Source organism: Perca fluviatilis, chromosome 19 (assembly GCF_010015445.1).
Source record: "Perca fluviatilis chromosome 19, GENO_Pfluv_1.0, whole genome shotgun sequence".
Classification (NCBI taxonomy): domain Eukaryota; kingdom Metazoa; phylum Chordata; class Actinopteri; order Perciformes; family Percidae; genus Perca; species Perca fluviatilis.
The window spans coordinates 29,084,072-29,228,250 of NC_053130.1; the positions used below are offsets into that span (position 1 = coordinate 29,084,072).

At 41.3% G+C, this 144,179-nt stretch overlaps 1 protein-coding gene and 1 pseudogene across 3 annotated transcripts; both read left to right on the top strand.

The window, feature by feature from the left end:
• The first annotated feature begins 2,737 nt into the window (after nt 1–2,737).
• On the top strand, nt 2,738–4,658 carry LOC120548507 (annotated as a pseudogene).
• A 23,958-nt stretch (nt 4,659–28,616) lies between these two features.
• LOC120548242 (coiled-coil domain-containing protein 85A-like) lies at nt 28,617–93,423 on the top strand. Of its 3 annotated transcripts, XR_005637159.1 has the most exons (5): nt 28,617–29,376; nt 30,562–31,651; nt 86,578–86,690; nt 86,854–86,911; nt 88,365–93,423. XR_005637159.1 is itself a non-coding variant. In XM_039784348.1 (4 exons), the coding sequence occupies exons 1-4, from the start codon at nt 29,146–29,148 to the stop codon at nt 88,378–88,380; spliced, it is 1,395 nt and encodes a 464-aa protein (XP_039640282.1). In that variant the 5' UTR covers nt 28,617–29,145; the 3' UTR covers nt 88,381–93,423. The 3 variants fall into 3 exon arrangements, 2 of the variants coding, with proteins under 2 accessions (XP_039640282.1, XP_039640283.1); XM_039784348.1 differs by lacking the exon at nt 86,578–86,690; XM_039784349.1 differs by lacking the exons at nt 86,578–86,690; nt 88,365–93,423 and having other exon boundaries at nt 30,562–31,662; nt 86,854–86,888.
• Nucleotides 93,424–144,179: the final 50,756 nt, after the last annotated feature.

Below are 144,179 nucleotides of genomic sequence, written 5' to 3' on the forward strand. Positions count from 1 at the left end.
CTTTAAGTAGATATACATCAGAGAGCCAAACAGTGAGTGGCTGAGTGGGAACAGATGGTACAAGACAGTCATACATCCATACTTCCATTGTGTATCACTGGGGTAGGTAACCATTGAACCATTGAACACCAAAGACGTTGGCAAGAATGTAAACTCTAACCTGTGTTTAAGCTAAATCACTTCTTTTAGAAAAGTACTAGGCCTAATTGAAGTTGATTTACAGTAGAATTCCCGTGAAAATGTATTCATCCCCGTGGAGGTTTTTCTGTATTCAATAGCTTTCTGAAAATAAATAAATAACAGCAGAAAACATTCCCAATACAAAAGATAGTTACAAAGATAACAATAGATAAAATAGTCAGCTGATAGATGAAGATCAATGACAATTGGTTGTTCTCTAACCTCCCTTTTTTATTATTGTTATTATTTTTTTTATCGACTCAAAGCTGAGCACAAAGTGACTCTAGTGAGGCGGTGCAACATCACCAAGCTAGCAGGAATACAGTTAGCATTCCTCACATTACATTTTTTATCTATGTGATTAATTCCTGAATAAAACAGATAGTAAGGCAATAAAGCTCAATGACTGCTGGATGTTCAACATTAGAAATAAGACGCTGTAACTACTGCCATGTTGCAACAACAAACAGATAGGCTAGCACAGTGCATTGAGGCTTTTCTCAAAAAAATTGTCATCTCCTCTTTTCTTTCAGGATGAGCTACCACAGGATTAAAAATTACATAAATGTATGTCACATGGGAACATTTAGTAAAATAGATTACTAGTAGCAATATAAACTGGTGTTAAAACCACTGCTGTACTGTGGGCATACAATGGGCACTTTGGCCATACTGTCGGCATACTGTGGGCACACTGTAGGCACATTGGGCATAATGTTGGCATACTATGGGCACACTGTGGGCACATTGGGCATAATGTCGGCATACTGTGGGCACACTGTGGGCGCACTGTGGGTTCTTTTTCTAAATTCGTTCGGTGTTTCACTATGGGAATCGCCTCGGCGTGACCAACTAAGGAAGCTCCAATGATACCACGTCTGTCCATGACAGACAGGTCGAACTGTGCTAGGGCCACGCCCCCTCATATAATCACAGTTGACCGGCTCCTTGCAAATCATTCTCGCTTTCTTCCCGTGAAGAAAACTATACTAAGCTCCCTCAGCGCTTCTGGGCTAGCTTGGTTGGTTATGTGCTAACATTTCACAGACGGACCGCTAAGGACTACGTCGCCGAACGCAGTTCCCGACACAGTCAACAGACTAGCCAGCAGTCTCGGTCAGACAATCCCAAGCCGTGAGGGAAACACTCCTTCGCGGCTGTGGCAGCAAAGAGCCGCCACTCCCACCCCGGAGAAGGGAAGAAAAAGCGGCCATCCTAACCCCCCCAGCTTCTCCCTCCACCCCTCCTACAAAGAGGAGGAAGGTTGGAGAGGTAGAGCAGAGCCCCGAGGTTTGTGGTTCAGGGCCCCTGGTGTTTCACAGTTCTCCAGGGGGCCCCTCTCAGTTTCTCTCCCTCCTCATCCAAGAGGAGAAGAGTCAGGGCCAGAAGTGTCACCAAGCACTTTTACCATGTTCACAGTGCCACCAAGCACCATGTTCAAAGAGGAAAATAAAGCCTGCATTCTCGCATCCAGGCGCAGAGCCAAGGGCGAAACGCTACCCTCAAAACAAAATAAAAATAAAACCCAAAACAAATCTGAACTGTCAGTTCCCTGCAGGGGGAGCTCACACTCCTCCCAGGGCAGACCGCTGCAGTGCGGCTCCAGGGGCCCCCTCTCTGCTCAAGCAGACCGGTGGCGCGCATGCGCAGTTCACCCGTGGGTTTTATCCACAGTTTGTCAGGGTTACAGGCTACAGTTTGCTATGAAACCGCCCAGATTCAACGGTGTGTTAGTTTCAGTGACAAAAGGGGATGCGGCACAAGTCCTAGAGGACGAAATAACATCCCTTTTGAACAAACGAGCCATCAGAGCTGTGCCGAGCGAGGAATCGCATCAGGGGTTTTACTCCCGCTATTTCCTCATTCCAAAAAAAGGGGGCGCATCACTTTGCCCGATTTTAAATCTCTGTGTGTTAAACAGACACCTACAAAAATACACGTTCAGGATGTTAACACACAAAGTGCTCTGTTGTTCAATCCGCTCGGGGGATTGGTTTGTGACGATAGATCTTTCAGATGCCACATCGCCATTTATCCCGCACACAGGAAGTTTCTGAGGTTTGCGTATCGGGGCAGAGCCTACGAATACCAAGCCATCCCATTCGGGCTGTCGTTAGCACCGAGGGTGTTGACCAGGTGTCTGGAGGCAGTGCTGTCACCGTTAAGGAACAGCGGTATCAGAATATTTTCGTACATAGACGACTATCTGATCTGCTCCCACTCTCGGGAGCAGGCAGTCAGAGATTCCACTACGGTTATAACTCATCTCACGGATTTGGGGTTCAACATAAACGGGGCAAAGAGCCGAGTAGAACCCACGCAATGTACGGAATATTTGGGTCTAAAAATAAACTCCCTCTCATACCGCATCACGCTATCGGAGGGGAAATTAGCGTCTCTGGGGCAGTGTCTCTCTTTTCCGGCTGAGCAAAGCCGTGCCGTTCAGACTGTGCCTACGCCTGCTCGGCCTGATGGCATCAGTAGTGTCTGTGGTACATTTGGGGCTGTTAATGATGAGGGATTTTCAGTGTTGGGTTGCAGCTTTACACCTGTGCCCATGCCGTCATCTCAACCGGAGGGTGAAAATAACTCCGGCGTGCGTAGCAGCCCTCCGCTCATGGAGAGACACGGCGGCGCTCGCATTGGGCGTCCCACTAGGGGCGGTGTCATCCAGAGTAACCATGACAACGGACACTTCCCTGTCAGGATGGGGAGCGACACTGTTGGGGAGAACAGTGAAAGGCACATGGAGCCGGAGATTAGCCCAGGCTCACATAAATGTCTTGGAGCTTATGGCGGTGTTTCTGGCTCTGAAACATTTTCTGCACTTTCTCCAAGGTCGTCATGTGTTAGTGAAAACAGACTCCACAGTGGTTGCGTACATCAACCGCCAGGGCGGCACTCGCTCTCTGCAGCTGCACAAGTTGGCTCGCACAGTGCTTTTGTGGAGCAACACACGTGCCAGACGTTCTAAACAGGGGTGCAGATCTCTTGTCACGGGGAAACCCTCTGTACGGGGAGTGGACTCTCCACACACAGGTGGTGGGACAGATCTGGCAGAGATACGGTCAGGCAGCCGTAGATCTCTTCGCCTCGCAGGAAAACACACAGTGTCCAAAGTTCTTCTCTCTGGCAGATGTAAATGCACCGCTGGGTGTGGATGCTCTAGCCCACCCGTGGCCAAACGTGCTACTCTATGCATTTCCCCCCCTCAGTTTGATCTCCCCCACCCTGGCGAGGGTGAGAGTTCAGGGCCTGTCGCTAATCCTGATAGCGCCGCGGTGGTCATCCAAGCATTGGGTAGCAGAGATAATGCAGCTCCTGGCGGGAGAGCCATGGCCTCTCCCCATTGGCAGAGACCTTCTCTCCCAAGCGGGCGGGGAGATCTACCACCCTCACCCAGACCGCGTGGCGCTCTGGGCTTGGCCTGTGAGAGGTGGAACCTGAATGCATCAGGCCTGCCAGAACGGGTCATTGATACCATTCAAAGCGCAAGGGCCGGGTCCACCCGCTCTCTTTACAGCGGAAAGTGGCGGGTTTTTGAGGAGTGGTGCGAACATAGGGATACCATCCCTTACCAGTGTTCTGTGGTGGACCTGCTGTGTTTCCTGCAGTACCTGATGGATGAAGGGAAAGCTTTCTCCACAATTAAGGGGGTACTTGGCTGCTGTCTCAGCTTGCCACGTAGGTTTTGGGGATTAGCCGGGCAACATCCCTTGGTTTGTCGCTTCATGAAAGGGGCACGCCGCAAGCTCCCAGTTTCCAGGCCCCTGGTTCCTCTGTGGGATTTGTCGGTCATGTTGGACGCTCTCTCTCATCACCCGTTCAAGCCTATGGAGGCAGTGGGGATGAAGTTTGTGTCTCTCAAAACAGTTTTGCTCTTGGCTTTAACCACTGCAAAGCGAGTAAGCGACTTACAGGCTTGGTCTGTTCAGCCTACCTGTCTACAGTTTGCCCCAGGGCTCTCTAAAGTCTGTTTGCGGCCCAACCCAGCATTTGTGCCTAAGGTGGTGGAGTCAGCCTACAGGTGTCCCTCAGTGGAGCTCTTGGCCTTCCACCCGCCTCCTTTCTCCTCAGGAGAGGAGCAAAGACTTAACATGCTATGCCCTGTTCGGGCTATGCACGCGTATGTGAGTCGGACGGCTGGGTTCAGAAAAGCGGATCAGCTGTTCGTGTCCTGGGCTACTCCCCACAAGGGTAAGCCATTGTCCCGCCAGAGACTGTCCCACTGGATTGTGGAGGCCATATCACTGGCCTATGAGTGTAAAGGTTTACAGGCCCCACAGGGTCTGAGAGCTCATTCCACAAGGGGCGTGGCCACTTCATGGGCCCTTTTTAGGGGTATGTCAGTGAAGGAAATTTGTGCGGCAGCGAGCTGGGCTACGCCTCACACTTTTGTGAGGTTTTACAGGCTCGATGTCTCCGGACCGTCCTTGGCACAGGCTGTGCTGGAGATTATGGCGCCGGGGTTAGCGTGACTCTCGGTTCAATATTATTTGGCTTCGGGAGATTTCAGGCAATCCGGGAGTGGTCTATATCTCCCATAGTGAAACACCGAACAAAGTTAGAAAAAGAACTTTAGGTTACTTAACGTAACCCTGGTTCTTTGATAACAGAGTGAGGTGTTTCACCAACACGTCCCTTCTTGCATAGACACGGAAAGAAAAATATCTGGAATGATTTGCAAGGAGCCGGTCGACTGTGATTATATGAGGGGGCGTGGCCCTAGCACAGTTCAACCCACATTGGAGCTTCCTTAGTTGGTCACGCCGAGGCAATTCCCATAGTGAAACACCTCACTCTGTTATCAAAGAACCGGGGTTACGTTAAGTAACCTAAAGTTCATTGGGCGTATTGTGGGCACATTGGGCATACTCTGGGCATACTGTAGGCACATTGGGCGCACTGTGGGCACACATTGGGCATACTGTCGGGATACTGTGGGCACTTTGGGCATACTGTGGGCAGACTATTGGCACACTGTGGGCACATTGGGCATACTGTCGGTATACTGTGAGCACACTGTGGGCACATATTGGGTATACTGTGGGCATAATGTCGGCATACTGTGGGCACACATTTGGCATACTGTGGGCAAATTGGGTATACTGTGGACATACCATGGGCACACTGTGGGCACATTTGGCATACTGCGGGCACACTGTGGGCACATTGGGCATACTGTTGGCACATTAGGAATAATATGGGCATACTGTGTGCACACTGTCGGCACATGTTGGGCATACTGTGGGCACCTTGTGTATACTGTGGGAACACTGGGCATATTGTGGGCACATTGGACATGCTTTAGGCATACTGTGGGCATGCTGTGGACATACTGTGGGCACATTAGGCATACTGTGGACATACCGTGGGCACATTGGGCAAACTGTGGGCATACTATGGGAACACTGTGGGGACATTGAGCATACTGTGGGCACACTGTGGGCACACACTGGGCAAACATTGGGCACATTGGGTATACTGTGGGCAGACATTGGGCATACTGTGGGCGTACATTGGGTATACTGTGGGCAGACATTGGGCATACTGTGGGTACACTGTGGGCACACATTGGGTATACTGTGGGCATGCTGTGGGCAAACTGTGGGCATACTGTGGGCGCACATTGGGCATACTGTGGGCACATTGGATATACGGTTGGCATACTGTGTGCACACTATGGGCACAGTGGGCACAATGTCGGCATACTGTGGGCACATTGGAAATACTGTTGGCATACTGTGGGCACACATTGGGAACACTGTGGGCACATTGGTGCATACTGTGGGCACACTGTTCATACTGTCTGCATACTGCAGGCACACAATGGTTATACTGTGGGCATACTGTGGGTACGTTGGTGCTTAGATCTGAAAGCCGAGATGGCGGCTCTGCAAAATGGTCCTCCTTTATGATAGCTGCAGTAACTGACAAAACTGACCCATAACATTACTAGCATGCAGTATAAGTGTTGAAATTGCCAGAAATAACCATTTATTTGGGCTCATTTGGGTTTTCTGTGGTCAGGTGCCTTTGGCATTTGTTATTGACGCAAAAAGTCTACTTTAGCATTATATTTAGATACGCTTGGTCAGGACTCATGGTGTCACTTTTTGAAGCTCTCGGAAGTTGCGTCTTGCCCTTTGACATCATATTTACAGTTAGGATATATTTGGACAGTGACACAATTTTCATAATTTTAGCCCTGTGGGCTAACACAATTGATTTGAAATGAAATCATTGAGATGAAATTGTATTGCAGACTTTCAGCTTTATTTTGAGGGTATTTACATCAAAATTGGAGGAAGGGTTTAGGAATTGCAAACATTTTCATACCTAGTCCCCTTATTTCAAGGGACCTAAGGTAATTGGACAATTGAATCTAAATCTGTTTCATGAGCAGGTATGGGCTATTCCCTCATTATTTCAACATCAATTAGGCAGATAAAAGGTCTGGAGTTGATTTCAGGTGTGACATTTTCATTTGGAAGCTGTTGCTGACAATTCAAAACATGCGGTCAAAGGAGCTCTCAATGCAAGTAAAGCAGGCCATCCTTAGGCTGCGGAAAAATAAAAAATCTATCAGAGAAATGGCAGAAACATTAGGAGTGGCCAAATCCACAGTTTGGTACATTCTGAGAAAAAAAGAACGCACCGCTGAGCTCAGCAATACAAAAAGGCCCGGATGTCCATGGATGTCCAAATACAGAGGGTTCACCACAAGGTGCAAACCATTCATAAGCCTCAACAATAGAAAAGCCAGATTATAGTTTGCCAGAAGACATCTAAAAAAAACAGCCCAGTTCTGGAACAGCATTCTTTGGACTGATGAAATTAAGATAAACCTGTACCAGAATGATGGGAAGAGAAAAGTATGGAGAAGGCTTGGGACGGCTCTTGATTCAAAGCACACCACATCATCTATAAAACATGGTGGAGGCAGTTAAATGGCATGGGCATGTACAGCTTCCAGTGGCACTGGGTCATTAGTGTTTATTGATGATATGACAGAAGATGGAAGCAGCCGCATGAATTCTGAAGTCTATAGGAACATTATGTCTGTTCATATTCAGCCAAATTCAACAAAGTTGATTGGACGGCACTTCACAGTACAGATGGACAATGACATACTGCATACTGCAAAAGCAACCCAGGTGTTTTTCAAGGCAAAGAAGTGAAATATTCTACAATGGCCGAGTCAATTACCTGATCTCAATCCGATCGAGCATGCATTCCACTTGCTTAAGACAAAACTTAAGGCAGAAAGACCTGCAAACAAACAGCTGAAGACACCTGCAGTCAAGGCCTGGAAAAGCATCACAAAGGAGGAAACCCAAAGTTTGGTGATGTCTATGGGTTCCAGACTTCAGGCAGTCATCGCCTGCAAAGGATTCTCAACAAAGTATTAAGAATGGACATTTTATTTATGATTATATTAATTTGTCCAATTAAGAAAAATAAGGGGACTATGTATGAAAATGTGTGTAATTCCTAAACCCTTCCTCCAATTTTGATGTAAATACCCTCAAAATAAAGCTGAAAGTCAAGGTTAATTTCATTTCAAATCCATTGTGTTAGTGCACAGGGCTAAAATTATGAAAATTGTGTCACTGTCCAAATATTTCCGGACCTAACTGTAGATGCGCTTGGTTGGGACTCTTGGGGTGACTTTGTTCACGCCCTGGGTCGTGACATACGTTTAACTGACATGTGGCACCAGAATGGGACAGTTAGATTAAGGAAAAGATCATGGGTGGGGTTACAAAATGTACAAAAAAGGGGACATCCGACCCATCCACCACCCCAACCAACCTCTTTACATGGATTTCCGGTCTTTAATACTACTTGTTACGTTGTCACTCTTAATACTACATCATCTAACAGCGCCGCGGTCGAGCAGCTGCTATGCCTAGCGTGTTGCATGCACAAGCTAAAGGGTGATTTTTGCATTGGTACACTTGCTGTATTTTTTGTTGATGGCCGGGCAGCAAAGTCAGAAAGGGACTTATGAATTGATTTCCCTATCATGATGATCTTATCATTGTCATGAGATGGCAGCAGAGATGGTCTTGCTAGCTTGAGCTCATCTTCTTCCCCTTTTCCGTTATATAGATATAATCAATTAAATCATATTACTTCAGAATTGTTCCTTTCATATATGGAGTGATAGGCATGTAAAAGGGTAGATGGGAGAGTAAGTCCTTATTAAGTATGAGTCATATGGTCACACTCTTCTACCTTTAGTTCAGCTTTCCATATACTGTAAGTGTGATTGTATACCTGACTCACTGGTCCTGTCTTCCCGCTTTAGAAACAGTTGCTGTGGTGACTGAAAGTGTCAATTAAGTGGATGAGGGTCTTGTGGTAAGGAACAGTGATATGCTGTTCTGTTTCAAGGTTACTTTCTGTTCTCTTTAAAGAAACCCACATTGCAGCAATAGCTGAACAGAGTTTAGTGAGCTTTCTTTCTGTGAGTCTATATCAGTGTTTCTCAACGGGGGCGGTACCGCCCCCCAGGGGGCGTTCAGAAGATGATGGGGGGCGTTGGAAGCAATATTTTGGAAAGGGGGGCGTTGAGGTGCCCTTGGGGGGCGTTTGTTTGAAAGCTAGTTTAAACCAAAGATTCACAATAACAATACATGTTTACACTTAAACTACTTGCAAAAAACAGTTTTCTGCAACATTAAAAACCTGCCAGTTCACGGCACTGCAACTGGACGAGACGGTGGATCATTGTTCGGCGCAGCTCCGTGCTGCCTTCAAGGAAACGGGAAGTCAGAGCATCGTCTTAAATGAGCTCCGTATTTCAGCGTGAAGCTGCGTTCAGAAAAAATAGCAATCGCCGCCGGGTGGTGCGACGTCCTGATGTATTCTTTAATCCCCCCAATGTAGCACAAGTAGACTTTATATTTCACAGTAACAGTTTTTCGTCAGATCTTTTATAGAACCCAACGTTTCCTACTGTACCTGAAGGCAGTTTAATTTCACGAAGAGAAAGGAGAAAAGAGACGAGCAGAGATTTCTTTTTTATTTTTTTTCGGGCGAGAGATATCGACTGTGCTTTCTTGTTTGGCAAACATTTAGCTGTTCCCCAAACTCCCGGGCAATTCAGGGCTTGTGTTTGCTGTTTTAAAACTTTCTTGTTGAAGCGATAGAGGAAGTGATGTCACTGTTTACTGTACGGGACTCCACCTCCTCAAAACGCAGCGCGATGTGGGGTTGCGCTTCTCCAAACGTTTTTTTCTGCTATTTACTCGCAAGACAGGCGATAGCAAACCTAGACTTTCAAACCTAGACTCTTCAAACCTAGACTCTTCAATCCTAGACTCTTCTAATTTATACTCTTCTAAGCATCAACAAAGGGCTCTCTCTAACTTTCAAAGGTTGTAAACTTATTTCCATTCGGCAGTAGGTGTCGTTCTTCAAGTCGTTTGTCATCACCAAAATGAAAACCTTGTTTCTCTGTGTGTGTTTTTTTGTTTTTGTGTGTGTGTGTGTGTGTGTGTGTGTGTGTGTGTGTGTGTGTGTGTGTGTGTGTGTGTGTGTGTGTGTGTGCGTGCGTGCAATCCTGCTTTTACCCCATGATAAGTGCAAGCTTGTTTTCCCGTTGGAACAATTTGAATGAAAAATAGATTTGAATGTTAAATTGCTAGCTGTTTCTGATTGGCTACTGTTAGTGTTTGTAATAATAATAATAATAATAATAATAATAATACATTTTATTTAAAGCGCCTTTCATGACACCCAAGGTCACTTCACAACCAAAAAAGGACATTCAAATTATAGTCATATTATAAAGGTGCTGAGGTTCACACCATGCAGCAGGCCTTTTGATAATACCTAATTATAGTTTGAATGTTACATATCTAGTAGTTCTGATTGGCTGCTGTTATTTAATTTGAATGTCAAATGGTTGCATTTAAAAAAAAAAAACTGTAAATATTTCTATTCACGTGGCTTTTTTGATACCTGGGAAACTAATACATGTGTTGTTTGTCATTCAATGATTTGATTTATTGATTATTTTTAATAACAATAGTAACGACAATAATAGGCCTATATTAGGGCGTAATCATTAATATCCAGGGCAATTAGCCTACATAATATTTGATGGGGGGCGTTAGGGACCTGGATAATGGATAGGGGGGCGCTGGCACAAAAAAGGTTGAGAACCACTGGTCTATATCAATGACTCATAGGCTAGATGTGATAGGAGAAGACAATTTGATAAAGCCAGCCTGCACTCACACACTCAACGCGCTAACACTGATGATAGGTGGCTACAGTCAGTGGGAGGTAGCCCCTGGTACAGTATGTAGAATCTATACTTAAAGTATACTCAAAGTCTGACAAAGACATATGTTTGGATTATGTCACTGGATATGGATTCACAAAATAATATTTGAACTACAGTCAATTCAATTCAATTTCATTTATAGTATCAATTCATAACTAGAGTTATCTCAAGACACTTTACAGATAGAGTAGGTCTAGACCACACTCTATAATTTACAAAGACCCAAAAATTCCAGTAATTCAAGAGCAAGCATTCAGTGCGACAGTGGCGAGGAAAAACTCCCTCTCAGGAAGAAACCTCGGACAGACCCAGGCTCTTGGTATGTCTGACGGTCCCAGTTGGGGGTGTGATGAACAGTGGCAATAATAGTCACAATAAAGATAATGGATCAGTGACTAGAAATAGTAGTTGTAGTAGTTCATGGCATAGCAGGGCACTGCAGGGTGTCACAGGATGTAGCAGGGTATAGCAGGGCGTCACAGGACATAGCAGATGTAGTCAAGATTTTGAAAAACCCATTCCACTGAAACCTGCCTTTTATATTTAACAGACCACATCAAAAAGCAGGCTGATGCAGGCAAATTATGTGGAATGGTTATGTTAGACCTTCAAAAGGATTTTGATACTGTGGATCGTGGTATAGCGGTATCCTGCTGTTTAAGATAAAGGCCATGGGGTTAGGCAAGTTAGGTTCAATGTGTCAATTCTTACCTCCCTGTAAAGACATAGCTAGTGGATAACAAAGGGAAACTTTCCAACTATAAGTTGTGGGGTCCTTCAAGGGAGTGTCCTAGGGCCACTCTTCTTTTAGAGGACATTATTGACATGAAGGATGGCTCTTCTGACCTTTCTCTTTATGCCAACGAGTCAGCTATTGTTGTGTGTCATAAAGCTTTAGCAGTTGTGGAAAAGTTGTTGGGTGAGGAGCTTCTAAATGTTGGATTTGGCTGTCTGATAACGAGCTGTCTCTTCATCTAGGGAAAATAGAACCAATCCTATTTGGATCCATAATAAAACTTGGAAAGTCCCTGTTACGTGCTGTGTTTTGTTGTTTTGCTGTGTTGTGTGGTGTGTGTGTGTGTGTGTGTGTGTGTGTGTGTGTGTGTGTGTGTGTGTGTGTGTGTGTGTGTGTGTGTGTGTGTGTGTGTGTGTGTGTTACGGAGAGCGTTGGGAATCCGGACAAAAAAAGTCGCTAACACGATGGCTTAAATTGCAAGACATGAAGGTGCTTTTATTTACAAAAAACATTGTGAAACAATGCAGGACGTCCACAGCAAAAACCCTAAGAAACAAAAGAAACATATCTTTTTTTACACTAGCAAAGCTCACATCACCTGTCTGGATTGTAGCCACCCTCAGACTGCCCCCACGCTTAAGTGACCAGAGGCTTATATGTGTTAAGCCCCTCCCACTAGAGCTACCGACTCTTAATTGCCTCAATTACCTCACCAATACGTTACCATTTACATGAATTGAGAATGTCACTGCTACTGTCTACCCGCAATAAACAATTGCTGTGGTACGAAAGTAACAATTAAGTGGATGAGGGTCTTGTGGTAAGGAACAGTGATATGCTGTTCAATTTTCAAGGTTACTTTCTCTGTTCTTTAACAAGAAACTCCACATTGCGCAACTACAAACCAACCCCTGAACACACTTTGTGAGCTTTTGCTGTGAGGCCCTATATATCAGTGTTTCTCAACGGGGTGGTACCACTCTGGGGCGTTTCAGAAGATGATGGGGGGCGTTGGAAGCAATATTTTGGAAAGGGGGGCGTTGAGGTGCCCTTGGGGGGCGTTTGTTTGAAAGCTAGTTTAAACCAAAGATTCACAATAACAATACATGTTTACACTTAAACTACTTGCAAAAAACAGTTTTCTGCAACATTAAAAACCTGCCAGTTCACGGCACTGCAACTGGACGAGACGGTGGATCATTGTTCGGCGCAGCTCCGTGCTGCCTTCAAGGAAACGGGAAGTCAGAGCATCGTCTTAAATGAGCTCCGTATTTCAGCGTGAAGCTGCGTTCAGAAAAAATAGCAATCGCCGCCGGGTGGTGCGACGTCCTGATGTATTCTTTAATCCCCCCAATGTAGCACAAGTAGACTTTATATTTCACAGTAACAGTTTTTCGTCAGATCTTTTATAGAACCCAACGTTTCCTACTGTACCTGAAGGCAGTTTAATTTCACGAAGAAAAAGAGAAAAGAGACGAGCGAGAGATTTTTTTTTTTTTTTACGGCGAGAGATATCGACTGTGCTTTCTTGTTTGGCAAACATTTAGCTGTTCCCCAAACTCCCGGGCAATTCAGGGCTTGTGTTTGCTGTTTTAAAAACTTTCTTGTTGAAGCGATAGAGGAAGTGATGTCACTGTTTACTGTACGGGACTCCACCTCCTCAAAACGCAGCGCGATGTGGGGTTGCGCTTCTCCAAACGTTTTTTTCTGCTATTTACTCGCAAGACAGGCGATAGCAAACCTAGACTTTCAAACCTAGACTCTTCAAACCTAGACTCTTCAATCCTAGACTCTTCTAATTTATACTCTTCTAAGCATCAACAAAGGGCTCTCTCTAACTTTCAAAGGTTGTAAACTTATTTCCATTCGGCAGTAGGTGTCGTTCTTCAAGTGTTTTTTATCAAAAAAAAAAAAAAACTTTTTTTTTTTTTTTTTTTTTTTTTTTTTTTTTTTTTTTTTTTTTTTTTTTTTTTTTTTTTTTCTCAAAGTGTGTGTGTGTGTGTGTGTGTGTGTGTGTGTGTGCGTGCGTGCAATCCTGCTTTTACCCCATGATAAGTGCAAGCTTGTTTTCCGTTGGAACAATTTGAATGAAAAATAGATTTGAATGTTAAATTGCTAGCTGTTTCTGATTGGCTACTGTTAGTGTTTGTAATTAATAATAATAAAAATAAAAATAATAATACATTTTATTTAAAAGCCTTTCATGACACCCAAGGTCACTTCACAACCAAAAAGGACATTCAAATTATAGTCATATTATAAAGGTGCTGAGGTTCACACCATGCAGCAGGCCTTTTGATAATACCTAATTATAGTTTGAATGTTACATATCTAGTAGTTCTGATTGGCTGCTGTTATTTAATTTGAATGTCAAATGGTTGCATTTAAAAAAAAAACTGTAAATATTTCTATTCACGTGGCTTTTTTGATACCTGGGAAACTAATACATGTGTTGTTTGTCATTCAATGATTTGATTTATTGATTATTTTTAATAACAATAGTAACGACAATAATAGGCCTATATTAGGGCGTAATCATTAATATCCAGGGCAATTAGCCTACATAATATTTGATGGGGGGCGTTAGGGACCTGGATAATGGATAGGGGGGCGCTGGCACAAAAAAGGTTGAGAACCACTGCCCTATATGAAGCAGCACTTTGCTTCAGCTCTGGTTCAGACCCAGGGACTGGAGAGGAGAATGAGGTTGAGGTAATGGTTAAGTAACATGGTTTGTTGGAAATCAGAAATGACTGAAATAAATAAACTGAACTGACTAAACTAAACTGAAGTAATGTGGTATATTTGGTAACAGTGTTACTAAACGATATGTATGAAAGTGTGACTGCAAAGTAATTGTCTGGGTGCTTAGTGACCTGAGTTGGTTTACCATGTGCTGTCCAACCGTGACAGGGCCTTTGTCACAGTGTGTCTTCAGGTGTGTGCTGGTGATGTCACTCCTGCAGCTGATCAGCTTATGAGGGAAGGTGTTAAATAGCTGTGCCAAGCCAGAGTGAGTGGTTGCTTCAGTGGAAGCCAGAGAGTGACAAAGAGTGGGGAAGCTGCAGTGGAAGCCAGCCGTGTTTGAGCAGAGTGAGCAGAGGAGTGCTGCCGTGAGAAGCTGAATCGAGCCAGTGACTAAGAGCCAGTAATCATCTTCGTTTTGAAGATTGTCTTGTGTTTATTTTGTATAATAAATTATCTTTCCTTTGTCTAGACCTCCCGGGCTTATTTTAAATTGTTTGCGTCCTCCACCCCTAGACAGATTAGGGACATAACAGTCCCCAGTGATACGAGTAAAGATCTAACAAATGTTTAAGATAAGAAAAAAGTTTGTGGTAAATAAGTACTTCTGGGACACAAGTACTTGCTGAAAGTCCTGTGTTTTGGGACCCATCCACCACCCAGACCTACGTGCTTCGGTCACAATTATGACACAAGCGGTAGCTGCATTACATCGTCAGTGTGGGGCTTAAAGTAATAAATATGTGGAATACATACAAATTGCAGTGCATTACTTTTCGTAGGTATGTACAAAAAGAGAACAGCCTGGAATATTATGACAAATACTTCAATTATACTGTATTTTGCTTATATTTTACTTAAAGTGATGGTTCGGAGTAATTTCACCCTAGGGTTCTTTGCACCATGACCTCAAGCCAAACAACCCCCCAGAAGCTTTTTTCAGCTGGGTCTAACATTGGAAAGAGATACAAAAAAATATTTATTAATTTAATGATTAAATAAGGTAATGTCTCCAAACTTACCTCAATTATAACTTGTCTCCTGCTACTACAGCACTTACTTAAAAAAAAAAAAAAGTTAAATTAATAAATATTTTTGTTGTATCTCTTTTCGGTGTTGTAATTTGTAGACATCCCTAAGCACTCTTACTGCCCGGTAGCAGCAGCAGCAGAGAGCAGAAGCCAACAGGCAAGTGTTATTTACATAAACTTCTGGTGTACTTACAAACTTTCCATTCCATCGTTTTATGAGTGCATAACCTATTTGTACTACTGTAGAAGTTTGGTATCATTTCGGGCATTATTAGTGGGGTCATTTACGAGATACAAGCCTGGATCCATTAGCCCCTGCACTAAGCTATTCAGCTGATAACGCTAACTCTCCCAATGTTCGACCCAGGTGAAAAAAGCTTCTGGGGGGTTGTTTGGCTCGAGGTCATGGTTCAAAGGACCCTAGGGTGTAATTACTCCGAACCATCCTTTTAAGTAAGATTTTGAATGCAGGCTTTTACTTTTAATGTAGTCTTTTTTTCCATTGTGGTATGAAAAAAAAGATCTGAATAGTTCTTCCACCAACATTTCAGAATGATGCCAAACTACAACATTCACAGTTGCGCGACCTGTTATTTACGGTAGTTTGATTGACTCATATCTCTGACTGGGAACAATACAAAGAGGATTACCAACGGCTGCTGGGGCAGATGAACTAACGCTAGTCTTGTTACTGTAAGTAGGCTACATTAAAACCTTTGTGAGTTAAAAGCCAATACTTATCAAAGCACTCACCTGTGTAGACAGGCATAAACATGTAGAAAGCGATATTTCAATCCGCTCAGTCTGCTCGGTCCACTCTTGTCCACCGCGCTGTTTTACGCAAACACAGCTCTACTCTGCAAACAGCAATTTTTTTACAAAACAAGCTAAAACAAAAGCTGTCGGTTTGTAGTCTGTTTATCTTAGTTTGCAGGGAATCTTGAAATTTGGACAAATTCTTATAGATTTAAGCTGGCTGAAGAAACCATCCTCTCCGCTGGAGCGGTACATATGGATGCATTATAAGACCAAAACAAATACATGTGGCTAGGCTACTTAATATGCACGTGAATGACGCAATCTTTATGTTTGTGTTCTTCATTCTTGATAATGATGCTGGTTGTGTTATTATTATTTTGCCACAGCATCGTTTCATTGAAAATGAGGCATACAGGACCTGCTTATCAGTCCATTCATCATTAAAGCCGGGCTTTTCCACGTCAACTTTTCGCTTCAGGCTCTTTGACAGTGATATTTTTGTCAGCCCATTTTCCACCAATCAGGACGCTGCATACTAAAACCATGTTTCCATAATCATAATAATAATATACAATAATAATAATTACAAGGTCCTGATTATAAGAAATAAATGTTATCAAATGTTGCTATGATTCCCTGGATATTACATTTTGATGTGATAAAGTTAATGTTGACATGGCACACTAATAAACAAGACATTTTGAAAAGGGCACTTCATATCAAAAAGGTTGCCGACCCCTGTGCTAGAACATGACTGACATACCTGAATGACCAAATTATGTAATATTGCTTTGTGACATCTATAGAGGAAAAATCTCAGTCAAAATAAAATTCTGCCTTTTTTGTGCTTGCTCCATCCACCGAGTCTCATTAGTCACCCATACCTACACCACCATCTAGTGTTAAATATCAGGTATCACATGCCGGTGAGCCTGGTGGTACTGGAATACATCGGCATATTTATAAAGGCCCTGGACACTAGAGGTTAGTGCTGGGCGATATGGAGAAAATCAAATATCACAATATTTTTGACCACATACCTCGATATCGATACCGCAACAATATTGTAGTGTTGACTATCGGTGCTTTCACAAAATATTTACACAATGAGATTTTTGATAAATAATCATCAGTAATGTGGAAATAATGACTAAGTGGGTAAAGGCAAATAATAGAACAGCTACAACAGTCTGGTAAGTTCAGAAAATGAAATAACTTTACTGTAATGTAGCCTTTAAAACCAGGAAAAGACAACACTTATGCCATATTACGATATCCAAAATCTAAGACGATATCTAGTATCATATCATGATATCGATATAATATTGATATATTGCCCAGCTCTACTAGAGGTGTGAATCTTCACTGATCTCCCGATTCGATTATGATTATCATGTCTTCGCTCGATGCATCACGATGCGTCAAAAAACATTTTTCTATTAAAGCCATATAGGATATTTGACTTGACAAGCTTGCATTTTCAAGGGCAATGCCCAAGCTGCAATACGTAACTTTAGACTGGAATGATGAGGTGTTTTGGTTCGTTTCTTTAAAGTAGCTACCACAAGGTTGACCTATTTTGGATTAGTCATATACCACCCTACTTTTAACCTGCAAATCTATTGTGCTGTATTGGAATAACTGACCCCAGACAACTCTTTAACAAAAAAGGTATTGTTTACTGAACGATAACTTAAATGTACAGATAATATTTAGCCGTTAGATTGAATAACAAAACACAAATCACACCCTTCAAATATGCTGCAATATTTCTTCAAATGATATTACACACAACTACCCCTTTGCCCGTTTTTCTATCAGTTTCCAAAAAAAAAAGTTGCAGGCCTGATGGTAGCTGTGTGCGATGCATCCGACAGGACGTTATATTCAGTGAAGCAAACACACAGAAATCCAACTTACAGTTAGCTGTTAGTCCAAGAAACACAGCTCAAACACAAAAACAAAAACCAGTCACCAGCTATGGCAAAGTCCTCTTCAGCAGGGAAACACGCTGTCGTCTTCTCCAGTCCAAAATCAGCGTCCTCCAAACCAGCAACCGTTAGCTCCAGCTTTAGCTAGTCCGTTAGCTCCAACTTTAGCCAGGTACACTAGCACAACGTTTGTTCTAAACCACTGCGGTTAGACAAGAAAAGTGCGTAGTAGTGTACACCTCTTCAGCTTCGTTACTTCATTTAGATCTTCTCCAAGCTAACTATTCTAGTGTCTCTCAATATTTCTCAGTGTTTTCTTCGATGTAGCATCGTCCATGTCCGCATCCCGATGCGTCGATTGTTTGATTCATTTCAACACCTCTACTGGACACCCACACAGGTGTTTTCAGTTATTCTAGCTGATTAGAACTCTGCCCAGGTTGAAGGTTGAATTTATTACGTCACAAATTTCATCTACCAATAAGAATGATAAAGGTGTCATATGTTCTGCCCTAACAGGTGCAACAGAGCTAACTGGAGGCTCAGGAAAATGTCAATCAATCAGTTTATACACACCCACAGAGTCCTGGGAAGAGGTCTTATCAGCCAGAATAACTGAAAACACACCTGTGTGGGTGTCCAAGGCTTTTAAGTAGTGCTGTCAAACGATTAAAATTTTTTATCGTGATTAATCGCATTAATGTCATAAGCTAAGTTTCCATCCACTTGTCAATTGAATTATCAGAAGTTCGGTAAAAAAAACTCATGCGAATAAAGCTGGTGAAAGTGTGTTTCCATCCATCGGCTTTAAAGCAAATAAAAACCTGTGTGTAATGACGTCACATGCTGTTTTGCGATTAAATTGGTATATCGAATTGATTTGAGACATTTTAAGGTGTTTCCATTCATTTTTGCACTGAATCGCACAACATTCAAGCGAACTTTTGCGAACAAAGTTTTGCTAGACAGAAGTTAGTTGTTGTTAATATTAGAAACCAAGCTATAAGCTCCGATGGGCCTTTGGCTGAGGATCTGATCCAGCCTCATCTAAAAGGTGGAACTTGCCTTATATTTTACCCTCTGGCACCGCTGCGAGACAACTCTCTTTTTTGCAACCCGGTCTCACTCGAAAGCGTACAAATAACACGGGTTTACAACCGTGCAATGTGTACGCCAAAGTAAAATTCTTCGTGCATTACATACGCGGAGCGCTCCAATTGAAGTAAGGGAGACCGGTGCGTTTTATATGCATGCAGCTCGCGTCGCCACGTTGTGTGTTATCGCGAGAACAGCGTCACACACAAAAAGATAAATGTGGTTGGGTTTAGAAAAATAATGCAGGGAAAGGCTTTAGTAACACAAGAAAGTCACAAAAACACGCTAATAAACGGTTGGGTTTAGGGAAGAAACATTGGGGAAGGCTTAACAAAAAAACACAACAAAGTCGCAAAAACGCGCCACATAAACACGCTAATAAACGGCCTAACAAAAAAAAAAAACATGCTGAAAATCGCCAAACACGGGACGCTGAAAATCGAAATCCAACGATTAAGTTATCTCACGTTAATGTGTCAGATAACGTCCATATTTGGACATTGGGTTAGATTTGACCGTTTTAAGTGGTTATGATGAGCAATATAGGAGAGGATTTTTTTGGTGATGATTGATCGTTGTTTAGGTACATTAAACCATGTTAAGCTTTTTCACATTAGGACTTAAGCCATATGATAATAAAGCCAATGAGAACCGTGGAGAGTCAATCTCCAGCCGCTCCGCTACCCTGAAGCAGAAACGCTTTATGTCAGATAACGTCCATAATAATTGGACATTAGGTTAGATTATTTGACAGTTTTCCGTGGTTATGATGGGTAATATGAGAGAGAAATTTGGTGATGATTGATCATTGTTTAGATATATTCAACCACATTAAGCTTTTTCCATAGGCTCTATGAAGCATAAACGCTTAATGTCAGATAATGTCCATAATAATTGGACTTTGGGTTCGAGTTTTTGACAGTTTTCAGTGGTTATGAGGAGCAATATGAGAGAGAAATTTGGTAATCATTGATCATTGTTTAGGTACATTAAACCACGTTAAGCTTTTTCCTCGCCATATTAATAATATTAATACGGCCACTGAAGAAGATTGTTGGATTTCGATTTAGTATTTTTGACAGGCTTAAGTGTTCATGACAAGATATGACCATGATAAATCTGGTGATGATTGATCGTTGTTTAGATACATTATACCACGTTAAGCTTTTTCACGTTAAGCGTTTTAGAATGTCCCTGTCGTAACCTTTGGTCATTTCCTTCGCGAGCTCCTGATAAATGATGGCGTTTCTTAGATTTTTGCTATCTAAAATAACTGTTATATTTTTCTGGTAAATTAAATTAAAAAAGTATCTCGTCTCCTCGTTTGTCCACTTACATCTGTCTTTGTTGACACCTATCATGTGTGCAAACAGAGCGGAAATACTGGGCGGAAATGAATTGAAACTTCTTCTTCTTCGTTTTATTGCGGGTTGCAACCATAAAATGACCTAAAACTTAATCGCAATTCATTATTTATTCGGCAAATAACGTTTCCATCAGTGTTTATCGCATAAGCCGTATATCGATCAAGAGAAAATCCGATGAGACCGAACGTATTTTCTTTGAGTCGATATTCATGAAATTCAATCGGATTTTACTGTTTCCATAAGGCATTTTTCATTCGATATCACTTAATTTGGATAAAAACGGGTCGATGGAAACATAGCTACTGTTAACTCGCAATTAATCACAATTAGTCGCACATTTTTATCTATTCTAAATGTCCCTTGATTTATTTTTGTCCTATTATTTTTTCTCATTTTAATGCTCTTATCAACATGGAAAAGTGGATCGGCTTGCTTTGTGCTTTTGTCGGCTGGTATTGATAAGGGGGCGGAGAATTGGCATCAGCTGTGTGCTTAGCCATCAAGTGGTATTTCAGACTGGATGTGCTGCGATGATGGCTCAGTTCAAAACGACAAAACACACAGATAACTCTGGTCTTATCAATAGAACCATTTGGCAACTTTTTAATAGTAAACTTTCCATTCAGAATCTTATTGGGCGTCTCGCACTCGCCATCCACTCAAAACGTAACGTTAGCCTACTACTCTTTGGCCGGCTTGCAAGCCCAAACAAGTGTGTGTGGCGTGCCTGTGCTGTGTGCTGTGTGCACAGTTGGACCAAATTTGCAATTAGCCATCAATTTTTGTAATACGGTCCATATTTGAGCTCTACGTAGTTGATTGATTTCTCACATAAAAAACTCTCAGAATTGATTTTAGTGATGAAATATCAGACAATGTATAAAGTTTCCAGTTGTTGGCCACAACAGCAATCCATGGTTGTTATGATTGTTACAGCGCGGGCCAGCTGTCACTATGGGTGTGCTTTGTTGAATGGTCTCAATGTTTTATTGTTTTATTTCATGTGAATACTAGTTTACTAGAGGAGTAACTTAGTATTTGAAGTAATGATGTAATGCAGGAAGTGTGCATTTAATTTCCATGCTTATTGTGTTTCCACAACGTTAGTGAGTAAATCTACTGAAATGGCCACCATACACAGTGGAGTGTGATGTATAAGATGAGAAAGCAGAGGCAAAGTCATTTATGTCATGGTTGTATAAGAACAGTGGCTATATGTACATCTTTACCAAGCGCAAACCACTACAAAAGTCATCAATAAATTGTTGGGGAGGGTCATGCCTTTTTACCCAATCATTTTAGAGGGTCATAGAAAAATGTATTCCCGGCAAATAAATGAGTAATGAACAGTCCCTAAGGTGGCTTGTTTTTTGGCAGGGAGTTCCTGCAGTGCTGATTTGTAGTCAACGTTTTATTCAACAGAGAGATAGGAAGGAACGGCTTGTGACATTAACCCCACATGCAAACAAAGATAAAGCTTTCAACAGTTTATTGTTTTGTTTACAGCAGATATATTTGGAGCAAGAAGCATCATCAGATGACTTGATATCGTCACTAATAAGTAAAAAGGAGGACAGGCTGCTGGTTTCCAGCATGCAACAGAAGCATCCGAGAATGTCCGTCTGCTGACTACCAACAAAATATATGTTCATTACAGCAAGATTACAGTGAGGTAGAATACAGAATTTGTCAGAACGGTGCCTGTGATTCTGTTACATTTACTTGGCTTTCTACCCCAAAAGTGTTACAGTGTAGATCTTGATTCAGAGGATAAGTACAAAGTTATTACAGTGATTAAATGATGTACAGGTTACTGGGTTTTGTCAAACCAGACCTCGTTGTGGTGAGTAATAGAGAAATAGGAGTCATAGCCAGCGAAGAAGTAGGTATCAGTACAGCTTTTCCCAGCTTCCTGCAACGCGTCACATAGCATCTTAGCATTTTCTTTACCATTGTTGATGCTTGGAGGGCCACCAAAGACCCTTTTGTATGTGCCATTGTATGTGGAAACAATGGCAGAAAAAAATTGTTATGGATAACATCAAATACAAAATCATCTTTCAATGTGACTGGCATTATCGTCTCTCTTCTATCGCTGTTACGTTTATAGCTGGGATATGCCAAATTATTCAATCACTTAATTCTGCAAACTAGTGGCGTGAAAAGTTTGAATTCTCAGTTATAGTAAATTCTGCCCCCAAAAAAGTTCAAATCTGGTTAGGTATGTGCTAGTCTCACTTTGCCAGACTATCCAAGTGTCTGGGAGAAAAACATTCTCTGGTTATTGGCATTTCTTTAAACCAATCACAATCGTCATGGGCGGTGCTAAACTCCGCACAGAGCCGCTGTAAAATAGTTGTGTAATAGAAAAGTCAGATTGGACAGATAGTCTAGCTAGCTGTCTGGATTGACCAGAGATCTGAGGAGCAGTTAACAAGAGTCCTCATAGAGTTTAAAATTGCAATACAAAGAGAGCAGAAGGAAACGGAAAATACATGCATCTTGCGGAATTTCCTGCGGCACCGGAGCAATTCTGGAAGTGGAATGTCAAGGATATATAGACTAGGTATGTGCAGATTAAGTGGACCGTTTTTCTGCTTGGAGTGAAGATGAGATGGATGGAGATTTTTTGTGTTAAAAATCTGCAAAAAAATGTGGATTCCGTGTGGCCCTGCTCATGTGTCCAAGTCACACTTTTGTATCATACTGTAACTACTTGGTAGCTTCTGAACTGTAAAAATGGTATATAATTAAAGTGTATAGTGACTGTTAAATGAAACCCAAATATAAAAACAGATTGAAAGATAAAAGGAGGCACTGTTTACCTGACATAGACGGTGACCTCAGGTCTGCTTTGCAGTGTGACTGATGGATCAGTCATTTCAGGCTTAGCTGTGTTAGGAGGAACAAACCAGGATAAGGATGCATCGCTGCTGTTTGTGACAGTGATCAGCACCGGCCAGTAGTCAGCAGAAGCATCACCTGGAAGAGACCAACACGGTACAAAATGGTAAAAAATTTGTATGCCAAACTGCACGGCACTACAGGGACCCAGGCACGTTTTTTTTATGATCAATTTTTCATTGTTTTTTTTTATATTTTTAAACATACAGAACATACAAACACAATTGAACAAGAATAACAACCCTCTCCCACCCCCCACCCTCTGCGGTCTCGAGGAAAGGACCCAGGCACGTTTTGAAGGAAACCACATTGGTTTGTCATCTTGTCAACAGTTACAAAACTTGTATCATTTCTTGGAGGCCAAAACAAAAATATGATTTTAAAGATGTCTTGTATGCAAAGATCGTGTGAATTAAAAAAAATGTCTTTAGTACATAAATTGGACACACTCTTTCTTCAAGACAAAATTTAGATTAACTCTAGATTTGTTAATGGCAAAATAAATAGCAACAAAGTCAGACATTGATTTCCAGGCAAATCTTTTCCAAATTTCCATATCTCTGAAAGGAAAAAGTTTTTCATTTAACATCGTTTGCAGGACAAACAACTACACATCTGGCTTCAACTTCTGGTAATTCTGAAAACAAATCCATAGGTTCTGTTTGGGTCTGATTAGTACATGAATTCCACTGGCAGGCCTATTTCAAATAAGCTATTTGCATCCCAAAACTAAACTACTGTACGAGTGAAACATGAACAGACATACCTGCAACACGCTTCAGCCTTAAATTTGCAGCCATGAAATCGGTGCTCTTAGGGTTGTCTATCTTGGTGGTAATCCATTCAGTGGGAACATACAAACGCTCCTCAAAACCCTGTAACCGAAACATAAAACGTTTTTTCTACATATACAAAAAAAAAAAAGATTGTACCAATGGTTTGTGCGTGTGGAACCTACCTGGTGTTGCTCCGCCGCTGTGAATTGAGGGCATAGTTTGTTTCGGCAAAAGTCTGGAGCATTCCAATTCTGTCCTTCGCAGAATGAGACCAGGACAAGCACGAGCAGTGGCAGTTCCATCCTCCCGGACATTACAAAGTGACTCCACTGATGCAGCTGCTGACTGATTTAAACTGAATGGTACGGGCACGTCTCACGTTTCCAGTTTATCAGGTCACACAGGCAGTCCGACATTGTTCTTCTCTTCACATCACAATCACTTTAACACACTCTTTGTGGTCAAAACAAATGTCAATAGATAGGTAGATAAGAGAATTAGGGTGAAAACATGTATTGAGTTCTTAGTTTAAAGTCAGAAATATGAAAATAAGGTCAGAATTCTAAGAACAAAGTCAGAATTCTAAGAAAAAGTCAGGATTCTGACTTTATTCTTAGAATTCTAAGATTATGTGGCCGGGTTGGCTCAGTTGGTAGAGCGGGCGCACATATACATGTCTTCCCCCTTTCTCACCTAGCCCATTAAAGGTGGAAATGCCCCAAAAAATTATCTTAAAAAAAATCTAAGATTTAAATCAGAATTCTGACTTTAAACTCAGAACTCAAATAAATCTTTTCACATGTGGCCCTAATCCTTCCGTAGATATATGGTATATGTATTTTCCTGAATGATGCTTTGCGTCACTCAGATGCATCATATCTGTGCAGGACTGGAATTTACGCATTGTGTATAAGGTTAATACTCTACTGTTACACTTCAGAAAGGAGTCTCAGCCTTGTAACAGGGATTAATCTAGGTCATGCTAACTGCAAATAAGATAACGGCCAATATATCACAAGAGTAGATGTACGCGTACAATGCAGTACAAATCAGATGTACTCAGCACATGATATGACATTTGTTATGGGTCTTTGTGTGTTTTATCTGACAGCATGTGACTGGATTTTCATCAAAAGCATACGAATTTTGTAGTAAAATGACTAAAATGATATTCAGTTAAATTTTCATCATGTATTTTTGGATTTATTATATTACTATTATTAAGGCTGCAACTAACGACTATTTTTTTTATTGTGGATTAATCTGTTGATTGTTTTCCTGATTAGTTGTTTGGTCTATAAAATGGTGAAAAATGTCTGTCAGTGTTTGCCCAAAGCCCAAGATGACGTCCTCAATGTCTTGTTTTGTCCACAACTAAAAGAGATTACATTTACTGTCACAGAGGAGTGAAGAAACTAGAAAATATTCACATTTAAGAATATGGAATCAGAGAATTGTACATAATGTAATAAACAGATTATCGCAATAGTTGGCAATTAATTTATTAGTTGACAATTAATCAATTCATGGATTAATTTTTGCAGCTCTAACTGTTATGCATTATTGCTTTTATTTAAATTTGAGGTAAAATTTTACAAAACTGGCTTTGGATGAGCCCAGAGGGCACCATCAGTATTGATAACCCTAACCCTGATAAAGGCCAATTAATGATGACAGCATTTTTTACAATCACAGTTAGGAAATTGGTTAAAAAAGGGTACAGCTAAGAATATACACTACTGGTCAAAAGTTTTAGAACACCCTGATTTTTCCAGGTTTTTATTGAAATTCATGCAGTTCAATGTCTTATTGTACTCTGAAATGAAAGAATAGAACAAATGAACAATTTAAGTTAAAGAAATCATGGAATCAATTTATAAACCAAAATGTATTCTACATTTTTGACTCATCAAAGTAGCCCCTTTGGGCAGATATAACAGCTGAACACACTCGTGGCATTCTTTCTACAATGGAAATCAAATATTCTTCAGAAAGTTCTTCCCAACTCTGTTGCAGAATTTCCCATAAATGTGTGGCACTTGTAGGTTGCTTTGCTTTCACTTTTCTGTCCAGTTCATCCCAAACCAGCTCAATGGGGTTTAAGTCTGGTGACTGTGCTGGCCACTCCATGTTTTTAAGCTTACCATCTTGTTCTTTTTTGCTAAGGTAGTTCTGGCATAGCTTGGACTTATGTTTTGGGTCATTATCTTGCTGTAGGATGAAACCCTGACCAACTAGGCGCATACCAGAGGGTACTGCTTGGTGCTGCAAAATGCTGTGGTAGCCGTTTTGGTTCAGGGTCTTTTTCTTATTCTGACGTTTTAGCAATGGCTTTCTTGCTGCAACTCGACCTATCAAACCTGCAGCTCGAAGTCTTCTCTTTACAGTTGAAACTGAGACTTGCTTATTACGACCACTATTAAGCTGTGCTTGAAGCTGTTGTCCTGTGAGCCGCCTATCACGCAAGCTGTTTACTCTCAGAAACTTGTCTTCTGATTGTGTTGTGGCTTTGTGTCTGCCAGACCTCTTCCTGTCAGAGTTTTCCCCCCAGTTTCTAAGTGCCTTTTGAAGGTGAAGAATATAGTACTCACTGAAACCTTGACTTTCTTCGCAATTTCTCTGTAGGAAAGACCAACATTCTTATATGTTATGATGGTCTGTCTCTCTTCCATTGTTAATTGCCTTTTTCCCACCATTTTTATAGCAACACACTAGTTTCTGCAGTACAATACTGTTCAAATAATGCTCACAAGGGTACGGTACCACAGTGTGTTCCAACAATACTTTTATACAAACAGAGGGGGTTGAAAGTAATCCAGACAAGTTGGAACACCTGTGGGAATTGGTAGCACCAACTTTCAAAGCTTGATCAACCTCCATTGCTGCAGAACAGCTTTACGTTGTTTACTAATTTTTTGTTCCCTGAAAAAGGCCTTTTTGTAAAATACTGAAATGTACATTATTTTTCAGTTTTGGGTTACCTTACTTTTTTTTAACATCAGGCACTTTTGTACCATTTCAAGCTATTCATTGGACTTGAACTGCTAAAATGTCAATAAAAAACAAAAAAGAATTGGTGTGTTTTTGACCGGTAGTGTAAATAGGTCACTTTTTTATTTACCCTGCAGAGATCTGAGGGGCAGTTAACCATAGTCCTCAGAAATCCACCAGAGTTTAGAATTCCAACACAAAGAAAGCGGAAGGTGACGGCAGAATGAGAGCAATCCCGGAAGTGGAACGTCGTGGATATAGACTAGTACAAACACACACACACACACACACACACACACACACACACACACACACACACACACACACACACACACACACACACACACACACACACACACTTAGTAGAAGGCAACTTTTCTCATTTAATGTTATCTCTGCTGAGCCAACACACACGTAATAATAGTAGGCACGATTAACGTTTTCCTCCTGCTTTGAGACTTTTGTTTGTGGAAGTAACCTCTTTAAATGCACCTGTTCACATCAATGATCAATTGAATTCATTTTATTTAATTCATAAACCCCTGGACTTTAACAGCTCAAATGTGTTTCAGCAAGATCTCTGATCATGTTCAAAACTTTCTGCACATTTAAAACATATTCCATATATCTGCTGTATATCTGTGTTTTCTGTGTTCTAGTTTTCAGAACATTGTGCGAATCTGCTTTTAAAAAGTGATGGGAACTAAAGAAACATGGAGTTGAACCTGGGGCCGCTGCAACAAGGACTGAGTCTTTGTACATTTGGGCGCACGCTCTACCAGGTGAGCTATCCAGGCACCCCAGATAGGCAGGTTGTACCTATGTGAACACTGCATTTCCATTTTATGCCATTCTATATGCTCACTACATTTCAGATCAAAATACATTACAGTAACATCATAGCCTAGTTACTCTGCAGGTTAAGATTATACTCAACACATAACATGTGACTCATTGATAAAGACAGATCAATGCTACTTACACATGCATGAATGCATTCGTTATAATAAAACAATATTGACATATATACCAGTAATACTATAAATGAAATCATTCTGCATAACAAGTACTTTCTTTTTTTCATAATTTGTACAATAATTCTGTACTTTTACTTAAATAAAGTTTGTAAATGTTAAATTAATGACTTTTATATATAAACTTATAGTATATATATATATATATATATATATATATATATATATATATTATTCCTACCTAGTTTTACTAAAGTCACATTCATCTATCAATCAGGAGAAACGGAGTAGTTGTATCTGATAAGGCTTGTTCCAAAGTAAAAATATTGTGCATGGGAGGTTAGAAGCCAAGAGAAGGCTCATAAAGATACTAGATACATTAAAAACTCAATTTACAAACTGGTATATCATCTCAAACACAGGCCACTACTGCACAACGTGTGCAGGCACATGCAGGCGTGTCAAACTCAATTTCACTATGGGCCATACTGGAAAATGAGAATTACATCAAGGGCCAGACATGTTTAGTTTATTATTTCGAAAAAGTCAAATATCTTTGACTGTATTATTGCATGTCTTATAAAGTATTCTCACTTACAGTTTGATCGACATGAACGACTAAAAAAGTCAGGAGAAAAGATCCTTAACAATCATACAAAAAAGCGCCAAAAAAGGTCGAAAGAAGCATCGGATAAAAGTGCCAAAAACGTGTGGAAAAAAGCGCAGATTTGGCCCGTGCGCCTTGAGTTTGACACATTTCCCTTACAGCTACAGCAGATGGCGCCATCGGACAAAGAGACGTTCAGAGAGAGAGAGAAAGAGAGAGAGAGAGCGGCTGAAGGAACGAGGATATTCTGTTCTCCACACTAACTAACGCACCTTACCATCTTCGCTCTCCAGCTATGTACCTGCAATCCGCCCTTGCAGTCCTCGCCCTCCTCCCCCTCCCCCTCTCCTCCCTGGCGGTTGGACAGTGGTAGCGCGGACTGAGCAGCTGGAGTGCGCAGGGCAGGCCGGCATGCACCTGGAGAGAAACCGCCCCGCCAAGCCGTCTAAAGGGCTCCGCCGGAGACACAGCGTGCACACGGACGCTCCAACAGCAGCGAGGATATAGCAGCAGAGCACCGGGCGGATATCGGAGCCGCAGCATGGGCGGGGGAGAGATAGAGGCAGAGCCAAAATGAAAGCCATGTAATTCCACGGACATAAGAAGAGGGGTGGGGGGAACCCAGCGTTTGGATCAGAGTTGTCACGGGTGTATATTTGTATGGGGCTTGGTTTGGTATCTTGTTCTCTGAAATTCACCAAACACAGTACTTTTTTTCTCTGCCAACCTCCACTGTGTAGTTTAAAAGGATGGAGAGAGGCGCACATCAGCCGCAGCTGTCCAAAAGCGCACAGAGTCCGCCAGAGGACATCTCCAAAATCAGTGACGAGGAGCTGCTGAAGTGGGGCAAAGAGGAGCTGGTGCGGCGGCTGCGGAGGGCAGAGGCGGGGAACAGGAGCGCCATCGTGGAGCACGGAAATCTGATGCGGGAGGTGAACCGGAGACTCCAGCAGCACCTGAACGAGATACGAAGCTTAAAGGTGAGATGGGTGGGTGGCCGGGGAGGTGGTTCTTCGCCGGTTTCAGTACAGGTGTGTAATGGGCATGCTGAATCGGATTTGTAGAGGATCAGTAAGAGAGGACGCAGTCTGTGATATATGGCCACATTTACAGATTGTCAGTTAAGGGCAAAATGGTCATTAAATAATACAAGTTATACTAAAACCGTTAAACCTGTTGCATATGGGATGGACAGAATGAAGGAATGATGGATGCGAGGGTAAATCATTTTGAATATATTAATTACAAATAAAATGTAATTTCAGTAAAATGTCTTTGCCCTATATAAAGAAATTATGATTTTACCCATATTGATCCTAAAATAGTAGGACTGCCCCCTCTTAGTTGATTAGTTGAATAATTGGTCGTTTCGGAGATTTCTTTAGTCGATTAGTCATTTTTGAAATGCTTTTTCATGCTTTTTCATGCATTACTTATTTCCAAGAAACATATGAGCACCTCTCTGGTAAACACAAGATTTAAAGTTGTGCGTTTACATGATTCTTTGTGTTGAAACTCAGTTTTACAGATCTGTCGATTAAATCAACTTATCGATTAGTCAACAAAATCATACGTGTTAGTTGACTAAGAATTTCTTTAGTGGAGGACAGCCCTAGGAAATGTTTGCTGGTGTAGCCATCAGTTAGACATGAGTGGACGAAACATTGATTGTGTTAAGAATATTCCTAGTTCTGAGGCATTATTTTGTTTCACCCTTGTAAAGAAAACAGAGCTACAACTAATGATATTTTAATTTTGAGAGCGGAAATCATTAGTCATTGATCGAGATGATTGACAGAAATGTATCAGCAACTATTGGCATTTTTTTAAAGCAAAAATGGCATGGCTTGTTTTGTCAATTGTCCAAAATAAACTGGCCAAAGGAAAGCAGCAAATCCTTGACATTTGAGAAGCTGGAACTAGAGAAGGTTTGGCATTATCGAAATAGTTGCAGATTAATTTTCTGTTGATCGACTTATTGTTTCAGTTCTACAAGAAACATCTCACGTACACAGAACTGCATGATGGGAACACTCTTCTCACTCATCGAATGATCACTCCCAGCGGGGATGTGCATGTAATGCCTCACCGTGCTGCTGTGTGTGTGTGTGTGTGTGTGTGTGCTTGCCTGCCTGTGTATGTGTGTGTGTGCCTATGTAAACCAGGACGTGAACCAGAAACTGCAGGAGGATAACCAGGAGCTGCGGGACCTGTGCTGCTTCCTGGACGACGACCGGCAGAAGGGGAAGCGTGTGTCGCGGGAGTGGCAACGTCTGGGCCGCTACAGCGCGGGCCTGATGAGGAAGGAGGTGGCCATCTACCTGCAGAAGCTGAAAGAGCTGGAGCAACGCCAGCTGGATGTCATGCGGGAAAACCTGGAGCTCAAGGAGGTGTGCCTCATGCTGGAGGAGGAGAGGGCCGCGGCCGTGGCTGGAGGAGGGGGAGGGGCAGGCGGTGGAGGTGTGGGCGGGCATGGAGGCCCCGGCCGTAGGAGCTCCATTGACAGTCAGAGCAGCTTGTCCCAGCTAGGTGGAAGTGTCCCTGCACCTGGCCTGCTGCGGGACGTCGGCGATGGGAGCAGCACCTCCAGCGCGGGGAGTACCGATAGCCCAGACAACCCCCACCTCAAACCTCCTCCCCTGGGCTTCAACGCCAGCCCTGGATCCAGAGGTGTCTCCTCTGAGCACGCCCAGAAACCCGCTGATGTGTGCGAATCAACAGGCAGGAGACACAGCTCCACCCCAGAGTACCACACCTTCCCCCAGTCCTGCCGCCCTCGCGGGGGGTCCCTCACCAATGCGGAACCCCGTGGCCTTCGGGGACACAGCCCAGAGAAACACAGCAAGTCCCCCACCAGGCTGCCATGTGACTACCACTCTAAACCCTGCAGCTCTGACCTATTAGCCCACAAACAGCTATTTATGTCTGGGCAGGCTTCAGCAGGCTGTGGGAAGGGCACCGCCAAGTCCAGCCCAGAGCTGAGTCAGAGACACCGGTCGGTTACCATGGGGCAGGGGTCAGGCTGTGGGAGTCCTGAGGCCAAGCTGGCAGGCATGGGAACGCCTGAGCACCTGAGGAAAGGCCGGGTGATTGTGGGTAGTCCAGAGTCTATACGGCACCACCATCACTATCAGCACAGCACCGGGCTGGAGCACGGCAAAGGGACCTATAGCAGTGGCTCCCCCGGCAGGGACGGGATGCAGAGGAGGGCAGCGGAAGAGGAGATGGCTCCCCACCACCAGAGTCTGTACAACGGTAGGCAGAGGGTAACTCTTATCTTGTATTTCCATTGATAAGTCATTCATTACCCATTAAGAAGAACATTATTACATGTACATAAAGTTATACCAGAAGTAAAATGATCTGGGCTGACTGAGTCAGTGTCTTCTGGATTTCAAATGATGGATATAAGGCTTATTATTACACTGTTCATAGACATTATTACAGTTATATTCCTCTAGCTTCTAACAAATTACATCAACAGAGACCCACAACCTAGAGTTCGACTCCTGGCCAAATTTGAGACATGAACCCAATCTGAGACATAGGCTATACTTTTGTTATTTCTTCTTCAAAGATACAGTTACAAGCTTGTTCTTTAAAACAAATGGCTTCTTAATTTAGTGCAATTGTTGTTTGCTAAATTCACACACATGAAATGTCCACCCAGACTCAAACTGTGTGTTTACGTACTCGCTGCCTTTAGTTCAGACTGTCAGTGTTGAGCCACAGTAATACTGAAGATGACCTTGGTTTAAAGGGGATTTTTAGTATTTTTCAACTTTTCCCATGTTTTTATGTCTAAGTGACTAATGTGATTTTGTAAATTTTTGAGATTGGTCCAGTATTGAGCGAGAGCCCTGCAGCTGACAGCCGCGTACCAGGCTGCAATATAATCTATGGGACAATAGAGATCATCCATGTAAATCCACTAAAAGAGGAGGTCATGGAACAAGCGCGCCTGCTCTTAAACGGAATGTGAGATGACGCTCTGATTGGTTTATTGCACGTTACGCCCAAACCACACCTAGCTACTTCAGACCAACCCATTTTAGATTTTTGTCGGGCGCAAGAGTAATTTATCCCGTATATGTATAATAGCAACAATGCTCGAGATCCGCCCACAAAGCTACTTGCGTTTCACGTTTGATACTTGCGTTTCATATCGTTAAAACAGGGCCCTCAGATTGTGGTTAGTGTCTGACTACATTATGAAAAGATGGATAAGTTGCCGTTATTCTGCCATGCTTTTGTTTGTAACTTACTGATGCCAGGTCAACACAGTAACTTTAGCTAATAGCATTAGCTTACCTCAGCTCTGTGTGCAGCTCTCCACTCTTGGAGCAGCATTTTTATGTAGGAAAATGTGCATTGGTGTAGGATTTATTCTCCTCTTTGGCTGGCCGTAGTCATTCCAATACCAGTTCAAAATGGTCACTGCAGTCCCAGCGCAGTGTATGGACCGGAATGTTAGGATCTTTTTGTAGCTATATGCTAGCACCACTAGCCACAACTTCAACCTGTCTGTATCCAAAGGTAACGTCTATGAAAGCTGCGTAATGTGTAGCTTGACATTTTGTTGGCACAATTCTAAAATGCTTAATTGAAAATCTTTTAGACAACACAAAGCTACGCATTCTGTATAGACCGAATCACCCTGACGTCATGCTAACACAAAAATCCATTCCGGATGGACAAATAGCCGTGATTTGAATTGCAGAGATATATGAGATCGGCAAACTTGTCATTTTCAGCCGTAACTGTAACGTTTAAAGATATATAGTTAAACATGATGGTCTGACCTATGTGACGTTTCTGCTTATTTTCTGTACTGTGTTGCTTTGCTAGTGTCTTTGATAAACCAAATATAGCGTTATGAACAGCGTTATGAACAGCGGTTTCTCACTGCCGGTTGGACTGACTGCTAGTTCGGGTGGTGTCATTTTATTTAGTCTGTGGCACAACAGGTAAATTAGCTCTCCAACCTAATATTATTGAAAGTGTTGAGATATGAAAGCATCAAACATGCATTTTAGAGGGCATGAGAGTACAACAAACTCTCTCAATTGTGTTCCACACCGCAAAAAGTCAAGATGTAGATTGACGGTGCATAATTGCCCCGTAGTGTTACATTACATTGCTCCTCAGATGTCTGCAGGGTAAATCCAGACAGCTAGCTAGACTGTCTAATCTGAGTTTTCTGTTACACGACTAACACAACTTTTGAACGTACATGTTCCACCAAAAGAAGTTCCTTCCCGAGGCTATTTTGCAGTGGCACCGTTGCTCCATACGACGCTTAGCGCCGCCCAAGACGATTATGATTTGTTTAAAGAAATACCAATAAACGAGAGCACGTTTTTCTCCCATCCCGGAATGCTGTGATGACTCGCCAGACCATCCTTTGCAACGCTGTAGAGGAAAGTCTGGCAATGTGAGACTACTTAGACACAAATATATAGGAAGAAAAGGCTTTAAAAATACCTAAATTATTCTTTAATGTATGGGAGGAAACACACACAAGGTCAAGTCCACCCACACAAAGTCTCAAGAGCTCAAGCTTAGACCCAGTTTAAGAGCCAGACTTACAATCACACACATACACACATGAACACACACACAGGGCTCATGTGGATTCACTGGCTGTGGCAGTAGTGGCAAGAGAGCGAGGGAGATGTGTACTCATCTGTGTGTGTGTTTGTAAGCAGGGTACCATGGGTGATGCAACTCTCCAGGGTGTATGGGTTACATAGGTACGCTTGAGGTGTTTAGGGCCAAGATGCACACACATACACACACTTACACACCTTTGAGAAACTGAAGTGAAAGCAGAGAGAGTCAAAAACATTTTCTTTAAAAACACATGAGACAGACAGTTTTAGCATGTGTGTACACATGCATATAGAAAGAAAGGTCCACACACACAGATACACACACACACACACACACACACACACACACACACACACACACACACACACACACACACACGTGTTTGTGCATTTGAGTTGTCAACTCGTTGTAATTAGTTCACATTTTTACAGTTGCGTAACTCTTCTGACATGTTCACATTGATTTTTCCCACATTCACATTATAAAAGGGCGTTTTTTGACAGCAGAGGACACGTGTCTTGAAACGATAGGGACATGAAATACATTTTCGTCTGATAAGCCTGACTTAGTTTTACTTCCATTAAATATTCCAAAGCACTCCCTTGTGATGGCTGTGGTTTAGCTTTTTCTCTCTGTTTATACGTTTCTGAGTGCTTACTTGGAGTGTGACGAGTGTGATCATTAATGTGTTGTGTCCAGGGACGCAGTGAAGGGTAAAACTGCCTCAACTCACTTTACCCATCTTTTGAACTGTGGAAAATAATTTATTTTTGGACTGTTTTAATCACACATTTGTGCGCTTAAAAAAAATAAATAAAAGGATGTTAGTATATAAGGTGTTTGGGAAGAGCTCTATAAGAAGGTGTATTTCTTTGTTCATGCATTTGTGACCATTGGTTGTTCATGTGAAATGCCTTTTGCACTATGCAGTGCTTAGAGCAACTATTACACTTCAGAGCCCCTAAAGCCCATGCGTCAGGGAAATCCAGTGTGCACTACTACCATAGAATTTTTTTTTTTAAATAATGGAAGGACCCTCCAGGTCTGAAAAGTGAAGTGAATGCAGAAGTGCCTTAAACCTGCATTTTATCTCATTTCCAGCAGGGGTGACTCCACTGGTTGCAAAAAAAAGTCTGTTTCTGTAGAACTCTATGGGAAAATGACCCTACATCTCACTTGATTTATTACCTCAATAAACATTGTATGGTCTCAATCGCTACTCTCAAGTCTTCAATACAGCATGATTTTCATTTGGTAAATTATGGTCCCATTTATTTTTTAAATAGACTATAAAGCAGGGGATGATTTAGAGCGTGGCTACATGCCGACCTGTCAACCAGGACAGAGGCTTAGCAATGCTAACCAGGCACTGTGGACATTAAAATAGCCGTGCACTTGTTTTTGGGTGCTGTTCATATTTTCGTCTTAAACTTTGACCATCTCACTGTGTATTTTCAAACAATTTTTTTTCTTTCTGTAAGATACTTAAGATCTTGCCAGATGTTACTTTGTGTATCTTAGCAACTGAAATTATATAATGCTCTTTTCACCCTTAAAACTCTTTGCACTCTTTCTAACACTCCACGCTGGAGGTTATAGTTCATCTTTATATTTCCCGCTGCACCACAGGCTATATCTGATGCCTGTTTGATGAAATGCAAACGTGTCCGTGCTGTTCTGTGGTGTCCAGCAGCAGTAATGATTTCTATAGTGCTGAGTGGAAGTGCTCTCTATTACAGCTGAGGCCATGGGAAATAGCTTTGTACCTTGTATGGACGCGGGATCCCTGACTCAGCTGTTACCAGGAAACAATAGTGGCTGGATGTACTGTACCGTAACCTGAGATGATGCATATATCTTAATACCATTTGCAGCATACTATATGCTTTTTAGTAGAAGTGAAACATTTGTATATCCCTAGCTCTCTTCAGTTTTTCTGCCTTATAGCACATGGGATTCTTGGAAGAAAACACTGTGTTCAGGTCAGTAAATAATCTATGCATAGATCAGCAAATGACTCTGATTGCTTCTGACATGGAGAACAATTTGGATTTAAATGGTTACATTCTGGCTGCAGAGGACAAAATTAGCATCTTCAAAAACACTGTGGGTGGCAGAAACATTAATATATGTTAAAAATATGTTTCACTCGCCATAACTTAAGCCTCAGCGAATCCAAATGTAATACTTTTTATTATGAAGATGAAGCAGAAATTTCCAGAAAGCTTTTTAGAAGCTATTTAATAAATAAAAAGTCATGAAGGACAAGAGGCAAGTTGGTCCAAGCTGTTGCACTTGTTATTATGCCTGGTGTACCTGGTTAGCAGGCTTGGGGAGTAATGGAATACATGGAACAGCGCTGCGTAATTAGGAAAAAAAAAAAGGTAATTGTATTTCGTTAAGAGTTACAAAAAAAAATATATATATAATTAGATTACTGAACAAACCCCAACAGTCTGGCTGTTGGATGCTCGATGGTGTTTTAAGCCCCCAACGTCTCCTTCCAGGCAGCCTGGAACGACTTACATTAGCTGTTTTAGTTTTAATTACTAATGTTAACTAGCATTTTAGTTAGCAATAAATAGCCTGTGCCTATGTTATTTCCTAACATATACCTACGCTCTCCAGCTCTGCAAGATTGGGAATGATTGAGATTTCTCTCGGCACAGCTACCAGAAGACTTGCAACTTTCAGACAGGTTGCTCACGTCACATCTCCGTCGTCAAGCTCAGTTGGAGGCTGCGCAGTAACGCTCAGCCATCACCGGAAAAGTGCTTCTAACAAACTTCACTGCTCTCCGTTGCAAGTCTATGGCGTCGCTTGGTCCATTCATTTTTTTATTACGTCTATGCTTAAAACACTGATAAACCTGTTAGACGCTACCATCTTATTTTGTTTGAATAAACTTTATTGGAAATAGCAGGTTTTATGTTCACGGTCAGCATGAGCACCAAGCCCCCAGAAAGAGCGCCATTTCTAAAAGCCACCATGGGCTTAGCGGATAGGGGTGGTACTGCACCCCATGGCCCAGAAAGACTTTTCACATAGACATTGCATGGCGAAAGAAACGTCTATATTTCAGTGGATAATTTGTTTCGAGGTATATCAACCTACCAGCCTGAACACTGAAAGGGTCCTTGTTTAAACCCGTTTTTAACATTTTTAACATTCACTAGAAGCAAATCCAGAATTATTAAATTTGGCATGATGAATGTGCATAATGGACGCGAGCGGACCCACGGGACTGCGCCTGCTTGCTCACATGACTGCTCTCCCAAGCTCATGTAGCTAGCTGTAATAATGGATATAGCTAACGGTTGTAATTCACCATACTACGTCCATGGTATTATCTTATGAAGTTATGATACATCCGAGGAATGTATGTATGCTGTAAAGCCTGTTACGTGGATGTAACGTCATTAGCGTTTCCCAAACTGGTGGGGCTATCGGCTAGCTAGCTAGTTGCTAACATCAGGGGTAGCTAGCATGACTGTACTAAGATCTATACAGCGCTAGCTATATGCCTACATAACGTTACTACAGACATAGTGATTACATGTCCTTGGTTCTCTCTTATGATACAGCTTGTAACGTGGATGAGGGATGAAGCCATGTATGAGCTTTGTTCACGAAACTATAGGCTAACTGCTAGCGCTAGTTAGCACGACATAATTATTAAATCTCCTTGGTTGTCTAGATAAATAAATATATCGTTTATTTAGCTAAACATGTAAATGATCGGGAACAATGAAAACAATGTTTAACGTTAGTGAATAGTTTAGACAATGAAAACGGTGAGTTTATGAGTTTGCCACTTGTAAGAGACACGAGAGAGAAGCTCATGAACGAGCATGTTGCCACCGGTTGCTAAGACAACACAAACAAATTGTTGTTAGTGTGCGTGTCAATTGAGACGTCATGGGCCAACAATGCGGAAGATCCGAGATCCATGTTTGCTTTATGCGCTTTTGAGCACTCTCATTGGAACGTACGGGGCTTCCTGCCGAACACTGTATCCAGTTCTCTTAATACATCCATGATGAGCACCCACGAAGTGATCGGTCGATCGGACCGTACAGAGTGAGAGTAGAAGTCGTTCGTTTTTTAACATGCAGACTGCCACAGTTTCAGGCATTGCATGTTTGGATCCAAACGCAAAATAAGAGATGAGGAGGTAGCAGGGAGAGTTTTTGTGATTCAATGATGAAAATAACCTTGCTTTCCAAATAACGCAGGCAGAAAATTCACACCAGACACCAGAAACAGGCAGAACTTCTAAACACAAGGTACAATGACAAACTGACACCAGACAAAGAGAGCACACAGACTAAATACACAAGGCAGCAAGCGTAGTAACGAGGGACAGGTGACATGAGGGCTGATGAACAGGTGAAACACATCAGGACAGGTCAGACAATCTCAAAGGCGGGAAAACACACAAGGCAGGAAGTCAAGCAAGACATGACACATAAGGAGTGAACTTTCAAAATAAAACAGGAAAAAGACATGACAATAACGGAATGCATGGAACGGCGTTGAGAGGGTTTGATTTAACGTGATGCTTACAAAGCATACGTAATGTTCTTCGCAAAAGGAACAGAGACAATTTCTTGTCCCTGTACGTTTGTCAGCAGCTAACTTAAGCTAACGTTAGCTTTGTAGAGATGTGCAATTTCCCAAACTGAATAACTACCACACATATAAACACAAAACTGCTTTGCTAGCTCAATCTTGTTGTAACTAAGATATCTGCTGAAAAAAAATATTTTTTTCATCGACAGATATAGCTCCTGAACGTCCGCGAAAATCACATTTAGCAGCTATTTTCAAGATAGCACCGTCACCGGCACAGCTGATCCAAAACATTTCCAGTGAAAGTTAGCTTCAGAGAGTTGTAACAAATAAGTCATTTAATCCGATGAATCACTTTATATACTAGTTGCTGCAACTAGCTTTTGTGTGTTCTACTGTTGTTCCTGAATTACTTACATGAATACAACTGTTTTGAAACAGTTTTTTAATTAAACTCTGTAATGTTGACACAGAAATGGCGGAGTGATATTTTAAGTGATGTGCCAGGTGTGCTCAAATGGCTCTGGGTGTGCTGTCATGCTGATTTGAGCACGTTCTAAATATCTAGTTGACCAATCAGATTGTCTGGTCGGATCTACTTGTTGTATAATTAGGATACAAAAAAGGTAACTGTTTTCCGTTAGAGTTACAGAAAATAAAGATGTCAGATTACTGAACAAAACCCAACAGTTGGACGCTACCAGCTTGTTTACGGTAAATACATTTTCATTGGACTTGGCAGGTTCCCTCTTTACGGTTAGTATGAGCACTCATGAAGTGATCGGTCATTTGGCCCATGTGGTTGAGTGTAGAAGTCGTACATTTTTTTAATGCATACAAGATGATTGAAACAGGTTTGAGTGTGACTTAATGCAACATAATAACATAACATAATGCAGTTTTCAGTGGTGATCTAGAATGAAAATCTGCAGAATTTAGTGGACTGTTTTTCTGCTTTGTAGTGGAGATTGATAGAAATTAATCATTATTTGCAGCCTCACTTTTAGTTCTTTAATCTGTTCTGTAATGCTGAATGTTCTCTCTACGACACATTCTTTCTCATTTTCATTCTCAGAGTTTCTCTCTGCAGCCTGTAGCTTTCCACTGTGCCTCCCAGATTCCAGCCTCTTCTTCCTCAGCTTCATCTATCTTCTCCGCCTTTTATTCATTCCACTTCCATTTTCTTCCTGTTAACATCTGTGTGCCATCCGTGTGCCTCTGCACCTTTCCACCAGCATGTAATTCCTATTCTTTGCAGCTCTCCACCACCTTGTTGCTGCCGTGCACACAGCCAGTGTAAATCTTCATTAATCTGCCTCTATCAAGGGCCAGCACTTTTACAAATTGAGGTCATTAACTTCAGTGGTCTCTATGCACTGTGCACTAAATAATTGAAAAGGCCCTGTGTGATTTTACCCTTTTTATAGTATCAATACATGCTGTTTCAAAAAATGTGTCCCTCAGGCTGTTTGTGCCTGGGTTTCATTGGGCTTGAGTTGAAGGTTGTGCTTTCATGAGAACCCTGTGCATCATCAGATATGTTCTGAGATGGGAGTACAGTATAGTGCACAGCAGAATGATGATCATAGATAGGTTACAGTACTGGCAATGTGTCTCAATCCGAATACTTCCGCAAGTTCCCTTGCAGGCCCGTCCACACTAAGGCATGGATACCCGAGCCGGGTTCGGACAGATATTTAGAAATTATGGTCAGGTTCGGGTCGGGCTCGGTCACATCAGCGCGATGAGGCATTTGTTGTAAAATGGTGCTGCGGCTCCTTTAAGAGAGCTCAGTGTGTGTGGGGTATGTGTGTGTGTGTGTGTGTGTGTGTGTGTGTGTGTGTGGAAAGTGGGCAGAAGAGAGATAGAGAAAGAGGAAGCAGAGGTGTTGTATGCAAACGGAGCAGAGTTGGTGGAATAAGTTTAGATTTTGTACACAGTGTGTGCGGTGTCCGATATAAACCCCAGACTGAAAGACAAGTTCATTCATTTGCTCACCAGAAATAGGATATTAACCCCGATGATATTCACATTATAACGTGTCATTAGTATGATGAAAAAATGAGATTTTAACTGTCGGGCTCGGGCCGGGTTTGGTCACGGCTCTGTCGGACGCGGGCCGGGCTCGGACAGAAAAAATCGTCCCGATCCGGACTCTAGTCCACACCAAGAACGATAACTATAACCATAACTATAACGATGTGAGCATCCACACTGCTGAACGATAATGTTCTGTAAACAGTGGCGTCAGACAAGCACGAACTACACGCTCCAGCTGATAATACTACATAATATACAGCAGACTTGCAACATAAGATTACAGGAATGTCTGTAGTAATATCCTATAGTCTATATTCGTGGAATCAGGTAAATTTTAGGGGAAAAAAAATCTACCATTGTCATTATAGTTGTGGTGGGGACTCCGCCATCCACTGGAGTTGGAAAGATTTTTAAAACTATATATTTATAGTTATCGTTCTTTGTACGGACGGCCCTTACATGTAGTACACTGTGTACACTATGTACTCACTTGTGTGACTTGTGTGACAGGGTAACGTTAGTGTTCTTTCAAATCGCACGCCCGTTATGTGCTGACGGAAAAGGACTCTTCTTCTTCTTCTTTTTGGTTCATCCAATCACCTGCCAGGTATTTTTTTGAAGGTGCCTTCCCTTTTCCAAACAGTTTCCAATGACGGCTTCTCAGATGGTTTTGTCGTGCGCGTCAGGTTACATGCACTGTGCCTTAAAAGGAAAATTTGCCACCTTTTATGTGGATGTCCAATCAATGCTGATGGTAAATGCAGTCGATTAAAGAAATGAATTCCCCAGTGTGTGCTTTATTGACCAAGAAAGCTGATTTATGTTCCCCGCAGCAATATCCTCCCCGCTGCAGCTGCAGCAAGCTCGGCCTCTTTCTGGCTGAATACGGCTGATTATCCGAGTCAGCCAAAACACTGTAAAATGTACAATGTAAAAAGCCTCATCCATAACATTATCTGCACTCATATTTTGCGATGCCATTTTTGCTGTTAGAAATGTAGCTAGTTTGCAATACAAGCGAAGAACAAGGAAGTTTTCGAGCAACATTGTGCCCCACAGCGACAAAGCTGAATTAGCACTCAGTAGTAGTGATGACCAAACGAAGTAGCCTGGAAATCCAGACCCAAATCCGAAAGATTAAGGGTCTGGCATTGAGTAATGGAAATGGCCCAACCCGAGGGGCGGCACTAAGCATGCATTTGAAAATCTCACTGCACGCAATTGGATAACACTACGACCAATCACAACAATACACGGGGTGACGTATCCAGAGCCCCATACGCTTAGCTACCAGCGGAGCTAACTAGGTAGATTAAACTGTCGTCATCTGTGATTGGTGCAACTCGGCTACAAGGGCATAGTTAATGAGCATCGTTACTCAATGCCAGAGTGACTCGCTGAGCAAATTAAAATTGTGCTATTGCGAGAACTCTGCATTTCCAGGGTATAAATGAAGCCTCGTGAAGCATTTTCTTTGTTTTCTGAGGCCAATAGATGGCGCTCTCTGTTCAACAAAGGGTTGAAAGTACACTGAATTGCCATTCCTTGAGCCTTTATCTTAAAACCAAGAGCACCATCTAGTTGGGTCAACAAACACAACTAATGGTTCATGAGGCCTTATTTGGAAATCACTACTTTGTAGTTCTTTCTCACCACCAACTAGGTCAAATGACAGCGCTTGTGGCAGGAAGAACAACAGATTTTGCAGCTGCCATAGAGATACAGAGAACATCAGCGGGCGATTTTCACACCATATCCCTAACTCAGAAAGTTATAGGTTGAAAATCGGCAAATTGTCCCTTTTAAGAGTTCCTTTACCCAGCAGTCTGTTGTATGTAGTCAACATTTTCAAGAAGTGCTGTGACTGCTGTGTTTTCGTGCCAATTGGGAACCATTACATGTTTAAAAGTACTGTCATCAGCAAGTGAAGAACAAACTTCCTGTGAGCTTGGGGTAGATTACAGTTAGAACTAGGTCTGGGTAATATAGTCATTGACTACGTTTACATGCAGCCAATAACCCGTTCAAAACCGGAATATTAGCACTAACCCGATTCCTCAAAGTAGCCACCCTTTGCTTTTTTTGATAACTCTGCAAACCCTTGGTGTTCTCTCAATGAGCTTCATGAGGTAGTCACCTGAAATGGTTTTCACTTCACAGGTGTGCTTTGTCAGGGTTAATTAGTGGAGCGAGGAGGAAACCAATTTCTTTATTAGTGTGGTGAAAACCATGAATATAATGTCTTTTGTTGACGGCAGAAAGTACCGAGATAGGGAGATTTATAAGAAGGTGACCGAAAAGTTATTGCGTCTTAAGGTTGTCCGTTGGCTACGTCCAGACGCTAAGCGTGCGTCGCCGTTTACGTCGGGATATTGCCAATTGATTACAAATTCTCTATTCTCACGCATGTAAACGGGTTATTCTGAATGTTTCAGAAATCCGAATAGTGACCTTAACCCGACCATAACCCGAAAATTGACAGCTTGTAAACGTAGTCAGTGAATTTGATTTAAAGCCCCAGTGTGTAACGTTTGTAGTTGTTCATTATCAAAATCTGTATTGCCCTTCACAAACTTGTCCTTTTTCATGAATTGACCACCACCGTCAATTTCAAGTATTCCTATTAGCTTGGAATTTTACATTTGCGCTTGCATGAACTGGGGTAGTCGCTCCATAATGATGCGCCATCTTGAAATACGTTAGCCGGTAAGGGACATACAGGCTATACTGCTCCGCCTTTTGCGTTTGCGACTCACAGCTGCTGCTAAGGGCGCTGACACACCAGGCCGATAATTGGCCGTGGGACAGTCTGGCGAGGTCAGTGACTCAAATCTGTTCGGTGTGTCCTGTGCCGTTGTGAGTCAGGGGGGCTGTCGGCGTTCATTTTGGCCGACCTGACATGTTCGGTCGGCGGCAGGGCCGTCGGGACTCAACCGGAAATGACGAGCGGGATGAGGTGACTAGAGTCTCTCAAAATCTGACGAAAATCTTTTAAACTGACCTTTGCTGGGCTGAAATGAAAACTGCATGGCCTATTTCTCGCTTAAAATGTTTTCAGAAACATGTTTCAGTGAACTATTTTAGTACAATATGAGATCGTATTCTGAACGGCCGGAGAAAACAAACCCATGTGACGCGTTCGTCCAATCAGCTGCCGCTTTTCATTTCTTGGGCAACATTACAGATTAGCGCCGCCTGCTGTTATAGAGATGTATTACGTCTCGTCTCCTCTCGTCTTTTTGGTCTGTTCTGTGGCAGTTTTTTGGACCTCGGGGACGCGACTGATCATATCGACGGGGTTTTCTGTCAACGGTCAGCCGTCGGCTATATGTGTCTACACCTTAATGGGTATCGTCGCTTCCCGGCCCCGGCAAGTTTGAAGAAGGAAACATGGAGGACCACACGTATTCAAAATCCAAATTTCAGGAACAGGAGTCTTCTTCTTCGCCCAGAAAAAGAAAACGGATATTGAAAAGAGCAAGAGACCGGAAAAAGAGTGAACATTGGAGCTGCTTTGGAGGCACACGCCAAATCCCAACTAGTTAATTATCCTCTGGACCGCTGCAGTCTCCTTTTCTTTCTCTCTCCTTTCCATCGGGTGGCGCGCGTGCCCGCTCGTGGTGTTCACGCCACTCTACGACATAAACTCATGGATGTATTAAGAGAACGCATGAACTCCAACAATGACGGCTGATAGACGGCCTTTTGTACACAATCAGGCTACCGTAGCTGCAATACTGCTTGGCGAGAGAGAGCTGATTGCAATATATGATCTCAACGCTAGATGGGAGTAATTCTTTCACAATGTAGCTTTAAACATGTTTTGTCATGTTTCAGTCATGTTTTAGTATTGCTTCATTTTGAAAAATTAAATTTACAAAATCATGAATTGTCCCCTATCTTAAAGTAATATATTATCTGAAATCTAGTAGCTGATAGCAGTAATGGCCTAAACATAGCATTATTCAAAATGTCAAGGTTGCTGTTTTTTTTTTTTTTTTTATGAATTTTACTTTGTGCAAAATGTAGAACTGAGTCCAAGACCCGTGCAGGGCCAGTGGACAGAATTCTATACTGGAAACCTCAGTTGGCTGATTTATCATGATCAAGTTATGTAAGATTTGCTTCAAAACTCTTATATTATAGAAAAACTTTGACTAACTCTTAGATTCCGAACAAACACTTAATCACATTTCATTCCAACCTATGTGAACTAAGGCAAGTTTGTGTGGAGTTCAACAAACAAGTAAAAAGGGGACTTTTGTGGTAGTTAAGGAATTCACAAGAGAGCGATAAAAACTAAAAAAAGTCTAAATGAATGCACCAGAGACAGACTTTTAGTCCCTACAATTGGTCAAGCCCCCAAAACACTGGGTCATTTCCTATAATGAAGATTGATCGCATTATGGGAATTGATTGTATTTCTAAGTTAGTATTTCTTTCCTGCCTGGTAAACCTCAGGTTTGTAGCACAGGCTTTTAAGTTATACATTTATAGTCTCCAAGGCTAAGCCCAAGCAGAATAAATCCGTTTGGGTCTGCGAGTTGCACTCTTTATGACTAGTAAATAGATTTTTGTGTGTACAATTATAGAGTTCTGCTTTAAAATACTGAGCAACAAAAACTAAACTGGTTTAAGAAACATCTAGTATTTCGCAACTATTGTTTGCTGCTTTTTGTGGTGAAGCTGTTCTCTTGAGCCCCGCTGGTGTTGCTAGCCCTGGATATGTGCTGAATCAGATGGGAAGAATTACTGTGCAAAACTCATTAGGCTCTGTACATAGCCAGAACCCCAAGCAGGCTCCAGTACAAATTACTGTAAATTCGGGATAAGAACAGAAGTTTCTACACGCTTTATTCTGTGCCCAACATCTGTCTTGATTGAATTGAAGCATGCACGGCAGAGCTAATGACACACACACACACACACACACACACACACACACACACACACACACACACACACACACACACACACACACACACACCACAGGAATAATTGCATTTACTATACATATATTCACAAGCTGATTAAAACACACACACACACACACACACACACACACACACACACACACACACACACACACACACACACACACACACACATCTGTATGCACACTTGCAGAAATGCACACATCAACATAAACTTCATGAACATATATTATACACTGACACACATAAGCACATACTCACACATACAGGTAACACAGGTTAACCCTAATGGTACGGGTCCACTTGTGGTGTTTTTTGGCGGCATGGATCGCCTCGCTTCCCAGCATTGGACGCTTGATGGGCTTGCCACTAGCAGTTATTATATATTATATAATAGCAGCTTCACTCATGTGCTGTCTTTTCCGGAATTTCAAAACAGACACACATGGCGGCTCGTTTGGAAACTTTCACTTGTTTTTACGAAAGTAGTTCACCGAATGTGTTTCTGAATACGTTTTATGCCAGAAATAAGCTGCAGCTGCTGAACCTAACTTCATTTTAGATAGACAACAGTCATTTTACAGTTTACAGTTTACAGTTTGATTGCTTAAGCACTATTTTGAAAACAGGGACCGTTTTTTCAAGCCCCGCGGATCTGTGTCAGGGCAGCGGCATTTGGTTGTCCAGCAACCCATAAACAGTGACTTTGCGCCGGCAAAGATTCCATTCATTACGCTAAGCTAAGCTAGCGGCAGCGCCACTGGACTAAGACAATGCATGCACTGAGACAAAAATGCTTTTGCCCACCTATATAAATATAGAGGAGATGGTGAATAACCCTATTTCAACAAACGGTGGCGTATTCCTTTAAATACTGTGTCCAGTACAGGTTACAATTACAGTAAAAAAAAAAAAATTCTGAAAAAAACTGAAAATACAGTACAGAAAATACTAGACTTACATGCTGCATTTTTATAGTGGTTAAACCTGATTTTTGTGAATACAATTAAGCAATCATGTGTTTACGTACTTGATGGCTGTGTTTCACAGATTGGCTCATAGGTGTGGTAATATGACAGTCAGTGCTTTGGAATTGCAAGGAAGTGACATCATGATATACTTCTGTGTCTAATATATACACGTGTGTTTAGTGTTTTGCAAATCATTGTGTGTATTGTTGTGAGACTGACATTGCGCTTATAGTGGTGCACATCTGCCAAGGTTTAGGTCCTTTAGTGTAAGGTTTTAATAATTGTGTAATACTTTTGATTTCAGTGTGTAAGCAATTGGCAAAAACTGTAAAAGATTTTCGAGACGCGGCGAGTCAAGATGGATGCCCCTCATTTGCAAATGAGGAGAGGACAACTCTGTGCCCCGTCTCTCAAAGGTTGCTGCGAGGCTACCAGAATGCATTGCCCGGCTGCTCACATAGACAATGAATGGGATGTGTGGAAATGAGGCTTGCCAGTGGACACGCACCATTAGCATTTTGTATACAAAAAATAACATCCCTTTTCCTCAATGCCATAATTCGGTCAAACATAACGCACAGACCCCAGACGTGCTTTTTACTGGAATCAGCACAACAGTCCTTTTTTCAGGGATAGCTGATTTTCAATATGTCAATGTCAATAAATGTGCAACACAGTTAGCAACCTTACTGTCAGACCTTTTAGCATCTTACCGGAAATGAATCCTGCATAATAGGAATGAATACTGCAGCAGCTCAATACATTGTAGCTGTTAGCTGTGATGTGTAAATGTTAGCATCATCGTCCATTTATGCTTTCCTATTAGCATTGGAGATTTGACACACAACAAGCCCTCATGCAAGTTCAGCCTTTGTGGTTTCAGGCTTTGAAGCTCTCTCTCTTCCTCTCACACGGCACACACACACACACACACACAAACACACACACACACACACACACCAAGGCTTAGGGGCTGCATGTCTCGCACCGTTCAGATAAACCCATTTAGGCACTGCTGGTCTAATTGAATTTGTCGGCTCCAGACTGAAATGAGTGTGGTGTGTGTGTGTGTATGTGTGTGTGTGTTTCAATGTGTGTCAGTGCATAACGTGAACATCAGCTGCTTTGGTGTCAAACTGGAATGTAATTTACGCCCTCCAGAGATCCTGACTGTAGGAGGAGGAGGGGGGGGGGGATTCTGTGTTCGTCCATCTACACACTGACATTTCCAGTCCACCTCATCCATCCATCCTCCATTCACTGATAGTTTCCTCTCATTTTCTATAAATCAGCTCCTTTTTTCCTTTTCCGTATGGATGGTCCATCTTCTCATGTGGCCTTCTTTTTACACTTTGGCTATTTAGTTTTCAATTAAAATGTCCTTTTATGAGCTGTCATCCTGATATACATTCAGCTATCTTTACTATGGATCAAAAAACCATCTGTATCAGCCGAAAAAGGCTTTAAATGTAAAACATTGGCATCGGGTCAAAATTAACATTTCTGTTGATATGATGGACTGATAAGACAATGCTTTAATTATACTCATGCGATGCGAACTGATGACTTGTGGTCCAACGAGTATGTCTGCGGTTTTTGTGTCGGAAACGGATAGTGTTGGAGCCAAAACTGATTTTTTTTTGTTATTGTGGTTATGAAAATAAGGTAAATATAACTCCATTTAGGTATATTGTTTGCAGGCAAAGACATTACAGGGGTCGAATTATTTAACTATAGTTTTAGTTTTTTAATTGAATAATATAGCAATGTGGATAGGTAGAGCCGTAGAAAAGCTGTGTTCTGTTAAAGTGCTCATATTACGCTTTTTGGCTTTTCTCCTTTACTTTATTGTGTTATATATCTTTTTGTGCATGTTATAGGCTTACAAAGTGAAAAAGCCCAAAGGGACTTACCATCTTCCAGAGAAAACACTGTGCACAAACTGCTCCAAACAGCTCTATTGTAATCCAGCCTTTACTTCCGTGACGAACGTGCGTCACTTTGTAACACGTTATAATGCTTGCCTAGCTGCCAGCACTCATACTCTGAAACTGACAAGCTAGCAGTGCTTACCTAGCTACTGGGCATGTGTGATTCCCAACAAAGATGGAACAGAAGTGAGATGCCTCACTCTGTAGCTAAAACAGAGAGCTCAACACACAGGGTGAAAACAGGAGCTGCAGCAATGTACAACAAAAATATGGTGTTTTTTGAAAGTTAAACCATGTAAACCTATCAAAATACAATTATGAACCTGAAAATTTGTATAATATGAGCACTTTAAGCCAAATTCAGACCAAAGATTCTTGACAAAACAAGTTGAATCTTGCAAGTACTTGCAATGGGCCGGTCTGCAACGTTCTGAAACCTGCCAATTTTTCACCAATGTGACAAGACGACACACTGTATTGTGTCATACTTTTTGCATAAATGTAGAAATAAGTTTAAGACCCATGCAGGGACAGTTAAAGCTCAAAGCTGCTCTAAAACCATTTTTTAGACTTGCTTTACATCTTGCTGATTTATTAATATTATGATTTTTACGTAATTATTATTGTTTTTCTGCTCTTGTGTTAGTAGCTGACATACGTATTTCATCAACCCCATTCCCACCCCTCTTTATCACTACTTTCACATGTGTCCTTATCACACACCTGCCTCTAATCTCCATGCTGTATTGCCATCATTACAGTCTCTTACAAACTGCAAAAAAGTTTCTCAGAGGTTCCAATATCTGTGGACTTTCATACAAAAGGTCTATGTGCCTTGGCCACTGGTTTGATTCCTGTCTGTTGCCTGCATACCCGTTAGCCCAGGTCAGTAGCTAAGCTAAGGTCACCAAAATGTACTGATTTAAAAAGAAATTGTGGTCTTTTTATGACATCCTTTCCTATCTAAATTTCCAGCAAATGGCTTAGAGGATTTGTGACTCTTACATCACACCCGGGCAGTATCAGGTCGACATCCGATTTAGGAAATGAGAAAGGCCTCTTTTGTCATCATTCATCTGCTTATGGACCCAGAGTTAAACAGGCTGGATCCTCTACAATGGCCTATCTTTACTGTCTTTACAACCGAGTGTGAAGTCCCAGAGAAAAGAACTGATTTTATTCAGACACACTTTACACAGTTTCAACAAGATATGGGTCCAACTGACACAAGACCCCTTTTGCTGTAGTCTCACATTATGCACAATTGCAAAATTAGGTCCCTTATTAATTCTTGGCTGTGTATGTTTGTGTGTGTGTGTGTGTGTGTGTGTGTGTGTATGTGTGTGCGTGTGGAGAGAGGTTAGTGTGTGTGTGGTACATGTGTGTGTGTAGAATGCATGCTTTTGTTTACATGTGTTACAGGTGTTGACTGCAACAGATGGCCTGCATGCATGTTTATGTGTTTGTTACAATGTGTGTGTGTGTGTGTGTGTGTGTGTATGTGTGTGTTACATCAGTGTCCTAGGTGCATTTGAAAACACAGCAGTTTTTGCTGGGCTCAGCTGGCCCGATCTCACGTTACTGTGAATAGGCAGAAAGTATCTTCATGGTGAGCTGAAAGCGCGCGCACACACACACACACACACACACACACAGACACACACACACACACACACACACACACACACAGACAGACAGACAGACAGACAGACAGACACACAGTTTCTGTAAAGGGAGCATATAATATATTACACCGCTGCTGCTATTAATAAACATAAGCCACACATAGTTCTGGATACCTGCAGATTTTGGGCTGTCACTGAAATAAATCTGAAGCACAAACACATTTGTGACTGTTTGAACTGATTAAGCATAACTTGCTTTAAAATGTCACATGAAGCATTTTAACATTACTAAGTCATTTCCATATTAAGTTGGATACATTAATGTTATTAGCACAAACAGTTAGACAGCCATCACTGAAAGGTTGGCAGCCAGTACAGGATTTTTTTTTTTTTTTAGAGAGAGGGCACCAAGTGATTCTTTAAGCTGTCAGTTAAAGAGGGGGGGGCAGGGAACAGGATTGAGACAAAGTGGTGCTGTCCGTATTTCCACATGTTGACTCGATAAGGAAGTGAAGCAAAGGCAGAACAAAATAACTTCACCCAAAATACAATATATTTGTGTTGTTGTTACAGTTAATATACGCTGTAACTGATGTGTGTCTCCTCGAAAATGTAATTACCCATCAGGGCTACGGCGGCAACACAGATTTCATGTGGAGACTGCAAGAACTGCGATTGGTCAGCTTGTGTTTTCTTCTGCAAGTTTCTGATGCCATTGGTTTCTGAGAGACAACGTTAAGGGAATTAAAGAATCTGAAGGCAGCAGGTAACTCTTCCATCTGGGAGAGTGACGTCAAGCCTCAACTGCACACGGCAGATCTGCTGGTTAAGTGTTGCTTATGTGTAACTTTAAACTTAAAAATAGACATTGTCTGCTCTGGGCAGTACTGTATATTTGAGCTGCTGTATTCATATATATCCATATTTGAAGCTCTGCAGGTGTAGCAGTCGTCTGCTTCACATGTTGGACACGATGCAGGTAACCGATACTGAGGCCAGGCCGGTTACACAGGTCCCAGACAACAATACGTTTCGTTTGAGGAACACTCTCTACGGGATTCCCAAACTGTCAGTACCCTGTGTTTAAAGTTGTGAATTTCATTGGTCATGAAGGTCATAGCCTATAAGGCCACAGTGCACTTGACTGTGAGTTGTGCCGCACCACTGGATTCACAAAAATAGAGCCTATTATGTGTTAATCAGTGTGCTTTAGAGGTGTTAATAGGTGGATTTTTAAAACCATTGGACAGCCAGGCTATTTGTTTCACTTGTTAAATAAAGTTAACTGTTCACACAATACAGTAACGTGAGCTATTTAAATTAGCTGGATACATGGTCAAACCTCATTTGCTCTTACCAGTGTATCACCGTGTGTACTTCGTCCATAGCAATCCCACCAATCGGTCCCAATTGGTGTGTGAGGCTGTTATCCTGAAAATGTACTGTCGTTGATCCAGATTAGAGTGTGATTAACTCCTTGTGTCATGTATGAATCCAGTTTCACCCCTAGTGGTATGCAGCTATACAGATAGTGTGAGTTGTATGTGTCACCCCCTTTGGGAACCACTGCTCTACATAATCCACAGTCCTGAGCTTTGAACAGTTGGAATCACTTGGAAGCACCATTGAGTTTACTTGTAATGAAATATACTATGTAGATAAAATTGCCTTGCCTTGCCTACTAGAGAAAAAGTCCCAGTGAAAACTGTTGACAGTGAAGTATTTAAAATACATGTTCAATACTATTTGTTATGTCTTGCTGCTGTCAGATAAATTACTGAAAATAGGGCAAGAGAGCAAATGAAAAAGGGTGCAAAAAAAAGGAAACATCTGTCTCTGTATTAATCTATCTACAAATGTTTCAAAATCTAATTCTCACATTTTTTATTACATTCTTTGCTCGTTGTCTCCTTCATTATATGATGATTGAGCAAATAAATCAGCAAATCATGTGCATGTGCCTTATTGTGTAACATCAATGATTTACCTCAATATTTTCTGTTTATACGGGACCCCTGACGACGACTACATAATATCCGTTTCCAGCCTAACAGACCGAAAGCAGAAAATCCAGAGAGAAAAAAAGAAGCGCAACAAATGCTTTATAATGCATTGGAGTAAAACAAACAAATATTTTTTATGAAATCTATTTATCTATCCCATTTGTCCAATCCCTGTGGACATAGTGAGAAAGGCGGACTTCTGCTTTTTATCAGATAGATCATGCTAATACAGTTCATGAACTGATTCAGTGTTGTGTTGTCATTGTGTTCTATCTAAAAGTTACTGTTTCACTGAATCAAAGAAAAAAACCAAGCAGCACGTCTGAAACAGGACGCTCTCAGGACCATCTTTCTTTCTCATTAGTGTCTATCCTTGCCAAGACACCACAGCACAGCAGCCTCTGTCTATCGCAAGGCAATTAGCTGTTTTATGCTCTGCCAATCGGAAGGTTGGTGGTTCGATCCCTGGCCCTGCAGTCCCATGTCGAAGTGTCCTTGGGCAAGACACTGAACCCTGAGTTATCCCATTGGTAATGTAGTGTAAATGTGTGTGATCAGATGAGCACTAGGGATGGGTGATAAAACGATAACGATATGTCTCGCGATAGACACGTAATCAATATCAATAGAAAATGCGGTTGATAAAACAGGAAAAGTCAGTATGGCAGTTTTGGGGATTTTATAAGTCTGACCGTAGTCAGACCAATGTCGTCAGCAAATTATGCAAGACCATCGTCCCCACCATCACTGGTAATACCACAAACTTGTTTTACCACCTTACGTGCTCACACTTTGGAGCACAGCCGTATTCGGCTTTACTCTGCATCAGTGCCTTACTAAACAGTACAAAGAAATAACGGAGGTAGACATGCTGAGCACTGTCGAGAAGCCAGGTTACCACCCTAGCACTAAACTTGCAGAAAATAGTTCTTTTCAGGTTTCTTTATTATTATTATTTTTATTATGTATTATTACACTTTATTAAGCATTTCTTACTTATTCTTTAATTTTGCACCTTAATGTTAAGAGATAATTGTTAAGTGTTCATTGTGATTTTAGACCTATGTTTACATTTTAATTATTTGAGTGTTTTCCATGGTTGTGTTGACATTTCTGCTTTTATAACTGAGGGGATTATAATCAGAGGAAGGTTAAGTTTAAAATAAAAATGTTTAAATTTAATTTATTTTTCTCCTGGTCCTTTTTTAAATATCAATAATTATCGATATCGACTGATATAAAACACTTATATCGTGATACAGTTTTCAGCCATATCGCCCAGCCCTAATGAGCACCTTGTACGGCAGTCTCGACCACAGTGTGTGAATGTGTGTGAATGGTGAATGTTTCCTGTACTATGTAAAAGCACTTTGAGTAGTTGTTAAGACTAGAAAAGCGCTATATAAAAACAGTCCATTTACCTTCCTCCCATCATGCATTCCTGTCTCTATGGGGTCAGGTTTGATCTGTACGATGAGCACTTAATAAGGCTTTAGTGCAGATTGAAGTGGATGGTCACAATGAGTCACAAGCTATATCCCTCAATAATCAAATGATCCTAATTCACCAGCAATGGCAGATTTCTTTAAGTGCCTCTGGGACAGCATGTCCCCCTGCAATCATAAAAACGATTGCTCTAAATCATGTTGTAATGACAGACAATGATGTTGTCCTCTAGACAAGGATGGCAGACAGAAAGATAAGAGGCAATCTCTCGTGGCCATACATTAAACAACATTGCTGTGTACCATTCAGGGGCTGGACCCTCTGAAGTCTTAATATGTCATAAAGCAGAGATCTTCAACAGGCGGTCCTCAGAGTAACTGCAGGGGGGGCCGCCAAATTCGTTTCTGTAAATTTTTTGAAAGTTACACTACAGGTCAAAAGTTTGGGGTCACTTAGAAATTTCCATTATAGACTGAATAACAGCAGATCTGAGTGGGTGGCTGATCTTTAATGCAATATCTACATTGCCCATTATCAGCAACCATTCATCCAATGTTCCAAAGGCACATTCTGTTTACTAATCTGATCTAAATTTCTAAGTGACACCAAACTTTTGACTGGTAGTGTATGTCTTTACATGAATCCAACATATAATTAAAGCTGCAAGCAGCGTTGGACGGGCCCTCGCTCCTCCGTGCGCGTTGGGGTTAATGGCGGACGCCGCGTGTGCGGCATTGGAAATGGTGTATTGCAAATTTACAAAGTAGAGGGGGCGGGCAAATGGTCACCAATGAAAAGGGAACTCTCTACAGGGTTCAATGATACGTCACACAAGAATATACCTTAAACGGGTCACCAGTTATGAAAGGGGGCGTGGCTAAAGCATAGGGGGCAGGTCAAACCATCACCAATCAAAAAGGAACTTTCTGCCTAGTTCAATGATAGCTCACACAAGACTCTACCTTAAACGGTTCAAAAGCCATAAAAGTGGGTGTGGCCTGAATACATGGGCGTGGTTAAAGTATAGGGGGCAGCTTGGTATCACATGCAGACCACACATTATAAGTTTCTTGTAAATCGGATGATGTTTGTCATATAAGGCGGATTTCCTGTTGCCAGCGGGAGGCGCTATGACCAATAACTTTTCATCTCTAAGGTCTTACAGGGATATTTCACCGCTGGAAAGATGAATATGTATTAAATTGGATCATTTATATAGTATAAATTCCGTATTAGTATATACTGTTTTTATTATCAGTACAACACAACAGGATACAAGAAACAAGTCTTAGTATAAGTAAGCGATACATACAGTATCTTATGTAATACATGATATGTAATATCCATAGAATACACAATATAAAGAACTAGAATGAACTATAAATATACCAAACTACTACTACTAAACTATAAACCATGACAGTGTGCACATTTGTTGAATTTGTTTTTGAGTTTTCTTTCCCTCCTCCAAGGTGGTATAATATATGTGATTCTGTATGACGTGGGACAAACTGTATAAGGCTTGAAGTTTTTGGTATGTCTGAGTATAATGTACATGGTGTGCACAGACATATAGCGCAGCCGGATGTCCCTCACCTTTTGCTCTCTATGTGTTGCCGTTCTCAAACTCTGTTCACTTCGGGAAACAATAAAAAACTTCGAGCAGCTACACGCTGAATATGGTGAATATGGCAGGATTTGAAGAAAATTTGGATTGTGCAACAAGGCAGGCCTGCTTGGTTCTTTCGGGGAATGATTGTAAAGACTTACAAAGAATATGTTTACGTTATTTACTATCTAACTGTGACAAACAACCCAAAGCTTTTTTTTCTCCTATCCTGGAATGTATCTGTGGTGTAATCAGACCTTACTCCACAGCGCTGTGGAGATAGGTCTGGCAATACGAGACTAACAGACATACGAAACTTTATTACAGACTTTGTAATAAAGTTATAGATTAAAATATGGACAACTGAGGATTGTCGAACTTGTTCTATTATTCGTTAAAGTGAAAATTGACCTGAAGTGCAAGTTTTTCATCATCAACCCTGAACTGTAACTAAACAGGATGATTTGATGTTCCAAGACAACATCCATCCTGCAAAATGACTTTTGAGGAACTTTGCAAAATGAGCAATGAGGCTCACATAGCTCTATGAGCTTTAGTTGTGAAGAAAAGAATTTGAATTCCACCAATTAAATTCCAGTGATGATAAAGCAATGTTTAAACTGTGTTAATTGGACACACTAGCATGGACAATGACTTGTGTGATGTATGAATCAATAAGCAGGGGGAAAATGGCTCGATGCTGATCTAATATTGCACTTACTGACCCTGGTTCTAAACGTATCTAATTCTCTTTCTTTATTTATTCATTCCTATCTAGTGTTGGTTTGTTTGTTTCATAATTTGACTTAAAATCTATTCTAGTCTCAGTTTTTTGGTTTCATAATTTGACTTAAAATCTGTTGCTGCAATAATGAAATTTCCCCCGGGACATCATTAAACTTACATCGCATTTGCTCTCCACCTTGTGGGCATTTGTTCCCTCATCCAGCAGTAGTCTGTTAGGATGAAGGTCCAGCAGGGCAGACTGAAGGGAGAGTTCACTGGCTGTTATCCCAGTTTAAATTCCCTGTGGGGGGGGGGGGCTTGGAACAGACGATCATGACCCTCAATGCCAGCTAAGCCCCCACAATCTGTTTGGCCAACAACTGACAACTGGGATGTCTGCGTGTTTATTTGATAGAAAACCGGAAATCAAATTTGGTGTGTGTATGTGTGTGTGTGTGTGTGTGTGTGTGTGTGTGTGTGTGTTTCTGTCTGTTTTTGTGTGTGTCAATATGGTATGTGTGGGCAGAAGTACGAGGTTCGTTGTTTCACAACAACAGGGAAAGAATATATGGTCAGTTAGATTCTTTTTTTAATCTAACTGAATAGAGGACTGTGGGACATCTTACAGTGCGTGTGACGCATGTTGACAGGCTGACGCAGGCAGTGAGTGTTTGAAGGAGACTGAGTATTTACCTTGCTGATGTGTCATAATAGCCGTGCCAAGCTGAAGGTCCCTGCGTCTTTCAGAACCACTGTGAGTAACTGGTTTGAAGCACGCATGTCCCTCCCTCCTTTCTCTCTGGAATATCTGTCCTTACTTAACTTATTGGCACGTTTTATCTTTTCTTTTAAAGATTGGGGCATTGGGGATTTTAGGCCTTTATTTGACAGTACAGATGAATACAGGAAAGGGGAGAGAGAGAGAGAGAGAGAGAGAGAGAGAGAGAGAGAGAGAGAGAGAGAGAGGGGGGGAATGACATGCTGCAAAGGTCTGTGTGCTGGAATCAAACCCATGGCCACTGCAGTAAGGACTGAGCCTCAAGCCACAAGCGACAAGTATGAAATAATGGATGATGTCAAATACACTGTACATATGTACAGAAGATACAGTATATGTAGTTTTTTTTGTTTTTGTTCATGCTCTCCATGTGTTTTTATAATTTTTAGCACTATCATGTAGCACTTTGAGATTTGCGTAAATATAAAGTGCATTACAAATTAAATGTATTATTATTATTATTATTATGTAGTATGCAATATCTATCTAACCTTTTGAACTCTGCAATAGAAATTGTCCTTTAGTGCCTACGTTGGTAATTTTGCTTATGTGATGTAATTCCTTGGCGTATCTTCAATGCTTCATAGCCCTAAAATCAGTACAACTTTAAGGAAAAGGTTATGTAAGTCAATAATCCATAATAATTTCTGAAATTGTGTCATAAATAAAAAACAAAAAAAAGAAATGTGATGTGTTTATCTTTTTTTTTCTAAATAAACACAAAACATATTGATCCAAAAGATTTCTAAATGTAGAAATATGAACAATCAACCCAGTCTCACGTCAGTTCGTGATGGCATTACGAAATTAAATCTATTAGAACGTGATACCCTCACGTTATTTTGAAGATTTACGTGTTGGGGTCACGTTTTTTATACTAATGTATTTCAATGAGAAGCATCTTACGTAATCACAGCACGAAACTTTCTGCCAGTCGGGCTGCAGCAGAGAAGCTGGATACAGCTTTGATATTATTGGTATTTTTAGCCCAATAACCGCTGTTTTAATCAACATGTATTCACCAGATCTTACTTTATATGTATTTCTTTTAATGTTATTATTTCGGTCTATTTCGGCCAGGGAAGCTGGATTGCTTTGTTGTTTATTGATATTTTTAAAACTATAACGCTACATCTTTCAACATGTATTTAGCTGTTATCATGATATGCATTTCTTTATTTTAATAATATTATTTCGGTCTTATTACCGGTGAAATATTACAGTAAATAAGACAGAACAGTAGTTACGATATGAGCGAGCTGGGCGCATTCAAAGCCGATGTCCCACGATGCAATGCGGGCATTCATTCACAGAATCAGACAGCGATCAGCGGGTCTTTAACGCCTGTATCACTTCAATGTACGTAAGGGATCATGTAGAGCGTTGTTACAGCGAATACAACAACGGCAGGGTGATCAGGACCCCGACGCCAATCTTCTTTCAGCGGATTGATTGATAGCTCTCCTCCAGAGGGAACAGAACTGCGTCCATGGCAACGCTATGCTATGCATGGCAACGGTGTGTTATACTTAGCAACGGTCTGTTATCAAGAAAATAACAGACCGTATTCTACATTAGAATTCAAGCAAGATATGTAATAAATATAATATACATAATCAGTGGTTTTGTCACCAGCAACAACATGTTGCTCAGTTATGTTCCAGTAAGTCATGCACCGTTTAAAAAAATCAGCTGAAGACTCCGGAAGTGACGTCGTAATTACCGCTCGGCGGGTAGAAAAGATACAAATACATAATATTCATAATATATATTGATGGCGGCATCAATCTGAAATGGAATGAAGCCCACTCACGGCAGACAGCAGAAACCGGAGCCGAACACGTCCTCCCACCCACCCCGGAAGAACTACAAGTGCTCAAGCTTTGTAACAGATTCTGGGCCGCGTCTATAGTGGGAGTTGTAGTTTTTAAATATATTGGTATATTTCTCATATGTAGAAGTTGGTAGTGTAGAATTTTGGATACACCCTGGGTTTTTTTGGGATGGGGAACACACTGGTGTCAGATTTTAAAAATCGAATCGTTAAATAGGTGAAAATAGCTTATTACCATATTTGACAGTGCTTACAGTATGTAAACTTTGGTGACCATCTCTACATGATAGCTAAGGTCCAGAGCTTTTTTATGTGTGTTGCACCTTCTGTTGCTAAATGACATCAGCTGAAGACTCCGGAAGTGACGTAGTAATTACTGCTCGGCGGATAGAAAAGATTGCTGCACATAAAAAATTAAACAAATTGCTGCACGTTGTACGTGAGAATTTATACAATAAAAATACCAATAATGAAAAAATAGTGTTTTATGCTAAGCACTTTGATTTGCCTTGTCGCAGAAAAATACTAGGCCTATATAAACAAACTACAGTTGAGTGTTTAGAACTACAGCCTAATGGCTTGTTTGATTAATGGGCATTTGTTTTGACTTGTAGGCTACTGTTGTGAAAAACAAAAAATAAACTACTTACAAAGAGAAGCATTTTTCATTTTATTTTCCATGCATAGTTATTTAAAAACGCAATTTTCTAAATTTGCAGTTGATGAATGTTAATAGCAAAGACTAAAGGGGAAAAAAAAACATAAGGATATTTATGTGTGGGACTTAATTTGATTTAAATCACACTGCATTATTAGTTGTTTTAAATAACTGACTTTTTTTAAATAACAATTTATGGTAGGCCTATCATTAATTATTATATTCAGAAGATGATCCTGATATCAATCAGCATGGTTACAGTACAGCTTGTAGCTATAACCTCTAGCCTTTACTGAGACTAAGTTTTCAAAATTAAGAAGGGGCTAGTTGTAGGAAGCATTTTAAGCAGATTTTTGCTGAGGTTTTTGTTCACAGAGATGTATATAGCTTTGTACTTTTGCATATTCTGCTAAAATAGAGACCAGAATGTGGTGCCAAACCAACAATCTCATTCAACCATTTCACAAAATGAGGAGTTGGTCGTGACATGGGTCAGAGGGTATCAGAGGTCATAAATGATGAACCAATCAATGGGCTCTGCTCCTACAGGCACCTTGTTGTGTATATGGACAACACCTTTGGCTGGAAGGCCCGTGTTGAAAGTGTGTCTTATCATTTAGAGCAGACACTCACAGTGAATCAGATGGTTTATGTTATACAAGGCTGCATTACAGAGCATATTAATATGTCAGCAATATCTAAAAACATCTCATTTAAAGCTTACTTGTCAGGGGAGCACAGAGAATATGGTCTGATCAATCTTTATTCTCCATGCCAAGTAGCTCTATCCTCTGACAGAAGAAATGGGTACCCTTATGTAAACTAAATAATTCTAAACTATAGCCCTAATTTGGACCTACCTCAATTAAAACTTAAAATAATGTTGCTTGAGGCTGCAGGGGAATAGCTTCATGATATGATGCATATGGTTGTGTGTTGCTCACTGTTTGTGAAAGATGAGCAATAGATTGTGGCTGTGTGATGTGCTTCAATCTGACTCCATATCACGTTGTTTATGTTTTTTATCGTAAGTATGTCATCTGTATGCTGATAAAACAATATGTCAAGTGTTATTTGTTAAGCATTTTAACTCAAGGCAAATATCCCACTGGGGATAATAGAGTATCGCTTGCAAAATGGTCCCTATGATATGTGAAAATTAAAACCTTGTCGTAGGACTATAGCAAACACATCGTTGGAAAGGTCTCAACCTGGACAGTAACATATGTCAGTCTGAAGAGGATACATTACTCCTGCTTTGAAATATTGACCTCTGAACCTTGAACCCTGTGTACATCTTTGAAGGCTTGTCATTTAGCAACAGAAGGTGCTACACACATAATTCAATTCAATTCAATTTCAATTCAATTCAATTTTATTTATAGTATCAAATCATAACATAAGTTATCTCGAGACACTTTACAGATAGAGTAGGTCTAGACCACACTCTATAATTTACAAAGCCCCAACAATTCCAACAATTCCAGTAATTCCCTCAAGAGCAAGCAGTGCGACAGTGGCGAGGAAAAACTCCCTCTTGGGAAGAAACCTCGGACAGACCCAGGCTCTTGGTAGCGGGTGTCTGACGGAGCGCGGGTTGGGGTGTGATGAACAGTGGCGATAGTTGTCACATTAATAATGGAACAGTGACTGGATGTAGCGGGAAGCTGCAGGGTTCAGCAGGACGCAGCATGACATTGCAGGGCATCGCTGAGCTCAGCAGGGAGTGCAGCAGGACCACGGCGACAGCTGCAACCAGGATCTTGGTGCCAACGTTCTCCAAGGAAATACGCTGGGGTTAAAAAGCATAAGGACTCTGGGGAGTAAACTCCCCAGAAGCTAGGATTAGTAACAAGCATTTCTGGGACGGGCTGCACACAAATAGTAATAGTAATAGTAATAGTAACAGTAATAGAAAGGGAGAGGAGAGAGCAGCTCAGTGTGTCAAAGGAAGGAAGTCCCCCGGCAGTCTAGAACTATAACAGCGTAACTATAACAGGTAACTAAGAGAGACAGGTCATAAGGAGAGGTAGCTTTTTCGGGCTTAGAACTCTCCCCCTGCCGGATCTGGCTTGGCTGGCCTGCCTCCCTCTACTTTGTTATGTATTATTAATCTAACAATTATGAAGAGAAGCAGTTGGGCCAGTTAGGTGAACACTGCAACTCCTCACTCCCTAACTATAAGCTTTATCAAATAGGAGAGTTTTAAGTAACATAAGACCAGCTGTTCTAGAAAGCTCTGCTCTGACCTCAGCTATTATGTAGATATGGTCACCAAAGTTTACCTACTGTAAGCACTGTCAAATATAATAAGCTATTTTCACCTATTTAACAATTCGATTTTTAAAATCTGATGACACCAGTATGTTCCCCATCCCCAAAAAACCCAGGGTGTATCCAACATTCTACACTACCAACTTCTACATATGAGAAATATACCAATATATTTAAAAACTACAACTCCCACTATAGACGCGGCCCAGAATCTGTTACAAAGCTTGAGCACTTGTAGTTCTTCCGGGGTGGGTGGGAGGACGTGTTCGGCTCCTGTTTCTGCTGTCTGCCGTGAGTGGGCTTCATTCCATTTCAGATTGATGCCGCCGGCCGGCCGGCTGAGCAAACAGTACATGAGACAAATACATGAAACTGTATTTTATTATTATTGCTATGTTAATTGTTTAACTCCTCAAATACAACGTTAGACAAAAACATCAATATTACGAATATTATGTATTTGTATCTTTTCTACCCGCCGAGCGGTAATTACGACGTCACTTCCGGAGTCTTCAGCTGATTTTTTTAAACGGTGCATGACTTACTGGAACATAACTGAGCAACATGTTGTTGCTGGTGACAAAACCACTGATTATGTATATTATATTTATTACATGTCTTGCTTGAATTCTAATGTAGAATACGGTCTGTTATTTTCTTGATAACAGACTGTTGCTAAGTATAACACACCGTTGCCATGCATAGCATAGCGTTGCCATGGACGCAGTTCTGTTCCCTCTGGAGGAGAGCTATCAATCAATCCGCTGAAAGAAGATTGGCGTCGGGGTCCTGATCACCCTGCCGTTGTTGTATTCGCTGTAACAACGCTCTACATGATCCCTTACGTACATTGAAGTGATACAGGCGTTAAAGACCCGCTGATCGCTGTCTGATTCTGTGAATGAATGCCCGCATTGCATCGTGGGACATCGGCTTTGAATGCACCCAGCTCGCTCATATCGTAACTACTGTTCTGTCTTATTTACTGTAATATTTCACCGGTAATAAGACCGAAATAATATTATTAAAATAAAGAAATGCATACCATGATAACAGCTAAATACATGTTGAAAGATGTAGCGTTATACTTTTAAAAATATCAATAAACAACAAAGCAATCCAGCTTCCCTGGCCGAAATAGACCGAAATAATAACATTAAAAGAAATACATATAAACCGTGATAAGATCTGGTGAATACATGTTGATTAAAACAGCGGTTATTGGGCTAAAAATACCAATAATATCAAAGCTGTATCCAGCTTCTCTGCTGCAGCCCGACTGGCAGAAAGTTTCGTGCTGTGATTACGTAAGATGCTTCTCATTGAAATACATTAGTATAAAAAACATGACCCCAACACGTAAATCTTCAAAATAACGTGAGGGTATCACGTTCTAATAGATTTAATTTCGTAATGCCATCACGAACTGACGTGAGACTGGGTTGGAACAATATATTTCTTAACACTGAAATAGCTAGTAAAATTATGTAAATTTTTAAGTTTTGAGCTATGCAGTGTGTAAACGCGTTTTGATAGTTTCATCTCCAATAGCAACATGGCATCATGACTTTGCGTAAACATACACGCCACTTTCCTAAAGCCAAATGGCGTGTAATCTGTACGCATTTTGAGCTATCCACGTGTACAGCAGATGTAAACATACACACCACCTGGCGTCACCACGTTGCGTGTTATAGCGAGAACGTGACGTACTATCGCGAGAACAACGTCACACGCGTGTAAAAAAAAGAAGAAAAAAAAAGGTTGGGTTTAGGAAAAGAACACTGAGGAAGGCTTTAGTAACACAAAAAAGCGACAAAAACACGCTTAGGAAAATAATAAACGGTTGGGTTTAGGAAAGAAACATTGGGGAAGGCTTAAAAAAAAAATAATAATAATAATAATTGCCACACGCGGATCGCGATCCCGGCTCTCCTGGGTGAAAGTCCTGTGTTTGACCCATCTGTCACCCAAAGCAACCTCCCTTTATACTACTTGCTACGGCGAAAATTCACTCGTAACGTAGGTCAATGGTGGGCGAATTGCGTGTCATACATACGCAACTTTATGAGATCAGTCTGCCAATAGAATGGTGTCACGTGGTTTTGCCCCGGATGTCACGTAACGTGATGAGCTAGCAAAGTAATGACGTGAAAGACATAAGCATTAGCTTTCTGCTGCGAATAAATAAAAAAAATTATTGCACTAGCTGTTATGGTTTTAATTTTAGATCAATTTAAACAGGATCATGTAAACAACGACTGGGAGGTCCCTTCTCTAAGGTTTAAAATAAGCTAACATTAGCCAACAAAAGCTACTGTTCATACTAGACCAAGTAAAGCTGTAGCTGTATTGACTGGAGTAAGAGTGCATTTTCCCCCCTGTAAATTTGACCTTTTATATGTAAGAAGAGGATTCTGCTGTTTCTTCTTTCAAGAGATATGTAGTCTCACTAGTTTCACTAGTTACTATGTACACCTACGAGCTGTAGTCAACAACCAACTGTGAAGAGAGATGCAGATTTAATTTTTTGTCATTCAATTATACAGCCCCAATCAAAAAAATATTTTATAAACCAGGAAATACAATATAAAAATAGTAAAGGAAAATTCTACTTAAGTTCTGTTCTTTCTTTGCTCTCCATCATAATTAAACTTAACAATAAGCTCAGACTCGCACACACGTCCCCTATCCAATTAACAACCATGGCACATACTTTACTCAGGGCACACACCTTTTAATAATAGATCACTACAGACCTAAGTTCAGGTTTGTTAGCATTTCAAGAGAAGCAAGCTATGATCAAAATATTTTCAGAGGAGGTTAGATGAGAAGAAATTAATTCTTTTTTTCAGTTTACAGAGGCTTCATGGCTAAAGAAGTCCAACTGTTAACACATCAGCCCTAACTTTGTGACTGTCAGAAATTAGTCTGAAAAATCACATGATTGGTTTCTTTCTAAGAAAGGAGGTTTTATACCCTGGTGTGGGTGAATACTCAATTCCGATTAGCTACAGGGTGTCGATTAAAAAGTGATACAGGACACCTACTACACCTACTCCTGTGAAACTGATTCTGATGATGATGTTTACCGTTCTAAATTATTGCCATACCTTAAATGAAAAAGAAAATCTGACTGTTATTTCTAACACTGTAGCCTTTCAGTGCCTCGTCCACTGAACAACACAGGATGGCGCTAACACACAAGTTGCAAGAAGTAAGTTACACTGCCCCTCTAAACTGAGGGCGCTTTCAGACTTATAGTTCGGTGGACTTTAATTTGGTTCGGTTTGCTTTCACATTGTACTTTGTCAAACGCACCAAACGCTGTAAACACACATCACGCGATCGAAACGGTCGCTTGTTTATTGGACAAAATATATGAAACTCACCGACACTTCTGGTCTCAGAAATAATGGCGTAACACCAAATTTATTACGTCTTGGGTTTTCTGGTTCTGTTTTAGTGTTTCTAATATTTTAGAGTTATACAATGTGAGCCGCTGACAGACCGCGAGTGAAGGAGAGGGAGATGATGATGATGTCACACAGACGACCAGCGATGTGTGCTCAGTAGAGTGCAGATCGGGGCCATTGACATATATATAATGGACCAAAAGACCCCGTTGCTCTGGACGGAGACCAGTGAAGGCTATTAGAAGCACTTTTCCGGTGATCGCTAGCTTTACTGCGCAGCCTCCAACTGAGAGAGACAGCGTAAATGTGACGTGAGCAACGTGTCTGAAAGTTGTAAGTGTTCTGGTAACTGTGCCAATCATTCCCAATCTTACAGAGACGGAGAGCGTAGGTATATGTAAGGAGATAACATGGGCACAGGGTAATTATTGCTAACTAAAATGCTAGTTAACATTAGTAATTAAACCTAAACAGCTCATGTAAGTCGAAACTGCCTGCGAGCTTCTCCTGTACTATACGTTAATTCCTCTACTATGCGACAGTAAGTCGCGTGGTTATGACACAATCGTTAGCCTGTTTTTACAAAAACGTCTGCTACGGAGCCATAACATGAGGTACAAGGTAATGGAACCTTTTATACATTGTCGTGTTTCTTTAGAAATGAACAGTGGACAAATAGAGTCTTTTAAACGCTTCAGATGTAAAGTTATTCGCTGTCGTGACGTAAAAATGAATGGCAGTCAATGGAATGCTAACGGCGGGTGATCACTTGTTAACATCAAAATGGCGCCATAGGAGCTACGCATTCCAGACGCTCGCTTACCCCCTTGATCGGGGCACATTTTTCTGTCCCACGTCCGACAGAGCAGTAAACGAACCCGGCCCGAGCCCGACAGGCATTGAGATATTTATGTCCGAGCCCGACACCGTTAAAATCTCCTTTTTTCTCATACTAATGACACATGTACATTAGTTTGTGTGGAAAGCCCGCTTTTATTAAGCAACTGTAGGAAGGCATTCGGAAATGTCAACAGATGAGCGCATCAGCGCACACAGGGCAACAAGTGCACGTTCACACGCGCGACCTACATAATAAGCTTTTTTAAATTTAAAATGTTCAATGCCTTATTGCGCTGATGTGACCGAGCCTGACCCGAACCCGAACATCGTTTCTAAATATCTGTCCGAACCATGTCTGAATCCATCCTCTAGTGTTCGGAACAGCTCATGGATCTGAAAGTTATCATCCCTTAAATCATATACTAGTCCGTAAATTGTGTGCAAGGTTGAAATTGCAGGCCAGTAAATGCTCTGTTTCTGGTTCACATCCTATATTTGGGTCAGATTGCGTTCTCAACTGAAGTAAACCAAACTGTAGATCACTTGGAAGCGAACTGACACCCCCGTTTTCAAGCGGACCAGAATTTGTTTATTTGATCCACACCAGAGTTTGGATGAGCTTTCAAACCAGCCTAATGGACCAAACGAGGTAGGTGTGAAAGCACAGCGATCGCTGTTCAACTCTCTACCTTAGGCTGCGGCCGACAGTACACATGGTGGATCATTTGCTCGTGAAAGTCTTTATATTGATTAGGGCACAATGTCATGGCTGAATCAACTTTACACAATGTTATTGACTTTGAATCTTGCTAGCATAACATTAGCTTTCTGGCTTGTAGCTGTTTGAGCCAAAGGGTTCAATGAGCTGAGCGAACTAGAAATATCTCCTGTGCTAAGCGTGGAAAGTCCTAGCTAATGTCCTTCCTATTTACTGGAGCAATGAACAATGTTTGCATTGCATTAGAACTGTATGGAACTGAAATGATTGTTCCAGGTATTAGTGTGTGTTACCAGGGGCGTCATTGTTTGAAAATACTTTGGATTTTGATTGTAAAATGCATTAAAATATAAATAAATGGTCTTAAAAAATGTTAATTGACCAGTGACCATGGTATAAGCGGGTTAATGCCCTTCGGGGTGTCCCTTATTGAGTAAATAAAGGACTCTGGGGGAGACAACCTGCCACCGTTCCTCCCCGTTGTCCATTAATTCCTGATGATGGAGACCTCGTCGGGCTTTACCTACTAATAATTTACATAATAAAACAGAGCCACAATACACAAAAACATCTTAGGTCAAGTCTTTTTAATTTTCTCTAAATAAATCCAATATCTACAGTACTTTACCATTTAATTTGGCTGATGACCGAGAGTGTATTTAGAAAAAAATTATAGTGGGATTGTAGGGGATTATATTGTTAAAATGACATGGCCTGTTGTGTGATCAGAACTGGAGCTGTCCTCTGGATATAAATGTACTGGAACATGATGTAACAGTCTTTCCCTCGACCTCAAAGGGTTAAACACACCTGCATCAGCCCCCTCAGACACGGAGGCACAAGCAGAGTGTGTGTCAGAGTGACAGGCAGAGCCTGAGTAAATGCATATGTGTGTGTTGATGTGAGAGTGTAGTTTATTCTCCAGGGTTTCAGACACTGCATAGCGTCAGGATATTTCTGAGGCTGTGAAAGAAGCCCAGCTGAAGTGGCAAAGCTGTGAAACGGGGATGTGTGGGGGAGGGGTCAGCACACCTTCCACTTCCTGTTCTTGCTGTCAGTCAGCTCTCCTGTTTTCGGTGTGTCAGTGCAGCAATGTTGAGCACAGATGAATAAGCTGCAACATCAAAGATCAAATGGAGCCTGTTTAACACACATGTACATAATTATATGAAATTATATTTCATAAAGGCAGATGCAACCATATTGCAAGCCTTATTTTCTACGCTGAGCTTGCAAAGTCCTAAACCATTAGGGAAAAATTAACACATTAGGGGCCCAATCACACATTTTGAGTATGTTTGGAAATGAGAGCCCAAGCCTAAAGTGTCCTTTTGTTGTTGCTAGGCAACTACAAAGTCAGCTGTCAAACACATTTTCTTACGGGTCCCAGCTTAGTTACGGGACTAAGTCCCTTCTAGTGTCATAATCTTGTGTTACCTGAGGAATTACATAACGTAAACATCATAACCTTAAATCTAAATATAACCGTTTCCAACTTGATACGCAAACTTAATGGAATGGAGATTCTTGGTATTCGATCAGATGAAGATTACATTTATTCAACACGTTGAGTATGCTTTAAAATGTAACTGATTCTTCCTTGGCCCATGCTACACCCTTCCACCAAGTTTCATGGAAATCGGGCATATAGTTTTTTCGTAATCCTGCTGACAGGCTGACAAACAAACTGAACCAAAAACGTAACTTCTTGGTGGAGGTAACTATAGCAGCATATTGATATCAATGTACAAATATCATCCTATAACTTAACAACCTTATACTTGAAGTTGCACTAATCAAAGTATTGTATAATATCAGAGGTGGAAAGTAATGAAATACATTTACTCACTTTACTGTATTGAGTAGTTTTGTAAAATCTGTATTTTAAAATGTACTTGATTACGTTTTGAGTGAAGTATTGTATTTCGCTACATTACAAATCCCATCCGTTACGTTAAGGAAGAAAAAAAATCGCGCCCGGAATGACTACACCAGACCAGAGCTCTATCACTCTGCACCAGACCATAGACTATAAGCACCATAGACAGTATATAATGGACCAACAGACCCCGTTGCTCTGGACGGAGACCAGTGAAGGCTATTAGAAGCACTTTTCCCGTGATCGCTAGTTTTACTGCGCAGCCTCCAACTGAGAGAGACAGCGTAAATGTGACGTGAGCTACGTGTCTGAAAGTTGTAAGTCTTCTGGTAGCTGTGCCAAGAGAAATCTCAATCATTCCCAATCTTACAGAGAAGGAGAGTATAGGTATATGTAAGGAGATAACATGGGCACAGGGTAATTATTGCTAACTAAAATTCTAGTTAACATTAGTAATTAATCCTAAACAGCTCATGTAAGTCGAAACTGCCTGCAAGCTTATCCTGTACTATACGGTAATTCCTCCACTATGTGACACAATCGTTAGCCTATTTTTACAAAAACGTTTGCTACGGAGCCATAACGTGAGGTACAAGGTAATACATACTTTTATACATTGTCGTGTTTCTTTAGAACTAAACAATGGACAAATAGAGTCTTTAAACGCTTCAGATGTAAAGTTATTCGCTGTCAAGTGGCGCCAAAATGAATGCTAGTCAGTGGAATGCTAATGGGAGGTGATGGCCAGGTAGCAACAAAATGGCGCCATAGGGGGTTCGAGTTCTGAAGCGAAGCTTACCCCCTTGGTAAGCACCAGCATTCTTTTTTTGTGCGAACGTATGCAGCTTCTTCTTCTCTGGTTGCAAGTCGCAATTAAAAAGAAGTAGAAGAAGAACTGCAATGTGTCGTTAAAAATATGTCTATGGCATAGACAGTATATAAGGTTTATGGTCGGACCGTTCTCTTAATACATCCATGTGTCGGACCCATGGATGTGTCGGCGAGCGGCAAACTGAGCGGGAAACGTTAGCATGGACGTAAATCAGCTGTTATTCCTCAAAAATGACATCTGAAGCTTTGCTAGTTACGCTGCAAAAGCAACAAGGCATCCAGGGATGCAGCAGTCAAGACCAGCTTTGTGATACCCCACAAAAACAGTAAGCCATTTTCTGAAGGGGAGTTTATTAAAGCGTGTTTGGTGGACTCTGCTGCGCTAATATGCCCAGAGAAAAAAAAGAGACGTTTGAGAACGTGCCGCCTGACATAAAATTCATATTGAGCAGAATTGAGTTTAGCCTATTGGTCCGGCCCTCCACAACAGTCCCTGATTCTCATGTGGCCCCTTGGGAAAATGAATTGCCCGCCCCTTCCGTAGGACAACGTATGTAGGACACTGGCTAAATTAATTCACATACTACATCTAATTAGCTCATATGGGCTACTTAGGTGTGTAGAAGCTAGCTGCTAGTCTGGGCTGTGAACATTAGGCTCTAACCATAGACTGTTAATATTAATAATCATAATTAACAGTCTATGGGTCCAACCCATTTATGGAGTCAAAACACGTGATTTGGCCTTGATTTGCATTATAACTGTTGTTTGTGAAGAAAGGGATGGCCTCAGAACTAACAATGTATGGTACTTTCACTTTCAGTTGATTGTTTAAAAACGTTTTATGGGATGGTCTGAAATGGCACATTATACCTTTCTAAGGGTCTAATGTGTTATGCTGTTATTACATGCGTATACATTTGTATAGATTTTTCTTTATTAAAAACAAAATAGTTTTGGCTTTATGACCCCTTGTCCTATTTTCATTACATGGGAGAGATCCCCACCGCCCGTTTTTTTAATGTAACTAAATAACTTTTACTTAAAGTACATTTTAAATGAACTATTTATTACTTTTACTTAAGTAATTTTTCAGATAGGTATTTTTACTTGTACTTGAGTAATATTTAATCAAAGTATTGGTACTTTTACTTGATTACAATATTTTAGTACTTTTTCCACCTCTGTATAATATAGGCGTGTAACGGTTTGTGTATTCGTACCAAACCATCACTGTACAGGGGTCATGCTGAATACACTGTATGTAGATTCATGCACGTAATGTGGAACCAAAGTTCACATGCGAGAGTTCTGCCTGGAACCTTTTTAGTCTAGTTCAGACCAAAGATGTGTGACGAGACAAAACCGTTTTAGAACACTGCAGGGAAAAGGTTTCAGCTGTCTGAACCAGCCTGTCTCAGCTCAACTCAAACCATCTGATGGTGTTACTACGACTCAGCTGGTCAAGTCTCCAGAGGCTGGTTTTAGAACGTAAGGGATGTCACCTGTTTCAACAGCCTACAGATAGTGATGTCAGCTTGTAAAGGCAGCTACAAACTATAGAAATAAAATGACACATAATCAATTTTATTTCTATGTTACAAACTGTCAACTGGTAGAAATAGCACAGTTTCAAACAGAAGCTCAACGTGCGCCTGCGAGCACGGTATCGGGTTGAGCGAGCTAGAGAGTGACTAAAGCGAGGGAGCGCTGTTAGAACAAAGCAGTGAATCACAGAAATAAAATGTTTTTGCTGATTCATCACTAGAAATGTAGCAAGCACTACTTAGTATCACAAACGTTATCCAAATTCATATTTGGGCGCAACAAATGATATATCAGCTACAAAAAGCCTGAAAGTCGGAAGTTAGAACGGAGTACAAAGAGTTGGAGACGATACAGCGTTTCGTCGCAGTGGTGGCGTCGTGGTGTAAACTGGAAGGCTTCAGAACATTGCAAACCAGTGCGTTGCAAGTAGTTGCAAGTATGCCAGGATCAGACTACACAAATTAAGCCCGATTCTGACCCGGCAGACACAACAAACAACAAACGTTCAAAGCCGTGCCCGATAATGAGGGTCAGGACCGACAAACGTGTGTCTTTACCTCTTGTAGTGTGACATAATCAAAGATCACGACTACGGCGCAGAAAGTCTAGCATGTCAGAATTTTTTCTTTTTCTGCCTAGTGTGACACAACGTGTTCCTTGACATTGACCAATAGGAAGAGAGAGCGCTCTCCGCCTCTCTGGCGCACATATGTGAACATGGCCAAAAGAAGGAGAGATGCTGCTGCTGCTGTCCGGTGAAGGAAAGACACGCACCGTGCCCGTATAGGCTTTTTTCACAGCAGGGATCGGCCCGCTTTCCAGCAGTGCAAACAAGCGGGCTTTCCACTAGCGGTTGTCTGTTTCTCTTCACTGACCACTGACAAGTAAAGAAAACAGGCTCCACCCTCCTACAACCGCGATGGCTGCACCTGATTGGATGAATGCTTTACATGGGGCTTCCAGATTTCAAAACAGACCATAATGGCGGCTTGTTTGGAAAACAATTTCTTATTTTCCTGAAAATAGTTCAACGAAACATGTTTCTGAAAACATTTAAAGTGAGAAATAAGCTATGCAGTTGCTGAATATGTATACCGTATATTTCAGATCGACAACGGTCAGTTTAAAAGATTTTTGTGAGATTTTGAGAGGCTGCTGCTCCACCAAAGCGTCGACCTGTGAACTTGTGCACGATCTTCACGACAGTGATCTTCACGACATACTTGTAGTGCCACTCTTCCTTCCAAGACACAGCAAGATTTTTTGGCAAAATGTCTATCTAGTCTGACATAGTGACTATCGTGAAAGACAAAAAAAATGTGTAGTCTGATCCTGGCATTAGTTGCTGATACAGATTTATTTTACACCTGATAATTGCTCACTATCCAACTCTATCCAGCCTGCTGTGCTGTGCATATGTGTGTTTGTCTTTGTGGATATCCTGCAGAAACACAGTTGTTTTGTTGCTAATGGAGGGGAACATTACCTTGGGACAATACATTTAACAGTACAGTAGCATCATTGCAGAGAGAGATGTAGTCAATGCAGTATGTATGCTCTGGGCTGAGTGATGACACTCTAATTTCCTGCTAGAGGCTCACTTTTTGTGTGTGTGTGTGTGTGTGTGTGTGTGTGTGTGTGTGTGTGTGTGTGTGTGTGTGTGTGTGTGTGTGTGTGTGCCTGATATACAGTAGTTTATGCTCCACTGGTACTTTTTTTACCTCAGTGTAACTCAATCCAAACAAGCCTATTTGCAGGACTTACTTCAAGGGAAAAGAGAGATAGGAAAGGAGCTGTTTACATTCAGGAAAGAGACAGATTAATAAGAGAAAGAGAGAGAGGAGCTGATGTACAGTATCCTCTGTGGACTCAAGCTTCTGCTACAATGCATTTTCTCAAACTTCAGCATATTTCTGCTTATGTCAGCAGCTTTGTGTGAAGGTTCAAATAGCAGAATGTTTTGAACCAATTCAACCTGCTGGTATTATATCTTGTCTCTCTTGATGCCTCTCACCCCTATTTTCCACCGAATATCGTGTATGTCTCCTTTACAAACCCGGAAGAGAGATTCATCTTGGAGGTGGAAAACCATTTTACTACATCATCCAGGATCCAAGGACAGTGCCAGAAAAGAGAAAGCATGGAGTTTAATTGCAGGAGTGCCTGGAGTGGAAAGTAGATACTAGCCTAATAAACACGTGATTGTTTTTTTCAGGTACTTGTAGAGACAATAAAATCTGCAAGTTGGGTGTGGTATGGCGCGTGGCGGAGGACGGAACAAAACCACGCCGCAGCCGGAGCGCAATGCAGACGCGCCTGGTGAAAAACCAGGGTCAGTGTTACAGTACATTCCTATGGCTGTACGTGTGTGTGTGTGTGTGTGTGTGTGTGTGTGTGTGTGTTTACACTGCAGGCTGCTAACAGCAATGATGTTGCTAATTTTGTATCAAGCTTAAAATATAAAGTAAACATTCCAGCCCCATACTAGGTTTTGACCTAGTCTTGTTCTTTTTCAGCTTGGACAGTGCCAAGCTAGCCATATCCCCCTGTTATACTGTAGTCTTTATGCTAACCTAGGCTAACCACATCCAGTTTACAGCTCCAGCACCTAAATTCCTCTAAAACCACAAATTGTCTGTTTTCACATTTTTGGAATAAACTATCAAGATACAATGTGGTAATTAGTGAGCTTTAAAGGGGTTTATATGAATATTCTTTCTCTTTCAATAGAGCTAAGCTAGTTGTCCCCCTGCTTCAAGTTAAGCTAAGGCTTATTGACTTCCAGGTCCATACTTAGACATGCGAGTGAATGTCAATCCTCTCATCTCTCTCTTGGAAAGACAGTGAATAAGCATATTTCCGAAATTGTATTCCATTGGCTATCCAAGACTTCATTACCCAGAAATAAACATCAAGTGATGTGACATGTAGATAGTTCAGCCTTCCAGATTTTGATCACCGATGGTTATTTGCTTTTACATTTTGCATATACGATTTGATTTGTCATGTCCTGTGGGTAAATTAGATTTCTCAGCAGTAGCCATGCTTTCTTTTACAACCCAACATGTCATGATTTTCGCTGATAGAATGAGTGATTTCGTACATACTGTAAAAGTCTGGCCTGCTGCAGGTTAACTGTATATGACATGTAATGAAGGGGCCTCTTTTTTATGAGGAAGTGGGTCAAGAAGGTGGCGGAGCCTTGGAATATTTGTCAGGAAAGTCATTAAGTGTTGACCTGAGGGCCTGGTTGATTATGGGATGCTACAGTACAGCGAAATCAGAGAGACACACACACACACACACACACACACTTGGACCCAGATGAACAAATGGAAGCACATATACATGCATAATAAGACGGCTGGGATGTCAGCAAGGGTCTCTGGCACAGTTTGACTGAAGCTGGCAGCCTGGGTGGGTGTTTTTCAAGTACAGGCTGAGTGTCTAAATGTGTCTTAGCATGCATGAGCTTGTATAATGTGAGGCTGTGTATGTGATCAGAGGTCCTGTGTTAAGGACAGGCCTGCTAACTAGGCCAACAGCTGCTTCCCTGGCAATTCATCTACTGTTAGCTTTGAAGCCCTTTTTTGCTATTATTTCAACACAGGAACATTTTGCATGTTAATGGCGTTTATATTCTACTCCTCGGACCATCACACATACATACACACCACACTTACACACATAAACACGCACACTTATTTAAAACCCCTTTGTAGAAGCACACACATAAACCAGAGACCATCTTGTAATGGCTCACACCAGCTGTGGCGCTAAATCGGGCCAGAGGTGTAAAGTAGGGGGGCGCCCTTGCCCACAGCCATCTTCGAAATTATATACGCCGCATTTTCGGTGCATAAATTGCTGATTTACGCGCAAAATAGGCAGGGCTTGCATGATTTCATAATCCCCACATTTTCGTTGCAAAAAAAGTCACATATATCTTAGCAGAAAGTTGAAAAATGTTACGTTTACTTCACATAAGAGCAGCCATTTTCCCCTGTTGCCATGGGAACGTTATGAAGTGACATAATTACGCAACGTGAACATCATCAAAAAGAAGGGTGTTGGGGGAATCCCTTTTTTTTTCTCTTTTTCATCAAACCGCAGTTTTTGCAAGTTCCCGCAATTTTTGCAAGTTCCTGCAATTTTTGCAAGTTCCTGCAATTTCGTCGCATAACATTTTTTTTATTGCATAAATATCCTCCATATTCCATCACATTTTTTAAGAAAACGTGCCACATAATCAAGGATTTTTGCCCGCAACAATCACAAAAAACACTATATTCGATACGACATTTAAAACAGATTTTAAATTCATCTGTTGTGGAGCAAGGGATACAGCGATTCGGATCTGGCAATTACTTTCATTTATGAACAGTTACAAACATCTGTCCAACTCACGGATATAGGTGGACGTACACAAAATGCAAGGAGAATGGATTCAAAATATAAGGAAAGAGGATGTTCGATTAATTCTACGAGAACTCCAAGGGTGTTGAACGGGACATTGAAACGCTTAACGTGAAAAAGCTTAACGTGGTTTAATGTACCTAAACAATGATCACTGATTACCAAATTCCTCTCTCATATTGCTGCTCATAACCACTGAAAACTGTAAAAAAATCTAACTAAAAGTCCAATTATTATGGACGTTATCTGACATTAAGCGTTTCTGCTTCATTAGAGCCTTAAGCTTAAAGGTCCCATGGCATGAACATTTCACTTTATGAGGTTTTTTAACATTAATATGTAGGGATGCACCGAAATGAAAATTATTGGCCGAAACCGAAACCGAATATACTGAAACAGTTGGCCGAAAGCCGAAACCGAATACCGAATGTGGCTTTTGCTGTTTTTCATTCATTTTGCTTTAATCTTTCACCATTGCATGAATAAAACAATTAAATGTCCTTTATAAACTTTTTTGTCTTGCTTTTCAATAAAACAAAATCAATTACATATTTGATACAAACGATTTATTTAATACTGAACGTTTTCTAACATTCCAGAAGACCTAATTTAAGAACAATTTACCCTTAAATAAATTAGTAAAACAAAATACTTTTTATTTGGCCATCTTTGAGCCCCCCTAACATCGGCCTTAAACAAGAAATTAACTGCATTTACTCTGTATGCTCACAACAAAGAAAGTGCATTAACAACTGCTTGAAAAAAAAAAAAAAAAAGTGGGGGCGGGGCGAACACAACTAAAGGGCAGTGCCCTATTTCTGACAGTGTATTTAAATAACAGGCAACTTTAATAAACTAAATTAAGTCTACTTCAGGAAAAGTGGCAGGTTCTTCTTGATGAAAAGGAGCTTCTCTGCTTTGTCACATGAAAGTCTGTTCCTCTTCTCGTCGATGACGTGAAGCAGCGCTAAACAGTCTCGCTATCGGTGCTTGTGCATGGAGCAGACAAGTATCTAGGATGGGAACGGAGAATCGAAACAGTTATCTCATAGCATCGACATTGTAGGCTATCAGTTTTTTGTAGTTTTTTAATTGATGACGGCATGTGTTTCTTTTCTGCCTAAGAAATAATTAAATTTTTGAATGCCGGTAGGCTATATGCCTTCTATTTTTCCACACTAAAGTATAATAGTTCAAAATATATAGCATAACAAGAACTTTATGAATAACATATTTAATTCAATTTCCTAAATAGCTAACCTGCGGTTGCGCTGTGCCAGGTGGGGGAAAGCGGCCTTGATTGGCCCTCCAATATCCGAGAGGGTTATTGCTCCTGGGGATGGGGACTTCTGATAGAAAAGCATCCAGTTGTTGAGCTGTTGAGCTTGTCTTCTGACTGGTATTTGGATTGCTCTCTTGGAGAATCTCTTCGAACATGTCAGACAGTAAGGGTTTGCGCAGCTCATCATCTGTAGTGCGTGCCCTTTTTTTCTCCACGCCATCTCCCCGTTCTGCTGCGCTGTGCGTCATGCGACCGTCTCCATCACACAACGGCTTTTGCAAATCCAACTCAGCCTGTATCATGTCCCTTGTGCGCTGCTTTTTCCCCACATCCAAGTAATGATCCTTATATCTTGGATCAAGTACTGTCGCGATGCAGTACAGCGGTTCGGAATCTGCCTTGCTAAAACGAGTGTTCACAGCATCTAAGAGCGCACTTTTTGTTGTTCTCACTCCGTGGTCTGTTTCAGCCTCTTTGCCTAAAAGACGCTTTAATGCTGCTAGTAAGGGGATAACGTCTGCCACAAATGCACCCGATGAGTTTATCTCCTTCGTTATCTGCTCAAAGGGGGCAAGGAGAGAGAGAATGTTCTCTATTAAAACCCACTGGTATGCGCTGAATGTCGCGGGGAGATCATGATCGGCAATGTATGAAGCCAGGACTCGCTTTTGTGCAAAGAGGCTTTCCAGCATGTAATACGTACTGTTCCACCTTGTGCTCACATCTTGTTGGAGACGTTTCGGTGGCATTCCCAATTGCTCTTGGATTGCTTGTAGGCGCCCATAGGCAAGCGGAGAATGCTTGAAATGGCCCACAATTTTCCTGCCGGTCGCAATTACATCCGCTATACTGCGCTGACTCAACACTCTCCTTCTCGGACGCCCAGTTGAAGCGTGTGGCCCATGCACCTTATGCCTTTAAGGTTGCTGTCTTCCGTGGCTTTGGTCATATTTCTTGCATTGTCACTCACTATCGCATGCACTTTGGATGGGTCGTCACGAAGGTGTCAAACATTTTGGCAAAAGCATCTGAGATGGCTGCGGCTGTATGGGAGCCTCTGAACTCTTGCGAGTGAAGAACAACCTTTTGTAGGTTGAACTCAGTGTCTATCCACTGTGCCGTTAAACTCAGCATGCTGGTGGGACTGACATCCGAGCTCCATATATCTGTGGTGAAGCTAAAGGCTGCAATATCTGTAGCCAAGAGCTCGTGGACGTGGGTTGACACAACGTTATACATTTCGGGTAAGCATACATCCGAGAAATGCCGTCTACTTGGGACAGTGTAACGGGGCTCAATATGTCCCATTAGCCTACGGAACCCTACGTCCTCTACAACTGAGAAGGGTTGGTCATCCAAGGCAATGAATTCCATTACTTTGTTGTAATGCCCTTAGCTTTAGCACTGTCACTGCCAAACTTTTTTGCCTTTTCAAAAACGTCAGCCACAGATGGAGTGTGTGAGCTGGGTAGGCCTACTTTCCTTTTAGTTGCTGCCGCGGTGGTGTCTCTCTCGTACTCCTCATGTTGTCTGGGGTGTTTGGATTTAAGGTGATGAATCAAGCCTGATGTGGTGAACGTCTTCGCAGATGTGGCCTTATTTTCTCCGTTTTCCGACACTTTAAAATGCTTCCACACTGCTGACATGTTTGCTGCATGAAGTGTGCGCAGATTTTTTTCTCTCTACTTGGTATTTTGTTGTTAACAGGTGTGCTCGGCTCTTTTTTCATCTCCGTTTATTGTCATTTAGTTGTTTACAAGTGCATGCGGACCCTTTTTCATCTCCCTTTATTGTCAGTTAGTTGTTAACAAACGTACCTGCGGCTCTTTTTTAATCCGTCTTTTTTAGAAGCGCACCAGGCTCATTCCACACTGGTTGCTTTAAAAAAAATAAAAACTAGAAAGGTTCGGTGTAATTTTTTCGCCGTTTTTACTCCTTCGGCCGAAACCGAAAATTATGTTTTTGGACATTTTCGGCCGAATATTTTCGGTGGCCGAATATTCGGTGCATCCCTATTAATATGAGTTCCCCCAGCCTGCCTAAGGTCCCCCAGTGGCTAGAAATGGTGATAGGTGTAAACCGAGCCCTGGGTATCCTGCTCTGCCTTTGAGAAAATGAAAGCTCAGATGGGCCGATCTGGAATCTTGCTCCTTATGAGGTCATAAGGAGCAAGGTTACCTCCCCTTTCTCTGCTTTGCCCGCCCAGAGAATTTGTCCCACCCATGAGAGAGAGAGACATCATGGCTTTCAAACAAGCAAAGTGGCAGTTGGTCAAGGCCACACCCCCACCCTCCACCTTGCCCCCCCCTCTCTCCTCCACAATTGCTACAGACACAGAAATGGCACATCCTAAGGAAAGCTCATTGTGGGACTGGCTCTAGTGGCTGTAATTCTGCACCAAGGCTGAATTTCGGGAAAGTGACTTCAGATACAGTATTAGGGGACCACTAAGGTCTATATAAAAGAGACTTCAGATACAGTATTAGGGGACCACTAAGGTCTATATAAAAGAGACTTCAGATACAGTATTAGGGGACCACTAAGGTCTATATAAAAGAGACTTCAGATACAGTATTAGGGGACCACTAAGGCCTATATAAAAGAGACTTCAGATACAGTATGAGGGGACCACTAAGGTCTATATAAAAGAGACTTCAGATACAGTATTAGGGGACCACTAAGGTCTATATAAAAGCATCCAAAGAGCACCATGTCATGGGACCTTTAACGTGGTTTAATGTACCTAAACAACGATCAATGATCCCCAAATTTCTCTCTCATATTGCTCCTCATAACTGCTGAAAACTGTCAAAAAATGTTATCTGACGTTAAGCGTTTCTGCTTCACATTTTCAGCAGGGCAGCGGAGCGGCTGTGGGTTGACTCTCCACGGTTCTCATGGGCTTTATAAGTTTTAGAATGTCCCTGTTGAACTCAGAGCGAGGAGACGGCTCCGTCGCCGAAACTACTTTGCTAAAGGGCGTCATTATATTTGGCAATTAGAATCTTATGACAAATTGAAGCCTTTTGGCATCTATATAAACTCAGCCGCCATCCTTTCTAACCGGAGTTCTTTGCTGCCGTGCTGCTGACTGGCACTGTTAACAGCGCGAAATGGGTTTCAAAGCCGCGCACATGAAAACAAATCTAGAGTTTACTTTCATGTGCTCACACGAAACTTTCATGTGCGCACATGAAAAGGTTTTACGTGCGCACATGAAAGTTTCACGTGAGCACATGAAACTAAAGTTTAGATTTTTTGTGTTGCTCATGTCTCCTTAGGGGCTCAATATATTATGTTAATTTTCAAGTTCATAATTGTATTTAGAGGTTCAGTGCTCGAATTACGTGGGAGGCAGAGGGAGCCGAGCTCCCATAGAGTGAGGACTGGCTCCCATGAAAGCAACAAAGTAAAAAATTTGAGGGGGTCTCTCATATCTGAAGGTGTCTGCCATATGTGGCATTGTAATTTAATCTTAACAACACTCATTATCCACCCCTGTGCGGTCTCTTACCATTAAAGACGTTAAATAAAAATATAGGCTACTACGGGACGTAGACCTGAGCCAGTCAGGGACGGCAGTCGCGCGCGCAAACACACACGCGCGTACGCTCGCACATGCAGTAGGGAAATACGTCATAATCAATACGACGTGATATGGCAGTGCTTTAATCTTTTCATCCACATGATGATATCACGGTAAATAACGCACACACAGTATGCTGACAAATTAAAAATGGAGAATTCACACTGTAATTATGAGTTTGCGTCTGCAGTCTGCGTGTTACAAATAAAGTTGAATGGATGGACAATGGATGAATAGGAGGTCTCCTATTGAGAAATGTAACCCTGTGCCGTTTGTCCAGTCATGGATTAAGAGTGGACACCGGAAATCAGCATCATGGATTCCTGGACGCAGGCCCCAGCCAGCTGAGAGCAGGACAGTTTGGTTTTATCTCCGTAAAGCCGAGTCGACACCCAGGTGTTGTTATCACTATGTGTACATTATAAGAATAGAACATAGTTTGTCTGTGCAATGGTAGCTGGCTTTATTAATTTCTGCCAGTTAGTGTATTTTCCCAGTGTATAAGTTAAAAACTACATGCATTATTGTGTTTGACACTGAGGATCTCTGAGACGGTGTTCTGGTTCAAATGAGTTACGTTTTATTTCATTGTGAAATTGAGAATTGACACTCAGACTAAATTGTTTAGTCTATTTCTTTGTATTGCGAAATTGAAATTAAATATCACAATCAATAATATGTTGAAATTAATTAAAAGGAATCCATTTCTGTAAACAATCATAATGAGCCTAAAAATATATAAACAGCCATTTGCCTTAAAGAGTAAACAACAACATTTCATTCAAATAAAGGTCCTGAGTAGATTGATTCCAATGGGAGAAACAATTATGAACGATTATGAGCGAATCTTTCGCCCAGTAGTCACAAAAGTAAATATTGGAGCCATTTTTCACAAGCCACATATCTCCCAAACATTCTGACACTAAAATGGCATGTTTCAAACGGACAAAGAAAATTAACTTTGTTTGAGACCTCTTTTTGTCTCAGAACCAAACTCCCATGAGATCTGGCAACACAAATACATCAACGTCAACTAATGTTCCTGAACACCGCAACAACAAAAAATGTCATATGCTAAATTTGTCTTTTAGCTGTATACATACACAAAAGAAAACCAAAATAAATTATGCAAATCTAACTTTTCATCCATTCACACAGCGTTCACTACACTTTCAATTGAGCCACGCCCATTTAGAAAACAGAAGTGTGTACCTCCTTGGGTACCACCCAAACCTGTGGGCGCAGAAGTGTAGTAGGAACCAGAAAGCAGAATTTGTTCTGTTCTAATTCGGAACCTGGTTTCAGTTCCCAACCCTAGTACACGGTTGTGATCCTATCATCAGACATATAAACACCTGGCAAAGTACTCAAAACCTGTAGTAGTTCCTGCTACAGTAGGTGTCTACAGGACCACATTTTGCTATGACACACACACACACACACACACGCACACACACACACACACACACACACACATGAAAACAATACCAGCGGCTGATTAAAATACAAGTGTCCAGGTGTTTGGCTCCAAGCCTGCCTTAGGTGTTATGTATTCAAATAGATGCAGCATATTCATCTTCTGTGTGTGTGTGTGTGTGTATGTGTGTGTGTGTGTGTAACAGTGTGGGTGGTTATGATTGTGCACCACAGAAATAGACTTTGTTTAAATTCAGAAAACCCGCCGCTCTGTCCCTCAACCACCTATTGTGTGTGTGTGTGTGTGTGTGTGTGTGTGTGTGTGTGTGTGTCTGCCCTTTGATGGCGGACAGAAGGCCAGTTCTCTCGTTCAGTTCAAAGAGATCCTCAGTTTCTCTATTCTCTATCTCTATTCCGTCTCTATTCCGAAAAAGCAAAAAAAAAATGTAATTGCTGAACAAAATGCAGGAAAACTAATGCATACACATACACTACCCTTCTCTTTCTTAACACACACTTTTCTTCCTCCATCCCTTCCTTCCTGTCCATCACTCTCTCTGACACACAATGAGGTGCAGTGAAGCGAAGCAGAGCACACAGCTGTGAACCAACCCAGAGGCGCATGTGTGTGTGTGTGTGTGTGTGTGTGTGTGTGTGTGTGTCTCTGACAGCCTGGACCACTGGGACACAACCAGAGGCTTAAGCAGGTCAACATGAGAACGAGGGCAGAGTGAATATTTGAAACAGAGAGAAAGAGAGGTGGAGTAATACTGGTTGATCCAAAGAACTGTCAGTGTTTCCTCTGTAATTAGAATATTAATCACCCCCCCCCACACACACACACACACACACACACACAAGCACGCACACACACACACACACACACACACACAGATTGGTTAAGCTGTGTTTGAGGGGTTGATAAATGACCACAGTCAGTGGTCAGCTCCTCTTCCGTTCCACAGCTGCTCTGCCACATGCTCACTTGGAGTTGTACAACACGTACAGCAGGCCTCTAGTTTCACCGTGGAAACTGATGGAAATGGTTGTTATGCCGCAGAAGTGTGTTCACTTAACAGAAGACGTGTATAAAGTACTAGAGACCCATACTTGAGTAAAAGTACAAGTGTTCTATCAAAAAAGTGACTTGAGTAGAAGTTGAAGTGCTCTTTAAGCACCACACTTAAGTAGAAGTACTAAAGTATTCAACATTTTTTATGCTTAAGTATTACAAGTAGTTTATTTTAAAATCTACTACTCAAGTACTGAAAGTAAAAGTACAAGTATTATGTTATTTAGTTATTAAAATAAGCAGTCAAAAGTTTGAATATCATATTGTTTATATTATTTCAAATGTTTAGCCTAAGGCTGTAGCCAAAGGAATTAACAAATATTAAATATATTATATTATATTAAAAATAACAAATATTAACAAATACTGAAATAAAATGTACAATTATCACACTGTGCAAGTAAAATGAACATCCTCTCCAGCACAGTAACGATTAAAAACGTATCACACACTAGCTAGTAACATGTGTGATGAACAGCAAAGTTAGCAAGCTAGCAAAATACAGATAAACTAGATCAGCTTCACATCACAGGGTGAAACGGTTAACATTCAGGACTCACTGCAGACTGAAACAACTCAGGAATAGCTTCATCTGCTGCAACAATAGCTAAATAGAAAGAGTACAAACTATGAAGGTAAATATGGTGCAAAACGTGAGAGCTTGTAGAATACAATGTGAGAACTTGCAGAACAAAAAAATTGCATTTGTAAAATAAAAATTTGCACTTGTAAAATAAAAATTTGCACTTGTAAAATAAAAATTTGCACTTGTAAAATAAAAATGTGCACTTGTAAAATAAAAATTTGCACTTGTAAAATAAAAATTTGCACTTGGAAAAATTATTCACATTTGAAGTCACAAAAAGAAATGTTGCATTACAAGTTTGCAGCTGTCATTGTGTTCATGCAAATATCAATCTACACATTTGTGAATATTTTTTCTACAAGTGCAAATTTCAATTTACAAGTTCAGATTTTTTTACAAGCTCTCATGTTTTTTTTCTTTTTGTGACTTCAAATGTGAATAATTTTTACAAGTGCAAATTTTTATTTTACAAGTGCAAATTTTTATTTTACAAGTGCACATTTTTATTTTACAAGTGCAAATTTTTATTTTACAAGTGCAAATTTTTATTTTACAAGTGCAAATTTTTATTTTACAAGTGCAAATTTTAACATACAAGTTCAATTTTTTTGTTCTGCAAGTTCTCACATTGTATTCTACAAGCTCTCACGTTTTGCACCATATTTACCTTCATAACAAACTTACATCGTCTCTGACTTCTGAACGGGCAACCGTAATGAAAAGAAACACGACGCGATCTTGGGGATTTCTTACGTAAATTACATAATTAGTACGTACGTACACAGTCTACGTAGCGTGAGGAATTCACAACAGTAATGAGTAACGATGCAGCACATATAAAATGTATCAGAGTAAAAGTATTTCATTCATCGAAAATATGTACTCAAGTAAAAGTGGAAGTAGGAGAACAAAATAATACTCCAGTAGAGTACAGATACAGCCTTTTAGTACTTAAGTAGAGTAGTGAAGTAGTTCTACTTTGTTACTATACAGCTCTGCTTAACAGAATCTCCCCTTTGCACTGGTACACACAAGCCACACTGGGATTGGTCATGCTGATGTAGATGTTGAATATGAAAATTCCACTTACACTGTCCAGCTTTGAGTAGTGCAGTAGCACCTGTGACATATGAATGATATTATTCTCTATGATATTTTTCTGATAACACAAGAGAAACCTATGATATCATACACTGGAACTAAGATAAAGGTGGATAAGGTAACAAATAAAAATGTGTTGGAAAGGAAATATCAAAAGTTACTTTCAGAATATTATATTGTTAAAAATTACATAAAAGAATGTAAAAAATGTTTTGCTCATTGTTCCTTGTAAGTCCCAATAACGGAATTATCTCTGCAATAGGGCTTGAAATGTTACTTGTGCTCTGAAGTTTTTCAGTATTTGTTGATAGCATTTCTTACCCACATGCAAGTTTCATGCATTCCTGTTGAATATAACACACCTCCCGTTGCTCCAATACAAAACATTTTGCTCATGATATTTTGTCTACACACAAACATAACATTGGAATTAGGTAAATTAATCTCTGATTGGGACATTAGGTTTTGTCGAGCCGGCTGAGGCAAAGAAAGCCTGGTTCTGTTGCACTTTCTTCAGCCCCAGTCAGAGTTAATTGGTATGACAGTGGTTAACTTTTTTTTGTTAACCCTTTCTTCATCAGGCTCAGGGCACGTTCCCATTATGGGGCGTTTGGCACGTCATAAACTGGATAGTCTTTATTGATGGCTTTTCATTTACGGGATAGTTCTGGTGCCGTGGGAAGTTCCACCGGATGTCACTAATTTTCAGCCGGCTGTCCCTCACTTTCCGTTTTCTTTGTGTTGGAATTTTAAACTCCAGTCAAATTATGAGGACTATGGTTAACTGCTCAGATCTCTACAGGATAAATCCAGACAGCTAGCTAGACTATCTGTCCAATCTGAGTTTTCTGTTGCACAACTAAAACAACTTTTGAATGTGCACGTTCCACCAACACCAGTTCCTTCCCGAGGCTATTTTGCAGAGGCACCGTCATTGCGTACGGTGCTTAGCTAAGACGATTGTGATTGTTTTGAAGAAATGTTAATAAACCAGAGCACATTTTTCTCATGTCCAGGAATGTTGTGTTGACTAACCCAGTGGTTCCCAACCTTTTTTCCTTGGCGCACCCCCCCTACTTATGTCTAAGAAAAGCTGAGCCCCCCGCCCGAAACCGAAGTTGAGGTAACTCTCGAGATAGACCCTTACTTTCTTTTTTGATACAGAGCAGTTATCAGGACTTTGACGTTTCTCTGCCATGTTTCATTCATAAAATAGTGATGCCATGGCGGCAGGAAAAACGAGGATGATAGCAGCTAGCAGCTGACCTGATGACAGCAAGCGTCCCAGGTTAAGAGGTCCCGGAGGTTTGGCCTACTAAGTAGCCTGCCTACAATTTTAAGCGAGAACTAAAATGTATAGTTTTTTTACCGACTTTTGTATACATTATATATTCTAGTGTATTATCATAATTTGTTTAATATGTGCAAATATATTTTTTTTTTTACCTCAACCTCAAACCAGATAAAGACATGCGCCCCCCCTGTGATATTTGCCGCCCCCCTAAGGCGTACCAATGGTCTAACCCAACCTTCCTCCGTAGTGCTGTGGAGCTAGTTCTGCCAATGCGAGACTACAAAATGGATGAATCACATGCCACCTATTTCTGCTTATGAAGAAAATGAAAAAAAAAAAAAAATTACTGAATATATATGTACATTTTTCACTTAATATATTTATTTTACCACTCCTATTGCCTAATGCTGAATAGCACTCCTCTTGCCTAACGCTAAATTATAACATGACAACTACACCTTATGGAGCTCTTAACTTTATTCAGCATATATAAAGGTTATAATCAGGAATTGCATTTAGGTCTGACACTGTCCCTCAGTGAAGGTTACCTGAAAATCACTTTAGTTTTTGGCCAAATCAAGGTTAAATGAATTTTATTGATTTAAGATTATCTGTGATAAATACCAATAGACTAATACATCTTCTAATCTGAGCTCTATTAGCTGCAATATACCATCATAAAAACATAATCAAAAGTGGGAACATTATGGTATGATTTAAAAGAATCATACTGCATTTTAAATGCAAGTAAATGACACGTGTTAATAATAAAGTGAACTATTAATGTATGCTACCTTAGATTTTATATAAGACTTATTAGAGAGCCAGTGTGGGCAATTAAACAGAGAACACTAAAAACAGTCAGTTGTTCAGTGAGAGCAAAAATATCCTTGCAAATAAAATAAAACAATATTTTTACTCAGATTTTCTGCATCACCAACTGAATGCATGTAAATGCCTGTGTCAAAGAAATGTGATGCATACAGTTTGTGCTACTGTAACTTCACAACTTTATTCAATGGCATTTCTAACGTACGGCTCAACAAGTTTGCATATATAATGTATTCCCTCAGCTGTGAATCTATATCGTTAATAGAGAATATCGTCAGGAAAAGCCAACAGATCTATCAGTCTCTAATCACTTTTCCCTTCGAAGATAACGTTTACATTTCTGTCACCTAGATCCACAGGATCTGCCCATCCATGACAGGAATCAAAGTGGATTGACAGAAAGGGAAAAGTGTCTGTGTCATACAGTCAGCGAAGCAGTTCAGAGTGAACAAATACACCTCACTGTGAGTCTGTAGGCGTGTTTTGAATAACTAGCAGCAAACTGGCTTAAAGGATGAAGCCATAAGCCAGTTGTTGAAAGTCCCACACACAAACACTCACACATGTTTGACAATGAATGCTGGAATTGTTTTGTTTCTTGATTATTATTTTTTTTTTCTTTTGCAGCTCTGATATCTGCCGGTTGCTGCACCAACTCCTGTAGGAGTGTAAAGCTTTGGGACAGGTAAGTCACATGCACACATGTTTTACTCTTTAGCTCAGTTTTGGGCTCCACCTGTGAGGAAAATATCTGGCTCTTTAGCAGCTAAATGCTTCATTATGTGGTAGCTTTGACCCTGATTTATGGAAGGTGATGGTGGCTTTCGGTATAAGAAAAGGCAAATTGTGTGTGTTTTTGTGTGTGTAGTTGTACATCCAACTTTGTGAGGACCAAAAGTTTTAGACCTACAGAATGAGGACATTTTTGCAAAGTGAGGACATTTTGGCTGGTCCTTCCAACTTCAAAGATCTGTTTGAGGGTTCAGACTTGGTTTTAAGGTTTGCATAGGGTAAAGGTTGGGGTTAGGCATTTAGTTGTGTTTTACTCTTTTAGCTCAGTTTTGGGCTCCACCTGTGAGGAAAATATCTGGCTCTTTAGCAGCTAAATGCTTCATTATGTTCGCCAGCTTGTCGCTAACTTGTCTATCTGTTTGACGCTGGGCAGGTAATGCACAGTCAGTGTTTTTTTCTGCTTACTGCAGCTGGCAAACAGATTTTTGAGAGCAGTGCCTGTGGGCTGTAAAACCAAAACAATGAGCCAAAAGACGCTGAAACGCTACGTGTATCTATATGTGTGTGTGTGTGTGTGTGTGTGTGTGTGTGTGTAAAATCCCATTATTCATTGTAAGAAGCTGATTGAGAATATAGGTTTTAAGGGACTGGTGTAATTTATGTTTAGTTGTAGAATGTAAACTCTGCCTCAGGTTGTTAAAACCACTGAGGATATGACCCCAGGTTCCTCGGTGGTAGCTTTGACCCTGATTTATGGAAGGTGATGGTGGCTTTCGGTATAAGAAAAGGCAAATTGTGAGTGTTTTTGTGTGTGCTTTGTGAGGACCAAAAGTTTTAGACCTACAGAATGAGGACATTTTTGCAAAGTGAGGACATTTGGCTGGTCCTTCCTACTTCAAAGACCTGTTTGAGGGTTCAGACTTGGTTTTAAGGTTCGCATATGGTAAGGGTTGGGGTTAGGCATTTAGTTGTGATGGCTAGGTTAGAGTCAGGGGCTAGGGAATGCATTACATCAATGAGGGTTCTCACAAGTATAGAACTACAGGAGGTGTGTGTGTGTGTGTGTGTGTGTGTGTGTGTGTGTGTGTGTGTGTAAGAAGGTCATTCTGGTGTGACCCCTGCCTAAATGCATTGGCCGAAGGGGAGTGATTGTGCTGGGTTAATATTTAATGATGGAGCAGTTCTTAATGGGTGAATAAATCAGAATCCATCTTCACTGGAGAGGACAGATCCCTGTATTCTGCTGAGCACAGGCTCTTTTCACACACACACACACACACACACACACACACACACACACACACACACACACACACACACACACACACACACACACGGTATATTCTGCAAATAATAAACTATCCATCCACCTGCAGTAATTCGACGGTTTCCTTCTTGTCTTTCAGCTTTGATACCTCCTGACCATGATATGCCTCTTGATCAGATGCTGCTGTGACAACACACACCCCAGAGAGAGGTTATTAGCAGAATGGATGGATGGTTGGATGGATGAAAGAAAGAGTGGATCGAGATAAAACTGGATGGAGAAATTATCATGGATTTCAAAACCAAGCAGTGAGGGCGAGGGAGCAGATGAGTGAAACAAGGCGACAAAACACTGGAAACACTTAAACACTCTCTCTGCCCTGTCTGCTGCTGCTGCTATGCATTTCCCGTGGACTACCAGAAAAGACTGAATGTCATTGTTTGGACGGTCAGAGGCTAATCATTGTATTGCCAAAATGAAGAAAGAAAAATAAGACAACTGAGAATCTTTGTGTTGCCAACTAAATAGTCCTACCTCTTTGGAAAGACAGAGACTGTCTGGAAGAAAGAACCTTTACACAGAAGAGTAACACTGGAGGTTACAGCCCCGTTTTCTTCACAATCTCTTCACAATCACAATGCCAGTGATTATTTTAAAACTTATAATACCCAATATGTGATGATGGTAACTACTTTTACAAAGTCATTGTGGACCTGGAATTAAAGCACAAAAGAAGTTACTGATTCATTTTAAGTAAAAGAGGAGTTTTGAGTTATTTTAAAAGATAATTCTGTTTTAATACAATTCTGGTCATATTTCGTAGCCTCATTTATAGTAACATTGTACTCACCAAAGCTATTGCTGAGATCTGGGAATACGGAAACATCACTACAACAGTCCAACAGGGCAAGAGGTCAGGCAATCAGACAAGTCATAAACAAGTTAGTTTAGCTAGATTATCTAAAACACTTTATTCGGAGGTTATACTGAAAGTGAGTGTACCACAAATAGTAATCCCCCACTGCACATGAAAACTATGTTCACACCATTACACACAACTAATGTTTTCACCTCTCAGTACATTTGCAGATTCACTTATTCACAAGTTTCACATTCCTTTTCCGTTTCTTTCTTTTCCTTTTTTCATTTGCAACAATTAGTCGATTAGTTAATTGACAGAAAAAGGTATGGCAACAATTTCGAATCATTAATCATTCTGAGTAATTAAATTATTAGAACGCCAAAGTTCTTTGGTTTCAGCTTCTTAAATGTGAATATGTTCTGGTTTCTTCTAGGATCTTTGGACTTTGAACTGTCAGACAAAACTAGACGTTTAAGGAGATCATGTCCTTGGGCTTTGGGAAATTGTGATTTGATTTGTGATTGTGAGGATTGTTCACCATTTTTTGACATTCTACAGACAAAACGATTCATTGAGAAAATAATCAACGGACAATTGATAGTGAAAATAATTGTTGAGGCCTACTCTCATTTAACAAATATCAGTCTCATTACAGTTTACTGATCACACTCACAGCCGTATCAGAGCTGTCAGAGATGGCAGATTCTGACTGCCTTTGACTCGCGTTCTCACTTTCGAATTCAAAATGTTGCTAGGCTTATAAAGTGAAACATTTCAGGCTGTTCTCATGAACCATTTGTATATATAGTTAGAAAAGTAATGCACTGTAATTTGTATGTATTCAACGTAGTTATTACTGTATGCACCATATTGACTACTGCTATAAGACCGCTAAGATCTGCGTAGGGAGAGGGTTGGGGTGCATAAATGCATCCAACAACACAGACTTTCAAGTAGGGAAGCAGAGTTTGTGTCCTGGAAGAAGTTAAGGGTTAAACACAAGACTTAACTGTAACAGCCGCTAAACTTTACTGTCGTGACCGGTCGTCACGTGACCAGCCGTGACCACCAGTCATATATGATATCATACGAATTGTTTTGCATAAGTTTTCTTACGATTTTATACAAACCCCTTCATGAGAATGCATTGAACATTTTCCTACATGCTATGTATCTGTGACGAAAATTAGCAAAGCTTTGTTGGGGGTGCTATTGTTAAAAATTTACCTACACAACATTATGGTGAAATTTGGCACCTCCTGTTAGCAGATCATGGATAAAAAAGAAACAGCAAACCTGACTAATCACTCATGTTTTTTTCCCTAATCAGACGATTTAGCCATGTCACTGCGTTCCCAGATCCCAGCAATTAACTTGATTAGAGCTGAAACAATTAGTCAGTTACGGGATTAGTCGATCAACAGAAAAATATCTAACTATTTAGATAATCGTTTAATTGGTTTGGTCATTTTTCAAGCAAATATGGTGAAAAATGCTACACATTCTCAGGTTTCAGCTTCGCAAAGGACAGGGTTGTAATAGTAAACTTAATGTGTTTGGTTTTTCACTTTTGTGAAGAGCAACGTAGGAAAGCTTTTTTGCACACCTCTTTTGTCGGGCAGGTGCGTAGGATATGATCAAAAGTAGCAGATAAAAAAGTTTAGAGAAACTCCCGCACACTCACCATTATGCAAGCAATAATTTATTTAGAAGAAAAATACAGAATACATGAAAAATACCTAAGGTCTGAGACCGAAACGTTATTTTTCTTCTAAATAAATTATTGCTTGCGTAATGGTCAGTGTGCGGAATTTTCACTTTTGTTCCAAAAAAGCGATGGTATTTTTTCTTTTTACATTTTTTTGAGATTTCATATATCAAATGATTATTGGTTAGATAATCACAAGATAGATAAATAATGGGCAGAATAAACAATAATAAAAATAATAGTTAGTTGCAGCCTTAAACTTGATGAGTGCAATGTTATTATTACTGATAGAAATTATGGTGAAAACTATGACATTATAAGCCAGGTTGTAATAAAGACCAATTATACTTTAAAGACCTCCATCAAACAAACACTTGTTTTCTTTGAGCATACTGTACAGTCTGTTTGGAATTACAACACAGCAGTTACCAGCATAGCTAGCATTTACCTCCATTTGATGAAAATAAGCTAACAGAGAAGCAAATGTTCCAGTTGTCATATTTGGAAGTTTGCATAGCTTCTGTGTGAAATAGTTGTTCCTGTGTAGTTATGAGGCATATGCCCAGGGTGCTGTAACTTTAAGGGTTACAAAGAGAACATATAGAGAATGTGTGGGGAGAATTTAAATATGTTGTTGTTTATGGGAGAAGAAAAGGTTTAGTTATTTTCTGCACCTCATTCAGCTTTTGTGTCAAGGTCTGTTCCTATACCAACAGTGTTAGAGTATTCTAAACCTTGTGTTAGCGTTCAGTCATATATATGGGGCTGTGTGTTTGCTTGTCATTTTCCACACTCGCAGGTATTTAGACACGGACAACATGCCTTGTGCAACATTTTATCACAGCATGTTAAGGAGATATGCAGGTGTAGATGCCAGAAGACACAAATAGATCAAGAACAGTGGATACCCAGCAACACTATTTTCAGTTTCTCTAGATTTGAATGCTTCAAAGCCTAAAATGAAAACTCAATAAATCATACAGTATTTTCATTTACTTATTTTTATTTTCACTTGATTACTACTGAGCTAGCTCTCAGTCGTTGCTAGTCTTTTACGAAAACAAAATTAATTTTTTTCACACATCATATATGATACAAAGTGCTCCTTCTACTTCAATAAAGGCATCTGTGCGTGTGTAAATGTACACATACCGGAATGCAGAAAGCATAAGAACCAGACAGTAGTCAAGATTTTTTGTTTTGTTAATTCAAAGAATTGATTTGAATAAGCTAGCATTACAGTTAAGTAAATTTACTAGCTACCGTTGACATTAGTTGCTGGCTTAAGCCTGATTTATGCGTCTGTGTTGAATCTACGCTGTACCAAGTTTATGGACCCTACGCCGTAGCCTGACCTGCATCTTCCCAGAAATGTGATTGGTCAACTTAGCTGTGGCATTTCCGTGTACTCCTTTGTGAACAACATAAAATTGAGGGTTAACTTTTCCTGCTACAGATTTCCTCAGAAAGCAAAGGGGAGACACTTTCTTTTTTTCCGTCTCAAATGCTAGTCGCTCTGAAGCCAATCCCCGTCCCTTTCTCTCTTGCTCTACCACACACACACACACACACACACACACACACACACACCGCCTCTGCTATTCTCCTAAAGAGATACGCTAGATCGATGTAGACACACCAGCAATCATGCTATAAACTTTTACTTGCTACAGAACATTGATGACATTGACAACTACTTAAATTATAAAATAAAATCAAGCCTCTTGTATTTTGAAAATTAAACTCTTTAGTATCACCATTTCAATATAAAGATATTAACCACTCAGCCCTACCTTGAGTTAACCCATAGTTGTGCTCATAGGTCTTATGCTATTAGGTTTCTAAGTAGTAGGAGTAAGCTATATTTATTGTGTGTGGGTTAGTGGAGATTTCTTGGATTTAATGAATAAATGCTCCCACATACACACCCCTTTTAAACTCTTGTTTTATGCTTTGCTTTCACAGAGGAAAACAGATTTCACTGAAAGCACAGATGCACCAAATCCAAGGTCAGGATTTTACAAGAAATGGCAAACTGACTTAGCAAAACAGAACTTGCAGTTTGTGTCGGAAATGTTTAAAATCATGCATTAGAGATCCAACTTGGCCCGTATGTTTTGTGACAGGAAGCTTGGTTTCAGCAGGATTAGCATTCCAGGATGTCTGTCCTCACCAAAATACATAAGGTGATTTATTCCAATTTATTATATTTTTTTTAAAGCATTCATTTCAACTGCATTTTCTAAAAGTATTTTCAGGATTTCCACAACCAGATTAAATTATCAAGATGTGTTGTCCTAATAAAACTGGATGTGCGAAAAATGTGACATTTTACTTGGTGAACACACAGTAGCTCATAATAATATACACAATCATACATACATGCACACATATACATTTATCCAGAATCCATACTGTATAACCTCTTCACCCCAGACAGATGAAACAAGACAAGAACTATAATATATTATCAAAGAAATTATGTTTTTAAAAGTCAAGAGTAGGATATCTGCTTAGTTTTATAAATATATAACAATTATTATTTTTGACTTCTTGGTATTATATATTTAATTATAAGTAATATGTATGTAATGTATAAGCTAATAAAGTGTCTTTATGTAAAATTGACTCCTTTGCCTAAAGTGTTCATTGTATCAATGGGTTTTTGTTGGATACATCACAGACTTGCTGTAGGCTGTATAGTAATGTGGAAAAGCATTCTTAAAGGACTAGTTCAACACTAAGGAAATATATTGCTTACTTTCCGAGACTTAGATTAGAAGCTTGATATAAATATGTCTGTGTATGAATTTTGTAGCTCAAGACAGGACTTGGTTAGCCTAGCTTAGCATAAAGACTGAAGGCAGGGGGAAACATCAAGTCTGGCTCTGTTTTCACAAAATAATCTTAACTCAAGGTCCACTTACTAGCTTTCTCAGAGCTTTCAACTGCATCTCATGGTCTTCATCAACAAGTAGAACCGGCCAAGGTGTCATCATGTGAATCAGAACTTTGGTTAGGCGATAACATTTGGTTGTGTAAAACCCTTACCTTAACCTTGTGCTCTTAGTTGCCTATCAAAAAGGCCAGGAGTAGGTGGGGATGAGAAAAGCAAATGAAATACGTTGACAGTGAATGTTTTATATATACTAGGGCTGTCAATCGATTAAAATATTTAATTGCTATTAATCGCAGTATCTACATAGTTAGCTCGCGATTAATCCCAAATTAATCGCAATTTTTTTTTATCTGTTCTAAATGTACTTTTAAAGGGATATTTTTATCTAATCTGCTCCCGTTGAACAACAAACAGGTGACATCAGCTATTAGTGATACAATACCAACCCAAAGCAAAATTACATATATCGGCCGTCTGGCGAGGTCAGTGACTCAAATCTGTTCGGTGTGTCCCGTGCCGTCGTCCGTCTGAGGGGCTGTCGGCGTTCATTTTGGCTGACCTGACATGTTCGGTTGGCGGCAGGGCAGTCGGGACTCATCCGGAAATGGCGAGCGGAATGAGGTGACTAGAGTCTCTCAAAATCTGACGAAAATCTTTTAAACTGACCTTTGTTGAGCTGGAATGAAGACAGATTCAGCAACTGCATGGCCTATTTCTCGCTTAAAATGTTTTCAGAAACACGTTTCGGTGAACTATTTTAGTACAATATGAGATCGTATTCTGAACGTGCCGCCATGACAGTCAGGCTTTGAATTTCCGGAGAAAACAAACCTATGTGACGCATTCGTCCAATCAGCTGCCGGTTTTCATTTCTTGGGCAACATTACAGATTAGCGCCGCCTGCTGTTATAGAGATGTATTACGTCTCGTCTCCTCTCGTCTTTTTGGTCTGTTCTGTGGCAGTTTTTTGGACCTCGGGGACGCGACTGATCATATCGACGGGGTTTTCTGTCAACGGTCAGCCGTCGGCTATATGTGTCTACACCTTAAGACTGCAAGACCTTGCCTTTCCAGGTGTGTGTCCAAAAAGGTGTATGCTAGCCTATGGCCCTATTATCAGCAACACATTGACCAACTTTAAATACTACACCAATAAGTGACATTTGAGCACCCCAATTTGGCACAACATGCATTTAATGTCTGGTAACAAACCTTTTGTTTATAACCAGTGTAGGATTCTCGTAGGGTACAGATTTGATCATTGGCAAATTATCAAAGATGTTTTATCAATATTAATAAAGTTATGAATATGGTTATTAATAACTTTATCAAATCGACAAACAATCAAAACGGGGCACCACCCTGCTAGTCAGGGACCAATAATCAACCTGTGGAACAGTCTCATTTCTGTGGTAATCCTTCAAAAAGGAAATAAAGGAAGGGGTGAATCCAAGCACGGACCTGATTGACCAGCAATTATTACAACAAGTACACAAATAATCACAAGCAACTGCTAATTAAGTATAATAAGGTTTATTAACTTCACAATTATCAGTAGCTAAACAATAATCCTTCAATAATAAACTCACATATCTTTTACCATATCGCAACCAAAACAAAGCAAAAACAAAGCAGCATGTGTCATGGACACGTCTGTGTGGGTGTGTGTGTGTGTGTGTGTGTGTATGTGTGAGCGAAGGAGGAGGGGCGGTGTCAAATTGTATTCCTAACACAAAAGCCAAACTGGCTACTCCTGTGAGCTGCACAAACCTATTTAGCCTCAAGAGGGCGGTAGTGGTGCTGCGTGCACGGGGAGGAGCTGAAGAAGCCGAGGGGGTTGCTAGGCAACGCGAATGCTTAGCCTAGTATGCTAAGTCATGTGTTAGATCTGTACAAGGTGATGCCGACTCCACGTGTGAAGCTAGCCTACCGCGTTAGCTCGGGAGATACGCAGCTAGCCTGTGTCGTGTGTGTGTGTGTATGTTAGTAAGAGGAGAAAGAGAAGAAGTGAAGAAAAGACACACTCTGATCTCAGTTATCGATAATGACCCAGTTCCCCTCAGCTACTCAGGTCTGGGCTAACGTGTAGTTAGGACAGCTTGAGACTTCTGGTTTTGCTGAGGAAAACGTCACTCCAGTAGCTAGCAGCTGATTTTCGCGATTCTATCGCAGACAGTAATTAAAACTCCTGAAAGGAGTGAGTAGCAGATAGCAATTACGGTTTTAACCCAGCTACTTTAACACAACATAAATCAATGAGTATAATGATCAATTTATACATTCACAGAACAGATTAATAACCAGATATGGCCCATACATGATTACAATCAGATCACATTAATGGCACAGCGGTAGCGAACCCTTTGCTCATTAGTAACAAACCAAAACGCACTAGTTCTAATATCTGCCCAGAACTGTGTAAGCCTCTTACTGTACATGCGTTGTTTGTCAGTTAAGTCTCTTGCCAGAGCTTAACGATCCGTTTCGTCCGAAGCAGAGGGGACGAACGGAATCCAGGTCGACCAAACAAGAACCAGAACGTAGTCCTTGTCTTGAAGTCTTGTCTTGTCCAGGCTGATTAAGCCCGCTGCAGATGAAGGAATACTTCGGCCAGTATTCCCTCGGATCTCTTTGTATATCAGGCCGATATAAACTTTGTACCAGCTCGAAACTCGACCAGCGAGGGTGATGCTGGTTAGCTAGCTAGTCCGGACTTGTGCCTCCTTTCAGCAACCGGGGTTACCGTGGAAAAGCGAAGAAACACACAGTGCCGACCGCTTTTATCCTCCCTCCGCCTCCTAGTAGCGGGGTGGTGCATTCAAGGACCCGACGGCCAATGGGAAAACTGCAACCTGGTCACAGGTGTGAAGCAGTTCTTTGTCTCACCACCAGTCTGCCTTGTCCCACACGTGTTGAATGCACTTTCTCCATCTTGCGAAGTGGCGGCTTTTAGGAGTTTCGTGAAACTGGCTTTGGAATTCACATGTAGGCCAAGATCCTTTGTCTTGCAGTCAACTCAAGTTGAGCCAAAACGCTGTTTAACCAACTCTTGGTCCCCAACAGTCCCCCTTTTTGCTCTGAAGAGCCGTACGTCCCGGTCTTTGGAGCAAACCAAAGGACCATACAGTTCATGGGAGAAAAGGTTAAACTGATATCAACATAGTCCATGCCTTCCTGGGAATGAGAGGCAGTTCACAAGTTCATAATGTTCATATGTTGGCTGAGGCTACAGTGTCTGGGCAGACAAAATGAGGCAGTTGTCTGGGCAGACAAAATTCTAACTGTAGCTAAACACCAAATGTTTAAACAAAACACAATAGGTAAGCAATGAATTATCCCTTGTACAATCATTGTAGTTATTTCAATATGACATTATCCCAAAATATAGTGAAACAAAAACAAATGAAGGAAGATAGGAAAGGAAAGTGAAGTAGTTAGGGGTTAACAGGTTCACTCCAGAAAAGAATTGGGGTTCACCAGTGTATGTACATGTGACTGTGTGCATGTACCGGTTGTGTGGACTGGGGTTGGTTTTTTTTTTTAAAAAAAAAAAAAAAAGACTCTAGTCTGTATACATTCTGTCTTCTGATGCGTAGGTAAATAAAATTGAGTCCTATCTCTCATTCTTATTAGCTACGTAAATTTTGAATTGCACTGCCAAGACTATACGTCAGATGTACCTGTGAAGATCGCACAATACGGTTAGTAGCAGATTTATGGGTCTACAACAAGGCTCGAGTTTGTTGACCGAAGAGATTCCTTCTCTACCGATGCTTCGCATTAAATCTCTCGCTACTAGTACCTGGTTGTGTTTCTGTGACACCTGACAGACTAAAGCATGCACTGGGTTCTTGAGGAACAGAATGGAACTAACAGTAAACTGTATCCTGAAAAGATTTTTACTACCGAAGCTTTGAGGTAGTTTGATTACTGTTTGAAAAGTATTAGGATGGAAGTGCATGTCAACAGAGTGAGGTGAGGCATGCAGCTATCCCTATGACTCAACTGGTTTGAGTCTTATCCTCTTGGGGGGGACGTCTCCCTCCCCCTTTCCAGGTGCAGAAGCTGCTCTTCTCCTGGGAGTGAGGATTGCATGTGGAGTTGGTCTGACTCAACGTGTGGTTCAGGAGCAGGACCGTGGTTGTCACGGCTGTGCAGTTGGGTGCTGAAAGGCATTCAACCCACATGGTGAGGCTGCACGTGACGATGAGGAGATACTGGGTACCTTGCCCAGTTCTGGTAACTGGGCCGATCAAGTTTACCTGGAGGTGGGGCCATAAGTGTATGACCCCCTTTCCCTGGAGTACAGAGAAGGCGCCTGCTCCAGCCACCTTGAGGAGAGTCTGCGGGGACTCTGAAGAAAGGCAGTGGTTTTGCTGTGCAAAAGCTGGAGGCGGGTCAGGTGGGCGCAAGTAATGGTGCAAGTCTGGCATGACTGCAAGATTCTTTGGCCAAAGTGATATGGGCACGTCTGTTGGCGTGGCGCCATAAAAAGGGTGCACCTTTAACCATACAGGTGTGTGACGGTGCATTCGGTTGTTCAGCGAGCAAAGGAAAGACCTGTGAGGGTTGGAAAAGTCAAGGCTGCCAGACTGCGGCGGCTGTGTGCTCGCCGGCGGCAAAGAAAAGTCAGAGCCAGGGTCAGGCTCTGGAAGAATCATGGCCATTTGCTCATGAATGACGGTGACTTGTCCGTCTGGGGCTGGCAGGCTGCCTGCAGGATCAAGTGGCCTCAGGGTGTCGACCTGGGCATGACTGTGTCCCCGGTGGCTGTCAGCGAGTGGGCCTGGCCTCAGGTGATTGTGACCGCTGCCCAAGTCTTCTGTGTCACTTACACAGATGAGACGAGGATGCACCAGAGTCATCCTCTGGGGTGTGATATCGACCAAAACTGGTTTTGTGATGGGCGGTTTATCAGGCAGGTGGCTGGGAATGCTACCACTAAATGCTACGCCTAATACTGGTGTACTGAGGGGAAGCATTGTTTTAACGACTTCTGCCGAAGTGTTAGAATGTGTCTGACTTACTCTGGAGACGCAGTCCAGCAGGGCTAGGGTGCTCACACCCCCTTTTTCCCCTGCTGCGGTATCTGTACTGTGGGCGTTGCCCTTGTGGGCAGGGTCTCCCCAGGACATCAGGGGAGGGATTTGTGAGGCGCTAGGCATCGTGGTTTCGGGGAGCACTCTGGGCTCCTTTAAGTTACCTCCCTGGTCTAGTTCTGCTGATGACGAATCAGTGTCAGAAAGAAAATTAATATTCAAAAAATTATGGATTATTATGTATAATTATTGTAACAACGCTGGTTCTAACAGCCTCACACGGGGCACCATAATGTAGGATTCTCGTAGGGTACAGATTTGATCATTGGCAAATTATCAAAGATGTTTTATCAATATTAATAAAGTTATGAATATGGTTATTAATAACTTTATCAAATCGACAAACAATCAAAACGGGGCACCACCCTGCTAGTCAGGGACCAATAATCAACCTGTGGAACAGTCTCATTTCTGTGGTAATCCTTTAAAAAGGAAATAAAGGAAGGGGTGAATCCAAGCACGGACCTGATTGACCAGCAATTATTACAACAAGTACACAAATAATCACAAGCAACTGCTAATTAAGTATAATAAGGTTTATTAACTTCACAATTATCAGTAGCTAAACAATAATCCTTCAATAATAAACTCACATATCTTTTACCATATCACAACCAAAACAAAGCAAAAACAAAGCAGCATGTGTCATGGACACGTCTGTGTGGGTGTGTGTGTGTGTGTGTGTGTGTATGTGTGTGTGTGTGTGTGTGTGTGTGTGAGCGAAGGAGAGGGGCGGTGTCAAATTGTATTCCTAACACAAAAGCCAAACTGGCTACTCCTGTGAGCTGCACAAAACTATTTAGCCTCAAGAGGGCGGTAGTGGTGCTGCGTGCACGGGGAGGAGCTGAAGAAGCCGAGGGGGTTGCTAGGCAACGCGAATGCTTAGCCTAGTATGCTAGGTCATGTGTTAGATCTGTACAAGGTGATGCCGACTCCACGTGTGAAGCTAGCCTACCGCGTTAGCTCGGGAGATACGCGGCTAGCCTGTGTCGTGTGTGTGTGTGTATGTTAGTAAGAGGAGAAAGAGAAGAAGTGAAGAAAAGACACACTCTGATCTCAGTTATCGATAATGACCCAGTTCCCCTCAGCTACTCAGGTCTGGGCTAACGTGTAGTTAGGACAGCTTGAGACTTCTGGTTTTGCTGAGGAAAACGTCACTCCAGTAGCTAGCAGCTGATTTTCGCGATTCTATCGCAGACAGTAATTAAAACTCCTGAAAGGAGTGAGTAGCAGATAGCAATTACGGTTTTAACCCAGCTACTTTAACACAACATAAATCAACGAGTATAATGATCAATTTATACATTCACAGAACAGATTAATAACCAGATATGGCCCATACATGATTACAATCAGATCACATTAATGGCACAGCGGTAGCGAACCCTTTGCTCATTAGTAACAAACCAAAACGCACTAGTTCTAATATCTGCCCAGAACTGTGTAAGCCTCTTACTGTACATGCGTTGTTTGTCAGTTAAGTCTCTTGCCAGAGCTTAACGATCCGTTTCGTCCGAAGCAGAGGGGACGAAACGGAATCCAGGTCGACCAAACAAGAACCAGAACGTAGTCCTTGTCTTGAATCCAGGCTGATTAAGCCTGCTGCAGATGAAGGAATACTTCGGCCAGTATTCCCTCGGATCCCTTTTGTATATCAGGCCGATATAAACTTTGTACCAGCGAGGGTGATGCTGGTTAGCTAGCTAGTTCGCACTTGTGCCTCCTTTCAGCAACCGGGGTTACCGTGGAAAAGCGAAGAAACACACAGTGCCGACCGCTTTTATCCTCCCTCCGCCTCCTAGTGGCGGGGTGGTGCATTCAAGGACCCGACAGCCAATGGGAAAACTGCAACCTGGTCACAGGTGTGAAGCAGTTCTTTGTCTCACCACCAGTCTGCCTTGTCCCACACATGTTGAATGCACTTTCTCCATCTTGCGAAGTGGCGGCTTTTAGGAGTTTCGTGAAACTGGCTTTGGAATTCACATGTAGGCCAAGATCCTTTGTCTTGCAGTCAACTCAAGTTGAGCCAAAACGCTGTTTAACCAACTCTTGGTCCCCAACACCAGTGGAGTGACAGGTATTTATACTCTAGACCAGTTATTCAACGGGGAAGGTATGTTGAGCTTTGAGGACCTGAGAACTAGCTTTGAGGTCCCCAGGACATCCTTCTTCCTTTATCTTCGCTTAAGGTCAGCCCCCTAATGTTATGGAGTACCATGAGGAAACAGTCTTGAGATGCACCCAATCATTGAATCATGGCTTGTTGATTTTCCTGTGAGAGGATTGGTGTCCAGGATTTATGCTAAACTGATGCAAGTATCCGTAGGAGAACTCCCAATAGTAAAGAAATGGGAGCAAGAGCTGAGTCCGGAGGGGAAAGTAATTAATTGGGAGACAGTTGGGGATAACATTTCCCACTGTTCCAAGAACCCAAATCACCAACAGATCCACTTAAACATATGTCATAGGACATACTGGACACCTCAGAAGAGATACGTCTCCAAAGGCATTCCTACTCCCTACTGCACGTTCTGACAACCTGAACAAACTGGAACTTTCCTGCACATGGTCTGGGAGTGTGAACAGGTGCATGAGTTTTGGAATAAAACAACATCAACAATATCTGATGTGATAGGATTTTGAAATCCTACTGACCCGATTGTTTTGTTACTTAATGATGACTCTAAATTACATCTGCTTGGGAGACAGAAGAAAATCTGGCTAGCCGGCTCAACCGCAACCAAGAAAATCATAGCTCAGCGCTGGCTCCAACTTGCCATTCAAAAGATCCTTTTCTTTATCTATTTCTGCTCAAGGAGGTTTCTTTTTGTTTTGTTTTTTACAATCAAACAGAACAGTTAATCGCGCATCAAACAATTAGTTGTGTTAAAAGGAATTTGCTTTAACTCGTTATTATCGCGTTCATTTCAACAGTTCTAATATATACAATCCCTTGTTATATTAATGTAATCTGAGTGGCATGATGTTTTTTTACAAAACATATTTGCTAATACAAATTAGCTGTACATGAACACGAGAGGTTGGTATCTGGATGGAGTCTTTGCTGGTATACACTACCGGTCAAAAGTTTTAGAACACCCCAATTTTTCTAGTTTTTTATTGAAATTTTAGCAGTTCAAGTCCAATGAATAGCTTGAAATGGTTCAAAGGTAAGTGGTGAACTGCCTGAGATTAAAAAAAAAGAAAATAATGTACATTTCAGTATTTTATAAAAAGGCCTTTTTCAGGGAAGAAGAAATGGGTAAACAATGTAAAGCTGTTCTGCAGCAATGGAGGTTGATCAAGCTTTGAAAGTTGGTGCTACCAGTTCCCACAGGTGTTCTAACTTGTCTGGATTACTTTCAACCCCCTCTGTTTGTATAAAAGTATTGTTGGAACACAGTGTGGTACCGTACCCTTGTGAGCATTATTTGAACAGTATTGTACTGCAGAAAGTAGTGTGTTGCTATGAAAATGGCGGGAAAAAGGCAATTAACAATGGAAGAGAGACAGACCATCATAACACTTAAGAATGTTGGTCTTTCCTATAGAGAAATTGCAAAGAAAGTCACGGTATCAGTGAGTACTGTGTTCTTCACCTTCAAAAAGGCACTTAGAAACTGGGGGAAACTCTGACAGGAAGAGGTCTGGCAGACACAAAGCCACAACAGAATCAGAAGACAAGTTTCTGAGAGTAAACAGCTTGCGTGATAGGTGGCTCACAGGACAACAGCTTCAAACACAGCTTAATAGTGGTCGTAATAAGCAAGTCTCAGTTTCAACTGTAAAGAGAAGACTTGAGCTGCAGTTTTGATAGGTCGAGTTGCAGCAAGAAAGCCATTGCTAAAACGTCAGAATAAGAAAAAGAGGCTTGCCTGGGCCAAGAAACATCGTCAATGGACTACTGAAGACTGGAAGAAGGTGCTATGGACTGATGAATCAAAATTTGAAATCTTCGGTTCATCACGCAGGATTTTTGTACGCGGTCGAGTAGTACTTTCTGAAGAATATTTGATTTCCATTGTAGAAAGAATGCTACGAGTGTGTTCAGCTGTTGTATCTGCCAAAGGGGGCTACTTTGATGAATCAAAAATGTTGAATACATTTTGGTTCATAAATTGATTCCATGATTTCCTTTTTAACTTAAATTGTTCATTTGTTCTATTCTTTCATTTCAGAGTACAATAAAACATTGAACTGCATGAATTTCAATAAAAACCTGGATGCCTGGATATATATATATATATATATATATATATATATATATATATATATATATATCATATATCTATATATATATATATATATATATATATATATATATATATATATATATATATACAGTGCCTTGCGAAAGTATTCGCCCCTTTGAACGTTTCGACCTTTTGCCACATTTCAGGCCTCAAACATAAAGATATAAAACTGTAATTTTTGTGAAGAATCAACAACAAGTGGGTCCCAATTATGAAGTGGAACGAAATTCATTGGATATTTCAAACCTTTTAAACAAATAAAAACTGAAAAAGTGGGCGGCAAAATTATTCAGCCCCTTTACTTTCAGTGCAGCAAACTCTCTCCAGAAGTTCAGTGAGGATCTCTGAATGATCCAATGTTGACCTAAATGACTAATGATGATAAATAGAATCCAGCTGTGTGTAATCAAGTCTCCGGTATAAATGCACCTGCTCTGTGATAGTCTCAGAGGTCCGGGTAAAGCCAGAGAGCATCATGAAGAACAAGGAACACACCAGGCAGGTCCGAGATACTGTTGTGGAGAAGTTTAAAGCCGGATTTGGATACAAAAAGATTTCCCAAGCTTTAAACATCCCAAGGAGCACTGTGCAAGCGATAATATTGAAATGGAAGGAGTATCAGACCACTACAAATCTACGAAGACCCGGCCGTCCCTCTAAACTTTCAGCTCATACAATGAGAAGACTGATCAGAGATGCAGCCAAGAGGCCCATGATCACTCTGGATGAACTGCAGAGATCTACAGCTGAGGTGGGAGACTCTGTCCATAGGACAACAATCAGTCGTATACTGCACAAATCTGGCCTTTATGGAAGAGTGGCAAGAAGAAAGCCATTTCTTAAAGATATCCATAAAAAGTGTTGTTTAAAGTTTGCCAAAAGCCACCTGGGAGACACACCAAACATGTGGAAGAAGGTGCTGTGGTCAGATGAAACCAAAATCAAACTTTTTGGCAACAATGCAAAACGTTATGTTTGGCGTAAAAGCAACACAGCTCATCACCCTGAACACACCATCCCCACTGTCAAACATGGGGGTGGCAGCATCATGGTTTGGGCCTGCTTTTCTTCAGCAGGGACAGGGAAGATGGTTAAAATTGATGGGAAGATGGATGGAGCCAAATACAGGACCATTCTGAAGAAAACCTGATGGAGTCTGCAAAAGACCTGAGACTGGGACGGAGATTTGTCTTCCAACAAGACAATGATCCAAAACATAAAGCAAAATCTACAATGGAATGGTTCACAAATAAACATATCCAGGTGTTAGAATGGCCAAGTCAAAGTCCAGACCTGAATCCAATCGAGAATCTGTGGAAAGAACTGAAAACTGCTGTTCACAAACGCTCTCCATCCAACCTCACTGAGCTCGAGCTGTTTTGCAAGGAGGAATGGGCAAAAATGTCAGTCTCTCGGTGTGCAAAACTGATAGAGACATACCCCAAGCGACTTACAGCTGTAATCGCAGCAAAAGGTGGCGCTTACAAAGTATTAACTTAAGGGGGCTGAATAATTTTGCCCAATATTTCAGTTTTTTATTTGTTTAAAAGGTTTGAAATATCCAATAAATTTCGTTCCACTTCATGATTGTGTCCCACTTGTTGTTGATTCTTCACAAAAAATTACAGTTTTATATCTTTATGTTTGAGGCCTGAAATGTGGCAAAAGGTCGAAAAGTTCAAGGGGGCCGAATACTTTCGCAAGGCACTGTACATATATATATATATATATACACACAGTATTTTCCCATCAAATGAACTCTTAAAAATCCATTCTGGTGATGGCTCCAGCTCCGTTAAAACGTGATCAATTAAGGAGCCAACTGCTGCCATTTAATACATGCTTGTTTAAGATGGTTGCTCTCATTGCTCTGTGGCAGCACACTTTTAATAGTGCACACACTGCTGCTCCATCAATAACATTACTTGATATGTGTTTGTGTGGTAAGCAGATCAGTCATTCTTTATTTATTTTATTCAATTATAGCATTAGTTTATGTGTATTACTCTGTATGTATGTGTGTGTGTGTGCTCTGTGTACAGTGAACAGATTGCTGGCTGGCTGCCAGAGGAAATGGTCCCCTATTATTTATTAGCTGCGATGGCAAAGGATCAAACAAATTTGAATATGAGCCACCCACGCAGCACTCACTCTCTCTCTCTCTCTCTCTCTCTCTCTCTCTCTTTCATACCACGCATGCACACACTCACATGCACGCACTCACTTTTCCCTCTCACATACACACATAAATGTATAGTTCTTGTAGCGTCACTCTGCAATGCAGCAGTATTGAGCCCTCAGTGTCTCTGTCAGTATGCCAGTATACATGTCTGTCCCAGTTCCTCCATGGCTGGCTGTGCTGGTGAGTCACCCTGTCTGCTCGTCTGCCTGTCTCTGTCCATTTTTCTGCCAACTGCTTCCACATATTTCATGATTTTCATGACTCCCAGTGTCCTTCTTAGTCACTGAGAGAGTTGAGAGGAAAGACAGGAGAGAGTGTGGCTCTGTTTAAACTGGGACAGGAAACCTGCAGAGCTGCCTTATAGCCAAAATAGAGGGTGTTGGCCTTCCAAAGTTTAATCAGAATAAGAATCAGAAATACTTTAATAATCCCAGGGGGAAATTATTTAATTATTTAAGCTTAAACTTCAAAGTTGGAAGGAGTGAAAAACTGATGGACAAATCACCTACATTGTAAGAAATTATTCTATGGTCATGTAGATTTGAATTAATGTATTAGGTAAAATATATTCAATATGATTGTGTTTTTGATTTTGAGGCAAATATTTAATTAAATTTCAAATAAAAAATTTTGGAATAAAATCCACCCATTGTAGTTAAATAAAACATAAGCATTATATTTATCTAATCCCAAATTTGATTGAGTTAATTCAAATCAATGTAATCAGGCAAATTTTAATTGAAAAGCACTTCCTGTCAACCTAGCTAGCTAGCAGCTATAATGTTACCCAGCATGCCGTTCGGCTGTGTAAATTTGTAGGCTAAATGTAAAATTATTAGTGTAAGAAATTCTTAAAGTCACAAATAGTTCTATGCTATGGTGTTTTATCCTTCGTTCATAAGTCACTTGCAAAATCGTTTTTTTTTTCTTTCATGTAAGATAATTTTTTGGCCTTTTGAATTTATTTGATAGTACATCTTAAGACTCAGAGAAAAGGGGGGATAGAGGGCACGACATGCAGCCAAGGGCCACGGGTTGGAGTCAAACTCAGCCTTAGTACATGGGGCGTGCGCTCCACCAGTTGTGTGACATCTTTTAGAAGTAGTTCACTTAAAAAACAATATAAATTGTATATAGCACTCAGCTCTGTAGAGTTTTTTGTCAAATGTGTTCAGGAGAGCAGAGCACCCGAAGAACTAAAGCATATCAGTGAAAACAGACAACTACTGTATGTAAACAGCAATAAAGAAACGGCTTTAAAAATCCGGAACATTCCTGTGCAGCAGATTCAAGTGTCTTGCATCTATTTGTGGGTCATGTAAAGCTAAACATTATTTTTTGCTAAACTATTGCTAAACAAAGCATTTCCCGGAATTTGGAATTTGTTTCGAATTTTGGAAAAAAAAGTTTTTGGAAGTTTAACCTTTATTGTTATTTTTTTTGTTTGGAAAGTTAGTTTTCACTGATATGCTTGCACTCTGCTCTCCTTAACGCCGTTCAACAGAAAAAGTTTTCTGGTACCATCAGGGGCGTAGCACAAGACCCTGGGCCCTATGCATAGGCAGTCCTGATGGGCCCCTAAGTTCCTCAACCCCCTTGTCTCAAATCAAATCCAAAGAGGAGGATGAGGGGTCTGTTGCTACTACACTCCCTGCTGTGACCATGTGTTTCACAATGTTAACATCTGCTTCTACTGAATCTGACATAACTATAATGTTGACATGATATGTATCTATCGATGAGCTACCAAGCTACCTATGACACTGATTAGCCTATGCTCATTATAGACATTTTAGCCTATTAATTTAAAATTAAACATGTTTTAAATTAGGCTATTGCAATGGTGTGTTATATGCAAACAGCATTGCTAGTGTAGTTTATTTATTTAGCCTTTACCTCAGTATGTATGTATAACCAAATTATCATTTGAAAGTGTATGTTCTGCTCTTTATATGGGTTGTCTCAGTCCATTTTTAGCGCCAACGGTCGCGGAGAAGTAGTTTAGCACCATGGATTTCGTTTTCTAGTTTGTGCTCACCTTTCTTTGAAAAGAAGTCAGTTACCAATTGTTTCATTTTGTTTTCTCTCCTTCTCTTGTCTTTCCTTTCTTTTTGGTAGCCTGATTTGGCTTTCTTTGAGAAAGACATTTCTACAGCTGAAGTTTGCACTCCACCAGATGAACTAACATAATCAAAATCCGTGCAGATGGACTAAACCATTTGGCGCATTAGCAAGGGGTGGGTGAGACCTTAGATCTTTTTTTTAATACAAAATATAGTCAGTCAATCAACCAAGTTATTCAGCCAATACACATTCACATACATTTCATCTGACATGCATTAGGAAATTTAATTAGGAAATGAAAATCCAGGTGAATATATTCTAGACTTTTCAAGGGCCCTCTCTCCCCTTGGGCCCTGGTAATCAGTATTGGTTTTACCCCCAGTCCGACGCCCATGGGTACCATAAAGAACCTATGGAGGTAAGTACTAAATAGGCAAACTATTCCTTTAAGATCTGAGGTACAGGATGAAAAGAAAAAAGGTGATTTGGTTGTGTGTTTTTAAAGACTGATTAAAGTCTTTTTCCACAACAAGAGATTTTTGAAGTCAGCGTTTAATATCTATTTAAAGTGCTCATATTATGCTTTTTGGCTTTTTCCCTTTCATGTATTGTGTTATATATCTTTTTTGTGCATGTTATAGGTTTACAAAATGAAAAAGCCCAAAGTCCACCCCAAAGGGACTTAACATCTCCAACAAAAACTGCTCCAAACAGCTCTATTGTAGTCCAGCCTTTACTTCTGTGACGAACGTGCGTCACTTTGTAACACACGTTATAATGCTTGCCTAGCTGCTAGCATGGCATGCCCTCATACTCTGCTTCTGGCTGGCTAGTAGTCCTTACCTAGGTACTACGCATGTGCGACTCCCAACAAAGATGGAAGAGAAGTGAGATGCCTCACTCTGTAGCTAAAACAGAGAGCCCAACACACATGGTGAAAAGAGGAGTTGCAGCAATGTGTAGTACAACAAAAACATGGTGTTTTTTGAAAATTAAACAATGTAAACCTATTCTGATGTAACCTCTAAATACAATTATGAACCTGAAAATGAGCATAATATGAGCACTTTAAAGAAATATTTTTACAATACACCAGCGACATTAATACTCTAAATATTATATTATAACAAACACAAATCCTCTTGGCAATGGTGTCATTGTTCTATTTTGCTATTATGCAGAAGTATCACAGTTGTTGTTATGGTTTTAGAGCTTGTTTAGTCCCAGATGAGCAATCTTCCCTTAAGGCTCATAAATTATACAATTTTGTTTGTTAGGACTTATAATTGTGGTTTGTTGTAAGGAAAACAGTATTTTATAGGGTACACATTTTTTGCTGAGCACTGTGGTAGTGACTGTCTTAGCCCACTCATCCAATTTCAATTCAATTCAATTTTATTTATAGTATCAAATCATAATAATAAGAGTTATCTTGAGACACTTTACAGATAGAGTAGCTCTAGACCACACTCTATAATTTACAAAGCCCCAACAATTCAAATAATTCCCCCAAGACCAAGCAGTGCGACAGTGGCGAGGAAAAACTCCCTATTAGGAAGAAACCTCGGACAGACCCAGGCTCTTGGTAGGCGGTGTCTGACGATGCCGGTTGGGGATGTGATGAACAGTGGCAATAATAGTCACATTAAAGATAATGGAACAGTGACTTCAAATAGTAGTCGTAGTAGTTCATGTCATATCAGGGCGCTGCAGGGCATTACAGGATGTAGCGTGGCACAGCAGAGCATGGATGGACGTAGCAGGAAGTAGCAGGGTTCAGCGGGACGCAGCATGACATTGCAGAGCTTAGCAGGGAGTGCAGCAGGACCATGGCGACAGTTGCAACCAAGATCTTGGTGCCAACGTATTCCAAGGAAATATGCTGGGTGAAAAAAAAACATAAGGACTCAGAGCTAGGTTAGTAACAAGCATTTCTGGGATGGGATGCACACAAATGGAAAGGGAGAGGAGAGAGCAGCTCAGTGTGTCAAAGGAAGGAAGTCCCCCGGCAGTCTAGAACTATAACAGCGTAACTAAGAGAGACAGGGTAAGGAGAGGAGCCTGGTCGGGCTTAGAAATCTCCCCTGCCGGATCGGGCTGTACTGGCCTGCCTCCCTCTACTTTTGTTCTCCATAAGCAACGTAAAATCAAGGAGAGGGTTAACTTTTCCTGCTACAGGTTTCCCACCGTGGTCAGAAAGAACAGAGGAGACACTTTGTTTCTCTCACTGACTGTAGAGTCACTACTCGCTCCGAAGCTAATCGCCGTGACGAGCCTACTAGCTACGCGGCTCGCAAGCCTCGCGAGCCCTCGCAAGCCCTGTGAAATTACGAATCCCACTATGGCCACGCCAAGACCTGCCCTTCAATCACTACTATTGGCCAGGCGTCCAAGGTAACGTAACCCCATTTGTTCAGGTCCTATCCCCTGACAAATCCACTATCCTAACCACTCGAGGTGAAATGCCTAACTCCAACCAATCGAGCTGCTTCGTAGTGTGGGTCTTGGCGTGGCCATAGTGGGATTTGTAATTTTGCCTCCGGTCTAGCTAGAGCCGAAAGAACGTTAATCCTTCTTTAACTGTTTATGCGTTAATTGCGCGATAAAAAAATTGTCGGCGTTAAAATGGGTTTGCGTTAACGCCGTTAATAACGCGTTAAACTGACAGCCCTAATATATATATATATATATATATATATATATGATATAGATATAGATATAGATATAGATAGATAGATAGATAATAAATAATGAATTATAAAAAAAGGAAAAGAAGAACAGGGTTGGGTTTAGGTAAAGAAGAACCGGTTGGAATTAGGAAAAGAAGAACGTGGAAAGCAAACGTGACACGCGGGAAACAAGCCACAGTAAGTGTCTCTAAGCCTGGGTTAACATGTTCCAGGCCCCTCATGCTCCCTCCCAAGCCCCAGTTAGGGCCTCTATGGCTGGGCGTTGTCCTCTAGGGCCCTCAGCCTCACCTCCAAGCCCCAGTAAGTGGCTCTAAGCCTGGGTTAACATGCTCCACGACCCTCATGCTCGGTTGGGTTAAGGAAAAGAAGAATGGGGAAATCAAACATGACTCGCGGGAAACAAGCCCCGGTCTCTGGGGGAGGCAAGACAACAATGGACGGTTGGGTTAAGGAAAACAAACGTCACACACGGGAAACGATCTCCGGTCTTCGGTGTGAAAGTCCTGTGTTTTTCCCTCAGACGCGCCTTCTTCCTCTTACGTTTGCTATTGGGCAAACGTTTAGCTCCACCCATGTTGAGCCACTCCTCAATCTACGTACTGCAGTCAGGACTTACTCCCAGGGTATGCCTTGGAGTCTCCTCCCAGTTGAACGAGCATGAAAAAACCTCCAGGCCTCCAGGGGGCATCCAGATCAGATGCCCGCAACATCTCAAATGGCTCCTTTAGACCAGAAGGAGCTGAAGTTCTGCTCTGCTCCATGCGGATGTCTGAGCTCCTGACCCTGTCTGTTAGGGTGAGCCAGGGCATTCTGTGAAGGAAATTAATAACCATAAGTTAGAGTTGAAATGTAGATCCAGTCCCGCATTACAGCACCCATCCGACATCTAACCCTCAAACAACATCCAAGATACCTGAACTCCTTTACTTGGAGTAGTGAAAAGGAGTATTCCTCTGAGTTAATTGTGCTACAATATACAACACTATAAAAAATGTGATACCATTTAATACAGCAATGTTTTTCAACCTTTTGTTCTGCCATGACCCCCTTTGCAAACCAAAGGTTTATGCATCTCGCATTGCCAGACCTTACTTCAGGCGTCAGGCTACACAGCACATATACAGTATTCTGGGATATGTGAAAAGAAGGCTGGGTTGTTTGCATTTCTTTAAACCAATCACAATCATCTTGGGTGATATGAGGTCTCGGGAAGGAACTTGTTATAGTTGAACATTTGCACCCCACAAAAGAAAACTTCACCTACAATATTAAATGAAGTTAAAGGACAATTCCGGCGCAAAATGAACCTAGGGGTTACCATGGGTACCGAGTCAACCATTCTCTGGAATATGTTTTCATGCTAATCGAATGTGACCAGTTTTAAGGCAAACCGCTAATTAGCTAATAACGTTCGTCGTCGGGCCACGCGAAAGTAAAAAGCAATTGCTATTTCTATACCACTAACAAGGCTCAAAATAGCACCACACTTCCACGGTAGCATAATGAGGGTCCCTACATGTAAACCGAAGCATTGACAACTTTGTAAGTGTACAGACAGTTTATTAAAAAGATAGTTTAGAAAGACTGTACCTTCACGTATACAGGCAGGCGCCATCTTGGGAAAACAGTCACGATCAGTTGAACGACGAACGCTGTGCAACCAGTAACCAATAACATAGCTCAAGCACGGCATTTTGCGCCGGAATTGTACAATACAGTAACGTGAGCTATTTAAATTAGCTGGATACATGGTTGGATTCCATGGATTCCATGCTCTTACCAGTGTATCACTGTGTGTATTTCGTCCAAAGCAATCCCACCAATCTGTCTCAAAACATCCCAGTTAGAGAGTAAATGCTGTAAAAATATTCTTTGTAAATCTTTACAATCATTCACCGAAAGAACCAAGCAGGCCTGCCCTGTTGTACGATTCAAATCTTGCCATGCTTAGCATGTAGCTTGCTATCTCCAAGGTTGTTGTTGTTTCCCATAGCGAAGGTATTTTGAGAACAGCAACACACACAGAGCGGAAGGTGACGGGCAAAACCTGACATTGGATGTCAGGCTTTATCCTGGAAATGTACTTCCGCTGATCCAGACTATGCGCAGACTATGTGCCAACTCCAATTCCAACACACCCCCGCAGTTCGAGAACCACTGCACCACAGTGTAGGTAACTTGATGAAACACAACACCATAAACAATATATTATAAATCATCTGCCATCATATTGCCATGCAGTGTTACATCCAATTGTGAGAAAAAGAAAAAAATGCATGTCAGTATGACATCCTAAAATAGAATACTATATGATATAATACCGTAACACACAATACAATTCCATATTGCCTCTGTCAGATAAAAACCTCATAAGATTTATCCAAAGGTTCTGGATAGAGTTACATACTGCAATGCTACGTCCACTGGCTTCCCATTCATTGTCTATGTAAGCAGCTGTGCAATGCATTCTGATATCGCAGTGATTTTCAATAAGCAGGGCATGCAATAAAGTGAGGGTTCAGGCTACTTTATGCAAATCATGGGTGTTCAGCTCGACTAGCCGCCTCTTGAAAACTCACAAAAATCTTAAAAATGGACCGTTGTCGATCTAATGAAGACAGATTCAGCAACTGCATAGCCTATTTCTCACATAAAATATTTTCAGAAACACATTTTGGTGAACTATTTTGTCTGTTTTAAAATTCAGGAGCAGACAGTCCCACGTGAAGCATTTGTCCAACCAGGTGCAGCCATAGCGGTTGTAGGAGGGTGTAGCCTGTTTTCTTTGCTTGTCAGTGGTCAGTGAAGAGAAACTGATAATTGCTGGTGGCAAGCCCATCAAGCGTCCACCAAGCACATTTTATGGCAGCAATCCCTGCCGCCATGAAATGCCACAGTGGGCACGTACTATCAACCTTTGGTTTGTACAGTTAAAGGGGAATGTACTGTAACTGCAAAGGCCTTGTTTTAAAAATATAAACCCAATGAAAATGTCATGATCTGTTGTTTTTGCTGCATTATGATAAAATATGGCATGCCAGCAGCCTGGCTTAAATTTGAATGTACTTTATTCTACAGGCCAAGTTCGAAGTCATAAGTTTGCTTGGCCCTCCTACTGCCAGCCCTGAGGCTGAGGGCCTATTTTGGGTTTTGGCATGGAAATCTAAGGCAGTGGGCAGTTTGATTTCATTTAAAATGCTCTTCTTCGTTCTCTCATTGTTCTGAATGGGCAGTCATAAGTGAGCAATGGGCAGTGAGGCAGATAGTCAAGCTAAATGAAGGCATACATCCTGTGCATATTAGTCCCTTAAATCACTGGCATGCATACACACTCCTTTCTGCCTCATTGACCCTGCTTGTTCTTACATAACTGTCTGTTGAGCCTTCAACAACTGCTGGCTAACATGACCTTGCACGATGGTAACAGACCTAAACTCTCCTTCCATGCCATGCCATGATCAGTGATTGTCAGTGTTTCCACTGGTTCAGTCTCAGTCACTGGGCTCCACTAATAATGGATTGTGAAAACTCCTTTTCCCAGGCGTCACTGCAGGTGCTCTGCTCCAAGCACTCACACAATCAACAAAATAAACATTTATTTTGTGTTTTTTTATATACTTTATTTTTAAGTTTTAGGGTATAGCAGTATGTGCTATACCCTAAAACTTAAAAATAAAGTATATAAAAAAAGAAACAGAAGAGAACAGTCAGGTCACTGAGGGTAATAAAGTACAAAGAAGAAGAAAAAAAAAACTCACTATATCATTGTGAGGAAAGAGGAAAGAGACCAACCAAGTTAGCCCCCACATGACAGCACAAAAGAGATAAAGTTCATATAGAGTCAGTATTAGTCTCAGTCCATCCAGTCCACACAGATAACCAAGAGTATTCTTTATGGCAAGTATCTGGGGAACATGCCTGGAAGTCCAATGTTAACCCAAGCAGAACAATCCCAGAGTAAATAGGGGAAAGGAGCACACAATACAACATACTGTATCCATTTCACGTACCACTTTTAGTCTAATACATAGATAAATTTTTTTTAAATAATAAAACTAATACTATTATTAGTAAATAAACTAGAGTAAACACAGACATTTCCTTTCTTTCTGTGCAATATTTCTACTCACATTTAATACCCATTTTAACCAATACTTCTGACATTACAAAGCATTTCTATGTCGAACAATTTACAATTGCTATCCACTCTCTTTTTGTTGGTGGTTCCTTTTTCTAGCCACTTCGTAATTGTAAAAAAGAAACATGTTGAGAAATGTGTGTATCCTTTGTCCGGAAGATCTTCAAAATTACAACTCAATGCCATTTCATTTTATATGTTGGGATGCAAAATAGTGACGTCACATTGCATTATACAATATGTTACATGGCGTGCTCCTGTCCCTTATCATGTCTTCAGAGGAAGCAGTGAGTTATGATGCAGGACAGCTTCTCAGTTTAGGGCTTTGGGGTGTTTTATGTGTGTGTGTGTGTGTGTGTGTGTGTGTGTGCGCGCAGGGGTTGTTGAGTGGGTGTGTGAGAGACAGCAGCTTGTAAATTTGTATCAGAAATTTACTCTGACAAGCTGAAGTCTCTGCTACCACAACAGTAAAACTACTGAAGACATTTTTATTTGAGTAGTATTGCCAATTCCTCAGAAGATTAATGGGTAATCAGCACAAGCCCTGTAATATTTATTATGTTTTTATTGCATAATCACGTTTGGAACATAGACTGTCATAATAATAATAATAATAATAATTACAGTGGCTATACTAAGAGATTGTAGGCTGTGGTGAATAAGTGGTGTTTCAGAAGTTTTTTTAAAATGTCCAGGGATGTAGCATTTCGAATATCTGCAGGGAGGGTGTTCCAGAGGGATGGGGCTGCAACACTAAAGGCTCTGTCTCCAATAATGGGCATAGCATCTGTGGTGTCACCCATTGGTCTGACGTTTTGACGCCTCGAGTTTGCATTTTGGCCGTCGCCGTCTTGGTATTTTGGAGCCAGAAGTGACCATATTCGGACAAAAGGGCTGGGGAGGACGCCTCTAAGCCAGTGTTGTGTATGGTTTCATGGCGCTGCGCTAAGCTAAATTCTAAAGAGGGAATGTCGCAGATTTTCAACCCTTCTGAAGCGAGTCATCCAGTGGAGGTTTACTGGCAGGTAAACCTCAGGGTAGTGGTGCAGTTTATCTGCATGTACTGCAGTACAAAGAGCTGGTTGAAAATCAGCAAACTTTCCCTTAATTTACCAACTAACGCCAGCGCTAGCTAGCCAGCTTGGTTAGCATTAAGCTGAACAAGACATTTCTAGGCAACCAAAGTGTTCCAATTCACTTTAATGATATGAAAACACATGTGATAGGGTCAATGTTTAAGACGAACACATGGACAACATCCAAAAACACAGTGTGTACACAATGCCATGGATATCCATTTCTAAGCCTCTGGCCTGATTGACAGGTTGGCGTGTAGCCACGCACTAAAGCATCCCCTGCTTTATTGTCTATTTTAACGTCCAGGAACCTGAGGCCATTTTTACAATTCCTTTTCCGTCTGGTTTTATTTTCTAAAAAAGCTTGTAAAACATCAACCCTGTTGTCTATAGTCAATCAATGTACATCATTTTTTTTCAGGAAAAACTGGGCTATTAGAATATTTGAGCTGTAGTGAGGTCAATTGAAAGTAAAAAAAGGTTGTATGACCTTAAAAACAAATAAATAGATAAAACGGAAAATGAATCTCACAGATATTTATTGATATCACACACAGAACAATAAAAGCTAAGCCAATCTCCTGTCTAAATCAGTTCCCATATGTCTTGGGTGTCAAACTGTGAAGAAATAAACATTATAACTTATATAGTTGACAAAATATATACAATTTTTCAAAAAAAGTCCAGACGCTTTTGCCAATAATCAAAATAATAATGTTCAAATGTATTGATATCACACACACACAGCAAGCATTTGTGTTGTCTAAAACAGTTATCCTATATATTTGGAGTCATCCAGTGCAAAAATAAACATAATGAACATTATAACTCATATAAATGACAAACTATTTACATTTCTTCAAAAAAAGGCCCAAATGTATCCCAAATATCTAAACAGTGACGCCATTCTTCTCTGTAGAATGGTCATAGACCGTAGTTATCTTTCTTTTTCACTTTACTCTTTGTTCTCGCTCCTATTTCCTGGAGTGAAATCTCTTTTCGACTATATACTCTTTGTGTGATGGACCTGCCTTCCCATTGGTTGAAAAACGTCAAAACAGTCTTGCAAAGCATCATGGGAGATTTATACTAGACTGATGCAGCCGGTAGCTGTTGTCACTACCCAAAATGAGCAGAGTGCAGCTTTGAGTTGCGCATGCTCAGATTTAAACGGTTTACGGCATAACGTGTCATACCCGATGTTAGCCGAGTCAGACCGGCTTTGGTCGAGTGCAAATGTGAGTTGCGCATGGTCAGATTTAAACTGTTTACAGCATAACGTGTCTTACTGAAATTTGTGAAATCTGTAAAATAATAAACTTTTCTCTTTACATACAATAACAGAAGATGGAAATCATTTCTAAAACGTTTTAGCTATCTATGATTGTTTGGTTGCTAACGTTAGCTCAAAACGCCATTAAAGTGACAGTCTTTGTGTCTGATTGCTAACTTGTAGCTAGCAGTCATTTCAAAAACGTTTTAGCTCTCTATGATTGTTAGATTAGTAACGTTAGCTCAAAACGCCATTCAAGTAACAGCCGATGTTGTGTTTGATTGCAAACTTGTAGCTAGCAGTCATTTCAAAAACATTTTAGCTATTTATGATTGTTTGACTGCTAACGTTAGCTAAAAACGCCATTAGCATCTAGTAGGCTAGCTACTTGATTGCTAACGTTAGCTAAAAACGCCATTAGCATCTAGTAGGCTAGCTACTTGATTGCTAACGTTAGCTAAAAACGCCGTTAGCATCTAGTAGGCTACTTGATTGCTAACGTTAGCTCAAACCGCCGTTAGCATCTTGTAGGCTACTTGTCGCAAAGTGACGCATGCGCAACTCACATCTGCACTCGTCGCAAAGTGACGCATGCGCAACTCAAAGCTGCACTCTGCTCATTTTGGGTAGTGACAGCTGTCAGTACCCGATCCGTTCCACCTGCACAATCCGTTCTGCGCATGTGCAAGATGACACGTATGCCATGACGTAGGCGCAGATGATAATGCTGCGTTCATTCCACCACCACCTTGGAATAACGGCACCGCTTCCACCTGCATGATCCGTTCTGCGCATGCGCAAGATGTTCACACGCTAGCCTCCAGCTAACGTTAGTTAGCTAATAGCTAATTCGGCGGACCGCTAGGTGATTATAGCGGTAGCTAACGGTTAATTCGGCGGACCGCTAGGTGATTATAGCGGTCTGCCGTTAGCCTCCCCCGGGAAGCTAACGTTAGTTTAGCTAACGGTTAATTCGGCGGACCGCTAGGTGATTATAGCGGTCTGCCGTTAGCCTCCACCGGGAAGCTAACGTTAGTTTAGCTAACGGTTAATTTGGCTAACCGCTAGCTGATTGCAGCGGTCTGCCGTTAGCCTCCACAGTTAAGCTAACGTTAGTTTAGCTAACAGCTAATTCGGCTAACCGCTAGCTGAGACAGCATGTAAACTTTAAAAGACCCTCAAAATAAAACTTGAAAATAAACGTTAACATATATAACAGCTGTTACGTCACTTCTACTTTACTTGTGCTCATTTAAAATACAATCACTCAATACTTGTCTTTATTGTTATTACTGTAATGTCTTAATTTAGCTGTAGCCTGCTTTTCCCATTAAGTTTGACTTAACGTTATTTTAGACTGAATCTAGCTGCAGAAACAACGTAACCAGTGGGGCGGTGCCTGTTATTTCGATGTGGCATGAACGCAGCATTATCATCTGCGCCTACGTCATGGCATACGTGTCATCTTGCACATGCGCAGAACGGATTGTGTAGGTGGAACGGATCGGGCAGAACTAGCGGAAGAAATGACGGAAAATTGATAAATTACGGACATCGAGTGGATGTAAGCGTAAACAACTCCGAAAAGAGGCACAAGTTCCAGGCTGGATAGAAAACCTTCTGTAAAGGCTACGAAGACAACAAAGACACCCCCGTGATGGCTAGCTTGTTAGCTTCTAGCTGGAAAAAACGGTAAGAAGATCGATAAAAGTTTCATTAAATAATCTAAATATTAATCGGAGGTGCCGTGTGACATCGTGGACAATGCCGTAGGGCTCTCATAAATGGGACCATCATTTACAAAATGAACATCATGCTGTATTGATTAAGACATGAAACTAGCGACCTCACTGGTAGATGCCACTAAATCCTACACACTGCTCCTTTAATGAATGAATGAATGAATGAATTTATTTATTGGTTGTAATCAAAGGGTAGGGTCAGAAGCTTCAGCTTATATAAGGCCCCCCCTTCTCACATTTTTTAAGAGTAACAAACAAATTGGCAAGGAAAAAATGTATAAGACAAGAAAGATAAAAATAAATCATACAAAAAACTAAATAACATATACACTTACCCAGATAACTTTCTACATGCATGCATACATACAGTACAGTGTTGCATACATGCATACACTTCCCTACATATATACATACATACACGCCTGCATATACCCATAAGGGTCTTACAGGTAGGTTGTTTCCAATTGAGTTTGGCTCTGAGGGCATAACCCCCTTCTCTTTCTCTAAACATGGTTTGTATGTTGGGAGGAAGTAGGTTATTTCGAGCTTTATACAGAACTAACGCAATTTTCTGGTTCACCAGGTCCATGAATTTCAATGTTTTTGACTTAAGAAATAATGAATTAGTATGATCATGGAAGCCATGATTATACTACCAAACATTATTCACAATTTGTATTGCTCTTTTCTGAACTGTGTATACTGTCTGTAAAGTGGTTTTGCATGCATTACCCCAAATCTCAAAACAGTAAGTTAAATAAGGTAGAATCAGCGTGCTGTAGAGAGTGTTCATAGATCTGTGGTTAAGAAAGCGTCTGACTTTACTCAACACCCCAATGCTTCTGGAAATTTAGGATCTTACATGGTTTACTTGTGGTTTCCAACTGAATTTATGGTCTATTATTACCCCTAGAAAGGTATTTTCATATACTCTTTCCAACTCAACAGTTTCTATCCTTAAGCTTACCTGAGCTGTTAAATGTGTTAGATAACTTGTTTACATCAAACCACAGTTTCAATTTACCTACTTCTACTGTTACTTTCTCCATTAGCCTTTGTAAACAGTCGTCTGAACAAAAGATATTGGTATCATCTGCGAAAATGACATATTTCAATATATTGGACACTTTGCAAATATTGTTTATGTACATAATGAATAATTTTGGTCCGACTATCGAACCCTGTGGCACGCCACACGTGACGTTACCTAGCTTGGACATGGCATTGCCCACTTGTACATACTGACTCCTATTTTTGATGTAGCTCTTCAGCCATTCCAGACCTACACCTCTGATTCCAAACCTTTCCATTTTCTCCAACATAATATCGTGGTCTAGGGTGTCAAATAATTTCCAAAGGTCTATGAACACTCCCACTGCAAACTTCTTATCATCAACTGCACTTGAAAGCTTTTCCATAAGTTCCATCAAAGCCATCAATGTCGATCTACTTAATCTAAAACCATATTGACAATCAATTAATAGATTGTTTTTCAACAAAGCAGTCCAGTCTGGCAACAAACAGTTTTTCAAGTATTTTTGAAAAGTGAGATAAAAGTGAGACCGGTCTGTAATTTATCTATAATTTTTTTTCTCTGGCCTTGAACAATAGGAAGCAGCCCAATTGGAATGATAGGTTACAAATGCATGACAGAGGCACTACAATGGCTGAAATGACTTCCTATAGTCATGTCAGTCCCATTCCAGTCTACTTTTCTCAGAAACATTGTTTCTGAATTTCTGGCTCCATAAAATTGTTCTACACTGCCCTCATCTGGCGGTATAATTTCCCCTGCCAGATTGGGGCCTACTGATACGAAGAACTTATTAAAACCTTCTGCCACTGCGTTCATGTCACCGACAACTTTTCCGTTGTCAATAAAATGACTGGAGTAGCTGGTACCAGTTGATTTATTTCTGATTATTTATTTAATATATCCCATGTTCCCTTAATGTTGTTTTTATTGATTTCAAGTTTATTATCAAAATACTCCTTTTTACTTTTTCTAATTATATCTGTTAGTTTGTGTTTGTATCTTTTATATTTGATTTCTTTGTCTTTGGATCTATATTTAATACATTATTTGTACATACTATTATTTTCCTTTTGTATGCATTCAATATACCCCTGGTGAGCCAAGGCGTATCCCTACTTTTCTTTTCCTTTTGCTTTGCCCGACTGGACAGCTTTTGTTGTAAAGTGCTAGGAAGGAGTCAAGAAATTAAATTTACATGAAGCATTCCACAGGTGATGAATGATTCAGTTTTAAATTTTATACATACTGTATGCCAATGTATCATTATTAAATAATACATGTTAATTGATTATTATGTTTAACTTTACAAACTTTTATTTATGAGAAGTACTGTTTATTGTTAGTATATTCTGTCTGCACACATTTTACATCATCACTTTTAGCCATTTTTCACTATTTGCTTGAAAGGTTACTGAACATGTGCACAAGCTGGTACAGGGTATACACTCAGACAGAGGGCTAGATTTATCAAGCCGTTTGCACCTGTTTCCAGGCGCTAATTGGTCGCAAAGACGGACGTAACCGATGCGGGCTATTTACAAACAGGGCGCACTTGGGTAAAATCGCAGATTGTCTGCCACATGAGCGAGAAGAGCCAAGTTGCGCTTTCAATATCTGGTTAGTGTGGGAGGTTCGGGGAAAGTGGGAGTTCCACCCAAAAGGTGGGAGGATAAGCGCGCAAAGTGCACCTAATTATATATTCCGTGGTATTTACAAAGACTGTCAGTAAGAGCGCGCCTCTATTCTGCGGGGGAAATTCTCCGCCTCTTTAAACCAGCTGCAATCGAGTTTCCTCGTAGACCTTTATGCCGCTGGTGAAATGGCAACAGCAATTTGAGCAAGACGAAGACATAGGCGAGACTGAAAATATTTTTAACAGAAGAATCATACTTTGTCAGTGAACACAACATAATTTAGCGTTACAGATCAAGCAGACATGCAATATTAGGGTTACTGGAAGAAATCAAAGATGAAATTGAATCTCCCACTCAGCGTTCACATCCCATTCCAGCAGTTGTTAAACTCCTCGCTACATTACAAATATTGGCATCAGGATCATTTCAAACAGTCCTAGCATCAGCAGTGGGAATATCGCAGTCTGCACTCAGCCATATCATAGCACCAGTACCGCTTTGCTACAGCGCAATTTACGGTGTAGTGGGCGGAGAAAGACGCTGATTGCCTGATGGGTGTCAGGGTTGATAAATACTACGCAAACTGTGGAAGCATAGCGTGCGCTATTACCGAACTTGCATAAACGGACGCAGCGCAAACTGCGCTAGTGTTAGTAAATCTAGCCCAGAGTGTGTGTGTGTGTGTGTGCGTGTGCGTGTGTGTGTGTGTGTGAGTGAGTGCTGAACAAAGAAAGAGGATGAAAAAGTGTCTCAGTAGCTATACTGCTTTCGCATCCTTCAGTGTCAGCCAGGCTGCCGCTGTCTTGCTATTCTCTGGTCTAGATCCCTCAGCAGCACTCTTTAAACTGTGTTTTTGAATAAGTGTGTGTGTGTGTGTGTGTGTGTGTGTGTGTGTGTGTGTGTGTGTGTGTGTGTGTGTGTGTGTGTGTGTGTGTGTGCGTGCGTGTGTGTGTGTGTGTGTGTGTGTGTGTGTGTGTGTGTGTGTGTGTGTGTGTGCGAGGATATATGAGGAGCATGATGTTTAAGGAATCAGATCACAATCTGTAATGCAACTCTGCTGGGTTGGGAGACTATGGAGGAAAGAAGATGAAGATCAAGAGGGGCAGAGGGAAGAAAGTTTCTATTGTTCTCTGACATAAAAGGAAGTTTTTAGCCGTCGCCGCGCTAAGTGCAATTGCTCTTGGGGGTTATTGTTGGGTTATTATGGGTAAATTATAGCGTGTTGTCACCTACTCAATCTGAAAAGTGTCCTGAGATAACATCTGTTATAATTTGACAATGTAAATAAAATTGAATTGAAAATAGAATACTTAAGACAATCATTGCAAAAGAAACCTGCAGAGGTCATGAAGCTGACTTTAGAAACATACCACACTGCAAAGTCAGCCAGAGAAGAAGACATACATTTTTACACTCTGTTGATGTTACACACTATACATGCATTAATGGAGAGATGTCAGAGTGAGGGGTACTGTAACTGTTACCTCTGCAGCTACCAGTACACATAGTACGCAAGTACATACTTGGTCTGTGTGGGGACTTGAACTGGTGACTCTGCGGTTCCCAAGCCAAGTCCCAACAGACTGAGCTACCGCTACCCCACCATTTAACTGCCTATCAAATCGCTGCTGAACTGCTGATAAGACACATGTACTATCCCATCTGCTGTAATCTCAAAGATTTTAATTTAAATAAATGTCTGTTTAGTATATCTATCACTGAATGAGGTAACACACTGGTGATTGAGCCTATGGGCCGCTGATGGAAATATTGCAGTGTTACGGACTGGGTGTCTGGTGTGACATTTCCCAGAAAAAAAGCATTGTATAAGTTTTCTTCATTGTATATACACAAAAAAAAAACTATACATACATTTATGAAAACTTAAAGCTAGAGCATCAATAAAAAGACTCCACATGGATAGAAAGGCCATTGAGCTGTTTGCCCTGGTTTGATTTTTTGATTTGATTATGTAGAGTTAAGTGATTCTAACTTAACAAATAAGCACACCGAGAGAGATTTCCGATGAGTGCCAAGCATCCTGCCTTTATTTCCGTTACTCCCTTTTACAGCCCCTCCCCCTAGGCTATATCACATCCTGTCATATCAAAGCCTTTAACACTACATCCCCCTTTCTAAGATCAGTTGTACTGATATATGACAGATTAAACTAGCACCTCTATACTGTAACCGACTATATCACCAGTTAACTGTAAAGTAATACTCAACTGTGTCTTATGAACAATAAGCATGTGAACATTAACTGAACATCTGAACTAAGAAGGTGGGGTAGAATGCCCAATCCTTCTACTGAGTGTGGGGGTTTATTCTGCCCCATAGAAATCACTCAGTTTCACCAGGGGTACCTACTATTTAGCCACAAAGTCTTTCAGGTACCCTGGAGGCTGTCTCTCTCTTACAGGGTAGCGTGCCGGAGGCTCAGGACTGCATGGTTGAACTGAGCCCTGCTCTGCATGATCTGGCCCCACTGGCTGACCAGTAAGTTGCTCTGGCTCTGGTAAGATGGTCTGGTGGGATGGTCTGGTAGGATGTTCTGGCAGGATGGCTTGCTCTGTTGGTGCCACTGGCGTAGAGACAAGGTGGTTTCGGTTACGGCGCAGATTCCCTCTGGGAGTGTCAATGATGTATGACCTTGGTGCTTCCGCCTGTCTTATCACTGTCCCCTTCTCCTTTGTGTCCTTTACCCAGACATGGTCGCCTGGTGTCAGACTTTTGAGATGAGCTCTGTGTCTTTTGTTGAAGTTCCAGCTCATTCTCTGTCTTTTCCTCTGTTCCACCTCTTTGAGTTTGGTTATGTCCATCCAGCCTGGGTTGAGAGATGACAGAGTGACCGAGACCGTTGTCCTGAGCTGCCGGCCCATAGACAGCTGTGCTGGACTGTACCCGTTGGCGAGTGGTGTGGCCCTGTAAGCCATGAGTGCCAGATACGGGTCTTGTCCTTTCTGTAGGAGACCTTTAACTGTCCGCACAGCACGCTCTGCCTCTCCATTGCTCTGAGCATATCTGGGGCTGGACGTAACGTGTGTGAACCCCCACTGTGCTGCAAACTGAGTGAAGTATTCAGACGAGAACTGGGGTCCATTATCGGTTATGACCTCGGATGGTATTCCATGCCGGGTGAAGATAGACTTGCAATGTTCCACTACTGCTAATGAGGTGGTTGATGTGAGTTTAACTACCTCAATGAAACGGGAAAAGTAGTCTACCACCAAAAGGTACTGGTTATCGTTCCACTGAAACAAGTCAGCACCCACCTTTGCCCATGGCCTATCAGGGAATGCCGTGGGCAGCAGTGGCTCTTTGGGGTTGATTCTTTCTTTTGCACATGTGTCGCAGCCCTCAACCACTTTCTGAAGCTGTGTACACAGTCCCGGCCACCAGACAGATTGTTTGGCTCTTTCACGACACTTTGCTATACCTTGGTGTCCTCCGTGCAGTTTCTGCAGGATGTCTGTCTGTAGCAGTTTGGGAATAACTAGCCTACATCCCTTCAGTAAAACCTTTTTCCAAAAAAACTCCTCCCCAATAATAACCTTTTATACGGTAGGTAAGCTCTGTCTATTGTGGACCTGTCTGGCCAGTCCTCAGTACAGTATTTCTTTACTTGGCTCAGGATTTCGTCCAGTTCTTGGTATTCTCTTATTTCTTGTAGTCTCTTTTCTGTAGCTGGTAGGGTCGACATTATCATGTGTACATACAGGTTGACTTCCTCTTCCTGCTCTGGCTGCCCTCTGTCTCGCAACGGCGCCCTTGACAGCACATCCGCCGTGGCCAACTTCTTACCGGCCACATGTGAGATGGAGAAGCTGAAAGCCATCAGTCTCATTCTGAGTCTCTGAATGCGTGGTGGGAGCTCATCTAGGCTTTTGGAGCCTAGTAACGGAACCAGAGGCTTGTGATCCGTTTCAACGTGGAACGTGATGCCCACCAGGAAGTCTGAGAAGCGCTCGCACGGCCATGTGATTGCCAAAGCCTCTTTCTCAATCTGTGCGTACCTTTTCTCAGCCTCTGCGAGTGCTCTAGAGCTATATGCAACTGGCTTAAGGTGGCCATCCTCCTGTCTCTGGAGTAGCACAGCTCCCAGTCCAAATGTTGACGCGTCAGCTGAGACAACCGTTTCCGCCCTTGCGTTGTAGAGCGCCAGCCCTGGTGGTGTGCTCAGCTCCTCTTTGATGCCGTCAAATGCTCTTTGTTGATCATGTCCCCACCGAAACACGTTTTGCTTCTTTAACAGGTCCCGGAGTGGCTGTGTCTTTTCTGACAGATGAGGTAAGTATTTTCCCAGGTGATTCACCATTCCAAGAAATCGTCTCACTCCGCTCGCGTCCTCAGGTTCCTCCATGTCTGTCACTGCCCTCGTTTTGTTTGGATCTGCTCTCACGCCGGCTGCATCTACGATCTGTCCGAGAAATTTGACATGGTTTTTGAGAATTCACATTTCTCAGCTCTCACGCGTGGCCTGCCTCCTGCAACCTCCCCAGCACTGCAAATAGTGCGTTTGTTGTCGTGCTGGGCCTGTGTATCTCCATACACGAAGCACGCTGTCAATTTGGCACAGGGCACCGTCGAGTCCCTCCAGTATCTGGGACATTCTCTTCTGGTAGTGTTCCGGAGCTGAGGATATGCCGAAGCAGAGGCGGTTAAAACAAAACCTCCCAAAGGGAGTGAGGAATGTTGTGAGCAGGGCAGACTCCTTGGCAAGGGGAATCTGCCAAAACCCTGAGTTTGCGTCCATTTTTGAGAATACTTTGGCGCCTCCTAGCTGTCCGAGCGTGTGTTCGACTGGACGGAAGCATGTGTCTCTCCCTCTTTACTGACTCATTCAGTTTGGTCAGATCCGCGCCGAATCGCCTCATCTTTGCCCGGCTTTGGTACAGTGACCATCCCGCGGCACCAGTCTGTAGGTTGTTCAACTCTTGAGATCACCCCCATCTCTTCCATGCGCGCAAGTTCTTTTTTACTTTAGACATGAGAGGCAGTGGGATTCGTCGGGGGTCGATATGGAGAATGGTCGAGGTCCTCACTTTATTTTTTTTTTTTTCCCCCCATCTTGCCTATAGCCCTTTGAACAATACGGGGAACTGTTCCTTGACTCTCTCGACTGAGTCCAGCACCACTGTATCTACTCTAGCCACTAGCCCTAATGCCTGGATAGCTGGACGTCCAAGTAGGCTAAACGTCAGACCCGGGACCACATACACTTCCTGTGTGGTACTCTTACTGTCAGTCCTAAAGTAGCTGAGCTGAACTTCCCTTCACTGTGATAGGCGTCAGACCTGGACCCTGCAGCACTCTCTTTGACCTCTCTAGCTTTGGGAACTGCCCCTTCTGAAATACATCTTCAGCTAGCACTGTTACATCAGCCCCCGTATCTATTTTGAATACAGCTGTATTCTCATTCACTCGAAGGTTGATTAGCCAGGGTTCACCATCAGAACTAACTGTGCCTAGGAAAGCTATTCCCTCATCTGCCACTGCTGTGTTAACTTCGTTGAGAGCCCCTGACATGCACACTTTTGCATAGTGACCTTTTTTCTGACACGAGTTGCATGCTACATCTCTAGCTGGGCATTGGTTTTTGTTGTGTGCTGGTGTTCTACCACACCACATGCACCGTGTCTGGTTACCTGGCTGTCTCTGATAAGTGCTTTTATAATACGTTTTAGCCTGCATTTTCTGCGGTCTCTCCTTGCCTTTATCAAATTTGTATTTTGTTTGAATGCTGTCCACGTCTGTAGTTTCTGCTTTAAAGTTACTCTTCAACAGGTCCTGTTGTTTTTTCACACTTTCACTCTGACGCGCGCGCGTCACAGCTCTCTCCAACGTAAGCTCCGCGTCCAGCTGCAGTTGCTCTGACAGTTTTTTATCGCGCAAGCCCACAACCAGTCTATCTCGGATCATTTCGTTGTGTAGCTGTCCGTAGCCGCAGTGCTCTGACAAGCAGTGAAGTGCAGTGATAAAACTATCCACTGTCTCCCCTTGTTCCTGCTGTCTCTGATTGAATTTGGCCCGCTCAAAAATAACATTTCTCCTCACCACGAAATGCCTCTCAAGCTTATCTTTGACAGTGTCGTAAGCGTTTGCCTCCTCTTCCGTCATGTGAAGTGAAGTCACAATATCTTCCGCCTCGTCCCCCATAGTATAAAGTAAAGTGTTCACCTGGTTTTCATCCGGCTGCAGCTCTAGGCCCGATGCAATCCGAAATCTCTCAAACCGTCGTATCCATTTGGGCCACTCTTCTGGTTTTGTGAAATCGAACTTGGGTGGTGGGGGAATCTGGAATCGCTCCATTTTCTGCTGCGCGAATGTCAGCCCACGACCACGTTAAGCGTTGCAAGCTAGCTAAACTTCAGACCCACTGACCGACTAAAATTCACGTGAGTTCCCCCCAATTAATTCGGCGAAACCGAGTCTCATGTGTACCCGACTTAGTAACTGAAGTACTTCTGACACCATGTAGAGTTAAGTGATTCTAACTTAACAAATAAGCACACCGAGAGAGATTTCCGACGAGTGCCAAGCATCCTGCCTTTATTTCCGTTACTCCCTTTTACAGCCCCTCCCCCTAGGCTATATCACATCCTGTCATATCAAAGCCTTTAACACTACAATTAGTAAAAAAAAAAAAGATGTTGATTGTTGTTAGTTGTCCTGGTGACAACACGTCAGTGGGGAAAGTGTGTCACAGCTCGCTGGGAGGAGAGCGGGCAGACGCAGCTCGGGAGACGTTCTCTGGAGCAGGAGGGAGTGAGGAGGATTGACAGTTAGACCCAGCCCTCTGTTCGGCTCTTTTTCTGTAACCAAAAGCACGAAAGCACAGCAGAACCAGCAAGCCGGCAAACCAGTGGACGACTTAATAAATTCCTAACTCTGCCATGACCCACGCCACACGAAAAACGGGCGGTCAATGTCATTCACCCGGCGATAGCAATGTGCTTTGTGTGGAAGAAGCATGAACTTGTTAAATTTGACTCATTTAGCAGCTGGCTGTCTGCCAGCCTCTCTGCCTCCAGACGGCTAGTCTCGCAGCACAATTCCATTGTTTTCACTCATTCACATAATTAATAACCGTAGTGATTAGCTTACTGTGGTAACTCATGTCACTTCTTTTTGCTAAGGCTGAGTGGGCGTTTCCATATAAATGTCACAGACAGGCAGGGAAAAAAATAATAATTGTGAAAAAAATAATAATTGTGAAAAAAATAGAGGGGGATGTTTTTTGATCACAAAACAACAACAAAACATGCAAAAATCAAACCAATACCATGGATAGTGCCACTCAGCCAGGCATGCCAAAACACGTATTAATGAACTCAATAGAAAATAATATCATGATGAAATAACATGGTGTCAACATAAAACACAATGCTTTCAAGCCAAGGAGCGGAGTTCACATCCCAGCGAAAACAAAATACTTTCACCCAGTAAATGCCTGTTTGTTCCTCGGAAGTGTTTTAATCCAAAACAATTTTTTAGGTTTGGTGCCTAAACGTAGCTATCGTCGCCTCATGACGCTCGCTGTTTCATGGCTAAACTCATCTACGGCCCCTGAACGGACCGTCATCTGGCGCTGCCTGTAGCCGGCTCACAGTCACCTATTGGCGGCAAAACACATCTACCAACTGCCCTATGTTCCCACAGCCCAATGGTCCCACAGCCCTATGTTCCCACAGCCCAATGGTTAAGAAATGTGGGAACATAGGGCTGTGGGAACATAGGGCCTAATTTTCAATGAAAAATAAAATTCTTAGAAATGTTCATGCATCACTTTACTTAGTTTAGAATTTTTCTATTTTAGGTATATAATATATGGTGTATTGGTGAAGTAACATTGATTACTTTAATAGGGGATACATTTTGTCCCTACAGGGGATACAAATAATTCAGCAGAGGCAGGGATATATTGACCAGAAAGGGGAGAAAAAAACGCATCCTCCCGGAAAATCAAACACTGCAGACAGGTAAAGACAGGGCTGTATTGTACCAACATATTAAGAAAACCCTTATCAGGTGGTCTCTTTCCAATTGTTTTGGTCTAGTTTGATTACTGTCTATCACACTAGCCCAAATTAAATGAACCAAACGGGAAACACACCAGTGTTTTATTAAACTGCAATGAACAGGTTAGGTGTGAAAGCACCCATAGTTCTTGAGTTTAATTCCTGGGGCTCCTTATTTCCTGGGACTATTTGATAAAAAAAAGGCTGTAAAAGGGCTTGTTGTTGCTGGTCAAAAGGTAACGCAGTACAGAGAGATAACTTAAATTACAATAGAAAGACATCCGTATTCTCTCTCCCATTCACCCTTCTTGACTCCCTCTCTCTAAATGTTAGAGATAGAAACATAAGAAGCTGGATAAGTGCTGTATTGTACTCACTAATCTTCTACAATGAAAGTACTGTAATCACCTATAACCAAAAATAACACTGCTAACAAATACCAATAAATGGCAATGTGTGGCTATGCAAATGTGAATTGAGCCCCTCATCTGAGCAACGCTTTGTTTACTCAAAACCAAGACGGATGAGCTAACATTCCTCCTGCTACTCTGCCACTATTGGCAAAACAACAGCCCCCTGATTGCGAGCGCTGTTCATTTGCATTGGACACATGGTGGAAATGAGATTCCCATGGTGATGGATGGGCTCAGTCTCCATGCTATTTAAACAGGCTGACTGGAGACCCGTGGGGGGCTGTTTCCAGCTCCACACAATCCCAGTTTCTATTTCCACTGTAACCTCACAATCCCTTCTCAATATAATAGACTTGGAAAGGGAATTGACACTATGGTGGACTAATGCTGTGTTACCACGCTGGTTTATTTAGCAAAATAACTTAAGAATGATACAGATAAATAGAGATGACTTTAAAGCAACACTAAAGCACTTTTCCGCTTCAGTCACCCTACAGGTTGGAAGCGGAATTGTCCGCTTAATGTCGCATTATGTCTCATTCGAACTATAGATCTGCTACCCGATCTGGCAAACTTGCGTAGTGCGGTTATAGCTAATAGAGGGCCGCAAAGCGAATGCAGAAGTGCCGTTCACCCTGTTACGAGTTGATGAACCACTGAAACGATTTTGGAAACATTATTTTAACTTACATTATTTTAGTGCAAGTTTGCCAGATCGGGTAGCAGATCTGTAGTTCGAATGAGACATAAGAATAATGGTAATGGTAACGGTAATGGACAATTCCGCTTCCAACCTATAGGGGGACCGAAGCGGAAAAGTGCTTTTGTGTTGCTTTAATTGATCAGCTCTCTTCTAAATGCAACAACTCGCTAGTCTGGATCCATGTAGACGACTCATATCACTGCAACTGAGGCTGCACTTAGGGATTTCATATGCAATGCTGGGGGCTGTTCGTCCACAATGTTTGCATCTCAAAATGTGTCTGTGACTTTTAATATGTTTCCTTTCCAAAATACTAAAGAGATTTTTGAAAACGACTAAAGCTGTGTTCACACTGCCTGTCTCGGTCCGGCAAAAACGCAGGTCTTTCTATTAATTTTGAATGGAGGTGGTGCATTTAGGCTGCGGCGGGGGTTGCCGCAAATAAACGCTCAAATAAACGCAGCAGGTCTGCAGTGGCCAATCATGTCACCCAAGATCAGACTTGTCAGAGTGTTTTGTGCTCTGGTTTGAGGCGGTGTCAAAGTCCTGTACAGTAAACAGGAATCATCATCACTGCCACAAAAAAAGTTTTACAACACTATGGGGGTAAAAAACAAAACACAAGCACTGAACTGCCCGGGAGTTTGTGAAATAGCTGAATAGCACTTGCTATGTCTCGCTCGTCTCTTTTCTTTCTCTCTCTCCCCCTGTGAAATAAGATGCCTTCAAGTGTCTACTTATGCTTTGTTGGGGGGTTTAAGAACACAACAGGACATCACACAAAATGGGCTGTTTCATTGACACTCCCCCCGCTGCACAACCCTGCTGCGGAAAGAACAGTGGGTCACTTTTCTTTGTGTGAATGGCCACTAACCAACCACAACTTGTTAGAGAAGGCCCTATTGAAACGGCAAATTAATTGCCTTTTTGAGGGGCTTAACATATTCAAAAACTCACCAATATTGGCGGTCGCATCAAGCCTGGTGAAAATGTACGTATTTAAGGGTGAGCCCCTGCAGTACGTTTAACGTAGACTCACGAAACTTGGTAGACATATGTAACATGTCAAGACGTACAAAGCTCATTGGAGCCATACCCTAAACCCAACAGGAAGTCTAGCATTTTAAATTTAAAGTTTGAAATTAGTGCGATTTTGGTCATTTCCACCTCATACTTTAACAAACTCCTCCTAGAGATTTCATCTGATCAACTTCTAAACTAAATGCCATACTTATCGTCCAACGGCCATTTTGAGCATTTATCAATGAACAAAGAAGTTGTTGTAACTTTAGTGTACATTGTCCAATTTGGCCTAAATTTCTCACGATTGACAAAATTGACTTTTGGTCATAACGCCCCCCGCAACAGGAAATCAGCTTTATATGACAAACATCATCTGATGGTAATTGGTAAAGGTTTGCCCCGACCCCTATGCTTTGGCCATGCCCCCTTTTACAGCTAATGAACTGTATGACGTAGAGTCTTGTGTGAGGTATCATTGAACTCAGCAGGGAGTTCCCTTTTCATTGCTGACAATTTGCAGTGTCTGAGTGCCGCTGAGAGTCACAAGGAGCGGCGTCCGCCAGTAACCCAGACGCGCACAGAGGCACAAGGGCCTGTCCAGCGCTGCTTGCAGCTTTAATTCTATTTGGAACTGAAAAAATCTAGGCAACTTTCACATTGTTGTACATTTTCTGCAAGTTGAGGATAATAGGAGCTACCGGGTGGCGGTTTCACAAAGCCAGCTTTGTTGCTACAAATAGTGGTTAGAGTGTGTTGATTGAGTGAATGATTAGTCCATTGTTTAGTGGTTGTCACTAATTGAAACTCAGCAACATGGTTATACTACTGCAAAAGAAGTATCCATCCATGTAATGTAGTTTTAAAATTTTTAGCAAAAAGCAGATTTCCCTGACTATGATAATTTAGGCAAACACTGCAGTTAACACCCATTTAAATGGACCAATTACACCATTATGAGTGACTGTGTATGGAGCATCAGCAAAGGTTTGGCAGTGAGAGAAAGGTCTATATACCTCAGTGATCCACTGAGTGCTGATATTGTCCTGTTTTGTGCTGACCATAGGCCTTTCAACCTGGCACACTAGCACATACAGTATTTGTTCCTTTTGGCTAGTTATATTGCATCTCTGACATCAATGTGTTTGTATCCAAGCAGACAAATGCATTACAAGATACACAGTAGCGCTAACATTAGCTGTTGTTAATGTTATGGCCTAGTATTGCTGTTAATACCCAGTAATGAGGGAATCCACTTTATTCCAACTGTAATCAATAAGAGTGTTGTCTGAATGAGGCCAGTGTGGCTGCAGGCCAGATGGATAAATACCTCTGTATTGAGCCTCTATGGCACACTGATGTTTTATACCCTAACATAAAAATAAATAAAAAACACAATTTTCACTGTTCGTGCAGTTACCGAACGGTTATACTGGATGGTGAGAATTATTAGAGTGTGACACATCAAAGGCCCGGATTGACAGCCAGTCTATAGTGTGAGGATAACATAATGAAAAATAAAATGTCCTTAAAGGGGAAAATGGATCACTTTCTTGTGCGAAGCAAACCACAACTAACCACCAGTGCAGATAATCCCAACGCTTAAAAAAAATTAGAAAAAATAACCTTAACAGTAACATGAAAGGTACCTGTCTTATGGCTTTAGCTGGACTGGGGATGTCAACAGCCCTTAGCGTCATTTGTCGGGACAAGTATTGCTAACATAGTGCCAAGCAAGCTGAAGAGGCACTTGGAAACCAATCATCAACCTTTCACGTTGAGAGAAACTTGGCTTGGCTTGGCCAGGCAGAAAGCCCAAAACCCTAATATTGTGATAAACTACTGTATTTTGCATCGAGAGGCATTAGTTGTCATAACCATACCCCCCGAGTTGGCTGAGGTGCTGGATCAGGATTCAGGGGGTGAACATTAAATCAAGGCCCCTAAAATCTTGCTTCTTCTCCCAACTGTGCACTGAGATGGAAGCTGACCACCAAAGCCTTGTCGTCCACATAGAGGTACGTTAGCTTTCACAGGGGAAACTCCTGTCCCGTCTTTATGAGCCTCGATGAGAGCTTTTTTAATTTTTTTAAGTGAAGACGCTGTCCCACAAAGACAAGCTTGAAAATGAGAGGTGGTGCAGCAAGCTGGTGTACCTTGCAGACATATTTGGGCATCACCAAGCCTCAGGGCAGGAATGAAAACATTTTATTATCCACAGACACGTTTCAGGGGTTTCTGTGCAAGCTTATTCTATGGCACGAGGCATGGACATTGGCATTAGTCGTGCCATGGAAACCTGTATTTGCCGAAAATCTTCATACATTAAAAGAGGTTTGAGCGCTATTTTCCACATGTGGCCGACTTTGGGGACTATGACTGAATTTGAGACCTATTCAATCAGGAATCCTCAACAGAAAAGTTTATTTTGTAAGAAAGAGAGAGGAATACACAGAGCTGTGTGGACCACACAATGAAGCTCAAATTTAGTGATCTTAAACTTGATCAGTTTTGATTGGCTTTGGCAGAGAGTACTCAAACATCTCCCGCCATGCTATTAAGCAACTTGTTCTTTTCCCTACTACCTACCCTTTGTGAGTTGGCATCCTCTACTCTGGTTTACATGAAGAGCAACAGGGGGTCACGACTCTCTGTTGAACAGGACTTGCGACTGGCCCTCTTTTCAGTAACACCAAGGATTAAAAATATCTGTGAGCACCGACAGCTCTTACATTTACAATTTCCAACAAAGAATTTTCTTGTTTAACGTAGCAGCTAGTTTTCATTCTCATTGCATCTCTTTTCTCTTTTTAATTTTAATTGTATACTTATTAGCTTTGTCTTCCTTTGCAAGAAAATGTACTAACCCACAAACTAGAACTGCACAAGGTCTAAAAGACATTTATTTTATTTATTGCATCTGTGCTCAGTCACAAAGCGATCAATCACAGGCACAACAACCGTTTCATTTCCTGCAGCACTATAACACCATTGTTTTAGGCTAAGATTAATGGAGCACCACATACATCATACACAGTACACTTACACAAACATCTACACAAAGATACACACATGTGCACACTCTGTTGGTGTTGACCTGCAGGCTGCAGGGGAGGGCAGTGGAAGACAAAGAGACAGGTAATATGAGGTTTAAGATAAGAGATAAACAATTTTGTAATTAGCATTGTATTACTGCATTAGGTCAAAAAAGAGGTCAAATTATCCAATATTTTACACAGGAGATAAGAAAAGATACAAGAAAAGTCAAAAAATGAATACAATTTTTTCCAACAAATGTGTTTTTTTCTTCTTCTTCTTTCTAACCCCATATGTTGTGACCCTTTGGAGGGGCCCGAGCCCTAGGTTGGAAACCACTGGAACAAACTACCAATCCGTAAAGGAGGAGGATAAACTAGCTCCGCTTTTAGCTGTTACAACAGAAAAATGCTATTTACACCTTCATGCATCACAACAATATTTGTTGAACAATTGAATAATATTGTATATGATATTTATCGGTAACAGGACGCAGATTACTGCAGAATGATTACTTTTACTTTTGTACATTGTGCAATCATATATTTTGCTGATACTACTTTTATAATAATTTTTAATATGGAGGATTTTTATGATGGATTTTTTCATGATGGTACTTTAACTTAGAGGTGTAATGTATAGTTCCTGGCCACATGCTCCAAAAAATAGGGGGCAGCATTTCACCTTGTGTAAGAATTCCATGATTTACTGATTGCAGTGATGACACTGTTCAGGATTGTGTACAGTTAGACACACAATAAACCTTGCAATGTCCTAAAAAAAACTCAGCAGAGCACACAGAGACCAACAACCCCGCAGACAGGAGGCACAGGTGTAAACCTGCTGTACCCAGAGTCTTTCTCGGCAACGCCCGCTGTCTTGTCAACAAGCTGGACAACATGAGACTGCAGATTACCAACCGCTGCACTTATAACTGCCGTATGGTGATTACGGAGACCTGGCTGCAAGAAAATAACATCACACACTTAGCTCTTGAGCTAGCAGGCCAAAAACCAAAACTCTGCATGAGGGATCTAATCTCCGCCGGGATGGAGCTAGAGTCTCCGGGACCCATCCATTGCAACAGTCTCTTTAACTCTGACTCTTAGTTTGAGTGTAGATCTTAATTTTTATTTTAGTTTTAGGCGTAAGCAGCTAACTGTTGTACTGCTAACAGTGTAGCTGCGTCTGTGCAGGGCAACTTTACTTATTTGTCCTCTCATGTTGGACTGAGAGCAGACTGGACGCTACAGTGACTCACTATCGCCTCTCGAGCTACAATTGGTATTATGAGACAGGATGGGCTGGGCTTAGCATTATCATTTCACTAGATATCTCTGCAACACAATCCATAGACTTCTTTGACATAACGTCAAAACTGTTACTTCTGTTGATTTCTGGCCATATCTTACACATTTAAGCACCTTTACGTGAATCAGAATTTTGTAAATTATGGTCCCATTTATGAATGGCGCAAGTACCCGGAGGTCCGCCAGTACTGTAAATCTCCGCTGGATGATTTGCTTCAGAAGGGTTGAAGATCGCCAACTTTCCCTCTTTAGCATTTAGTTTAGCTTAGCGCCATTGTTACCATAAACAACACTGGCTTGGCCGCATCATCCTCCCCAGCTTACCCTCTCATCAAATGTCGTCCGCACACCGTTTGCACATCCAATTGCACAAAAAAAAGATGGCGACACTCGTATTGCCAAACTTGAGGCTTCAAAACGGCAGTCCACATACCAATGGGTGACGTCAAGGATGCTACGTCCACTAATTTTATCATTTTATTGTCTATGCTTCCACCACGCCTTTTGTCAGATACTAAACCGTGTGTGTGGGCTGCGGTTGTTAACCTTGCACACCACAGGCTGTGGTCCTAACCAGCTCTTCAGCAGGAGACTCCACAATCAATACACTTAATCTCACACAAATAAATCCGCACACAGAGGATATGTCATTGGACCGCCTGTGAGAGTGTGTGCAAGTATGTGTGATCCCTCCCAGGTTGTCCCAGTGTGTATACATAAGACATAATATGGCCAATGTGTGATTTTCACATATTTCATGTGATTTTTAAGAGGTCTGAGTTTGGGCAATAAACCTGAATTAAGTCACATAATTCCCCAACAAAACAAAACTGACAGCTGATACAATTATCAAAAATATATTTTGGCCACATTATCTAATGCTGCAGAGAAGAGGGAGAAATTGAGATGGGAGCAGCATAGAGTGATGCAGACAATAAGAAGCATGACTCAGCAGTTTTCTTCCTCATTAGAAGTCTTGTGTGTGTGTGTGGAGCTGTTAAAATGTTTAGGAGGCTTCTCCAAGCCGGGGCTCCCTCTCACCTTTGCCAAGTCTCATTTTCTAACAGTAAGGAAGTGACACAGAGATGTACCTGAGGACACTCTGAAATAACTCACAGTCACATCTAAAAACATTTGGGATGCTAATGAATGCTTCCTTCATGAATCAGGAGAACTCAGTCTGATATGCTCTCAGAATATTTCTTATTCTGCAACCTTGTTCGCCATTTCCTCTCCTTTTCCTCCCACACAGCTCTAGCGTTACTGTTTAACTGGCTGGTGGTGGTGTTAATCTGTGCAACTTTCAATGTTGTTTAACTTATTTCATTAAGTTGTACATATGAAAATATGCTTTTGCATTTGCTACATTAGCTTAGCTAGCAAAAATGAGCAAAAACTATGACAGAAAAAATAGATGTCTAACAGAAAGTTGTAATGATCCATTTGCTTCCCTCTATAACATTATAATTTAACATTTTGTTTTCAGTGCTTTCTCTGTTTCAGCTAGAAATGAAAACCACAACAATATAACCACTTTGTATTAAAACAATCTCCGGACAAGAAAACCTCATAATGCTACAACTATTGCAATAATATTAAAAAATAAAACTAATTGAGCTTTAATTTTATTGTTTATGGTTTAGCTCAAACACCCCTTACTTATTCAAAAGAGTGGAACGTGATCCCTACTATTATCATATAAGTTTAAGTCAGTTTAAATTAAACAAATAAATAGGCATACGCACTGGTGTGTCCTATGTGTTCCTATTAGTGTTATGTGGAATTATCATTTCTATATTATTGTAGTGCACTGTATATGCCCAGGGAGATGGAAATTAGAAATTCAAATTATAAAGGTTGGTGTCTCCCCTTTAATCTACATAACATGTCATAGCATGTTACCACTTTATGTACAACTGTTCATTTATCATAAAGACTGAAACTCAACTTCTAATAAATCAGAAAACAAATACACCAAAAATATGAACTAAATACAAAATATAATGTAGGCTATAGCCTATGGCATAATTTAAACAAGTCTCCCGAAAAGAAACGGGTATATCTCATAGACTAATAATATACAGTCTATCTATGGTATATCTCTCCTCTGCCTGCTGCGCTGTGTGTGTGTGTGTGTGTGTGTGTGTGCTTGTTGAGTTTAACTCCGAAAAGACAGTTGTGTAGTTGACACTACACAACCACATGTGTAGTGATATTTAAACAAACGATCCGAAACGGCAAAATAAAAGCCTCTTATTTACGGGACCAGTCTAAAAGACCTCCGTCTTACAGCGGGATCTCCGTGTGTGACTGTCCGAACGCCGAGCAAGCGGCCCCGGCAGGCGCAAGCTGGCGGCCGCGTCATTTTATGGAGCTCCAAAAACCTTGGAGCAAATTGTCAATTCGGGAAAGATTTTAGCAAGACTGCCTATATTCGAAATATAAACCGTTCATTTCTCGCCTAAAATGTTCTCAGAAGTGAATTTAGTGATGAATAAGATGGCGAAAATTGTTAAAATTGTCCCGTTTTTGGGCTGTCTATGTACTGGAAATCCAACCATCATTGAATGCCGAAATGAATGTTGGGATACAGGTGCTGCGAAGTTCATACAAGTTACCAACCGATGTATCCTCGGTAAATGGGCGTGTCAAGAATACATCCAGGAATTTTAACTGTTCTTGGCGAAATGCGAACTTGTGTATTGGGACAGTACTTGGCAACACGAGATGACGTTTCACAGGGACACAAGAACACAAGTCAATAGAAGAACACATATTGGGAAACGCCCTGGTACTGAACACTGATGAGATACCATGCAGGTGTCCATATCCACAATGTTCCACTTCCGGGATTGCTCCAGTGCTGCCAGAAATTCCGCCGGATCACGCTCTTTTCGCCCGGATGTCCGTTACCTTCTGGTTTCTGGTATTCCAATATACGGTGGTTTTATGAGGACTATGGTTAACTGCTCCCCAGATCTCTGCAGGGTAAATCCAGACAGCTAGCTGGACTATCTGTCCAATCAGAGTTTTCTGTTACATGACTAAAACAACTTTTTGTCACGTCTGCCTATGCTCTTATTGTGTTTTCTGTTTTACATAGACTTCCTGTTTTATTTTGAAATTCACTGTTTGTCTGTATTCCCGTTCACTTGCCTTTTTTGATTACCTGTCCCCGCCCTAATGTGATTCACCTGTGTCTAGTTGTTTTCACATTCCCCCATGTATATATACTCACCTGTGTTTACTTACCCTTTGCCAGATTGATGTAGCTCCTTGTGTGACTCACCTTCCAGAGTTTTCTTGTCTAGTTTTCCCAGTGTATCCTGATCCTTTGCCTCTATTATCGACCATGTTTTCCTGCCTGTTGGTCTTGTACCGTTGCCTGCATTATTACCTGTATGTTGACCACGTTTCCTGCCTGTTAGACTTGTACCGTTGCCTGCATTGTTCTTCGAACAATAAATCACTTAACTTTTACCTCTGGTTCCTGAGTCGTGCATTTGAGTCCGCCATTGTACCCTGACACTTTTGAACATACACGTTCCACCAAAACAAGTTCCTTCCCGAGGCTATTTTGCAGCGGCACCATGGCTCTGTCGGGCACTTAGTGCTGCACATGATTATCGTGATTGGTTTAAAGAAATGCAATAAACCATACCCAGGTAAAAATGTTTGGTTCCCAGAACGCTTTTGGTTGCAGAAATGTTCCCTGAAGGTTAGTTTTTGAGAATCAGAATCAGTTTTATTGGCCATATAGACACATACTGTACAATAGAGACAACATACATATAGGCACATTAACACAATATACAAAAAATACAACTATATGTGACAGGATGAGGTTTGCCCCTCCCCCTTACCTGTGCACGAGAGTGCGCACTAGCACACCTGGGGCTCATCCCCTTTGATTGGGAGCAGGTGGGGGCTCTATTTAAGCCTGTGTGTAGACTCGTTCTTTTTCTGTCTTCTCCTGTTGGGTGTGGAGGTGTGTTGGGGCTGGCGTGCTGTACACTTTTTGCCGCTGCCCTAGGTCGTCCGTTTGCTGTGGTGTGAGCCGACCCTGTCTTGGCTGGGGATGTCCCCGTGTGGGTAGATGCATAGCCTACCTGTGTTGCTGGCGTTGGGTGTCTCGGTAAGCTCCTATTTGGGCGTTATCAAGATCTGATATAGGTCTTATTTGTTATAGTGTGGGCCGCTGCGTGCGTGCGCGGAGTGGGTGCCCCCGCCGGGGTCCTAGGGCGGCATGTCCTGTATATCGGTAAGTTGCTGTGTCTGCCTGCTTGCTTTAAATTCATTGCGGTCCTGTTTTAACGGTGTGTTTCACAACAAAGCTGGACCGTGCTGCAGTCTCATACATGCTGCTGTGGGGCTATCGTGGTGCCACAACTGATTAAAGGGCCAGTACTCCCGGCGCGTTCTTCAACCCACTGGTGCTGTTTTGGACACTGGAAAAACTGTTTTGAATACTGGCAAAACTGTTCTGAATACATGTACAAAAGTGTTCTGAATATATTATATTAACTGTTGTACATATTGCATGTGGGTTTTTCTTCTTATTTTGTTTGCAGTTTTCTCATTATGCATGATGGTTTATTGATTTGAATTGTGTTTTGTTGTTTTTCTACTATTACTCATCTATTCACTTTTAACAGAGAATATTTAACTAAATAAAACTGTATACTTTTAAATTACTTTACTGTCTCTGACCCCTGATTTTGGTGAACAGACCTGTGTGCTTTAAAGGTCTTGGGCCTATCCCAAGTGGCGTTGTCGGACATTTTTAGTTTTCTCGAGTGTCATAGGCCACTCTCATTGGCACATATACAAATAAGACATAATAACATACGTACGTAAGTACACATGGAGTGGGATGTAGAGTGCAAAGTTATAGTGCAAATGTAGTGTGCAAGATGCATATTGGAATGAAAGTATGTAATTTGTAGGTGAGTGGCCAAAGTGGGGATGACCCCACTTATCAGCAGTTCAGGAGAGTGATGGCAGTGGGAAAGCAGCTGTTCTTGTGTCTGGTTGTTTTTGTGTGCAGGAATCTGTAGTGCCTGCCAGAGGGGAGGAGGCAAGAGGATGGCATGGTGTAGAAGATGGCCAATAGCTCTTCTGGTAGGCCATGCTTTCGCAGTTGCCATAGGAAGTACAGCCTCTGCTGAGCCTTTATAAGGATGTTGGACTCCCACTTCAGGTCCTGGGAAATGATGGAGCCATGAGTCCACCTTTGACACTAGGCTGTTGGATATTTTGAGGGGGGGAGCTCTGTGGGGTCCTCCACGTCTGCTGCAGTCAGCGCGGGGAAGTTTTTCTGGGAGGCCGAGAGTAGTAAGTAGAAGCAAAGTTACAAGTCAAATTAAAACCTTATCAGCCAAGCTAAGCATAATAATGATGTGAACAATAAAATAACACCTGCCTGTTATAACCCTGCAGATTGTCAGGTCCTGGAAGGCCTTCTTTGTCTTTCTGCCCTGCAGGCTATACGGTTTTAGAACGTCATTGGTTGCCACTCGCCGTAGCATGCGACGGATGGCAGTACCTCCGGTCGAACCTCCATAGGTTGTCAGGAAAAGTTGCTGTAAAACATATAGAAATACAAATTACACATGTAGAACAAAGTGGAGAGCTTGTACAATCTCATTTTGTAAGAGAAGTCAGTTCAGTTATAATGATATTTGAATTTATGCAATTATATAGTGTTATCTTAGGGCAGGGTAGGGCCACTTAATTACCATTTTGTTCCTCCTCTCCTGTTGACCGAGACTCCTGTCTAACTCCTGCAGCTCGGTGACTGTCAAGCAGGGCGACAGCAGCACATCATCGACTGGAGCAGAGGGAGTTGACTGGAAGCTCCTTAAGAGCATGAGCAGCTCATCCATCTTTTCCTCAAATGTGTCCATCCGTTGTGCCATGCGGGTAATGGATGTCCTCATGGCTATGGAATAATTAATGGTTTTAGTTGTTATACATTATATACTTTAATATGTGAACAACTTAAGTGAGTCTTCTTGCCTCTCTGTGATGAGTTCTGCTGTTTACAACAACAAAAAAGTTAAGTTACTCTCAAGTTCCTTGTCATGAAAATGTACTGAAATGGAAAATTCAAAGCCACTGTACCTTCAACTGGGTCCCAAGATGAAGTGGCAGGACGAGCTTGCGTTACAATAGACCCATCAAGCTCTGGGCGACTAGCTGGTTTCCTGTGTGGTGTTGACTCATCTAAAAAGTAGATATGAATATTGGTTAGTTCATTTATGGTAGGTTTCTTGCATATGCCATTGCAAAAGATGAACCTATGCTGTTACATTAGACAATCGCTAAAATTTTTTTTTAAAAAAAACCCGTACATGCAGGTGGTGGAGGCAGTAACATCTGCTGACCTGAAAAAGGGCAGGAAGGGACAAACTCATCAGAACAGTCACGTGATATGCACCAGGTTGAATTTCAGTAGTTGGTAGGAATGGTAGGAAATATGACTGGTTTCTTAAACGCATGCATAAATGTTAACTTACGCTCCATCCTGAAATGCTTTCTTGCTTGTGGAATGGATTCATCTGAAATAAAAGACCATACAATTTGTACAGATTGCAAAAAGAATATTTGAAGTGTAAATAATGTAGTCTGTACTTAAGGTCTTACCATGATTATCTAAATAAACAATGGATGTATTTAGACAACCAAGGAGGTGTAATCATGTTGTGCTAGGTTAGCCTGCAGTTTCGTGAATAGAGCTTCTCTTAATACATCCATGGCTTTATCTCTCATCCACATTACAGGCCTTACAGCATACAGCCCTCGGATGTATTGTAAGATAAGTGTTAAATCCTAAACCCACATTGGCTCTTAGGGACACATAAGATATTACGTTAACGTTAGCTAGCTACCTACCTAGCTAACTAGCTCCATTGTTTAGCTTGAGCCGATAGCCCCGGCAGTTTTGGGAAACGCTAAAGATGTTACATCCATGTAACAGGCTTTACAACATACATGCATACATCGATACATCCCTCGGATGTATCATAAGATAATACCATGGATGTATTAATAGAACACATAGTGAATTACAGCCTCCAATTTGGATGTGCATTCATTGAGTCCGACTGAGTTCAGCTCGACTTGCTGTATAATGCTGGCAACCAGTGTTCGAATTACGTGGGAGCCAGAGGAAGCCGAGCTCCCATAGAGTGAGGACTGGCTCCCATGAAAGCACCAAAGTCAAAAATCTGAGGGGGTCTCTCATATCTGAAGGTGTTTGCCATATGTGGCATTGTAATTTAATCTTAATCAACGCTCATTATCTATCCCTGTGTGATCTCTTACAATTAAAGATGTTAAATTAAAATATAGGCTACTACGCTCATGAACGCAGCATGACTGCACTTCACCACCACATCAAATGTGGCGGTGCTTCGGTGCAAATTCAACTCATGTTTAGTAGGCTACATGTTAACTCATAGATTCACAGAAAAAATATAAACGTTGGCGGCCATTAATCGGCGCGCAAAGTCCTTGAAATCCATTCTGCAGTAAGCATCATATAGCCATGGCAAAAAGAAAACAAGGCAGTTTAATTAATTTTGGTTTTACTAAGAAATTGTGTAGCGATGACGTTAATAGCATGACTAATTCACCTGTTGCAAGCCCTGTTAGCACACCTCCCACCGGGGTGACAACGCAAGAAGAAGCTGAAGAAATAATGTCCTCTCTGTCTGAAGATGATCCTGATCCCTCTTGCTCTTCTCTCTGCCGTTAAATTGGAACAGCCAGCAGTGGAGAGACTGGAAGAGCCCATATACATGGCTGTTTGTTAAGGATGGAAGCTTGGGGTGCGTCGCTAAGGTCTAATTGAACGGAGGAATTATGGTATTCTTCGGTAGCCTGAGTAACTTTAACCGTTGTTCATGTGAAATCTCAAAAAACAGCCTGATGCTTTGTTTATAGACTATTTGTGGGTGGCTGTTTGCTGTTTGACCTATCCCTGTCGATAAAGTATAACAGGGTAAATCCTGTATAGTGCATACACTAGCACACTTGTAGCTGTTATGTATCTTTGTAAGTCGCAAACGCACGACCCCCCCCGTGGAAAAAAAAAAGTGGGCTCCCCCCAAGGCCACGATATAGTTCGAACACTGCTGGCAACCATGTCGGAGCATTCTTTAAGTTGTTTACCAAAATCTCCCACCTTGTTGTCCAGGTTCCTTATGGCGGCTAAAACATCACCGAATGCCCTGCAACTTCAGAAAACGCAAGTAAATTAAGAAAACAACTTCATTAATTTGACAACACATGTGCATCATTCAGCAAACGCGCTGCAAATACACACAACACAACCAAATACATAAACGTAATGCAAATAAAAAACGATGCCAAAAGAAAAGCACACAAAAAAGCAAAAGCGATGCAAAGAAAAACTTTCATTAATTTTACACCACACCATACTGTTACAAAAATACACAACAACAAATACATAACTGCTACAAAAAAACAAACACAACAAAATACCGCAAACGCAAAAACGATGCAAAAAGAAAAGCACACAAACCCCGAAACAAATGCAACAAAAAACCGCTGCATCCAGATTACACAACGGAAGTTCTCCAGGCCTCTAGAGGGAGCAGCTAAGTGGAACAGCTTGATTTTCGACCCCATGGGGAGAGCTTTTGAAAAGTCGAAGCTCGGGCATGGCACCAGCCGGGAGGCAAAATTACGAATCCCGCTATGGCCACACCAAGACCAGCCCTACGAAGCAGCTCGATTGGTTGGGGTTAGGCATTTCACCTCGAGTGGTT

What these genes read in the sequence shown, in the direction of transcription:
- LOC120548242 (XM_039784348.1), top strand. Translation starts at nt 29,146, where the DNA reads ATGGAGAGAGGCGCACATCAGCCGCAGCTGTCCAAAAGCGCACAGAGT. An exon ending in ACGAGATACGAAGCTTAAAG is followed by an intron (nt 29,377 to 30,561) that starts GTGAGATGGGTG and finishes TATGTAAACCAG; the next exon opens with GACGTGAACCAGAAACTGCA. An exon ending in CCACCAGAGTCTGTACAACG is followed by an intron (nt 31,652 to 86,853) that starts GTAGGCAGAGGG and finishes TTTCTTTTGCAG; the next exon opens with CTCTGATATCTGCCGGTTGC.